This window comes from Colias philodice, chromosome 8, assembly GCF_061535455.1.
Source record: "Colias philodice isolate Cphi_HAF_F1 chromosome 8, ilColPhil1 Martin Lab GWU primary, whole genome shotgun sequence".
In the NCBI taxonomy this organism is placed as follows: Eukaryota; Metazoa; Arthropoda; class Insecta; order Lepidoptera; family Pieridae; genus Colias; species Colias philodice.
The window spans coordinates 9399272-9543450 of record NC_143093.1 but is presented as its reverse complement, the minus strand read 5'-3'; the positions used below and the strand labels follow the sequence as shown (position 1 = coordinate 9543450).

General features: G+C 32.1%; 2 protein-coding genes and 1 long non-coding RNA gene across 3 annotated transcripts; 1 reads left to right on the top strand and 2 right to left on the bottom strand.

Moving 5' to 3' along the window:
- Positions 1–32728: 32728 nt before the first annotated feature.
- On the bottom strand, positions 32729–34737 carry LOC149486753 (uncharacterized). Its single transcript, XR_016315986.1, has 2 exons — positions 34461–34737; positions 32729–34127 (listed from the first exon to the last, which is right to left on the bottom strand). It is a non-coding gene; the product is annotated as an uncharacterized LOC149486753 (long non-coding RNA).
- Positions 34738–53848: 19111 nt separating this feature from the next.
- Positions 53849–126410, bottom strand: LOC149486752 (uncharacterized). The gene is made up of 6 exons (XM_089697858.1): positions 126261–126410; positions 89806–89975; positions 66700–66877; positions 64751–64890; positions 56842–57073; positions 53849–54824 (listed from the first exon to the last, which is right to left on the bottom strand). Exons 1-6 carry the CDS (start codon positions 126292–126294, stop codon positions 54736–54738), a joined length of 843 nt encoding a protein of 280 aa, XP_089553984.1. The 5' UTR covers positions 126295–126410; the 3' UTR covers positions 53849–54735.
- A 525-nt stretch (positions 126411–126935) lies between these two features.
- Positions 126936–127784, top strand: LOC149486751 (uncharacterized). Its single transcript, XM_089697918.1, has one exon. The coding sequence runs from the start codon at positions 126936–126938 to the stop codon at positions 127782–127784; it is 849 nt and encodes a 282-aa protein (XP_089554044.1).
- Positions 127785–144179: the final 16395 nt, after the last annotated feature.

Sequence of the window (144179 nt, the reverse complement as noted above, 5' to 3'; positions counted from 1 at the left end):
AAGGGTTAATTCGTAATTGCATATCTAATGTCATTTGAATTATTTATTATGCTGATAATAAATTTTAATTTTAATTATAATAGGTACTAGCGGTCCGCCCCGGCTTCGCCCGTGGTACATATTTACGTTTTCTCTACATAAAAACCATCCTCTTACTTCAAGGAATATAATAAAAAAAGAATTATCGAAATCGGTTCAGCCGTTCTCGAGTTATGCGCTTACCAACACATTTTGCGATTCATTTTTATATATAAGATTACAGCTGCAAGTTGATACACCTTAATTCGAATTTAGTAAACGAGTACTTATACAAAAAAAATAATAACTGTAAGTATTGTATGTTCTAACGGTAAATAATAAATACGTATACTAAAATCGTATCCACTTTAATGTTATTCAGTAGTTATACGAATGTACACTTCAATAGAGTAAATTAAAATCACACTGCATAAAACGTAATCATAAATTCAAAATGGCGGGCATTAAAAATTCATTGTTCTCAATGCAATCATTGTAAGTCGGTGTATCCGTACAAAACTTAACTCAATTCTCGTAGAAGCCATAAAACGGAATGGACGCTCCAATTTTATTACCACGAAACCGGCGATGAGCTAGGAAATCTAACAAAACAAACTTGTACAAAACCGACTTAACAGAACGAGGTTTAAAGGACCGCTTCTAAAGCTTTATAAATTGCTTTCAAACTGTCATTTCATTCATCGACTAGTTTAAAAACATACAATCAAATTCAGACTAAAATGTTCAACAGAATTTTTAGGTTATGTAATTCTTTTAATTAACGCTCTGCGTACAGAGTTATTCCAACGGAAAATGAAAATTTTCACTGATAGCCGAGTATAAATATTTAGGCAACCTGATTTTTTATTTTTGTGAGCCGGTAAGGATAAAATTAAATTGCCTTTTGGCGCTATTCGCTTAGTGTTCATTTTTATTTGGATATTATTTTAATGGAGTTCTATTTAAATGTTCTGAATGTACTTATAACATTTTAAATTTATGCTTATTAAGATCAGGCATTTAGGTAACACTTAATTAATAAAAAACGTATCTAAATATTGATACAAAATTAAGGTATAATATATTGAACTGTAATAATATATTGAACCGTAAGTTATTCAATGCTACTAAAATCATATTTGAATTGTTCCTATATGTGTGTATCATCGAGCACGATAATTCAAGCATTTTCATTAAATACTTTTAAAGTTAAGTTTTACGTAAATATAATGCACAATACTTTCAATCCGTAACCAATACAAGACGCAAAATATAGCTAGCCTTGTATACTTCACAGTAGAAATGGTCAATCCATTCTCTATTGGGAATGGAGTTCAACAAATGTGGTCATCGAAATAGGCCCTCGAAGCCCCGTACAGAATGCAGTGCCCAGAGTTTCTCAAACTTGATTCAGCATCCACATTACATTTTTCGAGTGACCAACGTGGCCTACACTACACACAAATATAATATAAGTCAGCTATGGTTTTAAATAATGGTATTTAATCGTATGGTATTAGCCATTAGGACGTATGATTTTTTCTAAAATATTTAAAATATAAAATATAAAATGCATACCTTTACCACTTTAAGACCCATATACCATAAACTATACGAGAACCCTTCATCATTTTCAGACATTCTCACTGTATTAGTACTTATATTCAGCTATTATAGCTCCATATACTTTGAGAAGTACTGGAATAGACTAGAAGCATGTGTTCTGAGACGAAGCGGTTTTCGTTCGGAGCAGTCCAAGGCAATTAAAGGTATTAAGTTGTTTATGGTCAATATATGAACTACACAATTTATAGAATGCAAGCTAGAAAGAAAATTCTGCAATGTAATTATATTTTCGAGAAAATATTCAATATTCAGTCAAATAAATACATCATGTTAATATTATTATTTTGCTTTGTACTATGCGGGAATTCAATTCCAAAAAACGGAGCATTAAATTAGTTTTGCCCGACTCGCTTTTACAAAATATTGGAGCAAAAATAGCACCCAATTATCAATTTGTTCACATAAGTTTCGACGTTCCAAACTCGACACACGATAAACCGAGCAACTATTTGCGAGCAAATTTAAAAATATAAACCCGTTGACCAACGCTAACTCATCTTGCAGCGCTCGAAATTAAATTTCAAGAAGCTGTAGGAAACGCGCAATGTACTGTTATTGTATCGAACTTTCGTTACAGAAGTTTCCTGGTTCCCGCAGTAAAGTTGGAAGTTTACGATAAAATGTTTTGAAAACAAGTTGAGTTCATTCAACTTTTATTACAGCTAATGTTGCTTGAGCATTAGTGGCTTGTGACTAAAGGCCTATAAAACCTTATTTTGATACCTAAGACTTCTAACTGGTTTCCATTTTCATCAGAGGACCCTAATAGGTAAAGTTCTTTTTCGTTTTGTAAATTATTTTTTCTTGTAAATGTAACACCGGTTACAGGAGAGGTTCTTAATTAGTGTGAAAGAATTTATAAAAGTCAGGGTACTTTTATACTTAGTTATGAATACATTATCTGATTGACTGTAGCTGTGTAATTCACTGTAGGATTATTATGATAATTATTTATTTAAAAAAAAATCATAAAAGTTAAGTTTTTCATAATTACACTTATATACAGTTTTCTATATTCTTAAAAATTTCATTTTACTGCATTGATCGCCTAACATTACTTCAATAAGGAAGAAGAATAGAACACCCTAACATAATGAATAACTAAAAAACGTGACGTTGTTCCGCCTTAATAAAAAAGCTTCGCAAAGAAAATATTCCCGCCATTCCGAGATAATCAACCCATCTTGTTGTTAACGCGATCTCAAAATAGACCTCCCGCTGGTTTTGATAAAAAATATATTCGATGAAATAGGCCTACTATTGAATTTGTGTTACATTTCGCGAAGTAATGGGTACATTTTGTTTGGGTATTTTCCAAGAAAATGTTATTTTACTGTGCTATAATTTTGATTTAATTGATCAAGATGGAATTTACATTTTATAGGGGTCACCTTGTACCTCGAAATACAAGTATTTCTTAGTACGTTTACGATTAAACTTAAAGAAATTGTGTTTTTTTATCACGATTAAAGTTTGAATTTACAATGAATCATGAAACTAAGTTTCTATGTATTATAAAAGGGATTAATGAAAATAAAAAGTCAGTTTTAAAAGATTGTAGCGTATTTTCAAATATATACCAACTGTTTTTACTTCTGAATATATATTATGTGCTTAGCATGCCGTTGTAATATATTAGAAAATGTAGTTTCCTTTTAACTTACGCTTATATTGGTATTCGCTTATGATATATAAGTACTTGTACGAAAGCAATAATTTCAAAATTTCTATTACCATGCAACATATTATTTATGTTTATAGCGACATTCTTCCGTTCTTGTAACGAGAATGTGAAATATTACCACTGTTCCCACACGACCAACACCAAAATATATTTAAAGAGTACGAGACGGATCCGATACGACAAAATCTTTTTTCATCTATAACTAATATATGGTTTATACGTTTTTATAAGTTTATCGTAAAAACCATTTCAACCGCTATTTTCAAGATGGCGGCCGTGGGACAAGGGTGGCGACCCCACAAACTTAGCTTTTTACCCCGTTTTAGCTTCACACTGACCCCCCCTACATATCAAAAAAATAAAATTGCGTCCTCTAAAAAAAGGCAAGATTAGGCCTAAAAATGTAACATTTCAATGGACTATTAGTCTTAGTACCAATACTAGCAGATAAAATCAAGCATTACTAGAATCGCTTGGAAGGCTCGAAAACAAAAGAAACTAACTTTTCAACAAGGTCAATCCAGACAATTAGTGTTAGATAGGTAAAGCACTCTTGACTTCTAACCTTCGTCGAAGGATACGAAACTTTATCTTAGATAAGGTTGTTAATAATTGAATAGATTACGCTCTTATTTTCACGTCAGACTTAATTTTTAACACTGAAACAAATACGCTATAGTGAAATTTATTAAAGCCTGTTTTATTTATGATATTTCTATTATCTTTATTGCTACCTCATTGATCATAACATATTTGCTGAACTTGCCATTATAAAAAAGTACTTTTAATAAAGAACTAAATCAATAAAATCGTATCGTATCCGTGTCATATAAACACTCCTTCGCAGCTATATTTGCGGTGCGATAAACGACAATAGTATTTGTGCGTGTTCCTGCGGGCGATAGACTATGGCATTACATAACTGGGGGTAACCACTTTGCCCTAGCAGTATTATATCCAGTGTGGGAAGGTGATGGCGCTAGATGACGCATAAAGCGCTGTCCTTTTTCCACACTGGAAGTAATACTGCTTTAAGATCATGGCTAGTCTCAAGAAGAATACAAGTACACATACAATGTTGGTGTTTTCTGGTTCAATTGGTTTTTGGATTTTCACATTTACGAGCGATTTTTATGGTCGTGGATGGTCTGATTTATTGGATAGTTAATGTAAAGTTTAAAGTTTGATGTTGAAATAAGTCTTTGAATGGGTAGTGAAGATGTATAAGACTTGTTTGATGTTAAGTGCAAAGAAACAAGTGTATCCTTACTAGACAAACGCATTTATTTGATAACATAGTCTTCGTTTATAAGATATAGCATTTATGGAATGTCTTTTCAATGTTTCCTGGTAATAGAAATTCTTGATAAGAAATGGGAAGAGCATTATTTCATTTTAATAGTTTTTTTTTTCATTGAATACTTAACTGTAACAAAATTATATCATAAAATTCAAAAGTCTTAGGTAGAAATATCATATATCATTTGAAGTTAGGCCCCGGTTGCCCGTAAAATTTTACCTTTAATATTGAAAAGTGTAATAAATTGGAATAAATACATTACATCATTTGAATGCTATAAAACTGGAATATCACGCTTCAAAAATAAATACATTAACAATTCAGTTACTTACTAGATTGAATCAGGAAAAACTTCTGAATACTGTTTAATTTATGTCGTTTTAACTGATCCATCCACTTTGTCTTGATTTTAGCGATAATGTCATTTTACGTACAAAAAATGTTTTATACTTTTTCTCTCCTTTGTCTTCTTTTTATATAAATAATTTATTACGTCTTTATAGAGTTATATACTCAGTAATCATATTGCTTTATTCCATATTGTTTTTGTCTCAAATTCCTTAGAAAGAGTTAAAAATTGTATATGTGCTATTAAAATAAAAAACCGAGTGAATGTTCAACCCTATCGACCACGAGAGACTAATTTATAAGCACGCAGTAGATACCTGGAAAATTTTAATTAAAATTAATTACGAATAGGTACTATTATTATTCATGTCTGAGTCTAAAACTCTACGAAAGATGTTTGAAATATTTTATTACCTACATTATTTCTATTTCAATTAATCAAATGAATGAAGACTCTAAAATAATAAAAAAGAAACAGTACCTACATAATAAACATTATTCACTAAAATTCAAATAAAAATATTTTCATAAGAAATAACTAGCTAAGTGTACCTAAGTAACATTATAGGGAATTTAAATGTGCGAATATAATTTATAAATAATATAGGGGAAGTCATGTGCGAAAGCTAGCAAAACACAAAACTCAAACAACAAGAAAACACGCTGTCTTTCTGTTTGTCTTTAAGGTACCTAATATAAATAAAACCCGCGCGACAACGTTTAAAATTCATTGAACATTTTGTGGAAGAAGTCTTACAGTTTTAGCTGTAAATAATTTTATTCAAGCCTTTTGCTCTTCATTTTAATGTTAAATTTACTCAATTAACTTAATATGAGATGGGTTCTTTCAGAATATAAATGAAACAATATAATTAGTTGTTACGGGGTAAGTACTGTTATGAAGATAAATTGGACGGTCGTTAAATATTTTTTTTACGTTGGAACGATTTATTTAAATAGAAGTTTCTGGAAATAATCTGTGGCTTGAAAAATATACCTTTTGAGCGGAAATATTCAATTTCATAGTAAATAGCGTAAGAGTAGCAAAATCTATCTCCCATTACCCCATATTTTGGCTTAGTATTAATATGATTAATTAATTTCTTCTTACTTCTGAAGTCAAAAATTCTGGATTAATTAATTCTGAAGTCAAAAATATTTTCTCATATGATTACAAAAAGAAGCACTTACAGAGAAAATACAATTTATAAAATAATGGAATTTGCTTAGCATTGCACTTACAAAAATATTGAATTATTGTTTCTATATGAGCTAGAGAGAGCTTTTTGAAGAATAGTAATTAAATTATTTACTTATTTTATGTCTATAATAAATAGATGTTAGAAGAATTATTGACACGGCTTACGGCCTAATTACTACATAAAAAGTATAAAATAAACAGATTATCAGTAATCCACATCAAAGTATCCACATACTATGCAAAAGAATAAATTTATCAATAAACAATTTCGCTGTATCGTTCGTATTTTATAATTAATAAACAGTATATTATAATTCATAAACAGTTTATATATGGTTGAGTTTGTAGTATTTTTGTTAGAATAATAAACGGTGGAGAAAATATTTGCTTTGCTCTGATAAAAATATTTTATTTTCAATGTTGTGTTTGATTGTTACATTGGATTAATTGAAAACAATGTCATCAAGTTTACTGTCTCAACTTAAATTTGCTTTAATCGATATATTCATTAAAATATATGTACAAATCTCACCATGTGCACGTGTTTCTGTTTGATTTTTTAAATTTTGATTGTCGTAATATCTATTGGTAATGAATTCCAGATAGAATCAGTAGGGGAGACCGAGGGGTTTTGAAACAAAGGTGAGTTGAAACAGTCTCGATTTCTCCGAACTTAAAACTGTTAGCGATCTGGCAACGTCTTTTTTAACCAACTCCCGCCACCAGCTATCGCGTCAGTTCATGCCGATGACGTCAGTTGTGCAATTGTGTAGTTCTGAATGACATGTGCCGAAAATCGTAAAAAGTAAGTATTTCATGATTTTTTACGATGCTCGTACTTTAATATTGGTATTGTTTTTTGGGTTGAGTTATATATGTTTTAAAAACTTATTATCTATTGATTCTTGAAATATACTTGGTAGATTTGATTTCTGTGTATTTACTGCTTGGTCGTGATTTGAATAAAAATTGGGAGGTTTTTTCTCACCGAGGTGATTTGAAACAGACTGTTTCAACTCTCCTTGTTTTCAATTTAATATCTGATTATAGCTAAAAAGTACGAATATTATCGGATTTTATTGTTGATTTAATGTGTTTATTTGTTTAAGCATACCGACTGGATGAACTAAATCAAGAATAAGTTTAAAAGCAGGCTGTAAAACTAAAAAGGTTAAGGTTGTCAAGAAACGAAGATAGCGATGAAGAAGAGGAATCCTGCTGTATTTGCTGTATGGAATCATATTCAAATAACAGATCCAAAGAAAAGTGGGCTCAATGTCTGAAATGCCAATTGTGGGCTCATGAAACTTGTGCTGGTGGAGAACTTTGTCTTTGACATTTTGTAGATTATTGTTCCTTAAATAGTTTATAGTAGGTACTGATTGTAATACATACTTAAAAAACGACTGATTATTAACTATTTTATGTCAAAGATTTAGTTTTATAAAAATGTAAAACATTTTGTTGATTTGACTGATTATAATTGATGTTACGCATGTTAATTTTTGGTTATTTAGGTGTTTATTATTTGTATTAGACCTACTTGACTGAAATGTCATTAAAATATTACTTATAAAAGTCGTTGGTTACTTGAAAATATAAGTTTTAATTAAAACCTTTGAATTAAATCATCATTTTTATTTTGCAGCTCCTATAACTCCCCAAAATCATTATGTTTCAACTCTCCTCGACCTCTGTTTCATCTTACCTCGGTATGAGGGGAATTGAAACAAGTTGACTTGTTACGATTAAGTCAATTTTTAACCACCATCTTTAACGCTTACCGTTTATTTATGCTAACCATTCGGAAGTGTATAGAATAACCTATCGATTGATACCAGTACCATAAGATTTCTGATAATAGTATGAGTTATATCAAACAAAACGTGAAAATTGTTTCAACTCCCCTCGGTCTCCCCTACTTTAGCAATCATATTTATAAGCTTTTCACTGTTTCATTATTTATTTACTTTGTTATGTTATTCTCATGTAATTAGCTTTAAGTCTTTAAATGAGAATAAATGATTCTTTAAACTTAAGCTTTCAAAACGTCCACGTCCACGTAATATCCACTTAGCCCGGATTTCCACTATCTAATTCTTACCAAGAGCCTCGCATATACAATGCGATAAATTACCAAATTTAAGGCCAAGTCACATTTCTCTTTAAACACGCACTTGAATATCTTGCCCTTAACACGCAACATTTAAGGCCAGGTCATACATCTGTGTATCTTGCCCTTAACACGCAAAATTTAAGGCCAAGTCCGTGGATGAGAGCAACTTTCGAACCTCCCCATTGATAGCTATATTAATTACTCGGAAGACCGTGCGAGCGGCTAACAATGAATCAAGCTGCACTGCCGGCTAAGCGATTAGTGCTGTAGCCGCATTCACCGCAGCTAGTTGATGGTTTATTAGCTGGGCTCATTTAAATTAAACGTCGATTTCATCGGGTACATGTGGAGACTGTATAAAATGGATTTTAGCCGCAATGCATTACTCAATATTTTGAATCAAAACTGTGCGGTTTAAGTGTCTCTGTAAAATTTTGTTTAAATACAGCAACAAATACTTTACAAGAAAGTTTTCATAAAAAGATGGTAAATGTATTAAACCGCACACGCCCCGCACACATTATTATAGCTTTTCTTTTTGTCTACGTACATAATAATATGTATATAGTTTTTAAGAAAAACCCAAAAAACATACCCATATTTTTATCTCACTACTTATACACTAAACGAAGCTACGAAAATCGGGCGTAAAATATCCATTTTATATTTATTGTCAACATTATGGAAAGGTCAGAACGCTGCGGTGTGAATGGTAGATCCTGCAACGTGTCCCCCATAGAAAATTAGAGAGCATTGTACGCTTGCTACGTGACCCTACAGAAATACCTCACCTTCTTCACACAAGCGAAAATACAACCAAAACTAACGTTTCAATGAAATATATGAACTCCCCAAATTTTTACGTGACCACAATCTGAGTACATCAAATGCCAATTACATTAGGGAAATCGCCATAGATTTGGACAGTTAAGAATAATGAGCGAAGCGGTTTAACACAAAATAAAACACAGTCCGAACCGCGGCCAAAAACTTTGTATGGACAATTTGAGCGGGCTCCAACAAGACAATGACTATGCCCGAAAGCGTTTTACGTCTGCCAACAACCACAATAAACACGACTGGCAATTTTGTCACAATTCATTGGGCCTTATCTTGACCGCGGGGCCCATATCCGAACACCAAGCAATTATAATTAAAGCTGTGCTATCGAATCTACTCACATCCATTGCTGTTTTTGTACGCATTATACCCAATATTCGCTAACAAAACCTTCAATGTACGAGTCGTTTGTGATTGTTTGTCGCAATTGAGCGTAAGGAAAAGTTACATAGAAATAGCCATCCATAACGAAACACGAAGTGAGGCGATTCGTATCTATCTCTTAATAGAGGAGAATGTCTTCCAAAAGACAATTGGACAGTATTTCCATGAATAATTTGACTTGATGGTTAGTTATCTTGATTAGGCTGACATTTGATATGGGACGGTCAAGGGAATATGTGATGTGTATTCTGTTTGTGATTATATCGATTTCAGCTTTGACGTTCATACGATACTGAGGAGTATCGGGCTCCGGACACTTTCTATGAAAATTTGTTAGATATAAAGAAAAATATACGAAAGAAATTTCTTAGGGAATTCCTGGTATTGTTATAATAGGTGAAAGGGTAGAAAAACTTTTCCTTAACGCTGTTATGACATAGAGCTGTAACTAAAGGTTTTTAATAATACTTCGAAAAGCGTGATCTGTTCCTTTGTCACTTCTAAGAAACTCTCGACCTCTTTAACAATGATTAATGCAGTCTTAAGTCTTCAATTAAGTAGGAGGTAAGTCTTGAATATCATGAATTATGTACACATAATGAATGGACCAGGTCACTCAAATTGAGGCGAATATTAATTAAATTATTGAGAATCTATTATAGATTCTGCTACCAAACTGGCATACATTTTCTTGGAAGTCATAATCCTCCTACTAGTGCAGTGGAGTGGAACAGCAAACGAGACTAACATTAGCAAGTTGGCAAATTCTCATTAGACTCAACTGGGTTGCAGATCATCCGCTTGAGAGGGTCCGAATCAGAAAATCGACTTACCTTATTATCTTCTACATTGATTATAAGAAATTGTCTTGGAAATTTAATGAGCATCTTTGCAAACTTAATCCTATTGCATCCTGTAGTTCGATAATCGGAAATAAAATATTTAGAGATATTATGTTGTATTTATCTATTCACTTCATGTTTTTAATAGATAAAAAAATTGAAATGTTTATAGTAATTTTTACTACTGAAATGGAAAGGTCGAATAATTCTTCTTTATTCTAAGTGTTTATTTGTATACGTCATAATTGCTATTAATTTTTCTGTATATAATGCAAACTTGAAATACCCATGAACTCTAGAGCTTACTATCGTAGTTACACAGCCCTGACAGATTAAATACTACATTGAAATTTCAGATAGAAACCGAACAGAATTTTAATGAATTGCACCTATCAGACGAATCTGCCTTTAATCATGACGAGCTTTGATCGGACGCCCAATGAAAAGGATCGCATTTCGGCCAATAAGAGCCTTGTAATTAGTCGCTGCTGGAAATCCATTGCTCATTACATGCACATATTAAATTATAGGGTATTCACTGATATTTACGGACTTTTCAACGTTTTTCATTGCTGGACTAAATATTTGCATTCATATTCCAAGCTAATTGATGAGTCGATTTTTAAAATCTGCATCGTACTTTTTTCAACTCGAACTACATTTTTTTTAACATTCCTATATCAACCTTTATGACTAACATGAGTGTTATTTCAAAGATTCGAAATTTACTAAACATTACATTATTCAAGTAACTGGTATCAGTAAAATTGGAAATAATAGTCATCTTAGACCTATTTTAATATCTGTGTTAATCTATCTCCAACTATTACCAACGGTTGGTCACTTATAAGTTATGTTCCTTCTTAATAATATATTTTAATAATAGTGCAAGCGGAACATAATGCACACGTCAAAGACAATTAGTGCATTGTAATTGCTGTGATCTGTCTAAGAAGCTTTCATTATCTTGATTGATCGTTGATTAATTATGCTTGCTATTATATAAGTTAGTTAGTCATGGCGGTACTGGCTGGAAATTAGGATGACTAGATGGAGGACCTTGCATTTAGGTGGCATTATATCTTAATTATATTATAAACGTATACATTTGACAGAGTAGATAAGTGTTTGGGTGCATGGGTATTTTTAACTCTTTCAAGCAAAACAACATGATGGATCTTTATTAAACTTGGTAAGTAAAAAAGTTCTAAGCAAATTAACTTCTTTACCCCGTTACCATGCAAGCAAATTACAGGTTCTAACTAGTCTCTATGAATTAATAAATACTGATGAATACTATGTGTTATCTGTAAAAATACATAGATACCATAATACTAACTTATTTTTCAACATATTTTGATCAGTCTAATTTGTTGTCTGTTGTGTCCCTGCGGGTGCCCGCGATACCACCATGTTATTGTTTAGCGCTAACCAGGGTTTAATTCGGTACAAGTCCGACACAAACCACGGCTCTAATTTCTATAGGGACTTTTGAACCCAGAGTTCGAGCACAACCAATGTTTGTCTCAACTTATTCGACTAGCAACAGCCTAACTAATAATAACATCATCAGTTTAATTGAAAATGGTTAATGTTTATCTACACTAATATTATAAAGAGGAAAACTTTGTTTGTTTGTTTGTTTGATTGTAATGAATAGGCTCATAAACTACTGGACCGATTTTAAAAATTCTTTCACCATTCGAAAGCTACATTATCCACGAGTAACATAGGCTAGGTTTTATCCCGGAAATCCCACGGGAACGGGAACTATGCGGGTTTTTCTTTGAAAACGTGGGCGAAGCCGCAGGCGGAAAGCTAGTAAACTATAGAGACGATAGCAGCAGTTACATCACAAGCAAATTTGGCTTATTTTCACGCCATCAAATGCTAAAAATAATAGATAAACCGTAGTCCCATAAAATACACTGGAGTTACAGATTTGCCGCGCGCCCGCGGCTTGGCAGCCTTTCAGGGAATATTCAAACTCTTTTTGCACTTTGAATGCATTTTACATTCTTAATACTTCCCGCAATTGGTTGTGAATTATGACCAAAATGGCGCCCGATCTGCATCTGTAGTCTGAATTCTGAATGGAAATAATAGCTGCTGCGCCTGATGAATCTTTGTGACACTTCACGCGGGAGATTAAAATTTTTTTTTATACATTTTGAATAGTTTTGACCCGGTATTGTTACGTTTTTATATGAAGAGCGAACGATCTGTACGAGTGTGATATGAGCTCAATATGACTATATATTCAACTAGCTTTCCTAAAGCGGCTTCGCTCGTGTTGTGTAAAATTTAAAAAATCGCATCCAATTCCATTGCGTTGTTTTAAAGTAGGGGCAGATAGACATCGGAAAGGAAGCGACTTTGTTTTACTGTTGTGACTATGAAAAATTATAATAAATGTTGATAATATTATTTGCTTTATCTATATCCCATCTGAAATTAGTTTTGAGGCCTCAAGTGGGGTGTATTATCGCGTTAAAAATTAATTAGTACGGAGCTCACTGGGTTATTACAAATTTAAAAAGTAGGATATTTTTTTAAGCTATTGCATAGCTTCTATCGCGGGCCTTGAGCGCGGGGACCGAATCCAGAAATTGCGTAACGATAAACCTCACGCTCCCCACTCCGACGGACACGGAGGTGTGGCTTGAAGGCATGCTATGCAATAGCTTTACCGCGGCAGTCCCCGAGTGCCACACGTCTTTTTTTTGTTTAGTATTAGGTAGCTCATCATTTAGCAACTTGTTTGCCTTTGAGTAAATAAATGTCAAAACGATAACAAATAATGAAGTGAAATTACTTTAAACACCCCTTAAAATTTGTTTCGAGCTATAAAATGACAAGGCAACATCTCTTCACATTCAATTAAATTGAAAAATTCTTGGCAATTCACGTCGTTTTGAGTAGAAAACATTTCGCTTGCTTTGTTACTGTTTACGTGCAAATTGCACGTAATTTAACATGCACTTTAGTTCTTTTGATAATAGCTGTTTGCTGCCGTTTTTTGTAGGAAACTCGTCCAATATTCTGTATGGGTAATATTTTCTGCTTTAATGACAACGCTTTCAATGAATTTATTTTTCATCAGACTTAGTACTGGTACAAAGTCTGACTTTGTACTAGTATAATATTATGAAAGGGGAAATTATGTGCATAAATAAAGTAAATTATGTCCCGATTATGATGTCCTATGGTAGTAAACACATACAAGTTGTAAATCTATAATATAATGTAAAATAAATAATCGTCTTGTCCACTGATCCATTATGCAATATATTATCTACTTTCAAATTGTATCTTTAATGCTTCCATGAATAGCAGGATAAGCGGCTACAAATGGAAACACCTGATAACAAGAAGATTGTTTAAATAATCAATGTTTCAACAAAGAAGTTTTCCACTGCCGTTATGCGTGCTCAAATATTAATAGAGCTATCAAAGGTCAAAGGTTTAGCCCATGAATAAGTTATGGTACTGCCGTGAGATGACGTCAGACTTTTTTACCCTACTGGACGTAGGTGCCATAGTATATATTATTATGTAGGTGCTCTGGGACAAACAGTTTTGCGGCGTTTATTGTAATGGGAAGATAATTTTGTGCTATTTATGTAGACTGTAGAATGATACCAAATCTCTTAGAACCTCGCTTTGAACTACTAGTCATGAAATAAAGTATGTTATTAATGTGACGTATAAAATTTAGTTTTAACAATGGTTTATTTCCGGATTTTAACGCGAAGCACAGGAAGTACGTCTTGTATTGAATTTCTATCACAGAAACAACATGGTAACAAGTAGAAGACAGAAGTATGTACATAATATCTACGTAAAATAAAAAAAAGCAACGAATTTGATATTATATCCCACAATTACATACGAATTCAGAACTTTAAGTAATAAGACGTTTTCAAACTCATTTTCTTCAATCTAAGGTACTTTAAAAAACAAAAATATGTACACGTAAACATTTAGATCAAAAAAAGAGAACAAAGGCCCTATCACTGCCACATTTTGCCTTTGTAGTAACTTAAAAGGCTATTTTTCTATAAATGTATTATCTAAAGTGTGTTTAAATTTAGCTCTACGTTTGACCCAGTAACATATTATGTGTATATAATATAAATCTTGAGGATTTTTCAAGAAGCCTAAATTCAGATAAGACTATTGAAAATATTGTCGAAGGGTGCAGTTTTGGTCTAAATCTAATCTAATGTAAATTTATAATCATTAATAAGTAGGAATCTATACGCCTTCTATACAACGCGACGTTTTGGTTTAATTCTTTAATCAATTTTTATAGGGAGCAAATACATTACTCTATTAATGTTTATACATTCGTGTATTTTCTTTGTTGATATTCCCAATATTTATGTTTTCTATGTATATTGTCTAAAACAAGCAATCTGCTCGCTATTGTATCTTTGCCACTATACCAAAGACCAGTCAGATGGAAAACAAATGATAAAAGATAACATTTGAATAATGTTTGAATACGTCTATTTTAATAATTTTCCCATACGTCTCGCACGAATTGAAGTAATAAAACTAGGGTACTCGTTCAATGTAGGTACGAATAAATATTTTTATTTTATTCTCATAATATTATATTCGGCGAATTCTGATAAAGGTATGTGTACAATTTATCAACGAAATGTAATAAATTTGTTTTCGTATTTTTGTTACATAAAATCATGAAGTTAAATTATATTTGCTGGGAAATATTCATTATTTCTTGTTACACGTGTAACGCGTATAATTTATTTAAAACTAGGACAACATTCAAGCTTAGTCTCTCAAACTAAATGAACCTTATGTTTAAGTGGAATTGCGTCATAGCAGTTCATTATAACAACATATTCTTAAAAAATACATTTTATGAGAACTGGTGTAGTGGTACCTAGACAATTTTAAATAACTTCCCTCAATTAGTTCATTGTAACTTTACCCAGTATTAGTTTATTAAGCCTGATAGTTTTACAATTTAAAGAATGAAGACATTATTGGTCCTTCGAGTCGGATACATTAAAAACCGCGCAAACAAAACTAAAACGCCAAGTTTGGTAAATGTCATGGATTGGTAATTCAATTCTAGTTGAAAATCTACTGGTTGGAACAATTTGTGGTTTTGTGAACGCCATTCCCTTAGTTAACAGTTCCGATTGACCTAATTCAAGGCGATAGCATAGTATAAAGAGAAAAGTAAGTTATCTTCGAACAAACGTACATCGCGCTATTTGTATTTACGCGGAGCAGTTGGTCACGTCCCCCGTTCATGTACGTACTACGTAAGTTTGACACACGCACACAACGCCGCTCGGTTCCTTCTCATGGTCTCGTGAGGGCCGCAATATTGCTGTGAGCGGTCGGTGTTTGTTTATACAATTATTTAAAATATCAATGTGACAAGTGACAACCCTGCGCCTCGCGAGTTTAGGTACCGTGCGCTCCTAAACGCCGGGATTCGGCCTACTTGTCTCTTTATACTATGGCGATAGTTTCACTTATCGGCTTGAGACAGCTTCTGCTGCGGCCTTTATTATGTCTGCATGTATTAGCAGAGCCATTGCACTAACTTGTTATTAAGGTCATTATCTATTCAAGTCATTATATATAGTACTAGCTGTTGCCCGCGACTTCGTCCGCGAATACGGAGGACATCGAAAATCTGAGGAAAACATGAGTGAATTTGATTTAAATTCTACATTACTTAGTAATTCAAATAATAATCTAAATTAAATGTAGATTAACAGTTTGAGCGCATCATTATATAATATGTACCTAAGTATTAAATTACGTTATAGTTTACATAGTAGTTTTACTAAAAACACGATGACTTTCTTTCGCGCTCGGTACAACAAACTAAGCATGTTTGTGGTACGTGGCCCGCGTCACTCGACCCCCCGTGAGTTCCCCTCCGTTACTATGCGAAAATACATTCGTCGCCCTACTGTAGGAAAAATTGTAATATTTTAAATTCGAGAAATATTGATTTCTTGTATTCGACTATTCGTTGTAGTCGAATACAAATATATTTGAAGAAACTTAGGTTGGCCTTCAGGCAAAAGGGATCCTATCAAATGATAAACTTGACCTTGTATCTTAAAAGTAAGCATGAAAGGATCCTCTGATAATTGTTGAGCATCAAAGGATCATTTAAAACGCACTACTATAAGAGCGAATATTGTCTAAGAACTGTTTAGATTGCACATGTTCCTCTAAAAGTAGTGATTTCAAAGGTTCTGGTATATCTTCAAACGAAAGCCGACTCCTTACTCCTCTTTAAAGCATTACAAAAAGAACATACTACGTTAATATCGCCTATACAGAAGATGATCTGTAATCAATTGTGAGGTTATAAGCAAACCCACTTTTATATTTGTCGGACCACACCACCGAACTCGTAGATTGATCTTCTATGTTTACCTCTAAGTCATTAAGACTGTCGAAATCTGTCTACAGTAAGACGGGCCTCTCGCTATTCGTCCGTTTCAAGAGACCAAATAGTTTCAATTCTTAATCTTTCATTAAACAAACTTATTAATCGTACTTGTCTCAAATAATCTTGTCTCAAATAATGGTAATATTCGCGTCCCTACTCTAGTCATTGCTTATGCTCATGTTCATCTTCAAGAGATCAAATAATGTTATGGTGCACCCTATCATTTGTCAAACGGTCTTCATATTGAGTAAAAGTTTCAGATTATCGAGATAAAATATGCCATTTGCGATCAGCTGTGAGACGTTATACCCTCTCAGTGAAGGTTTCGGTCTCACAGGCAATTCTCGTTGTGAAGCGGTTTCAGGTTCTCGGCATAACACATGTTGTTTTCGGTCAATAGTAAGCCTCTTACCTTTAACGATCCTTGAGAACTCTTATTTCTCATTTTCTTAGCTTTGCTCGAATTTCGATATAAAGATTTTTTAGGTAGCACTGATGCGAGTGAATAAAAATTAAGTTAAAACGGACTGAGAGTGTTATAATCATCAATCATCATCATCATCAATACATATAATAAAATTGTGGAAAAACGATGTCTGTACAATGAAAATATGTAGAAAAAAATTAGCAGGTGTTATTATTAAATCGATCTTGAACCCAAAACTGTAGTTAAAAATTTTTTTGTCTGTTTGTCTGTATGTTTGTGCACGCTAATCTCAGAAACGGCTCATCCGATTTAGATGCGGTTTTCACTAATGTATTGTGGTAATCTTCATTTAACATTTAGTGTTTATTTTATATCAATCGGTTCATAAATAAAAAAGTTTATGACAACTTATAAGTAATCACGGCGAACATTTGCTAAGGCATTCTATTTTACACTGTACAGTGTACGATAAAACGTAATTTATCTGTTATATGTACGCTACAGTTATTCCTTTACATGTCCAGGTGATCATATCAAAATTCCCCAAGGGTTTGGGGGTAAGCTGAGGTAGTAGGGGGGGGGGGCGGGGTCAAATTAACATTATGGTTACTTCTAATAGGTAAATTTTCCACATAAAATGTCCTTTAAATTATGTCGTATTATATTTTTAACCCCCGACGCAAAAAGACGGGTGTTATGTGTTTGACTGCTATGTATTTCTGTGTGTGTGTGTGTCTGTCTATGGCACCGTAGCTGGCTAACAGGTAAACCGAATTAGATGCGGCTTTTTTTTGTTAGGCAGCATATTTTCCGACGCTGGTTCTTAGATAAATTATATCAAAATCGGTTCATCCAATTATTATACCTACATAGGGGTAAAAAAGTGAAAAATGAAAAAAATGATATAATAATTTATTTTTAAGGATCGTCGGGAAGTTTATGAAATTATTTATTCCTTTTTCTATACACTTTTCTTCGTCTAAACGGTTTAGTTACGTGCTCCCTCTCTCTCTCTTCAGCCTTTAGTTACGTGCGTGAGACAGGAAACATCTAATTTGGATTTGTTGCTGGATTTGATAAAAATTGAGTATCGATTAAGCTGATCAGTGGCTACACCATACATTATTAAAAACATCCATTTAAGAAAGGAAGGAAATAGAATTTGCTCCTCTCCCCCCCTGGTTCCTAAAAAATAATATGACATAATTTAAAAGAAATTTTACGTAGAATTAGTTAGGTATTTCTTTTTTGATTTTCGATATTATATACTAATCATAATTTTTAATTACAATATTATGTAGTAACTATTTGGTATAGGTTAGGCATTTCATTTCTTGATTTTCTTTAATAAGTTGGTACGTAAGTTTTTTAGCTCAGTTTAGTAAGAAATTTTAATAACAATTCTTTTAATTATTTTTATGGTAGTACGTATTTACTCAATAATTGTATGTTAAGTAGTAATTCAGCATGGGCGTAGCCACGGTGGGGCTGGGTGGGGCGCTTACCCTGGCTTTGATCTGGTAGGTACCAATTGTGAAGGGGAGTGGGCGTGGGCGTTGGCGTGGGCCTGGGAGTGAACGTGGGAGTGGAAGCATGAAAATAAAAACAATTATTGTTGCCCCACCCTGAGCCCATGGTCATAGGTCCCATAGTCACTATTCCACGCGGACGAAGTCGCGGGCACAGCTAGTAGACAAATATAATCAGAAAGCTTTGAACTCCTAAGCTCAACCATAAAAGATAGACATTTATGATGTCGGGAGATATTTTTTATATAATATTATGGAGAACATTTCTTTCATACTTGATTTCTGTGTAGCTTTAACCATTAAGGTTGCACACGCGACGAAAGCTTAAAAATGGAGTTACTGCTCTGCTCACGAATATGAAAAATAATTGAACCAAGTTTCGTTTAAATCGTCGAGTAGTTTTTGTTTTTATAACGGTTATACAGACAGACAGACAGACAAAAATTTTTGGCGTCAGTGTCGATCCCTAATCACCTCGTGATAGTTATTTAGGAAATATATTTCATGTACAGAATTGACTTCTACAGATTTAATATAAGTATATAAGTATACATATATTTAGATTCCAATTTCCATGTAACGTTAAATTCGACTATACAATAACTAACAGACAACGCAGGTTACTCTCGTTTCCGTAAGTTGAGGCGGCTACATATTCGGTCCTCATAACATCACTTTTTGTGAACGAAACGACAGCGCGGTTTAATTCGATGCCAACATCAGAAAAAAGGAAATATTTTTAATTGAGAAAAAATATTATGATTTACACTATTTTAACATTAACAGAAAATATAAGACTGTGAGTGTGTAAAAATAAATCCAGCTAGTTTCACATCAAACTTATGTTTTTAATTAGGTATACGACATGAAAATATATTAATTACCAAGCAATAATCATACAGGTAAATACTGAACAAAAGTATTAACAGTCAAAGTATATTTTTACTTACAACATGTAAATGATGAAGGAATAATAATAATTATCAACGAACTAACCTTTTTGTATTATTGTTTATAAATATAAATTCATAAACAATAAATTTATAAAGAATAGAAAAAATTCGACCACTAAAGAATGCTGGTTCGAGTCCCGCGTCCTCGTTATCCAATTTTTAAAACACGAAGATTTTTAAAAATGTAACCAATGAACACAATCAATATTAGATTAACTGTAATGGTGTCTAGTTTGACTTAAAATAATAAAGATCTACCCTCACTTTTAAAAATGTAGTATATGCACACGAATTATAAGCGCACCTTATAGGGAAGGGAAGATATGGGTTAAAGAGTTAAATAAATAAATAACATAATTATATTTAAATTATTAATTTTTAACATTGTGTTCAGTAGTGTTAACATGTAAATTGATTTGATTTTTACGAAATCTCATAGATGGCGCTGTTTCAAATTTGTATACTAATAAATTCATTAAACTGATTCTCTGCCCAAATTACGTAAATGACATAGTTTTTATTGTGTAAAGCTAGATAATAGCATAGCTTACCCGAAACCAACATTTAAACATGAGTCTTTAGATTGTACGCTGTCGTAATACACGGAATACGTAAGAAAAAAAAAGGTTCACAGCTCCTCCCCCGGAGGTGATAGCATGATAATATGTTTAAAAAAGCCTCACCCGACCTGTTAGTAATATTCATGCAAAATTTGAAGTCAATCTATGCAGTACTTTTCGAGATTAGCCTGGACAAACATACAGACAAACAGACAAACAGACAAACAGACAAACAGACAAAAATTCTAAAAACTATGTTTTTGGCTTCTATATCGATTATAGATCATGGATTATGTATTCTTTTAAAAAAATATTCAATGTACAGTTTTGACTTTCCTACGATTTTATTATATGTATAGATTAAACTGTGAACGCAATCTAATGTTATTGGAAATATTTAGCACAATATATTCTACTGTTAATTTATCACGGGAGTCGAAGATGGAAGGATTCTCCTGTCTCATTTGGATTATTTCTTATAGCTTGCTTTGGTGGTAATAGTCAACTTTCGGAATAAGTCATCATTGCTCCTATTCCTTTATTTACAGTAGATATCCATATTTATACATTATGTACACAGATTCTTAGGTGACCTTCTAGGTGACAGAACTTCTTAGGTGTTGATTTCACGGAATCTGTTTTTTATTTTAAGCTTTTTAGTATTCCATGTATGCCAAATATCCGGCCCTTACCCTTATAAAGAGATATCGGTGTTTCTTTTATCTTACATATTTTCTATATAAATTTCTTACGAACTATTTTATACAATGAAAATAGCGTAACATCTTAACGATATTTCCAATAACTAAAATTCATTTTCCACTGACCCAGGACTACTTCGTTGTAGAATTTTCTATCTTCAATAATATGGGAAGTGTTCTTACAGCAGATAGTGTCGCTGACGTTTTGTACACAAGCGTTCTGGAGTTTAAAAGTTTTTCAATATTTATAAAATATTTTACGAGGAAAGTTTGTATTCGATATAGGACCGGACGGAGTGAATTAACGGTCCCTGTTGTGTTTTATAAAGTTGGTTTGAATATTATTTAGTGGACTTATTTTAAAATTTCGTTTTAGGCGCGAGAGAAAAGCATTTAAGTCTTAAGAAATAAAGTTATGATACATCTATATAATATGTATGTATAAACAATTATAATTTTAATTCTCTCTTATGTGTTTCTAAAGTAAGCTGAAATAAAGTTATTTATTATTTTATTTTCTACGTTTCCATAAGTTTAAAACAATAAGAAAACAACGGGGGAGTTTCCATAAAATCAGTCTCTCAAACGAAAATACAAAATGCAACGAAGAATTTTCAATACAAAAATAAAACTTATATCAAAGTATTGCGTGAAAAAGTATTGAAATTCTAATATCTTTTGATTTCAACTTGTCGAATATTGCAGAAGCGGCAACGCAAACTGGAACAAAAGATTTTATTTCTGTATTTGAATTTATGAAGAAAATATTCAGGGACGTAAAAATTTTCTTAATAAATTTCAATTTCATATAGAGCTCGTAGATTTCTATATGAGTGCGTCGCAGTTTTCATAATTACTTGTAAAAGTGTATGCATTTACAAAATAAGTTTTTACAGAGTTTTCATGAAGGAAAAAGTATTTGAGAAATTCAGATATTAAGTAGCAATTTTAAAGTTTCAAATTTCCAATATATGTTATTATATTGAAGTGGAACTTCATATCCATATAGCTACACTACTACAGACACTACACTAACTTGAGACGGCTGAATCGATTTAGTTGAAATTTGATAGGGCATTGGTACAATATAATATGCGATTACTACCTGGTAATCCGAATCAGTCGTAAATGTTAAAAATACCTTATGACAGACAGCGACGGCTACTTATTTATCCTATGTATTTGTGAATTATTCATACAAATCTGACTCGGTGTCAGATTTTTCAAAAAATGTTTATATATAACGTATCTATATATTGTTAATTCCTGTGGTTGATTCTATTTGAAAATTATATCAATATACAAGAAAAAAACTTTAATAGCGCGACTTAAAAAGGCTCAACGAACGTATAGCGACATCTATTATCACTGTACGAAACCACGTCTCACCGGCACGGAATCTTGGCCACTTACAAATTTGCCGTTAAAAAAAGTTTTTAGTGTTTTTCACGATTTTTTTGTATGCAGATATGTTAACATATTATTCCTTTAATTTTATGTTAAGAAATCATTATGTTTGAGAATAAGCTTTTATCACTTTTTAGGATTTAGTCGAAATTTGTGATTTGTGCGGTTAAGCCGAAGTTACGAATGGTTCGTTTTAAACTTTTTTCGATATCGTTTATGCCGTTTTAAGATATTGTTAGTGTTGTGCTGTAGTCAATGATCATAAAAAAACAATAAAAAATGCCGTTAACATCTGAACAACCTGCTCAGACCATCACAATGTTAGACCAATGACTGCCGCAACATAAAGTACCTAATGTATAGTACGGACCACGTTCAGCGATGCACTATGTATGGAGAATATACCAGGAGACTGGCAGCTATACGTGCAGACCAGGAAATGGACGCGTGAGGTACACATCAGCTCGAGAAGACCGGTTTATTGTTCAAAAGATACTCAAAAATCACTTTCTGACAGTTGTTGAGATACGCCATCGGCTCAAAAAGACCAAGATAATCAATGTCAGTGAGCAATCGGTGAGAAGACTAATGAAGGAAGTTAATTTAAAGGTTTACAGACCAGCACCCCGTCCCGAACTCCTCAGACATCACAGAGCAGCACGTCTTCGTTTTGCGCGAGAACATGAAAACTGGACCCACAGCTAGTGCGCTCGTGTGGTGTTCACAGATGAGTGCCAAGGCACTCTACGAGCTTCTGATAGCCAAGAGTCAGTATAGAAGAAATGAGAAGAGAGGTTTTCACACATCAACACAACTCAAACGGCGATTTTTCATGGAGGCTCAATAATGGTATGGGTAGGTGTAAGTTCCGATGCTCGCACGGAGTTAGTTATCATAGATAATGGCTTTAATTTGATCAGGTACATCGAGGAAATTCTCCAGGAACATGTTCAGCCCTATTACAGGTTTATCATTGAAGAAAATTTGCTACAAATACACTATAACGCACGTCCGCATGTCGTGCGATGCGTTGAAGAGTACCTTCAAGAGGTTATTATTGAAAAATTGTAGTGGCCAGCTCGTATCCCGGATCTTAATCCAATAGAACACATCTGGGACATGCTTTAAAGAAACATAAAGTTTGATTCCAACTCACCACCAATGTTGGATGAGCTTAGAAATACAGCTGGGGCCGTTTGGTACACTATAGCTCAAGTGGACATCAATAATGTCTTCTAGAGTATGCCAGAAAGGATGCAAACAGTGTTTAAGACAAGAGAAGGAAACACCCAATATTAAAAGGTTAAATTTTTTTTATGGAAACGCTTTTTTCTAATTTTTGTGCATTTTTTAAGAAATCATTTAAATTTCACACGAAAAGCGTAAATTCTTGTTTAATTCATATCTACGCGGTAGTACTTCTTATAAACTTCAAATTATTATTAAAAGTTTGTAAAAACATTAAATTAACTAGTTTTGATGAAATTTTTATTGAATTTTGTAGTAGAAAAGAAATAGTGTAATCTTTCGCAGAAATTTGAAGTGGCCAAGATTCCGTGCCGGTGAGTGTATTACAGTATGTTGAGGTATCCGGTATCAGCGTTCTGACCATCATTTTTCATTTTGTCACCCGAAACACTGACACAAAATTTCGGGTCATTTGTAACAGGATGGCGGTTCTACAGGGGTCTTAGTACGCAATGACAAAAAGAGAAATGATGGTCAGAACGCTGATACCGGATAGGTACCTTAAGATACTGTAATATTTTATATTAGAGAATCTTAACATAAAATATTATAGTATCTTCACCGTGTGTGACGCGCTTTAAGCTCATTTTATATGTTTTAAGCTTTGTTTTTAGGAAAAACATTCAACATGTTTTCTTCAGCAAATAATTTCAAAGGTCGCAACTGAATGTGACGTTTCAGTATGCAAATGAAGTAGTCGGTACATTAAAACGGACCAATTTACATACAGCTTATTAATTTTAGGGACGTAGACTATTGTACATCGGGGAATAAGAATATTATACCAATTACGCTCGGACTATGTTCATCGTTTAAATGTTAATATTTTTTTTTTATAAAAAGGTTTGCCAGCACTACCTCAAAAAATCAAATGGCTTTTGGTTGGGTTTTCGTCACGTAAAAAGAATAATGAATATTTTGAAAAATATAATAAAAAAAGCTTTAATAAATTCATAATATTATGAATTGTGATCCTGGATAAGTGTGAATGGCCAATTTTAATGAGGTCAAAATTGAGTCTACCTGTAGGCGTAGTATCGACACATTAGTCGATATCGATCTCGACCGAAATCGGTCGGTAACTAACGATGTTCAGTAACTATAGTATGGACCTAAAAAATTTAGTGTTGTTTTTCCAAGAAATTTACCTTGATATTATGGAATATATAGTAAACTAGCTTTCCGCCCGCGGCTTCGCCCGCGTTTTCAAAGAAAAACCCGTTCCCGTAGTATTTCCGAGATAAAACCTATCCTATGTCCTTTCTCGGGTATCAAAATATCTCCATACCAAATTTCATGCAAATTGGTTCAGTAGTTTAGGCGTGATTGAGTAACAGACAGACAGACAGACAGAGTTACTTTCGCATTTATAATATTAGTATGGATTAAAATTAGTTACATAAAGGAGACCATTTTTTTTGTTTGGAGAATAGGCCCACCTCAATTTCTTAGCGTATATTAATGAAATGTGTGTTAATTTGTTCCTTGAAGTCCTCATTACTACATAAAAACTAACTGATAATGAGCGATTTGTCTTGTGTGACCCATCCGAATCATTGGGTACAATATATTTAAATAAATGAATAAATAAATATAAGAAAACTGTACATTGTCACGATTCCAAGCTCGGAAATCGGACACAACGAAGGTACCACAAACACAGAGACCCGATTTGGTTATAAATAGTATAGAAAATCGATATACGTGGGTGTACCTCAAGTTTCTGGACCTTGATGCGATTTTAGCGATTGGGAAAACTGATTCAATAAGAAATTATCAGTTAAGTAAATACCTACCGTATTTAGGTACGTGATATTTTATGACTAGGAGTAGGTACATAATATTAGGATAGGTATCCATTTGCGCAGCTATGCTATTATTCATGTTCAATTGTAATATTAAACGCTCTTAAGTTGTAGCAATTTCATTTTAAAATAGGTAAAAAAAACATTGTTTACATTCATTGCAAACATTGACGCAGGGGGCTACGACAGGAGGAATCTGACATATTCCGTCAAAGCAGCCAATACTAACGTTATATTATAACGTTTCGTTACACGGATTTTTTTAGCTGAGTAGAAACAAATTATTTTATTTGATAAATGACAGGATTTAAAATCGCTATCAATCATATTCTTCCATATAAATAAGAATAAAAACAGTTTCTAAAGTGGTTTAGGTATTGAAGGCAATTTTTTTTCGCTTTTTGGTTTTATTTTCATTCTATCGATAAAAACGTTTCGTTCCAGTTTTTTTTTAATGTTGGCCATTGTTCTTGGTTTGTAGACAGCACACTACAGCAGGGATGATATCAGAATAAGGCTTTTTAATTCGATTTCATTATTCCGGTTTCGTTTGTGAAACAACGAAGTTACAAAATTCATAATATAATTTTATATTTATACACGTTTTTTTTTATGACTATACGTTACCGAGTCTTGGTGGGCCCACAAAAAATAGTCTCCTTTTTCGCATTATTACAAATACAATTGCATATGAAAAAAGCATATGTTATGCACAAAAAACATGGCAGTTAATTTAATTTTAATCAAACTCGATATTTTTTTAAATCAATCGTTTAATTAATGTTCTATTTATTACATATTCATGGAATCCAAAATTCCATGTATGGCAATCTTATTATTTACTTTTTTGACATTTGACATCAATCAATCAAAATAATATTTATATCAAAATAAATATAAATTTTGTGTTTTCAAGAGGATAATTTTTAATTATATTCGTAAAAATCCTATAAATCTATTGGATAACAAATATCCTAAGAAAATATCAGTCTGCTTTATGTTTTTATATAGTTAAAGCTATTAGTTTTAGTTTAGTAATATTTTGTTATTTGTGAAGTGCAATAAAATTCTAATCAAAAGACTCTAAAAGATCTACAAGATAATTCTGCTCAATTCGAAGCCTTTCGAGAAATCTTTAAGACATCATAGAAACGGACGCAAGTTTTAGGACGGAACGGATAATTTGTATCACTTGTATTTTTAGCTTGTATTATTATGTGCATCATTGTATATTTTACTAGCGGTCCGCCCCGGCTTCGCCCGTGGTACATATTTACGTTTTCTCTACATAAAAACCATCTTCGTACTTCACGGAATATAATAAAAAAAGAATTATCTAAATCGGATCAGCCGTTCTCGAGTTATGCGCTTACCAACACATTTTGCGATTCATTTTTATATATAAGATTTATTTTTCATATATCTACGGAATTGAAATAATGATGTTATTAATTTAGATAAAAATGCATTGCTACAAGGCTATTATCATATAAATATTTTGACGCATAACGGAAAGTTTTGTGAAGAATAAAAATTATAAACAAACTAGCGACCCGCCCCGGCTTCGCACGGGTGCATTGCTGATACTAAATAGTAAATACACTACAGAAAAACTGTAAACGTTGTATATAAAAACATAGCGGCCCGCTTCGGCTTCGCACGGGTATAAAATAGATATAGCCGGGTGGCCGGCCGGAACCGCCGCAAACGCTACGTCCCGCAATTTTTAAATCTATAATATCTTCGAAAATATTCACTTAAATCATACGGTGTAAAGGGCCATATAGATCTATATTAAATGAACAATGTATTCAAGGTATTTAATTGGTTAAGGATTAATGCTGTATTGGTTAAAATCGCATCGAAAATTAGCCATTATTTGTCGTAAAAAGTAAATGACAAAAAAAGTTATTGTGGGTTAGCCATAAGAGATAGACATATACCATCGCGGACTTTTCTGTAGACCTTTTAAATGTGTATAATACTTAGTACATTATTTTGATAAAACTCGTAGGGTTCAGCCTGCGTTTTCAAAAAAATGTAATTTTTTACGACATCACATTAGAAACCTCAAAAATAACAGTACTTCTCCACTATTTAATGGATGTTTTTATACATATAAACCTTCCTCTTGAATCACTCTATCTATTAAAAAAAACCGCATCAAAATCCGTTGCGTAGTTTCAAAGATTTAAGCGTACAAAGGGACATAGGGACATAGGGACATAGGGACAGGGAAAGCGACTTTGTTTTATACTATGTAGTGATATGTATCCATTGTATACTTCCATCAAATTGGGGAGAGGTATTAAGCGACATAATTTTCATTGCTGAAGACGGGACTATAAATTAGCTGTCGGTAATTACCGACCAATTTGTACAGACTAGGGCCCCTGATTTGGTTACAATCAAATAAAAAAAGACGTGTGGCACTCGGAGACTGCCGCGGTAAAGCTATTGCATAGCATGGCTTCAAGCCACACCTCCGAGCCCGTCGGAGTGGGGAGCGTGATGTTTTTCGTTACGGAATTTCTCGATTCAGTCCCCGCGCTAAAGGCCCGCGATAGAAGCTATGCAATAGCTTAATAATATAAGCGTGTTAAAACCAAGAAACAAGGAAATACAAATATCCAAAAAGCTACAATGTACCCCGTAGTTTATGCCTAACATTTAGTATGCAAAACCACGCTGTGTTCAATACCCAAAGATTACACATATAATAATATTGACAATGCGTGTAACAGGATCTATTCAAACTGAACCCTCCCTAAAAATTCCCTTTACAAGACACAATATGTTTGAAAAAGGGCACTTATTGATGTTTATTACCGGCATTTCCTGTTACGCATCCTTCCTGACCTGAGGTGGTAATAATGTTAGTGAAATTTCAACACCACGACAGAATATTTTAATCATATTCAATATATGGCGTATTATAGTGGAAGTATTTGATTGGAAGATTCGACAGCTCTACCAAGGCTCTACCGCATGTAATGTTAGAGATTTTCAGCTGTTGAATAGTTATAGTATAAGAGCTAGCGCGCAAGAGCAACTTTTGTCTCCGCAACTATTTTTTCTCTCCCATCAACTCTATGGGGAGTTGCGTCGCTCGCTGTTGCGCGCGGGAGAGACAAAATAGTTGCGGAGACAAAAGTTGATCTTGCGCGCTAGCTCAGACCATAAGACCATAAGACATTTTTCACATTTTATAACAACAATACATAAAACATCTATACATACCATTACATTGCTATGTTTTTGTTGTCAATATTCAAAATATATTTTAGACTATTTTTATTTATTTATTTATCCGCTTAAAGATTAATTGTTTCTTGTCATAGTTTAAAAAAATGTTGCTCTAATATAATTATTGGTCTATTCGATAACAAAAAAAAAAGAAAAACTATTTAAATATGCAGAGTAACAGGGAAATGTTTCGAATTTTAGGTATCACATAGGTACTTTGTTTTCAGATGGATTTGCGTTAATATTGAGCGGTTTGTGCATAATATTTTCTTGTTTCTATTAATTTATTTTGAAATTAGATTATTACATAATGACAACACATTACTAGACGAGACCGTGAGACTCTACTTTTTAAAAAGCACATCATTTCGGATATTTGATTAATATTGAGCGGTTTGTGCATAATATTTTCTTGTTTCTATTAATTTATTTTGAAATTAGATTATAACATAATGACAACACATTACTAGACGAGACCGTGAGACTCTACTTTTTAAAAAGCACATCATTTCGGATACATTTTATCTGGGCATTGAAAAATAGGCCTCTGATATTGAAGTTATTAATATCGTAGTTGATACCTGCTAAACCAGTTCATACTTAGCCTATTTAGTTATAGTTCAGTTTTGATAAAACCGGCTGACATTCAATTATGTGGCAACAGGGTGAAATAGGGTGGTCGTCATTAAAGAGAAAATTGCGCTCAAACTTTGCGATTAAAACGCATAATTATAATAATTTGCGGTTTACGTGGCGTTACCTCGACCTTTATGTTTGGAGGAAACGTTGGTCACACCTTTTGTGGATAATATGGTTTATTTTAATAGCTTCGTGTTACAATTGTAAGGCGATAATTTAAATTAATTCCTAATGTAGCAAAATTAATATTAATCGTTTTGTTTAATTGGAATGTGCTTATAAGGTTTGTTAGTAAAAAGGAAGCTTAGTGTTGATTAATTGAGAATGAATACTTTATTTTATTTTTGAGATAATCTCACTTGACTGTGTACTAAAAAAAGTATAAAATAACTATTCCAGATTTTTGTGCGTGACTCTACTACAAATTACTCTTTCGTCTTGATGTTGTATTTTTTTGTAAGTATCATTAAATAATAACATATGAAATTCTCTTGCCACAATGTTAACAGAGTAAGGCAGAATATTTTTATACTATGTAATAACAAGAAATAAATAGCATAAACAAATTATATACGTATAATATACTTAAACAACATACATTAGAGGTGCAAAATCACGTCTCATTTTTTACTAACGGCAACAGCATGATAATAAATTTATCCAACACGATACATAATGGGGTCCCATTTATATTCAATGCGTTTTTTCAGTTCTAAACTATTTATTTTCTCCCGTGGGAGTCATAGCTTCTGATATTGTAACGTTTTTTACACTCAACTGTATGTTATAGTTATTTTCTTTTTAAAGAAACACAGCTTCTTTAAAGAAGGGTAAATGATTTGCGGATGTTTTGATTTTTGGTTTATTTTATTTGAAATTTGATGATTTCAAGATAATATAACCTAAAAAAAGTCGAACCCCCGCTATCGAGCTTTCCTAGTGACTGTATGGATGTATAAAAAATTGCACATTAACCTGCCTTATAAACTGTTATAATACATATTAAAAATAATTTTATACCGTAATAATTACGGCGTAGCCGTATTGCCTAATTAACCCCCACAATTTTTATAGTTTCATCTAAAAAATTAACAGCGGTATAAAATTATCTAAACGCTAAGTGCAACTTGGGTACTAAGCCTTGGCTATCTAGGTATTACCTTATCGCCTAAGTGCATACCTGAATGTCTTCACAAGATTATACTAGATATTATACGATTAAAGAGCAAGTACCGAACAGTTTTAACTTAAATATAATATTGCAAACGTAATTAACAAAATGTAATTATAATTAAATGACGTATTAATTGGAACAGATCGTGATACTTATGATTTATAATATTTAAAAATGAATTATAATAACGTTAATGAATCCTGATTATTAATATAATTTTAATTTGTACGTGTCCCTACAAATAAAAGTAATGACGCGAAATCTTTTGTCGTTCACGTAAAAACTATTTACTTATTTGACTAGTCTTAGCGTGATGATATTTTACTACCTTCAGACTTCCTCGTTAAATGGACTGTCTAACAGTGAAATAATTTTTCAAATCGGACCTGTAGTTCCTGAGATTCAAGAAAGCGTGTTCAAACAAAAAAGCAAAGTCTTCAGCTTTATAATAATAGTATAGATGAATTTTTATTTTAAATACTTTTTATACGAAGCACGATAACTTAATAATTGTATTAATTTGAGCTGCTTGCCTAATTGCTTAATAAATTAATTTATGCGCTGTTTGCCGTATTTGGCTCTAAATAATTGTGGCGCGCTCAGGAATTAGCTAGCTCGGTAACTGTTAATATTAAAACAACGTAAATTCTAATTCTATTTTAGTTTTAAATATAAAATAAGAATTTTCTTTTAATAGCGTTTTTTTGGGTGTTATGATATCTTAAAGCAAAGTGATACATTTTTAAAGAGCTTCGCTGCAACATCTGTCGAATTTTGTTCATCTGCATTGATAAAGGACTCCTATGAGTTTAGAACATTATACAATTTAATAGCCACGTGATTGTTTGGAAGATACAATGAATGAATGAATGAATGAAAAATACTTTATTGCATTATAAACTAAGAACCATACAAGTAACAACATGTACAGAGGGCGGTCTTATGACTTATCGCTGTAAGCGATTTCTGCCAGACAGCCCGAAAATTTAGAAGGATTACATTTATGGTGGTGGTGCATTACAAACTTAAAATTTTGATTTGAACTAAAATAAAATGAATAATAAATAAATATAAAATATAATTATAACCTAAATAATAAATATATACATAAATAATAAATCTATAAATAAATACATCATAATATATATATATTATATATAAATATATACATACAAATATATACATACATACATACATGTGAAACTATAAAAATTATGGGCAAGGAATAAATTGAATTAATTAAAATAGGTAGTTATCATCACTACATAGTATAAAACAAAGTCGCTTTCCCTGTCCCTATGTCCCTATGTCCCTTTGTACGCTTAAATCTTTGAAACTACGCAACGGATTTTGATGCGGTTTTTTTTAATAGATAGAGTGATTCAAGAGGAAGGTTTATATGTATAATAAGATCCATTAAGTAGTGGAGAAGTACTGTTATTTTTGAGGTTTCTAATGTGATGTCGTAAAAAATTACATTTATTCCGCTTACATTGCAAACGCAGGCTGAACCCTACGAGTTTTATCAAAATAATGTACTAAGTATTATACACATTGAAAAGGTCTACAGAAAAGTCCGCGATGGTATATGTCTATCTCTTATGGATAACCCACAATAACTTTTTTTTGTCATTTACTTTTTACGACAAATAATGGCTAATTTTCGAAGCGATTTTAACCAATACAGCATTAATCCTTAACCAATTAAATACCATGGATACATTGTTCATTTAATATAGATCTATATGGCCCTTTACACCGTATGATTTAAGTGAATATTTTCGAAGATATTACAGATTTAAAAATTGCAGGACGTAGCGTTTGCGGCCGCCCGGCTATGTATTTTATACCCGTGCGATGCCGGAGGCCGGAGCGGGCCGCTATATTTTTATACCTATACTTACAACGTTCACAATTTTTCTGTAGTGTATTTAGTATCAGCATTGCACCCGTGCGAAGCCGGGCGGGTCGCTAGTAATATATTAAGATTACAATTGAGATAAATATTGCTTTAATGCATTTTTGAATACAGTTATTGATATCAATGTTATTACAGTTATTGAAATCAATACAATATGTTGTCTCAAGATTTAGTAATTCTATTACAGAACAGTTTGTAATAACATACCGCGATTCAAAGAGTATTTAAAAATTGCGACTATTTCAAAAGGAAAACAAATCAAGATAATCAAGCTGAACTTAGCATAGCGTGCGAAACGTTGCGAAAATAATATCGCTCATTTGCTTCTATAACGTGACAAAGTCAAAATCTCAATTGTTGGGAAAACGCATTTGAAAGTTTAAAATTCCTGTAACTTTTTAATTATTATGCTTAGACTATTCAGCTCAATACAACATTTTAAAACGTTCTCGTTTTTTTGAATCAAATTGTATTCAGAACAATAAGTCGGTTATTAAATTTATTATGATTATTTATTTCAGAAAGGGCCCTTCTTGTTGCGTTTTTCTTGTAAAAAGTGTGCAGTATTGCGTTACAAACAGATATGTATCATTTTTCTTGAAAAAAAAATTGAATAAAAATCTAAAACTTTACAAGTTATGTCGTATTGTTACGTTTTATTGATAATCAGTAATCTAAATGTATTGGAAATTTTAATTAAAACGTGTTACTGTAGTAGAAATCTTTTTATTTTTGTACTTTGTTTTACAAAATGAAAGATATTTTTGCGAAATTATTGTGTAACTTTCTCTGAAATACAAGTAATATACACATTTAAAAAAAATATACAATTATAACCAGACATTAATATTTTTTGTTTTACTTTTACTCACAAACGTTGGCAATTATAATATTACGACCCGCCCCGAATTCGCACGGGTGCAATCCTGATACCATCGATTTTTCTGAAGACTTTTTCATGTGTTAAATACTTAGTAGGTAAATTATTTTGATAAATCTCGTAGGGTTCAGAATGCATTTGCAATGCAGGCGGAAAATAATGTAATTATTTACAACATCACATTAGAAACGTCAAAAATAACAGTTCATTCACCTATTTATGGATGCTATTATACAATATACATATAAACCTTCCTCTTGAATCACTTTATCTGTTAACAAAAACTGCATCAAAATTGCAAAACGCATTCGGTCGGGGAAAACGACTTTGTTTTATATTTTGCTTATCTCAGTAATATTAGGAAACTAATCTTTATTGCGGGTCCCGGTCATACATAAATCAAATAAACATATTAGCAAAACAAATCACAGGTTCTTGTCTCGAGACAGCTTCTTGATCTCTCCTAAATTCCAGTAATCTTTCAGTATTTCACGGTGTTGTTCTTCGGAAAAAAAATTGACACTTGAAAATGCAGGTTTCCTTGCAGGATTCTCTTTTAGTTGACGGGGCGGCACAGTTTTTTTTGTGATGCTTTCGATTCGTAGAACTGTCTTGCATTTTTTAACTGATATTTTTTTTTTCATATTTCTTTATTCAGTGGTATTTTTTACTCGTTTATGCTATAAAATAAATTGATTGTTTAATTCATTTGTATTTCGAGAATCGGTATGATCTTTTCGTTTTTCTAACTTAAGTGAATGTAAAATAAAATAATGAATATTTTCTCGTACAAGATTTACAAGCTTCCTAGACCGTGATTCCATCTGAAAAATAAATTAAGTAATCAGACAACATTTTTATCATTTATAATGCATCATTGTAGCGTATTCGTTGTAAAAATGTATTATTTTTTATCAAGAATGTGTTAACTTGAGATAACCAACATAAATACCAAACATTTTGTACTTTTATTATCAACTGTAACGGAACATCTTAAATTAACCAACAAAAAACATTGTTTATTTCAGCAACAACGGGACAATCCTATGTAAACCATAGCATGCGAATACTATTTTTACTACAATAATGACCCACATACAAATGTCCCGTTATAGCTGCAAATATAAATCAGTAAAAAAACAAAAAGCTGTACTTACCTTTCAGCAAAACCGTGATACAATAAGCTGTTACGTTTTTACCGCAATCGGGCAGCAGTTTCCTTCTCAAGGGAGCAGCGACAACTGACTTAAACCGTTCTTGCATTAAATTCAAGAGCAAAAAGAGATTTCGCTAAACCGATAGTCGCCGACCTTTTCCCTCATAACTCGGTCATTTTTGGAGCTAGAAATATCGCGTTTTAACAGCAGGTAGAGCGCGATGCGACGGATTCTACTGTATCTTTATTCCATAACGATACATATGCTCGTTAACACGTTCTTGTCGCAAATGAGCGATATGTAGGTATAATGAATAAATCGCGTTTTCAATCCGTTACAATCTTTAATTCCTAAATGAATTTAGCATTTTAGTCCATATTAACTCATCTTACAAGACATCAAGGTGCTATTTCAAACATAACATAGTATAATGTAATGCAGGTGTAAGATTCATCTTGGCGGTGGCCCAGAAGATGGTATCTCATCTTATTTATAATCTGCATTGGAGTATTGCGTATTTCACTGTAATACTGTATTATGTAGCTGTTAACTGAAGGTTTAAGTTAGGAATAATTTAATTTAATGTAATTAATACAACTAAACTGTGTTATGAATATGTGCAATAATAAACACGATTGCTTAAAGATAGAGTTTGTACAATTTTGAGATCTAATATGCTTCAGAATAATATAAACTCAAACTGAAACATTAATTATTTATTCAATTAGACTTCTTCTAGAAGCACTTTTGAATCGTCATTACATATTTTTAAAATTTACCACCGATTCGGAAAGCAGTATCTATGGAGAAGAACCGGCCATAAACTCTATAGTTTCTCTTTTAAAATCATTGTTCTCATTGTTTCATTGAGTTTAGGCACAATTCTTATCCTGAAATTCTAGAAAGATCCGCGAACACTACGGTGAAGAAAAAAACGTCCTAAATTATCAAGAGATAACCCACTTGCCTACTATTAAGAATCGATCAGTAAAACGGATGTAAAATGAATCCGTCCCTTGCCCCAGAATAGGACACGGGCTTTTACACACAAAAATGTTTTGGGAAATCCCGAGTGGGTCTCGTCTCTTTTAAATACGAACAAATCTTGTTGATGCTGTATTTTAAATTAGAAATAAGTTATTTAATCTTTTTTGGGAACTGTGTGTATCTATAGTTATATTATAGGTTTATTCAGTGAATTCAGAATTGTTTCTATGTATTATTATGTAGTTATAATAGGCATAAAACATTTATACTATACTTAAATAACAATTTCTCACCCAATATTTAACACGTGTAATAAACAACTAAACATAATATTATATAACATATTGTTTATTATAGAAGGAGGAAAGTCAAACTGTCGAAACATACATTTGGATGAGGATTTATAAAGTACTAGCGGTCCGCCCCGGCTTCGCCCGTGGTTACATATTTACGTTTTCTCTACATAAGAACCATCCTCGTACTTCAAGGAATACAATAAAAAAAAATATCGAAATCGGTTCAGTCGTTCACACGTGATGCCGTGACAACACGAAACGGGATTCATTTTTATATATTACTAGCTTTCCGCCTGCGGCTTCACCCGCGTTTTCAAAGAAAAACCTGTTCCCGTAGGATTTCCGGGATAAAACCTATCCTATGTTCTTTCTCGGGTATCAAAATATTTTCATGCAAATTGGTTCAGTAGTTAAGTAACAGTAAGCGTGATTGAGTAACAGACAGACAGACAGAGTTACTTTCGCATTTATAATATTAGTATGGATTACCTTCACTTTATTTTGTACCACGTGTAACTTAATCTTTTTAACTAAGAAAAAAACAATATTTCGTTTTTTTATATAATAATAGAATCTGCTTGCTCCCCGCTTCACCTGGATTTCCTAGAGATATGAAATATCGTACATTACTCGGTAAGGATGTTAGATTCTACTGCTGAAAACATTTATGAAATCGCTCCAGTAATTTTTAAAGTGAAACTTTTAAGTTTTATTACATCGTCTCAAACTTTTTGGTCTGTGTAGCGCATGTCGCGTACGTATCGCGGCTGCCGAGTAGGTATCTACTCGGCAGCCGACCGTCATGCGACATGCGCTACACAAAGCAGTGTTCGGAACCGTTCGAACAGTTTCACTTTTACCGTGGTTTCATAAAACCACACAACATTTTTTTTGTGAAAACATTATAAACATACATATAAAAACACAAATGTTTCCTCTTCATAACATTCGTTTAGAAAACCAAAAAGTATTGATATTTCTACCTACATTTCCTTTATGGTTTTTAATCATACCAATATCATAACTTTCTTGACTCTCATAGAAATTTTACTACCTAATGCACTTAAACTTCAGTTTATAATCAGTCAATTACAAACTTTCAACAATATACCACACTCGCCAGGGAATTCCAGACTTTAAACCTAATAAATATATAGCCGAGTGTTGTAAAATAGTGACTTAAACTTTACTTTCCTCTTTCTAGGTCAATCAAGTTGGTTCAAACTCAATTTAGGAACACGAAGAACGTTTTAGGGGACTGCACGATTGGGTATCGTGATGCTTTCTCTGACGTTCTAGAACATTTTCTCGACTGGGATTTGGTGACTTCGTCTGCAGTCATAGGTACCAGCTATGAGCTATTATAATTATTGTCATAGGCTAGGGAGTATATTTCAAAAACTGTTTAAACTTACCAAGTTTATTCCATTGAAATATCTATCTTTTAAGAAAAAATAAGATGTATTTTGATAGCAAGAAACATGGCTTGTGTGGTTGATAATATCTTCGATATTCGGTAAAACATAAATTATAGAGTCTATTTTAAAAGTGTAACACTAGCTTGTTAATATTATTATCTGACGAATTCTTAGAATGGTTGATAAATAACATTATGGAGAATAATAATTATAGATTATAAATACTACATCTGGGAACATTACGCGTATTAAAACAGAAGATACAATACCTTTGAGATAACACCTTTCTAAGGGAGCTTATTCACTGTAAAGGGTGCTAAAATTACTAATAATGAAAACATACAATTAAGTCATCAATCTCAATTAATAACAATACAGTGGATTTATGCCATTTGTCAGACGCTCAAACACCTATTAGGCTTAGCTTCAAGATGCTACTTGACAACCAATGATGGATTGATATCTCCTCTAGTTGCTATGTGAGCTGATCCATCGAATATTGATTGGCGTATATTGTTGTGGTGTAGTGTAGTGGAAAATGTGTTTTGTCGTGATTTGTTTATCGAAGATTGGGAAAACGTATGTAAAGGTTTGATATGTTTTCTGTCGAGATTCTAAGTGGGTTTGGTTTTGACGGTTAACTAGCTTCAAAATAATATACTTTGATCTTAGCTAAAAGACCGAGATATTATATAATTATATGTATAAGTAGGGTATGGATAATATATTAATTTTTATAAATGCCATTAATTCATCTAAAGCTAAATTTATTATTCACAATGGTAACTATACACAAGATGGATTTCGAAAAATAATATTAAATTCGACTTAGACACTCGAAATTCTAGATCTAAAGAAAACGGCAACTCACTTTCTGTTATTACATCTTAAACCAATTTTATGGCTCGACCCTGAGGGCGTCAAAGTTTAAAGAAAAATACCTAAGTTGTACCAATTAAAACTTTACTTTTGCCGTAAAATTAATTAAACACCATCTGTGACAGGAAGCGTTGAAAAAGTATAGGTACTCTATTTAATTACGATTAAGTTTTGAAGATAAAAGTTAGATTATTGTCTTGGGAATGACTCGATTAGATTTTGATGGGAAGAATAAGTCAACGAACTGGTGGCATGGATAATATGAATCAATGTACCTATTACAAATTTATGTCAAAAAGTATCAAAATATAATGAAATGGATAACAGGGACATTAACATTGTAATGTTGAACAGACATTTATCATGACATTTTAGAGCAGTATTAATTCCAGTGTGAAAAAGTGACAGAGCTATTTAGGTCGTCTAGCTTCATCACTTTCCCACACTAAAAAAAAACGTGTGGCACTCGGGGACTGCCGCGGTAAAGCTATTGCATAGCATGCCTTCAAGCCACACCTCCGTGTCCGTCGGAGTGGGGAGCGTGAGGTTTTTTCGTTACGGAATTTCTGGATTCGGTCCCCGTGCCGCGATAGAAGCTATGCAATAGCTTAATTAATATACTGCTTTTAGACATAATAGTAACCTCCCCGCTTAATCCTATCATATTGTCTACACCTCTATTGCTTTACAAAACCGATAAAGGAGATTTTACTGAAAAAATTACCAAGTTTTTGCAATATTATCGCAGCCATTCATCAGCTGTAATAACAGATGTTTGAAGCACTCATTTATCATACAACACAGAGGCGTGACGTTGTAGTTTTCTTTCACATAATTCTTCACGTAATCGGTCAGTGTAGGCCCATCGGTCAAGGGCTGCAATTACTATTTACTTTTATGTTGCTATCTTTTCATGGTATAACATGTGTGGCCATCTATTATCCTGTTGTAAATATGATACAATTCTTATTTTGTCTCTTAGTCTTTTAGACAAATATGTCTAGTTAAATTTGATAGAAAAATTTCACGTATATTTTGCATGTTTATAACAAAGATTAAGATTAAGATAAAAAATGGTATTTAGGATTCCAAGTATGCACCATCATAGTAGTATTGTGATATCATTGCTTTTACTTCAAAAGCAATATTGTATAGCGGATTTAACCTGGTTAGAACTAACAAAGCATAGGCGGATAGCCATTTTGTTATTTATTTTTGCTCAGGGATTGAGTAACATACATCGAATTTTTATATATTAAAAAAAAAATCTTTTAGTACGATACATAGTTTTAAATATCATAGAGCCGATATAGAAGAACCGGCCTGTCTTGTGGTGGCGCCTAAATGATCGATTTTTAAGCATTTATAAGCATCTTAATGCTAATTTAAAACATTCTTACAATGTAGACGATAAACTTACATTTAAAAGTTCCATTAGTCGTGCTATCTATACAAAAATCGTGATATTCCTTATTAATAGCTATGTAAAAACAAGCCAAAGTTATTTATTCGGCGAGATAGCGGGACGGATGTGTGGCCACATAACTCAGGGTCTAGCGTCCGTCATGATAACAGCTAATGGAGAGCGGGAAAAATTATCTTCATGTTCTGGTATACTTTAGCTATAGTTAGAGGAAATAAAAACATCCATAGTTCTATTATACGTATGCCCACACGGATAAGGTTATATCTATATTATGGTCTCTATATGAATTCTTTAAGAATGTTTGAGCAGTATTAGATGAAACCTGTGTGTATGGGTAATGGGTATACTGCCAGCGTTGAGACTGTTTATGGTTGACTACCTACTTAACATCAGGTGGCATTTCTTTTGCTTTCTCTGCAATTGAATATATCTAAAATATTAAAAAAGACATTTGATATATTTTTATTTCTTTTATAAACTATTCAAATAACTATTCATGAACTTTTGTTCAGAAGCTTTTCGTGAATTTTACGATTTTAGGTAAAGGGAACAATTTGCAAAGTTTCGTGTCATTCACATCTAATCTGAACTAATACATAAATATATTAAGAGGATATTTTGAATATAATACACAATGATAAGACAAACTACAGGTAACATTATCAGTTTATATTCTCCCAATATAAAGCAGAACTTCAACGAGCAGAAATATGAAATTTAAATTTGGTAAATTTCGTAAAAGTCAAAGGGAATAAAGTATGAAATTGTACCGTCACATTGCAATAGAAGTTTCCAAGAAGGAAATATCAATATTTCAATATATGGGGTATTGTCGACGCAAGAGCTTTTGATAGATGTCAGATCTGTCAATTATGTATAACTTGAGAGCAAGTTACATGAAATATTCATGGTCTTTATGGAAATACGGTCAATGTTTTAAAGAATACATACGTTATTTGGAGGAACATAAGTAACCTGAAAGAAGTCGAAAAATTTAAGCGTATGGTTAAATTTAGTGTATTTTTTTTAATAATAGCAGCATCAGCAGATATATCAACAAATCATAATCATATTTTGTTTAATTGAACGACAGTAATTGCTGATAAAACAAGGTGTACAACATGTATCAGTAACTAATCGAGTTTTGAAGCTTGTCCTATCCCATTATCTTGTGTAGATCCATCATCCATTGGCCACACATCTGCTTCCGTAGTTTCCAACCGTAGCCATGTCATTGCCTCACTCGTATAGTAATTATAGATATGAGTAGTTCTTCCGAGTTATATTGGGATAAAATAATCCTATGTTAATTTTATAAAGGGGCTAAGGTTCTAGTTTCTACCTGTGTGTGTTTGAAGTAATCATTGGAAATGTATATCTTTCTCTGCTAGAAAGCTACGCTATTCAAAAGTAATATAGATTATTTTTTATTTCAGGTCTACGTTGGCGAAGCCTGGACAACCAGTATGGGAAAAAATATGTGTATCAAATTTCATTAAAAGCCTTCGTGCAGTTTTCTTCTGAAAATGAGCCACATCGACAAAATAACATAAAGCTAACTGCTATATTAGTAAAACTGGGATATCATTAAAATAGTGTGTTCCGGTAATCGATACAGATAAAAATCGAAGGCCTGTTACGAAACTAAGTGCAGTAATGGATAAATCAAATCTACATCATGTTTCTTTTAAAAAAAGTACAAAGAATATTTTGTTAAATATATTCCGGTGCTACAAATCAATGCTAGTAAAAATGTTGCCTATTTTAAGCGCTTACAAAACGCCTACTAAATAAAAATGTTCAAGCCTTTCAAACTTTACCCATAGAAGTAGAAAATAAAAGTACGTTTCTTTAATAAGTATTATATCGGACTTAAGGGTTAAGCGGGTCGGAACGGTAGGAATCCAATTTCTATTCATATAACATTAGCATTATTGCACACCAGTGGCCTCGATAGATGTCGCTACATTGAGATTTAGGCTCCATTCATACTGGCTACTTTTTAAATCTGTTTGAAATTAAAATGAGGTTGCTTTGATAATCCAATAAATCCAATAGACTGAAAAGAAATAATAAATGTTAAAAAAATATTAACTTTTTCCACAAAGTAAAAACAGTTCTCCACATTTAACGTCCAAGTCGAATTTTCTTCCAGACCATCTAGGTTTGGTATAATAAAACAACTTATATTAAGATATAAGTAGGTACTAATAATATTTATTATTTCTCATTGTCTAGCTCTAGCCTATTCATTGAATACAACTGGAATTTTTGAGCATAAAAAATAAAAATAATTGAAAGTTCCTGATGAAATTGACCATACAATTTCAGATTAATAAGGCATAGTTTTTATTCCAACCCATAACAAAAGAAACCGTCTATTTTAAATACAAAATAGCACTGCAGTCGATAGCTTGGAAATTGTTGAAATACCAGTTCCCATAGGTTTGATAGCGAAGGCTTTTATTATGCAAAACGTCCGAATCCTGACCGGGGGACGGTCAATGCGAATATGGAACATTTCCGTTTATATCGGAATTCGGCCATTTTCTATATGCCCAAGAATTATTCTTTATATCTTCCGTTTTCCGAAAAATTACCGAAAAGGAATACAATTTCCGAACGGAAAAAATTGCGTCTTTTTGAATACTGTTACTGGATAGTAGATTGTCCATGCAAATACCTTTACAGAAAGTTATCATGTGTGTATAACATAAGTTACTTTGTGTCTATGTGTGTGTGGCTTATTATTTGGTACTTCAACTAAGATAACAGTGCGAGTTCCACTTAGTTGGTTCTAAATCTATAGTTCAAAAGATAAACAAAGAGAAGATCAAAATATCAAGCGTGATTTCATAGTAAGTCTTATAACATATTCTTGTTTTATTTACACAAAACCAATTCACAGGTACGTGGTTCGCCTATTTTCTTGTACATATTTGTTTTTATACGATTTGGTCAATCTCATTTTCTATTTCGCTATTTTGTTATTTCGAATCTGTATACTTGAATAGGCAGAAAACATCTGACAGAGTTAATAAAGGAACGCGGGACCTCACGGAGTAAACTTCAATTGAATATTTTAGGTCTTTACCCTTACCATGAGTTAGCAATCAAATAAATCTTGTTACTTACTGCATTCGAAAGCGAGTAAGCGTCGATCGAAATTATAGTGAATGGCTTAACTTACATCAAAGGAAACAATATTTCGGTACGATACGATAGGTTTTTAAGCTATTGCATAGCTTCTATCGTGGGCCTTGAGCGCGGGGACCGAATCCAGAAAGTCAGAGTCAGATCACTGTAAACTCATGATAGACGCACTGTGCAGTTTGTATTGAAAATTATTACAGCGTCTCTAGCGGTCACCAAAAGAACTAATTTGACAGTTACTCTCGAGATATACTTTTTCGATCCACGCTTACTCGCTATCGAATGTAGAAAGCGAACGTAAGATTCGATTGCTCATAGTAAGGGTACTGTAAACTCATGGTAGGTCTACTGAGCCCGTTAGCTTGTATCGAGGCTTGTATTGATCAACGTTACGTAATCATTTTGACAATACGCTTTGATGTTATTTCTAGGAGATAATTTGTTGTCCTTGAGTTCTCAACTTTATGGAGATGTGTAGTGTAGAAGCTGTAGTGGAATATTTGGGTAAGAAATTGATACTGCAAAGGAAACAATTAATACGAACTCAAACATAGTTTGGACGAATAACTATGGGATGTTTTATAAGTACACAAATATGATATTTAGTAGAGCTTTCTGAAATTTTGCATCGAGCTAAAACTCCCTAAACGAATGATAAGGACTACAAAAGATTTGCAGTACTTCTACTTACATAGTAATTCATTTAATTCGTATGCTATAGGTATTCATAACATTAAAATAATATTGTACATACTTTCACTGACATAAATTACATTTATAGGTTATTAGGTGAGTTAATACACAGAAATACAAAGTTTTATACGCAGTTCCATTTATATAACTGACAACAGCAGATAATATAATGAATTATTCAAATGCACATTTATACGCAATGGGAGATCACGTGAAGAGTTATGAAGAAAAACAAAGTTTTCTTGGGAAAAACGGTGCATACGTAATGCCCGTGCATTCTACAAGTTGTTTGCTCTTTTTGTTCTCTGAATTGTTTAATAATTTCATTGAACGTATTTTTGCTATGAAAAAAATTTTAGTAACGTTATGATGGGCATACATAATAAAAAATACATAATAAAGTCAAATATATATTCATCCTTCAAGTAGGTATATTATATTACTTCATAAATTACTAAATAAATAAATAAATAAATAAATCTTTATTTGCTCAAATGTGGTTCACAAGTTATTCTTTTATGGAAAAGTACAGCACATTCGCCAGTTATACTGGCATGCAAACATAGTTTCACAATAGTAAATGTGAAAGTTTGAGAGCCTGAATTGATATGTTTTCACGTAAAAACCACAAATTCGACTTGACAGTCGCTTTTGCACTAGCATTATAAAGGAGATATAGAAATACTTACTTTTGACGAAACCAGCACACGGCACGGCATAAAAAATGTCAAAAAAGCCTTGCTGAATTCTCACTCTATTTAACCATTTTAGAGCATAACAAAAGATTTCTGAGTAATTTTTTGAAACTATTATTATAAAATGAAATGGAAAAATTGAATTGAGATTAATACTAAAACTATTGTAAAAACATTAATTAAACGTTTGTATTATATTTTAAGCAGAAAGCGGCAATTGTTGAAAATAATTTGGGTAAAATGTGTTTTTCTTTGTAGAGCACTTTTATTTTAATTTTTTAATTGATATAAAAATTAAAACATTTTCTATAATATTAATTTGCTATAGGGTTTAAAAAGCGCTCTTAAGTTTTTGTGGTTTTAATAATTCTTACCCGACTTACAAGCCGTTTTTATTAAACCGGCGAGCAAAGTGCTTCTAATGGCATACTTGAAAAAGGTTTATCAATTTAACTTTTTCTTTATTATAATTCAACATGGCGGTTTTCTAATGTTGTAAAAAATAATGGATGCGCACAGCTTAATTAACCATTTATTTTGATTCAAAACAAAATTTTATAAATTACAATAATTCTTGTTAAAATCATTTTACAAGCAAAATGAATAAAAATTGCTCATTGAATAAAAAATCCAAATCCAACTAATCTTCTTTGCCTTTCTCCCCGTGGTTGCCTGGCAGAGATCACTGCATAGTGATAAGGCCGCCTTTTGTGCTTTCTAATCTTATTTTTTGTAACCTTTATGTATATTTTGTTTTTTTTTTTTTGCACAATAAAGTGTTAAATAAATAAATAAATAAATAAATAATCTGTTCTGTGCTAAAATGCAAGTTAAAAAGGTTATTAAATTTAAGTGAAATTATTGAATTATCTGACATTGACCTAAATTTACTCCTTTCGCCTTATTATTAGGCAAAATTGTTCAAAATTCCATCTTTCAAAAACACAATAACGTAATTTTCTTTGTATCCAAACAATTTTGTTACCATTATTATTTTGATTAATTCTTTTTGCCTGTCCTATCTATTATGTTACTAAGGTGCTTCCTGTAAATAACCGCTACTGAAAAAGGTTAACAAATCATTTGATCGAATAAACAATGCAGGTCACATCAGTTATCCCTTATTAATGCAAAATCCCGTTGAGAAATAGACGCTTTCTCTCATTCCTTACTGAATCGAGACCACTTTTCCTTATGACACTCGAACCTCTGTCGTTATGCTGAGCCAGCGGTTCTCAAAGTGGATATCAATCCTCGAGAGGCCAGCCTTGATGTTCCGTGTTATTTTTGACACAATTGCCGCTCAGTGATGCTTACCATTTGAATAAGTGTGTTGAAATTTCGTTTGCATATTTCAGGGGCTTGTAAAAAATGTTGGGAACTGCGAAATGATGTGGTCTTTGATCATTTTCTGTTTTGTATATTTTTTTATGTTTTAGATTGCAAGATGGTTATTTATTTACAAGCAACCCTCTTAAAATTTGTCACGAAACAAAATAATAATATGATATCAAAATGTGTAAAGGCTAGAAAAAGTTACGATATAGGTCATTTATGTATTTACATGAGTGTAAAAGTAATTTATAAACAGTATCTAACCTAAATTCCATGCGTAGAAGACGTGTGTATTAATAGATAAAGCTAGCACGCTAATAAATACGCATTCTTACAAAAGTGTCATGACGATAAACGTGACAGATTTATGTGCTAAAATCTATGTCATGATAAGGAACTTCATACAAATATAGTTGCAGTATAAATACTAAAAATTATACTAGAATATCGAATTTCTTCTACCCGCAGATAATTCAATTGTAAAAAAAGACGTGTGGCACTCGGGGACTGCCGCGGTAAAGCTATTGCATAGCATGCCTTCAAGCCACACCTCCGTGTCCGTCGGAGTGGGGAGCGTGAGATATTTTCGTTACCTACGGAATTTCTGGATTCGGTCCCCGCGCTCAAGGTCCGCGATAGAAGCTATGCAATAGCTTAAAAACTAATCTCAATCTCTAAAATCCTAGAACTACTTCAAACGGAGTCGAAGACCATGAAAACATTTTGCGAAATTGCTCCGTATTTTTGCTGTCCTTTATTAACCCAGTAATGCTGTACTAGAGCACAATTTAGTTGGATAGCCTCTTCACCGTCCTAGACCTGGTTGCTCGGTAATTAGTCGCAAATGTTTTCTGTTAACGTCGCTATAATGTACTTTTTTGCTGGCATTTGTGGGAAGTTTGTATGAAAATCAATACTGGTAACGATGTGACGATGTGAGTACCTTAATTGTATATTGAGTTGAATTAAACCCTGGTTTGCAAGAATGTGATTCGTATTTTTAATACAAGTGCATAAAGAGGACTATTATGTATGTGTCTCTTCTCTATATCACCTTGTCTTATCAATATTTAGATAGTAATGCATTATTTTAACAATTGTCTCATGTTGATCGGCTAAAACTTAATGACACTATGTACCAGTAAAGACCTAAATAAAATATGTATTATTGTATTATCATCTTCAATCTTTAATTCTACGAACATGACTGGATAAAACTTTCAGATATATTTTCTAAAAACATAATATTCAAATCATTCAGTTAAAGTACGATAAAGTTTGAAAAACTTTCAAGAACGTTATCATACTACGATCAAACTTGCAGGTGTACGACAGATTTTTAGTTGACTTTCCGGTCATAAGTTTGAAGTTTGAATACTCCTGGTATGTTGTAGGTGAAGTGAGAATGTGTGCATTATTAATTGCACTTGGAGACATTTTCAGCAACATCTGAAATATAGAAATTCGTTCTACGATCCACGGGGGACACTTCGAGAAACTCCCATTTCATTTCAGTGTAAAGAATAGACAATGTGCAGTGTCGTATTATAAATCGATATTATGTATGATCTGTTATTTGATACAGCAGCTATCTGCAACACTTACACATAGAAGGATATCTATATAAGAATAATAAACAATATAATTTTCTATATCTAGTCCTGTTCTTTTATTGGTCAGTGAAGTTTCTATCAATCAATCAATTGTAATCTATACATCTATACTAATATTATAAAGAGGAAAGGTTTGTATGTATGTATGTATGGTTTTCACGCATAAACTACTGGACCGATTTTGATAAAATTTGGCACAGATAATCTTTAGACCCTGAGCAAGAACATAGGCTACCTTTAATTGCGAAATATAATATATACCACGGTCGAAGCCGGGGCGGACCGCTAGTCGTAGTATATGATTAGCTACTTATGTTTTACCAGATTAAGACAATAATTATTTTATTGGTACCCAATAGGTGTATTTATGATAAAGAGTATTAGAGTGCCAAAAAAATTAGTAAAATAATACATTCTATCCACAGTTCCTGACTGCATTATACCATGGCCTAATTCCAATAAATTTCTTAAAAGTTCGCCATAATGAAGGCTTCTCTTTGTAGCTGCGCGCATGCAGTTATCATAGATCGGAATCTACGATAGTGATGGACATAGATGCTTACCTAATCTTTGTGGATGTCGAGGGTCCCTTTGAGGCTCCCTAAATTGCTATACCTGTGCATACGTTGAAGCTTCCAATCTGCGGGTTGGCTAGTACGCTTTTGTTATGAGTGCCAATGAAACCTATAAGTCTATCTGCATAACGTTCTGTCATAACTAGGAGTGCCAATGAAACCAAGTATGTCTGCTATTACGCAAGTTTACAAAGAGAAGGTGAATTTAGAAAATTGTTCGTGTATCTATGTGTTTTAGGGCTCTTAGTAAAATACACATACATGCACATACACATACACATACCCGATAATGTTCAAGTAGGTACTATGAATAACATAATAAAAAGTAAAAAACTAAAATCCAACTACGACAAAAAACGGCGCTGAAAAAGTATAAAACAAGATTTTTCAGAATACTGAACTGAACAAAGTTGCTAATGTAGTTGCAAGTAAATGGACACAGTAGACTCTACCAAGATGCCTTCGTTGTAAATTGACAATAATGTCATATGTAGAGATAAATTTTCATGTTCACAAACATACATATACATAGACTGTCAAAATCATAACCCTCCTTTTGCTTTGCCGTAGTCGGGCAAAAATAAAGTCTGTATTTTAAAAACGTAAATTTTTTTTATATGTATATCAGAATATTATGTGTTCCCCTAAAAAAGAGAATAAAACGCACTAATTTACTTTGATATCAAAAACCATCGTAAACGTTAAAGAAGGTAATGAATAACGGTTAATGTAAATATAAGTAATATCCTGGCTTTGATTAAGCCCACCTAATATTCCATATTAACTTACTAAATTAAATTATGAAATCTGTTTTTCAGCCCATGAATAATAAACGATGAGACGATAAAAATTGTATAGATAGTATCAAGAATTTTCGTACCTTATAAGTAAAGAAACTTGACGTTCATTTCATCTTAAAGTAAACTGAAAATTAACTTAAAAAGTTATTGTTGACTCAATATCGCAGGTTATTTGAAATTTTCCCAAGATGCGCGCAACTTAAATGAGAATAGTTCATAAATTTCAAAGAAGTCGATGCAAGCAGATTTAGTATGCACCCTGTATAGTGGTAATATTTATTACAAGGAGCTGTACTATTTTGTACACGTAGTACATGCGGCAAAACTAATACCCTGGAAACTATTTTACACAGTTTAAATATTGGGACATGTTTTATAGGCTGTGTTTGACTTAAACTTAACTTAAAAAGTTTTAATAAATAATATTTGTAACTGTTGTATATACTTATACATTTTCGAAGTTTTGTTTAGACAAAAACATGAAATTTTATTTTTAGATTTTCTATAAAATCTCCATAGTGTCGAATCCAAAAGCCATGTTTTTAATTTATATTTTTAGCACTTTTCCGAGCGACATCATTCACAAATCACATTTTTATGCCTCTTATTTTATTCTTTTCTTTTTACCAATAAGAAATATTCCAAAGTCGTGTCCATAAAGTCTTTAATGTTTTTTTGTAGAATATATTTAAAAACAAAATATCGCTCGAAGTTTTAATTGAATTTTGTATTACGATTATTCGTACAAAGGTTTTTAAATTTGCATGGATTTACTGGTATTCATGTATTAACTTTTTTCGATATTTTATATTTTTGATAGCTAGATATCAGTAAAGTTAAATCTTTCTCTCTATTATAAAGAAGTGTATATTTGAAAGAAGAAGTTTTGTTTTATTTGTAAGTAGGGTAACGGCACCAGTGGTCAGCCTCATAACAGCTTTTTGAAGTTTTGACAATTGCCATTTCTACAACAATCGTCGAATAAAAAAACGTACAACATGTATGGATTTATTGTTTATTGTAGTTTCGAATCAGCGTTTATCAAAAAAAATAATTCTCTTAGTAAAATATATAATTAATTTTAAACAAAAAATGGCCCAGTGTCCCAGCCTCAACAGCCTCTAAAAACCAATAAACAGCCTTGTTGAACCCAGTGTTCAGCCTTTAGTAAGTATAACTAATTATGAGATCAAAATAAACAATGTTATATCAAAATCAACTATATTAATCACATTTTTATAGCAACGATTCACTTAGCACAAAAAAATGTATATCGCACATAATACAAATATTATTTTAAACATACTATTACAATCTCTTTGTGTCTTCTTATTTTCTAGGAACTTCTTATTATTTATCATAAAAACAGCAATAATTCTTTTAAAAAAAATCAGCGATATTAGTTTATAATATTATTGATGTATCTATAATCCACAATTTATATAATTATAATCAACCACAGGAGGATCTCTTTCGGAGGATTTCTCTGGAGGATACTGTTGTCTTGGCGGCATTTTTAGCTAGAAAAAAAGGGAACAATAATAACTTTTGGATATGAATACACAGAATACCATTATTTCAGGTAAAACTTAACTAAAATGAAGTATTACTTATAGATTTAAACACAAACATTCGCATTTATACTTAAAATATTATTTCAATAACATCGTGGCTGAATACTGGATCATTGAGACCACAGATTGAGGCCCAGTGGTCAGCCGCTTGAAAAAAATATTTTGAAATGCGGCTGACCACTGGGTTTTCTAACAATTAGGAATAATCCCAGTAATCAGCCCCAGGGGCTGTCCATTGGATCTTTCATAAAAAATCAGTATCCAATGGTCAGCCCCTCAAATTTTTAAGTAAAAAAACAATATTTTTTATCAAATTTCATAAAATTAAATGCTCTAAGTAATCTATAAAGTTATTATCTATAAAACACAATCACATTTCATACTAAAATATGTTATTTCTCACCTTTCAAAAGAGCACCACGTGAAACAAAAAATATTGCAGACATGACACTTCTGCTCTTGTCGGCGGACAGCACCTGTAAGAACGTGTTTACTTCTCTCCCCTGACACCCTGCTGCTCCTATTGCGTGATGCATGAACCAATAATGCTAGGCGTCCATTAGAGACGGATCGGGGCGGGTCGCATCGCAACGGGCCGTCTCTAATGGACGCGCTGTTTGCTCCTGCGTCCACCTGTACGGGGCGCGGCGGACCGCCTAGGCGGATTTTATCTAACAGACGCTCGCCGCTCACATCCGCCTGCCTGCGTCCACTAGACGGGTCGGGGCGGGCCGGGCCGCAGCGCACCGCCGGCAGAAATCCGCCTGCGAAGCGATATCCGCCAATGCGTTGCGGCCCGCCCCGACCCGATCCGTCGCTAATGGACGATGTTTCATACAAAACATAGGCCGGCGTATTTTTGCGTTGCGATGCGGCCCGGCCCGATCCGCCTAGTGGACGCCTAGCATAACGAAACAGAGCTTCTATTTAAGTGCGCGTGATTTGGTTATTTTGATTACAGCGATATCTATGGCCAATAAACAACGCAATAGGCTGATCACTGGTGCCTGGCTGACCACTGGTGCCGTTACCCTATATTCCATTGCACCTCTCGTTTTAGTTTATTTCTGTTAATAAGTTGTGCAAAGCAAAACATTTCTTACCAGATGCTGCTCCCAGTGAGCTTTGATTCAAAGTGTTGCAAAGGACTAATTAGTTATTTCATGCCTTTTAGTTTCGAATAAATTCAAGTATTTAACTATAAGCTTTTGATTTAAATTTTCATTTACGCTGTATATAGCAGATTTATATATTACGAGTAAGATTATAAGATTTAATAAAAAAAATATAAAAATTTGTGTTGATATTTAATTTAAAATACATATATTTTAATCTGTGAATAGATAAACTTGTCAATGAATGGTTCTAGAGACACACAGAGAAGTGAATATTTGTGTTACGAAAATGTATCTACATATTTAAAAGTTTTACATGAATTAAACACCTCACATGTTATAGCACGTATCACTTGAAGATTTTAACGATAATATTATTGTCTACTAGCTGCGCCTCGCAGTTTCACCCGCGTGGCTCCACTCCTGTTGGTCTTAGCGTTATTATAACATATAGCCTTCTTCGATAAATGGCTATACTGAAACAATTTTTCAAATCGGACCAGTAGTTTCTGAGATTAGCGCGTTCAAACAAAGAAAGAAACAAACTCTTCAGCATTATAATATTAAGTATAGATTCTACACGAAGTAGATTTAGGTATGTGTTTGACTATGGTGTGATATTGTTACTACTTTTTTTATCTTATCTTCTCACAGCTTAACTATTTTTGATTATTTCAAAACTATAATATATTTCAGAGTATTTTTATATGAGTAAAAGTGACAAATTGCAAGTGCAAATATAATTTTCATGTAAATTCATTTTTATAGCACAATAATTGTTTGTTGACAAGTTGTTATTAATGCGAGTAATACGGACTGGAATTTATGTGAACAATGTATCAATTATGAATGTATTTAATCCGACTTCAATGTGTATTTAAAATTCCGTTAATTCTTTATACAATAATTTGTATTAATCATTTGATAATTTTAAATTTTTAAATCTTTTGTTGTGAAGTGGTTTTTATATTAAATAGCGTTCTTTCTTTGTGTAGGTATTACAGGAATATTTAATAATTTACATTATGAAAGAAGTAAGAGAGATAGAGACATGTAAAGAGACAAAGAGTATGTATGATTTATTAATATTTGTCGCGTATTGTAAACTAAAATTAAATTTAATTTCAAATGTGATTATTTTAAAGCTTTAAGCTTTCCGACCTGCATATCCAATGTATGCAATAGAAAAATCTAAAAAATCAAACTCAAACATTTATATATTCTATTGGACTTCTTCTAGAAGCACTTTTGAAATGTTATTACATATTTTTAACATTTACCACCGATCTTGCAGACACAAGCAAGTTAATATAAATTGTTATTTATTTGTTAAGAAGCCACCAGACACCTCGTTACGTACCTTATAATATATAACAAGTAAAAATAGATTATTATCTCCATATTATGTTTTCCCAGACTTCCAAAAAATGCTAGTTCAAATAAACCAAAAGAATATAATTTAGAGCATCTGCAAACTTGTAGATATAAATCTAACACAATGTTCTTAGAAAGCTACTTTAAATTAAGTTGGATGATAGCCAGCCTCCCGTTTACTCGAAGAAAATAACTGGAAAAAAATTTAACGCCCGGAGTTGGGAAAATTTGGTGAAATTTTTATGTAAGCTGTTGATAGGTTTACTTTGACCAATTTTGGGAAGAATAAAGAAATTCAGAGTCTTAAAATGTTTGTTATGTTACCTATATTTTGAGGAAAACAAGGCTTTGCAACAAGGCATGTTTAATGTTTATGTTTAACCATTGATAGTATTTATGGAATTTATTGTGTAATCAAACCTTATCCTAAATGGTATTTTTTTAAGTAAAGTTATTTCAGTGTAACAAAACGATGTATACACAACATATATCTCGTTGAGACACATATATTATATAACTTTTTCATTATATTAAGTTTTGCATGTCAAAAAATTCCATAATAAATTCCGCTACGTTGAATGAAATGAGGAAACTGTAAAATCATGATGCTGTTAACTGTTGTTTTAATTTTCTACCTAGATTTTTAAGTTTTTGCATAGCTTCTATCGCGGGCCTTGAGCGTGGGGAAAAAACTGAATCGAGAAATTCCGTAACGAAAAAACCTCACGCTCCCCACTCCGACGGGCGCGGAGGTGTGGCTTGAAGGCATGCTATGCAATACTTTACCGCGGCAGTCCCCGAGTGCCACACACTTTTGTTTAGAATTTCAATCCAGAATCCAGAAATTCAACAAAAGGAAAACTATACAAAACCATAAGGATTTTAGTACCTATAATTTAATTTAGACCGTAAATATGCGTTGATAAGATGAGGTTTCTTTTTCAGGTTGATTATTATTCGTAGGAAAATCTTAATTAATTAATTGCTTTGAGAATCTCTAATTAGGTGTATTCCTTGAAAATATAATTATACTAATTAAATACGTTCTATATGCCTTCGTGTTGCCTGTTTATGAAAATAAGTAATGGTAGAAAAATTGTGTTGTGTTGTGTACTAGATAATAACAACAACCAACATAATAACAATAAATGATTTTTTTTTTATATTACAGCTACGCACAATTACAAAAGTTATAAAATATAATAATAGTATTAGGTACCTTAAAATAGTCTATGAAAATAATAATTTTGGCATCGCAATACGTATTATATTCAGCGTATGAAGGGGTTCGAACCCTAGACTTAACAACACGATACATTGGATTAATTATTAATATTTGTGATAGCTTTAGCAGTTTAGCAGTTATAAGTAATACAGACTATATAATTTTATTAACATAGATATATTATTACAATGAACAGGGTAATAAAACGAACAAATAAAATGTTTGGCACATACATTTATTTACATTAGAAACAGTAATATCACACTGCATCTCATTACAACAAATTATTTTTACAATATATTTAATCGTTGTCATACAATCGATTAACTAATTATATATACAATTAAGTGCGCGATGAAAGTAGAAAAATGTGCATTTATAATGCATAGAAAGGCCTAGTACTTAAAATATAAGGAAATAAAACACTGAAACTAGAACTATGTTATTTATAAAAATAGTAAAATTATGACTTTTGCGAAGGAAAAACAAAAAGCTCTAATACCAAGTAAGAGAACATTGTGACATTTCAACGACAGTGCGCGTTTTTCTATTCATAAAAACATTATATTTAAAACATATTTTATAAACAAGAAAATTCATTTCGCTTTTAGTTATCCACTTCAGAGATACGATGAAAATTAATTAAATGCTTGTTCTTACAGTAACATTTATTTTCAGTTTTACAAAATAACATTTTGTATTTATAATATAAGCCGTTTGCAGCTTTGTAGAGTTTTAAACGAATTTTATATTCTTTTTGCAGATATGAATTAAGCTATTTCGTGTGAAACAAATTATTAAAGGTCTTACAAATTACATTTTGTATTAACTTATGTGTCAAATCCATAAATTATAAAAACAACATAATAAAAATATAACACTGGCGTCTCTATAAAAACTAACGGACCTATATACAATTGCAATACCTACCATAAATATTACATTAGAATACAATAATTATAAAATTAAACGTTATACAAACATCTCTCCCTGGTATTAGCACTTCAACAAAACAAAAACAATGTAACGGCAACACAATAACAATTATTACATACATTTAACACGTAACGTCACAATTATAATTCATTGCAGTCACTTTATTTATTTACTTCACTAGTTAAGGCACTAGTCTTCTCGCCAAGAGAAATATCGTCCATACACACATACCGGTTTTGTATCTCGTCGCACTACTTCTTGATACTGCACCTGGAATATTAAAATATTTTTATTTATTCAGAAAATAAAATAATCAAATTGAACAATGACTGACCGGTTAGCTTAGTTGGTAGTGACCCTGCTTTCCAAGCCAGAGGTTGACGGTTCGATTCCCACCCAGGGCAAATATTTGTGTGATGAAAATAGATATTTGCTCTGTGTCTGGGTATTAATTATTATCTATATGGTTAAGTATTTATTTAGAATTATAGATAATAGATGTATGTTTATCAGCCATCTGGTTGCCATAACATAACCAAAAACTTAGTATGGGATCAGATCGTGCCGAGTATGAAAATTATTCGGAAATAATTACAATTTGTGTAAATCTTTTTGCCTATTGGTATAATTTACGCTATAGTTGGTTAGTATTCTACGCTATGCGTATATGTTCACACAGTTCTACGCATGTGAACTACTACAGTAGTACTATAAGGTGATGAAATACTGAAGAACTGATTTTAACTTAATTAATAACTTCCTTATTCGATTTTAATAACTCTATCAGTACTAATATTATTGCAATTTCTACAGAATCTATTATTAGACGCAATATTAACGCTCTTAAGTAACGAATGATGAAATCGCTTCAGAACTTCCTTGAATCATAGCTGTTCTTTAATCTAATAAACTGGGTTTTTAATTAAAACATTAAAAATGTGTTTTAATAAATTAATAAAAAAACAGCTTCATTTATTTTGTCCATTAATGTTCAGTTTTACTTTAAAGCAATATTGTAAGAAAACAGCTTGAAAAAACAGCACTTAATTTTTCATAAATTAAACGTGGCTCGCTTTTATAGCTCCATATGGGCAACAAAATATTATGTTACTTAATGGATGCGAAGCTTAAGAGTTAATTAATTTTACACAACGTTCAATATTGGAGCATAATTCAAATTTCAACGTGCGAAGCCAAACAAAAATGCAAGTATTTTCGGCATACGCCAAATACCGTGACAAGAAAGCGTCCTAAAACAATATTATGGCAGAGGAACCCCTGTGAAACATTCCCCAAGCACTATCGCGAATATCTCATAATTATAATATTTTTCCCTTGAAATTGTCGTCATATTTAAATGTTATAACAGAGTTGAATTTCCTGAGCTCTCGTAAAGTCTAGTCTCTCGGGTTTAAAGAGCATAGTGCTTTTAATTTTACAACCGGTGTGTTTTTTTATTCCTGCAGGTATAATTGCGTTTGTAATTGAGGCATCATCAAGGGAAATTGGATGCTATTTATACTGCATTAGCGTTACGTTTTCAACGACCACACGATTTGTTGTTGTTGATTTCATTGTTTTAGGAATTGTATAGCGCAGATCGAAACATGAAACAAATTGTAATACATAATTTATTGGCAGCGTATTGTGTATGGTTCAGATCTTTGATTTTATCGTGAATATTTCAAACCAACAAGGGATTTTCTTTTTGAAATAGAATGAGTCATGTAGATGAATTTGTATTATAAATAATTATCTTTAGATTATGAAAAGGATATTGCTCGTTTTAAACATATTTATAAATAAAGCACAGCTAGTTCAACTGAATGGGCTTCATGACTTTTTATGTGCAATTATGAATAAAAATAATGCTAGGAAATATTATAAAGTGGTATAATTCTCTTCTGTAGGAAATAATATAAGTGGTATAATTCCCTTCTGTAGGGAATTACTAGTCCTTTTGTAGTATTGATTTGTAATTTACTTCTGTTTCTCTGATAGGTCACAGGCAAATAGGTGAACAACCTCGTCGAACTGTTTGTATGAGATGTATTCTCCCATGCTTAAGTTATAGAAGAAGGCCTTTTATTTTAACTTCGTCCCTACTTCTTCTGTATCTTTAGGCCTGTCTGACTACAAGAATTTATAAGTCACACACTAACATATACGACGATATGTGCGGCCGACTCGCTACAAAGAGCCATACCGCCAAGCTTACATCTGCCTTGCAACCTTCACAAAGCTTACACAAGGTTACTGTTAAAATTATAATTTATAATATACTTACTATTTTTACTTAACATATACGACGATATGTGCGGCCGACTCGCTACAAAGAGCCGCACGGCCATGCTGCGCACGTTTTCGGGGCGCGTGGGCACGGTCGCGCGGCACTCGAGTGAGAGATACCCGCGGTGCGTGGAGTAGTCGTCCGGGTACACGTGGAGGGTCCGCCAGGACGCTTGGAGACCGTCCCCGTCCGCTCCGGAGACGTGAGTGCGACCGGTTATTACTGGGTCCTGGGTAGAAGGCAAGAAGATTATTAGGTCATAGGGATAACAAAAGTTTTAAGGTTTTATGGGAAGTGACTATACGAGAAATAGATTATACAGTTTATTTTTTATCGATCAGCTACAACGCTAGAAAACTGTCCCCGTCAAATTCAATATTCATCTTTGATTTCAGTAATGAAAAAAAAATCTTTATGACCGTCTAAATGACGAATTATAATATTCATACACCTGTAATATTGTGTAATGATATTACAACTTCCTTATGATCTGTTTCGATTAAAAGTGTTAAATATCTATTAAGTACATTATCATACACAAGTGGAGAAACCGGACTAAGGTCCTATCACAGTACATCATAAAGTTTTTATTAAAATACAAAGAACTTATAATGTAAACAAAAATAAATCCAAGGTAACACCTATACCCATTTCCATTCCATAGAAGTCAAGCCATAGTTACCCTTATATCGTTTCCGACGGATAACATTCAGGAAATCTAAAAGTTAATTCGATGGTCGTACAAAGAGAATATTGTTTATTTTTATCTTTATAGCCAATGCAATATCATCACGGTTATATTGTCACATTGAGAGCGTTACGACTACGAGAACGGCACGTATTTATAGCGATTACACTCTTCCAACGGTTTACTAAAATTGTATACAAACTAATGGGTTTTATTGATACAAATATAAATACGTATACGTAGTATATTTTTGTTTGGTAACAGTTGTAATAGGAGTAAAGTAAGTTGTTAAACATATTAAACTCTATATGTATAGACGTGTGATGCTTTCAGAAGGAAGGAAGGTTTTTCATTTTAGCAAATTTTTGTGGATGATTTGCTCTTATATTAATAAATGGACTAAGTGGCTCAAAAATAATTTTACAATTCGAACCACTATTTTGAGACTAGATTATTTGAATAAACCATTCTCTTTTGTGATAATTAGTGAAGTTTATATCTATATAGGCTAAGTAATAGATAATATTCATAGCTCATACGATATGCGTACCATATTACACAAAACTCACTCAAGCAGCACAGATCAATGTAATCAATTGGAAATATCAATCTACAGAGTGTAATATCATCAATAGATCTGCTACATCAACAGTATTGTATTACAACATTACATAATTATATGACGACATTGCCAAATCAAGAGAATAACTGGAATTCCACGCGCAAATGAAACTAATTGGCCACAAATCACTCAAGTTAGTCTGTCTCTGAGTGATTACACTCGAGCGAGCCATATCCGGTCCATTAGGATCGGAAGTCCGCTTCATTGGTCAGATACAATTGCGTCCGTGCATGCGGCTAATGGTTTAATGGGTTTTGGTGACTGGACAAATCTGGAGACGGTCTACAGACTATTGTAGGTAGAGTTCTGCTGCGTAAACTTTATCTTTGTGGTAACAGTACCAATACAGACTACACAGACTACAGAGTCTAAGTAACGATTGTTAGATTACATATTGTCTATTTACATTTTAGTAATAGGTCATGTTTACTTGGCAAAAGATATGGTGGAGACAACAACCGAGGTTGTTGTATTGGTAAAAGTATCGAATTTGTTTGTAATTATACAAATCAGACACAAAGAGTACAAATCGTACACTTTAAAGATAAAAAAAATGAGTACATCCCCTATTTTTCCTTACCATGCGCTGTGAGGTAATTATTAACAAGTTTCTACAGAAGCAAAATTCTATAAATTAGTGGTTTAACAAACAATCCAGTGTTGTAATAAATGCGAGCTAATGGACGTTACTAACTAACAGTATTACTCACTGAACTGTCATTGTATTAAGCCATGATAGATCGTGTTTTACAAGTCGATTATTGTTGATTAATAACTTCCACCTAAAATCAATATGATTATTGATTATGCGATATTATCTATTTTTTATTCAGATCTTCTTAACCAGCAATATATCTAAAAATATTATTTCGAAGAGATCTCTCTATAAAATAACGAAATATATTTTAAATAGAATTACAATTTGACTCTTCTAAAACAAGAACACCCTGTTAATACCAATTATTTTGTTTATACCCCATTGGAATGTCAAATCCAAATTAAAACGCTAAAGATAGAACCGTTTGAAGCTGAAATTTCAAAATTTCATTACAAATTCCGAATAGATTAATAATTCAGGATCACATTCATTATCACTTGAAAAGATAATCAAATGATGATTTGTGAAAATAATTTATTAAAGGTTACAAAACGTAATCTAACAACCGTGATTGCTTTTTGGCTTTAATTTCCTTTATTGGGTTGCCGGGACCCTTTCCATTATTAAAACATTATTTTCATAATGTTAGAGTCAAGAATTTTGGATGTTAACATTTACGTACAAGTTTGATTAGGTGTTATATGTATATTTGATAAGCATTATAGTTGAGCTCTTTCTTAGACATGTGTAATGTGTATGGTATAATTATTTGTGAGGGTTACTTTTAATTTCTGAAATATGTTTCTGTTTTTATTTTTGTAGATATCATTTAATTGTATCCCTGAGATTGTTTAAACTTATCAGGAAAATGTGGTAGGAACTGGTAAAAAAAATTTGGAAAATCCAAAAGTGCACGCCTCATAATTTTTTTTTAATAAATATTTATTAAAATTATTATTTTTGTTTATTTAATAACAATTAAACCACATCGAATCAGACCCTGAAAAATGAAAGGGTTCTATTCCTGAGCATACTCAAGCGTAAGAGAAAAAACAAGACTCGATTAGTAAAGTATTTCGGTCGCTATCGTGTTAACAAGAAAAAGGATCCGCACATACAGACACACGGACGTCCAAGACAGAACTTTTTTAAACTGTTTTTTAACTAGTTTAAATAACAAAAATGACATCAAAAATATCATGAACGTTAAAATAGTGTTTTTTCTTAATATGTGTGTGTATGTATTATCTTACAAGTGCAATGTATGATACATAAAGACATTTTAAGTTTGAAAAATCAGATGTTTTGCGTGAAGTGACAGTAGTACCCACCTCAACGCTTCGCTTATGAGGCGTGCAAAAGGCTATAGGCGCTAATAATGTTTCGTAAACAATAAACTCATGTTTTGTACATTTTGTAAACCTTTTAAATAATATGTCAATCACACGTTTTTCCTTTCATCTGCTAAAAGTAAAAGGGTTGAGAGTAATTATAAAATTCGTAATTAGAAACTTTATTTCAAAGGATCGAGGACTTCAGTACCTCATACTGTTTTATTTTATTATTACAACCGATCTATACACTCAATCAGGTTATATCTGTTAAGGATTAATTAATATTTTCTAAATACTTTCTTATATAAGATGAATAATATTAAATGCCACGCCTGGAGAAACAAAATAAGTTACCTATGTATGGATAAAAAATCGAATAAGCTTCTAGAAATATTAAATTAAACTTACTTATATTAAAAGAACATTGTATTCTACTTTTTATATCGCGCCTATCAATTCTTTGATATCTCTCAAACTATCAAAGCCAGATCAAAAATATTAAATGTTATGATCGAGTGTCATCCACAATATAGGCAACAGAAGTCGAGTGGTTCTGCATTATTTTCAATAAAATTGGCATAAATAAAAACGTTTTCTAAGAAAGCATTTATGTCAGTATATAAATCCTATTAACTGTCTACATTTTGTACGATATTTTCCTACAAAGTCGGATATTAATAACCGCGACGTGTACAATTTTAATTTCCTTAACACGTCAAAATAAGAAAAATGGTTTGAGTGACGCGGTAAAATTATAAGGTCGGTGGAAACTGATTGTATTGCTATTATACCTGGAATACTTTTAACGATTGATTATTATACACAATGGTTTCGTTGAAGTAACAAAAGCTAGTTTTAGATTTTATTAAAAGCCTTCCATTTATCCATTTCATTCAAAAATGAATAAATGGAACGTTTATCCATTCTACTAGATTTTTTATTATAAGAATGAGTATACTATGAAAAGATTCGCGTTCGGGAAGGAATAGAGATACAGGCAAAGTAAATAGTATGTTCAATTGTATCATAGTGACGTCACCTGAAAAACCTCACTCTGTTAATCTGAAAGCTATTCTATCCTATTAATATTATAAAGGCGAAAGTTTGTATGGATGTTTGTTACTCTTTCACGTTAAAACTACTGAACCGATTACAATGAAATTTAGCACACATATAGAAGGTAACTTTGAATAACACAAAGGGTAGGTTTTATCCCGGAAATCCCACGGGAACGGGAACTATGCGGCTTTTCCTTTGAAAACGCGGGCGAAGCCGCGAGCGGAAATCTAGTTCAAACATAAAATAATACATCCTTTGCGGTCTTGTTGATAAAAATTCACTCCATCCTTGTAATTCAATTCATACATGTTATAATTAGATGCAATCAGCCAAAACAACTTCATACATAACGAAGGCAAGAACGGGGGCTCAGGTTATTTTTATTAGAATTTCGTAACACGCATTGAGGAACGTTCCTTTAGTACCTCCGTCTGGTGAATGGTGAATATTTTACGAGTAGAGCGAGGTAAAATGCCGCTGCATGATGTGTGTCGACGTAAAAAGTGAAATGTATTTACTTCCTTTGAAATATTGTAGGCTGGAGGGAATATATTACATAGTACCTGGTAGCTATTCCTGGATATAAGGTTATAAGGAAATGTAGGCGGTGAACGATCTCTAATTATGCGGAGGTAATTTGTTAGATTTTCAGGTAATTTTACGGGTGAGCTCGCGAATTGTAATTGAATGTTCAGGAGGTAAAATAATAGAAATTATTGTATTATTTGGAAAAAGTTGGTCGTGCTATTCAGGAAGTATTTTGCACAGGCAATTAGAAGGTTGTATAAATCGTCATAGATAGATACCAATCTACAGAAAGATTACATTGACATAAAAAATTCAGCCAGAGTTTCAATATCTTCTTCCTTCTCAGCTTAAAGGGAAACTCTTGGCGAACTATAACCAATTACATATGTCATGTGACAATTTTATCGAACGCAACGTCGCAAGTCAAACTAAAGTTATAAGTTCCTCAGAGGCTCACAAGCTCTACTTCATAAGTTATTACCATTCAATTTACATCTCCTACATCCCAACGCCAAAGAATAAATAAACAGATATGATAAATTGAATAAAAGATGAACGATGTTATATAGCGTAGTACGTGTTTCGGAATATAAAGGAAAAATGAGTATTTTAAGATTCGTGCTAAATAAAAGGGTGTCGTTGTACCTTGAGTTACAATTATGTGGAAATAAATGCTCATTTAGTCATTGATATACATTATTATAAAATAGAATTCACAATTTTTTTATCGATGTAAGATCTGGTATTTATTTGCATCGAAACTAAGCACGCGGTTTTGCTGACGTAAACGTCGTAGGCGTCGTAGGCTTTGCTGTCGTCGTAGGCGACGCATTGTGTAATTATTCAATGTGTAATAATCAAAATACCACTCCTTGTTCGATTCGCATATATTTTTTGAATTTTCACTCAATATAATAACTTTAAGTTAGTGTCCGATAGACGCGTCTCACCCCTAATTCAAACTGAATTGGCGGGAGTTACGTGACATCCCGTGATTTCAACCGAATGCGACCTTCCTCAAAAGGGAAAAGATGTAATCAACATCGTGCTTTCATATTTCAACAGGACTTCCTGCTAACACACTTTGTGAGACGTGATAATAGAGTGTCCTCAGTGAGGCATTGTTCTTGATAGTATAAATGGAAGGACAAATAATACGTTTATTCTTTACTTGGAAAAGCTTTTATAAGATCCGCTTGATGTTATAGTTCGTGCGATGATGAATACCTTACTTCATAGAGAATAGTGAATTAAAAATTCCTTTATACATATAAAGGAAGACTCACTTCATTAGACAACATTCAAATTTTATTATAATAACGGGTTTAAAAGGCATTGTGCTAGAGTTTGTATAATAATAAATAATTAGTCCTTTTATATTTAGTTTTATTTTTGTGTTGTGTTGTGTGAGCTCTGTATTAATATTCTTTGCAGTTTTGTAGCCGCAATTATAATAATACCAACACCAACAAAACTATTGACCTACATACTCAAATGTGAAAAAGTAATGAATAAACGTTATGACTTCTAAAGCATATTATACTGCTACAGGATTGACAAACAAAAACGGTCGCATACAGAACCTCCGACTGTTTAAAATGTAAGTAAATTATATGGAAGAGGAAGGTTTTATTCCTGCTCTCTTCACGGTGAAACTAGGTACTTTAAGGATCATAAACTGACAAACAACTCAATAATATTTTTATGACATATTTCATATCAAAATAGCATCCTCCCCTTGAAACAAAAGAAAACAATTCAACCGAACTTTATACAAATAAACACGTTCACAAAATAAATAAGTTTACAGAATAAATAACATAGTATTACAGTTCGATATTGAAGTACGAAACTCAAACGAAAGGACTCAAGAAAATCGGTTAATATTTTCCAATTCTGCGCTAGTTCATTCTATTTCAAGCTCTATATAAGCAGTATTTATTGTATCAAGAATTGTGAAACTCATTTATAAGACATCTAAATTGAATGGAGATTCTAACAGTTGTGATGTAATCTTTCATATTTCAACGGACTTTTTGAGGCTACACTTTTTGCGGTGTGATAATGGACGTCCTCAGCGTTGTATTGTTCTTAGTGTAATATAACTGAGGTCTGAATTGTACTTATTCTTTTGTCACTAGGCCATTGTCAGGTAAATGGACTATACTTAGGCTTCATGTTAAACACTGCGTGAAATTTGCGTAAATTGCGCACGCCGTGGCTAATAGGATAAAAGTATCCCTTAACATCGTTGATCAGTTTTAATTATCAGATTATCTGTTACATGTTACCTGTTATGTATTACCCGATAATTATACCAATTTTTATTAAAAACCCCAACTTTATCGGAAAATTCACCCTCATCAATAAAGTAAATTTTAGACACCCGGCTCATTAAAACCACGTGTGTCAATTTAATACACCCTATAGTTTCGTAACTCCTCATTTGCAGAGTTGCGATATCAAAGCCGCTTTTATGAACTCCACCTAACAATAAAGTAAACATGGCATCATAACTAGCGGCAAAGTTGACGAGGATCCAGTAATCCATGTAGGACACAGTGACAGTTCGGACACAATAAACCCTTTATGTTGTGGATAGTTTCAGCTCAGAATTGCGCTGATGGCTGACAGATTCTGAAATACTTTGATGTTGCGTTGATAGCGTTTGGTTCTGTGATCTGTATGAGCTGTTATTAGGATAGAAAGACAAAGTAATTAGGTTATAGAGCTGCTAAATACTGTCATAAAATGCGGCGAATGAATTGAGAAGCAGCAGATACTTTGGAAGTCGTATAAAAGTTAAGGGGCAGCAAAGAAAGAAATAATAACATCTTTGCAATATTTGTGTTGTATTTTTTGCCAAAAAATGTTTCCGAAGAGGGCTACATTAACCATAGAATATTCGGTTGGTATATTTTAAGTAAAATAAATACTGAATCAGAAATACTCATGATCACGTAAATTTCCTATGGGACATATTCCCATCCCTCCTGTTTTTCGAATTATACTTTTGAAATTCTCCCTTAAAATTCCCTAAAGGTCAGTTAGACTTTCCAGTCCATACCAATACATACCTCTTGCAACTCTGCGTCCACGTACCAGTCTATCATGGCGGGTGGTAGCGAGTAGTCTGACGTACAGTTGACAAACGCCTGCTCACCAGCTTGCACTATGGTTGGCAGCCCTGTGATTAGCGGCTCGTATTCTGGTAAAACTGTAAATAAGACTTGTTAAATCATATTGTTAACGTTAAAAATAATGTAAGAATGGTGATGTGAGAGTGGATGGTTATAAAGTAATTGATGGCACAGTTGTTAAGTCTTTTGACTTCAAACAAATATTTAGACGAGACTAGTTGTGCATTCATAAATGGTATCGATTTTTTCAATTAATTTGTACTGCAAAGAAGAAAATCATCGTAAGGAAACAGTCATTTACACAATACAATACAATAATTACATTTAGTAAACAATAGGTTAGGAAATTATCACAAACGCTCATCGTTAGTAGTCGATCTCACCTACACCTGCAGTGGAAACAAAATATAGATGAAATTTAGGTCAAATAGATATTCTAGATTAGCACATAATAATATGCTTATTTTTGTCCCAGAACGCAACTTAAGCTACGGGGTGAAGAAAGTCCTCCATTTAGAGGACCCGGAAGATTTAATTATATGGCACATTCTGAGATATACCATTTGAAATGTTTAAGTTGGATTTTGGTTGGTGTAATGGCTTTAGTCACATATTATATCGTAATACTAAAGGATAAAATGTGTATAGTTCTATGAAGATAATATATTTTTATACCTTTTATATTTTATATTTAGGGCTATATCCTTATATGTTTATTTTTATAATTTTTATCGTGACAACACCCGTGATACAAAATGTTGAAGCTAAAATTCACAGAATATAATATAGTAGAGAACATTTGAAACAAAAGTATTTTATTTTTTGCTTTGTATTAAAGCATTTATTTTTATTCATGTTCTATTAACAATGTGTGTATTCGCATCAGACAATTTATTAAAATAGATCATACATAACATGATACGAACATTAAACACTAAGATATCCAAAATTCTATATTCTATTATATTATGTAAGGAGTCTTTTTAAGTTCTATCTTATATTCAATTGTGACATTTTTGTATAAAATACATCACGAGAATAATTGAATGTTCTATATTAAGTATACTTTATCATCAGTTTTTCTTTAATAATAACATTCCTTATATTGTATAAGAGAAATCATTTTATAAAACAAAACGTTTACGAGTTTCAGGTCAGTCGACATTAATTCCTTTTAGTTATTGGAAAAATGTTAAGATAAAAAGATTGTAATTTCTTCCTCGGCGGGTTTAATGGTCTCTATTGTTCGTTTTAATAAAGTTGTTTAATGGTTTGAAAAAGTGTCATAACTTAATACGTTTTTATGATTTTATCTAGTAATTTTAATGGACGCCTGTGTTTATGAGTTCTGCCGTAAAATGAGACTTTTAATTACCTTTATTGTGGTTTTAATTAAGGGAGTATTAAATTAGTTTAATGATTTATCGGTATATTACATTTCAAATTTTTATTTTATATGGTTCTATTCCTTGCCCTATTAGCTATAAACACCAAGAAAATTTACAGCGCTACAAAAATCTAGTGCTATTACTTGAATTTTTGATAGAGGTTTATTTAGACTTGGACTTGTTCCGGATAAAACAGGAGAAATTGAGCAGAGAGTATAGTATATTAAAAAAGTAATTATTATCAAAATTTTAATATAAACATAATACCTATTATGTTCTTAACAATTAACATTATCTTACAGCTATTAGGTAAAGTTTAAGCCGAATCGACGTTTGATAAAATTATTACTTAAACTTAATTTTTCAGTAGAGTTTTCTAGTAAAACATACTAATTCCGCTCATGCCATTCTACCTATAAAAATCTCTGGTTACAAATTCATACAGAATAATAAGGCTATCTATAGCATCAAATTCGTGTAGAAAAGAACAAAGCTTACCAGACAGCGTCATGTTTGCTGATCTTCTATCAACAGCGAACCTTGGGCCTTCACTCGAAACTTCACAGGTATATTTCGCTGTCCCCGGCTCCGGCCGCACGGATATAACGCACTCGAACGAATCACACGAATTATTCGTCACTGACACCCCTGTACTGTTGAAAGCTCTGGTTTCGTACTGTAACAAGAGTGAATATAGGTCAGTGTGGTTTGTAGCAAATAACATATTGACATGCAAGTATGCAGATTGAAGTTCAGACTATTCTTGTTTAGTGCTAGGTTTGAAGTCTATAATATAAAAATGAATCCCAAAATGTGTTGGTAAGCGCATAACTTGAGAACGGCTGAACCGATTTCGTTAATTCTTTTTTTATTATATTCCTTGAAGTACGAGGATGGTTCTTACGTAGAGAAAACGTAAATATGTACCACGGGCGAAGCCGGGGCGGACTGCTAGTAATTTTATAAATTTATATGTTTACATGAAATTATCATATTAATATAGTAGTAAAAAACTTATAAAATCATTATAGTAGACATAATTATTAATTAGCAATAACATTTAAAACAACAGATTTCAAGCAGACACAATAAATTCATTCTTTTGTGTGATATATGCAGGTATGGGGTAATACAAATAAAACCCTTCTTCATGTAAACAAATGAAAATCAAATTACGTAGGAAACAGCAAACATGCAAGATAGCTCACGCCACGATGTGACAGTTGTTAAATAAAATATGAAATTATGCCACAGATTAAATAAAGCGATATTTTTCAATAAACGTCTGTTGGCCAAGCTGCTATTTCGCGGGCTATCGGACAGCAAGGAATTTAATTTCCGTACATTTGACGTGATCATTTGAGTGTTAGAAAATATATACAGAGAATAACTTAGACGTACCTACGTGGTATTTCCACAGTATTTCCGCAAATAACACGCAACGCGCAAGGCGTGTTAATGTCATATATTTTAGGACTTTCGTCCGTTAAATTAGTCATAGAAATATTTATCGAAATTCTTATAGTATAATATAAGTTATCTACTCATAATTATCATAAAACTTTAATGCCTGTTTAGCAATTTTTATCTAACAACTACTAATTCCGGTAATTTCTTACCATCTCAACCCGTTCAGTATTTCGCACGCCATGAATTTCAAATCCAACCGGCAACCGCTATCAAGCTTCTAGAGAATTCGCGAATAGAAAAATGTTTATTTCATTTGAAATTCAAAATAGGACGATGTGGTTATTCAGAATTTCTATTAGCTGAGCCTTTGTAGGATTTCGCTAATGGTATCGAATGTCCGTTTGACTTTATAGGCATCGGTATGCCGTTATTGTGTCTTTTCGGTGTGGATTTCTATGTATTTTTATTGTTTCAGACGCTCTTTTGTTCCGTGTTCGCATACACGATAGTGTATTAAATTCCGGGGCTATGTTACGAATCTCTGTTTCGAATAAGGTGCATAAAATGTATGGAAAAGGAAGATATTATATTATTCTACGCTTGAATTTCAAAGGATTGTAGATGTTATTTTGGTGTTAACATTACGTACCTACCGAAAAAGATAAATTTATTATTAGACCGAACAAAATAAATATATTCTTATTAAAATACTTTTTCTTATTTGTTTGTTTGAAGTTGGAATATTGTAATTGCCAATGTTACATAGAACGAATTATTTTGCTTCTATTTACGTTGTTTGTTTTAATTTATGTGTGCCACACCTACAATTTAGGTAAACAGTCTTTAATTAGACGATGTTTATCTTACAAGTTGTAATGATGTTATTTGTGACGTATGTTTAATCATAAGCAGGTATATTGTAGGATTTAAGATTAATTAATTGCTTTATAAAATTGAAACTTATAAATAACGTCTTTTACATGATATGCCTAATTATTGTTCTTCTTATTAAAGTAGCAACTAGCAAGGCATACAGGTTAAAAAGTGACCGATTACGCGCGTAAAACTGGCAATACGGATAAGAAATTGCGTCAAAGTATTCAGTCAATTATAATAAACTAATAATAGACCACGTTATTATCGTAAGATATTGAAACTGAAATGTTAAATTATTATAAGTTAGTAAAAAGGTAAAGGTAAAGGTTTAAGGTTGCCTGGAAGAAATCGCTTTTAAGCGATAAGGCCGCCAAATTGTACATTTATTTTAAGTTACCCATCGTTTCTGTAAATGTTGTTTTTGTGTGCATTGTACAATAAAGTGTTTTCTATTCTATTATATTCTAAAAATGTATTTAAAAATGATTTTACCGCGTTCTTCTTCTCAGAATAAATAACTGAACTGTCACTGTAAAATGTACGGAAAAAAAGTTGAGATAACTAAACTTTAACAAAAGCAAAATGTTTTAGCTCGAACAAATTACAATAAACTCTGCGAGCCATGTAAAAGGTTGCTCAGCATGCAATAATAAAAGCACGATTTATTACCCCGTGAAAAATTCAAAAAGAATTTTCACTTGGCAACACAATACACTTTAGAGCACGCTATTTGATGCCTAAGGAATAATTCGTTCATTCATTCTTAGAATAAAGTGCCTGCATGAAAAATATTTTATTAAGTACCAACCGTGCGACGTTGCTCCGAAACATAATTTCAATGTTCCATACATTTTATCTCATAATGTATTTAAAAGACGTTCTTTCATGGAAACTCATTGCTATTTTATTTAATAAAGGTACTACGGGCCAGGTTTTGAAATTAGATACACGTGCGCCTCTTTACTAAAGGTCACAAACTATTAAGAGATCATTATTGTCAAAAGCTTATTCCTAATTCTATATTTCATACACACACTTATACGAGATTTAAATTGAATACATTTAAAGAAGACTTCTTGTTTTGTGAATTATTTACATTCAATTGAATTCGGTTATTGAACGAAATTTTATTTAGCAAATATTCAGATGTACATTTATAGAAGCCTATGATACAAATAACAACACCACAATAAGAAATAATTAAGCTAGGTACTAAAAATCTAGTTATTTAACTACTATCCCTATTTTGTAAGATATTACTTCGCGACATTCCATCACCTTCTACTACTAATTGTATTTTCCTAATAAAGCATAACCTTTAATTTCACTTTCATGTTATAACCTATTCCCACACGGTCATTCTATAATCATAAAAGTAATGCTATCAATGAAAATCAGCTGATGAGTATTTAATATGGCTAAAGAAGGCTACCTAGTACATAGGTATACATTGTATCGAATACTTAATAGTAGCTTAGCACATGGGCTATTTCTTATCCAGGTTTTCGCGTCCAATTAATTTCTATATATACTAGTTCTAATACACTTGAATTATAGGTTATTCTCTCAAATTAATGGTACCACTTAGTATTTCATATTACTAGAGCCGACAGTTACTCGTATATCAAATTCTGCCTTTATTTAACTTCTGTTAAGCTCAAGCGAAAAATGACTGTAGCAGAATAATTTAATGAGAACTCACTTTTTAAAGATGCAACCCTTTTGAAATTTTTGCTTATATTTCACTCGAGTTAGGGTTCCGTGTGTGGGTTATGGTTTAAATAATTTATAGTTTTGTTATTATGAATGATTAATAAATTAATTAATTTCTATTCAATCACTTATGAAATATGATAGTCATGATATTTCACAAATAATGTTAAGTTATACAACAACCAACCATACAGAGGCAAAAACCTCATATTTACAAATATAGTGCTCCATTGGCACTCTCTCTCTCACTTACTGTTAAAAAAAACAGAATTAGGCCGTGTACACATCATTTTAATAATGACTTACACACGTACCTTCACTTAAAAGAAATTGAAGTGCGTGCGTGCAAACTCAGCTTATAACTTCAAAGCTTACAAGCACGTATTTAAATTTTTACCCGACTACGGCAAAGCAAAAGGAGGGTTATGATTTTGACAGGCTATGTATGTATGTATGTATGTATGTATGTATATATGTATGTATGTATGTATGTATGTTCATCTGTTCCCTCGTAACTTCTAAACTACTTATCAGAATTCGACAAATGACATATCATTAGAAGCGTCTTAATTGTCCGCTGGTTATAGGCTATATGTGGTTTCACAAAATCTAATGTGGCGCCCTCTAGCGGACAAAACATACAGAGTAAAAAAATAAAGTTAAGATAAATATGCCGTGTTTGGTATCATTTGAAAGCTTTTTACTTGCACATTTTGAATATATGTATATATATTACTAGCATTTGCTTGTGACTTTACCTGTATTCATGGGCTGATTGCATATAATTCACATCTTTTCGTTCATAGCTTCTTTATTAGTTCATCAATTTAACTTTTGTTTTATACTTTTTCAGCGTCGTTTTTTGTCGTAGTTGGGTTTTAGTTGTTTTACTTTTTATCTTGTTGCTGGTTATGCGTTTTGTTTGCGAGTGACCAAAATTAAATAAACAGAGATTGCAAAACCTTTTGGCGTATACAATTATTATTTTTGATATGTTTTTTCCTGTTACACAGAAAGATTTTTGTAATTAAAAGTTCCCTTAAATGTTTAAGGACCAGATTAATTAATTGTTATATTTTTAGACCATTTTTAATTAAGAGACGGTTCATTATTTTTTTTATTTTCAATTTGAATATGTTTCTACAAAATAAAATTATGTTTTCTTCCAGTTGACTAGGAATAAAGCTTTATTGTCTACGAATATAGTACAACCTTGTTATGAGGAAGAATGTGCAGGAAAAGTCATATGAAAAAGCAATTTATAACAGAATCTAGTATTAAATTATACACACTATTTTATGCACTTGTAGTGCATAAAATAAAATATATTTTTTCAAGTTTCTGGGGGCCATTTATTTATACAGGTCCTACTTACTACAGAATTTTAGCTAAACCTCTAGATTCACAATCCCGCAAAGATCTTCATTCTTCAAACAAGCAAAATATACATAAAGTACCTATGCAATTTTTTAAATCTTCTCGGCTCCGAATCACACTCATTCACAATCACACTCATATTTACAATGCACTACTTACTAACTATCAGATTATATCTGCACAAACTCCAAATCTATGAATAATGTAACACCACTAAGACCCAAGTGTAATGGCCTATCAACGTTTTATTTGAGGGCCAGTTGAGAATTTTTAAAGAGATAATAAAATATAACGAGGTTCGTGAGCGGAACCCGCAAGTACCACCTGATGCTTACGTTTTATCTATCTTGGAATCGGTGACGACTTACCGCTAAATGGCAAATCTTTGTGCTGATTCTAAATACATATGTTTGGTTTTGTGACTCTTTTTAGCACAGCTATTTAGTGTAAGTACTTGATCATGTTTCTCTAAACACTCTCTAGTGAAAAGGGGCATTTTTGTCGTGTGTATATGGTTTATAATTTAGTTTTAAGGGTGTATGTAGCACGTAGGTACTGCCCTATTGTCAAGTAATAAGTTGAATTGTAAAAACTAAATGACAAAATATGTAGTCAAAAAAATGTTAAACGACTTCATTTACTACACGGCAAAGGCAAATTCATTTGTCCAATACCTACACGACAATCTTCAGATGCATTGAAATTGGATTGAAATTAACTGTATTTGAATAGTTTCGTGGTTTCAAGGAGAAGCATAAATAGGGAAATGGGTCTTCAGGAATCTTAGTAATAGAGCTGAATGCGAAAGCGCATTATTAGGTACTAGGTATATCTGGTAGACCATAGATTCAGGTATTTATCATATGCCGTCTTTACTATTAATTAATATTTAAAAGAGAAGAAGAGGAAAATTATCGCACTTTTAGAAAGCTGCATCATTGCCAAGTTACATAGGCTAGTTTCCACTGCCAGTCAACATGAACAAACAAACTAACAAAAATTCTTTATTGTGCAGCATGGAACGAAGCCATCACAAATTATTAACACTAGTTTGCTTATAGTCATCAGTCTGAAGACTGAAGTAAAGACCACAAGTAACACGTAAATCTTTTATTTTTATTTTAATGTATGATAGGGAAGCGCTTGACCACGAATCACGATCGCGCCTGATGGTAAGATGAGATGTGGCCTAAGATGGAGCGCGCTTCCTTAGAAGGCACCTGTTCAATCCACAAAGCTAGCTAGATTGTGGATCACCATTATCCAAGACACGTCTAAGACGCAAGTAAAAGTGGTATTTCAAGGGCATCATTAATAGAACTTAGTGGGTATTAATGAGGCCGTAATGCATTTACGATCGCATTACGTGTCCTTGAGTGAGCAGTTTTAAATGGTATATAGGTTAATGAGTTTCTTGAGATGCTTGAAGGTTGTTATAACTAGAGACTAGCATTTTTGACTTTCATCGCGCAGATAGTCGACTTCCAGATATTGTAATAATATGTTATAAGATTTATAGGTTGTATCGTTTGGTTTGAATTTAATGAGAGGAAACTTATGTACCTACCTTTTGATAATAAATGAAATACAAACGAAAGCGTAAAATGTGCGAAATGTTTTATATTTGATTTTGATATTAAAATAACAAGATATATGCATTTAAGAGACATACAGAATTCAAATTATGTAATTTGTTGTCTATGACTAAACAAATGTAATCCTACCTTACCGTAGAGTCTATACTATAAATATATTTTCTTATTTTTCAACTAAATATACTTATTAACTCCGTCTAGTTTCTGATATAATACTATTACATCTATACTATTTTATCAACCTTAATTGAATAAGTAAAACCTTGTTCGATGTTTGCTCATTACATAAAATGAAGCTTATGAAAAGCACCTTATTTATTTAACTCATATAATATATTAGTTATTCTATTGGTTATTCTAGTATTTGTAATGGTAACAAGATTTGTTGTTTTATCTATACTTAATATCATAAAGTTGAAGAGTTTGTTTGTTTGTTTGAACGTGCTAATCTCAGGAACTACAGGTCCGATTTGAACAATTATTTCTGTGTTAGATAGCCCATTCATCGAGAAAGGCTAAAGGCTAAAGGTGAAACCGCGAAGCGCAGCTAGTGTATGATAAATTTCGTCTGTATATCTGTGTCTATTAAAAGACATGATACTATCTTTTTCTTATACGTTAAAACTCGTTAGCATCATTGAATGTAAAAAAAAAATATTAAAATGCTAAAAATTATCTACTGAAGTAAAAAAGAGCCTAAACGTAAGCACATATTAAAATATACTCTCTACTCATAAAATAAATAACGCAAAAATATAAAACTTATTTCACATCATTGAATTTAATGTAGGCTTTAAAATTTTACAGTAAACGTGACCATGAATGCCTGCCTTTAATTAAGTATTTTTATTCATTAAAACCCGTATTGCGGGAAAGACCTGTTGATGTGAATAAAACATTATTTATATAGTGTTCACAAACTAAATTACGAGTAAATTATATTAATGAAATTCTGTTTTATTCGTAAAATTAAAATATTCCGTACGTAGAAAGTAAAATTGCATTATGTTAAAACTTTAAAACTATCTTTAAATCGAGAAATATATTAACTATTATGCAATTTTTTTTAGTACATAATATCATGACAACACTCAGTATGCTCTACATTATTTTAATTCATGGAAAAGAAGTATAAGACACTAATATTTCTATAAAGATAGACCTTTGGTCTATACCTACCTATTCTATTCAAACTCAAACTCAACATATTTTTAACATTTACCACCGATTCGGGAAGCAGTATCTTTGGAGAAGAACCGGCAAGAAACTCCATAGTTGCTCTTTTAAAATCATTCATTAATAAGTCTTGAAGTGAAAAGCTAAATTAATAGGATATAATACCTAAAGTAAAGGAGCAGCATTTCTTCAAGCAATTCCCGATTTAGAATTAGCGTGGTTAAACTAATTCACAGTAAATCGATTTAAGCGTTAAAAAGCAATTTTCTGCGTGTTTGCATTTTTGCAATACTCTTTAGAGATTTATCTACAACATTCCTTAATAGATTTCTTTCTTTGTAAAGGTATAAACAGAATATCTAAATAATAATTTATTCCTGTTATAAAATTAGTAAAATTAATTTCAACAATGGGTTTGGGTAAAGATGGCGTCGTAATCGATATAGTTTAGAGATTTGAGTCGATAATAACTTTTGCTCACAATATATTGCTCTTTAAAAATATCCAAGTTTTATTACTAGCCGCGACAGTTCATCCCGACACCACTAGTCCATACAAAAGTACCCAAAACCAAAGAAAAGGTACATTTTAATATAAAGTAGGTACGAGAGCCACAAAATTTTTAGTCCTTCGACAATTGATAAAGTGCCTGCTAGTTAAATAGAAAAACTCAATACTTAGGTACATATACACAAACGACATCCATACATTAAAAAGTGTACAAAGTCTGGCTATTCAAAGCCCTTTATTTATGAACTTTAATTGAAGATCGCTGAATATACATTCATAGCATTGAAAGCGATATCAGCTGTTTATTCAGAGGCTTTAGTTTGTATCATGAAAGGGCTTGAAAGAAACAGATTACAAGAATTTTGTAGCATTCACGTTTCAATTTCTGTAATGGTCATAATTAAAATTAATTTAGATCTTGGTTCTTTCACCACTTTGAAGATAAACTTTCATAATTTTAATTAAATTTTAATGTTTATTTTAAATATGATTTGGATGAGTCATGGATGTTATCGGTAGTAAATTAGATAATTATTTACTGCAATTTATGTAGAGTCATAAGGTATTTGATGAAATTTTACATATTATTGTTGAAATCCTGCTGATTAATTTACTAGGTAATGCAATTAATCAAATTGTTTTTCACGTAAAATGATTTAACTCTGTTACGTAATTGATTAAAAGTAAAAGCGAATCAGGTAGTAAATTAATCACATAAATTTTAAACATTGCAATCCATTTACAGTAAATGAAAATTAATTCGCTCACTCTAATTACTTGCATTCACCTTTTAATTAATTACATAACTCTTGCATCTTTTCAATAATATTTAAACTAATAAATTCCAATTACTTTTTCTATTTACATTTTTGAAGCTGCATCGAATTGAAAAATGTACGTTTCTCGAAAATTCGACAGGCTTGTTTAGATTCATTGTAAATTCGACATATATCGGGTCGTACGAAACGCAACGTGGGCTCGAAACTACGTCCATTCTATCAAATATTCAGTTCCACAACAGAAGGATGCTGGATTGACAATCCCGTGGAATTAGCACAGATAACGTAATGACGATTGATGATTGACGTCGATTCATCATTGCGCGTCCAGTAATTGGTATATAATCTGTATTTATGGATTTCATTAATAGATATAGTACTCTATTCAGGAGTGATAGAGGCTATTTTCTATGAACCCGAGTCTTAAATGAATAAAATTTTCTAATCTTATATATATATAAAAATGAATCGCAAAATGTGTTGGTAAGCGCATAACTCGAGAACGGCTGAACCGATTTCGATAATTCTTTTTTTATTATATTCCTTGAAGTACGAGGATGGTTCTTATGTAGAGAAAATGTAAACATGTACCACGGGCGAAGCCGGGGCGGACCGCTAGTACATGATATAAAACTATTCTCTATTTATGGAGCTTAAGTCGGAAGCCGAATATGTAGATCCGTATGTCTACAAAAACATTAATTAACAATGGATTTATATACATATTTAATATCTTATTCATCACAATCTCAATACATATAATTAATTAATTATTTTGCTTACTTGACTTTTTATTAATTTAATATCTACTCGATTGAACGGCCAGCGTAACTAGGTACTGAAGATTCTTCTATAATCCAAAATTGACTCATTCCTACTAGACATATAAGACAAATAGCTAAATATGCTTTACCTAGTGTAAGTAAAATAAATCTAACATCTCTATACCATATTTATGAGCAAATAAAGAATTATGAATAACTAGCTGTGCTCCGCGGTTTTACCCGCAGTGCTCCGCTCTTGTTGGTCGTAGCGAGATGATATATAGCCCATAGCCTTCCTCGATTAATGGGCTATCTAATATCGAAAGAATTTTTCAAATCGGACCAGTAGTTCTAGAGATGAGCGCGTTCAAACAATCAAACAAACTCTTCTATAATATTATACTCGCTTTATAATATTATTAGTATATTAATATAGATTTGGGTTTTAATATAAAACGGAGTCCCGTAACTTCGGACACAATTTATCAGATCTGTCCGTAACAGCAGCACTTTTACAATTATCTATACAAAAACTGGAGAAATGCAATATCAACGCGTCGAACAAAGATTTATTGAATCCCATCGCGATCATATTTCAATAGGAAGATTTTATTCAGTACTTGCCAGGTGTTGCGATACCGATATCGGAATCGTTATTAATTCCAACGCGTCTTCCTTTTGTTAAAAATATTGTTTACAGTCGGTTTAAAGGTTCTTTCATTTTTCAGGTATGGAAAAAACTTAGGAGATTGGGTTGTAATATATCTAAGGAGATGGAGGAAAAAAATAAACTTGTGTTTTACGTTTCGTTATAAGAATAAAAACTTTTTTGTAATACGTTTACTTTTGAAATAGTAACTGTATATAAAAGTAATATTTGAAAATACTTTAAAATAGAGATTTTTTTTTATTTATTTTAGTCATACTTTAAATTTTTTGCACTTGTTGGAAAATTACTCATAAATTAAAACAATTTTGAAATTCGCAATTCTTAAATATACGTTTAACGATAAACATTAAACTCTAAAGCCTAATCACAAATATTATAACTAATTACATAATCTAAGGTTACAAATAGCTCCACACTTTTACGATAAAATTATTTATTTTCCGAAAAGTTTGGAAGCAAACAAATGCTCGGCTTTAGATGCTGGAGACAAATTGCCACGAGATTAATTCAGCCTGTCGTCATCAATTTCAAACGATTTCCTCCCTTAATAGTAATTTAATCTGTACACGACTTTGTTTTAGCTTTACCTGTGCTTGTAATTTGGAATTTCATGGTAAATACGGTTTGTATTCACATTTAAATACCTACCCGAAATAGTGAGTATTTTTGATTATAATAATATAATAAAGTAATTTTATATTCTTATTCTTTTTTCGTTATTTCTGGATTGTCTCTTCTGCCTTCTGACCTTTGGATATTGATTTATCGATTGGTCTTCGTTAACAATTAAAATGCGGTGTGTTAATTGCGAATGTCACATTGCTCCATCAAGGTTCGTTTGTGTGAACTTAGTGTTCGTTGTTATAGGTTATGTTCTAAAGTGCTGTTTTGTTGCATATTTGCTGTTTTGTAAGTTCTGTCACAATCGTCAAATAAGTATTAATAACTTTTGATGATACTATTCTTATAGGTGGGTCCGAAAACATGCATTTTCGCCATCCTCCTGTTTATAGAAAAATATTAAGAGTAAAGAAAAATAAACTAGAAGATAAACGATTAAACGATTACTAGAACAACATTAGAACTAGAACTAGAACAAATTTAAGTTCTATTAATGAGGCGTCATGTAAAACTGTTGTCCCAAAAACCGTTGCTAATAGCGATTAAAGCCTAGTAGGTGCTAACTGTTTGTGCCCGAAAAAAGGGTCACTAATGTGAAAAGGTTCCCCGTTATGGTAACGCTTAGATAATGTGAAACCTTTTCCATTATATAATGTTACAAACAGTAGCTGTAGAATAAGGGTTTATTTTCAATTTAAATTTTTTGTGTGTAAAAACACCTTGGATTTTTTCAACAATTGGTAAGGTGGATAAGAAGAATATATTTATAAAAATACTCTGTGTTTATGTTGTTTGAAAATGTGTTAAGTAGGTATTACGATGGTTTATCTCAACACTATCTATAATGATGATACTGTTATTGAAATAAACGTCGATTCCAGAAGTTACATTGTTTAAGAACCATGTAATACAGAAATACGGTCAACTGTTATTAAACTACTGTTTACTGTATACTGTATTAAACTACTGTCTTATAATAAAGCAACAAATGATACGTGACCTTTTAAATCTCTCAAGTGTATAGATAGAGAGAAATCATTCCAGAGAAATAGATTTCAAAGTTATACAAAATTCCAGACAAAATCATGAATATACAACAACAAAGAAAACATACGCTGATCGACACAAAAACAATATTCTATCTAGTAGGTATAACATAAAAACGTATGCTAAATCGAAACCTGTTTCACATTACATCAAAGAAGGCAATTTAGTCACTCCTTTATACGCTCTTTTCTTGTAATAGACATATATCGCTCTCACAAATCCTTGCGGTAAAAAATATTGTGTCATTTACCACAATGAAAGCTTGTTTAAGGGTGGGATCGCATTTGTCAGTGATTCACATTAGGAGTTGATTTTGGCCACACTTAGAATCGTGAGTAAAAAGCTGAGAAATGAGAGCTATATTATGCTTTGTGTATTATATTTTTTTCATGATAAGTGATAACTATACACTTCGATATTATAGACGTTAATAATTAACATTATGATACATGGAATACAAACAATAGGCTAAGCTAATTTATGGTTGATCGATCGAACGATAATTAGTTCATTATGGAATAGAATTCCGCATTTTTGCTAAAATAAAATTTCTACTAAATATAATTTTTTGCTCGTATCACAATATCATGATATTATTAACTAGCTTTAGCTTTTAGCTTAGCTTATATTATCACTAGTAGCACTAATCTATACTTATGCGATAAAGTAGAACCACGGGTCCGATTTGAAAAATTATTTCACTGTTAGATAGCCCCATTATTGAGGAAGACTTTATAGGCCTTTTCACACAAAAACCAATAGAAGAGGAGCAATGCGAGTAAAACTGCGGCCAGAGCTTTTATGTTATCTATATAAGCTAGTTGTAAAACATTTTACTCACATATTATTATAAATTACAGTTGCAAATAACACATGCTTTTAGTTTTGATAGTATGCAAGCGTAAACTATATAGTTTAATAGCGTACTTTGGCTCCATTAAGAGCATATTTTAAATTGTAATGTTACACGTGGCACTTAATGCGAGAATTATGATATTCATCCTAGTTTCTAACAGTGTATTTTGTTCGTAATAACAAATGGATGGACTGTTGTTTGATAAGATACTCTGTATAAAATTAGTATAATCTTTAGAAATTAACGGTCTTTTTTCACACTTTTATTGATTTTGGCTGCAATTAGGGCTTTAGGCAATCTTATCAAGGGGATAAATTATTGTATTTGGAAAATCAATTTACGATAACAGTAACTGCTCACAATATTAATAAGCTTTATTAGTTTTGTGGATTTAGCTGAATAATAGACACCGATAGAGGCAAGAAGAAACAGAGAAAATCTTGTCTCTCAAACTCCTGTTAGTACTTTGAAGTTAATATTTGACGTCCTTTGTCGTAATTTCAAAGTAAATAGAAGACTATTTACCCGAGTTATGGAGCCGCAGTACAATTTACTTGGAAACCTTAATATTCGTCAGTGCACTTTTAATTTTGTCTTTATGTAGTTCTGGAAAATTTTGCTCATCTTTGGGACCTGTTTCTAGGAAGAGAAATGGTAGGGTTGATCACGCTTTGGAATATGTGAAATATGTCTTGCGTTTATATGTTTTATCCGAAAATTTAAGCACATTTTACTGAAAATTATGAGGATTATAATATTGTAATATTGTATTCGATTTTCAATCGAATTACATTCGTATATGATTGGATTTACAGAAATAATTGTAGAACTATCTGTAAAACATAAAATATTCTCTGATACAGAGAAAGTTGTGTCCCTACCTAAGTATTTAATTTATTGAGGTGAAACTTCTTTATCGGGGTTGGAAAAAAATTTAGTGTAACATTTTATCGTTACGCGTGACATTTTTTCCGTTACGCGCCATCTTGATTCGACGTATTTCTAAATAATGCATAATATAGTAAATTATTTTTTGAAAAATAAGGTAATAATTTACTTCTTGCGTGTGTAAACTAGTACACGCACAAATTTTTTTAATATTTGTAATGATAATATTACTTCTTAACTTTAGAGTGTAATAAATATTTCTTCTTCCGTCTTTACCTTCGATTTGAGATTACTAAATCTCGGTATCTTCACAAATTTTACAATTGAAACCTCGATTTTTCTACAAAACCTGCCACAGTGCACTGCAAACCGTCTAAAACGTAGCAAACATGAAAGATGCAAGTACAGTGTTTCCGTTTCGTTGGCAGAGCTGTATTCCCAGTTTTGTATAAAAGATGCAAGCAAGCGTACAGTAATCGTAAATGGGCTTACAGATTGATAACATATGAACGACTTAAATGTTTTAGACTTAGAAGATTCAGTAGATATGCTTTTCAAGCTTGAGGATGAGGCTTCACTCAAGTGGACTTGGTACTTCCCTACATAGTATAAAACAAAGTCGCTTTCTCTGTCCCTATGTCCCTATGTCCATTTGTATGCTTAAATCTAAACTACGCAACGGATTTTGATGCGGTTTTTTTTAATAGATAGATAGAGTGATTCAAGAGGAAGATTTTAGTATATAATTTATTAGGTTTTAGACAAAGCGGGCGAAGCCGCGGGCGGTAAGCTAGTACATGATAAATTAAGTGAGGGAATAAGTGTATAAACGATCTCTTTACCAAATTTAATACATATCCGATAAACGGTTTTGGCGGGAAGGAGTAACAATCAAAACTTTCGCAGTTTAATTAGCAATAAGTTATAATATACCGTATACGCAACTAATCCACTTACTGCCAAGTGATGAAATAATGAAAATTAATATAAATTGAAGTAATTAATTAGCTTATTGAATATCCATTTAGCAAAGTGGCATCATTTATAATAACCGATAAATTGATAATAATAATATGATTAGCATATTATTATTATCCAATGAAAGTGAAACTGAAATTTGAAATCTTTATAAATTAAGAAGAGAAGATTTTTTTGATTTATGTGTGTTATTGATAAAAACTCAAAAACTATTACTGTGTAAAATATGGCAGATATATTTTTATCCAAAATTTTTAAAAGTTTTCATGTTATTTGTTAATATATTGTGTTATTTGTTATAACAATCAGATAAGTTACAAAAGAACATATTAAATATAAAAATAATTATTTTAAAAAATAAAAATGTCGAGTAGGTACCTAAAAAATGTAGAATAAAATAATACTGAAGCAATTTCATAAGCAAGTACAGCTGAAATATTTATTACTTAAATAAAGCACCTAAAGATGTTTTACTTCAACTAGCAATAATATTATCTTTTGACTTGTACAGTGTACACTCCCTTGCTCCCGTATCGTCAATCCTTCAAGTATCAGACAGCTAAGACGTGACGGCAGCGATTTTACAACGATTGAAAAGGTAATGGAGTGGGGCTCGGGGATCGGATATTTAGATAGATTTGGTCCGGGAGCCAGCAGCAGATTTTATGACCAAGTTCCTCTCAAGCGGTAATTAGTAAAATGCATCAAAGTATAGTATTATGAAGCCTCGTGAACGTCAGCTGGAGCTCGGTTGGGGGGAAGAGCGGTTGTAGCCTCCCGTATCAGCTGACGGTTTTTCCACCAAGATACAGCCAGCTGACATATATATTTATCCACAGTTACATATAAGCTATCATCAGGTAAATTTTTGTTTGAGAGGAAATAACGGAAAATAAATTTTTCTTTAAATTTAACTTTCATGTTCGAGACACCAGCTGACGTATAATACACCATGTTGTAACCAGCTGACTATTTTTTTTCGTTGAGATATTGGGTTAGCTACAATTTGACAAATTTTTAGCTGAGAGGAAATGAATGAATGAATGTATTTTTTTTCCTATGTGCGTGGGAGGCTACAACCGCTCACCCCCCCAACCGAGCGCCAGCTGACGTTCACGAGGCTTTATAATACTATACTCTCATGCGTCTGACGAATTATCTCTTGAGAGGAAATAATGAACCAAATTTGCACCTGGCTCCCTAACCAATTGTATCAGAGGTGTGGTAGTTAAAAATTTAGGTGGGAATTCCTTTGAAATTGACTTGTAGACGAAATGAATCGCATCATCAACCATGTCATTTTTTGAAGAGGTTTAAAATATTAGATTGCAATGGGTTACTATATTTTATTTTATGTAGGTATATTAATTTTCATACGATCAACTTCAACGTTATACTAAATAGTGTCCTAATACTTGTTTAAATTTCGGATAGAAGGAATAAAAATCTTTTGTATTATTCTGGTACATCAGCTACAAAACTACCAAGTTACATCAACATTTTATGCTAGATTTGACGTGAAAGAGTAACAAACATGGACATTTCTAATATTACAAAAGTTATATATTAAGAATTGTTATTTGTAAATAGATCGTTATTGATCGAATATAATAGACAATAGGCATGGCGTAAAAGCCTATTATTATCTTGTAATTTTAAAATGAGTCTCTTCTACCCTTTGTTTTGAACCAGTATGATAAATATCTATTTATATAATAAAGCAGAAATGTCTCTTTGCCCTTTGTTTTGTCTTGAAAATAGAAATGAACTTACTTTTTGCAGACATTTATTGAAACTCGATTAAACAAAAAAACGTTTAAATTAAAACAAATTTGTCCCTCTAATTTAAAAGCTAATATTCGTGTAAATGTAATAGGTGGATTATTTATAAAATTAGATGTTGTTGAAAAATGTCAAGTTAGAAGAAAATAGAATATAGGTACGTTTATCCAGCTTGTACAAAAATCATTAACCTTAACATATTAAAAACGTTAAAAGATTATAGTATGAATAAAAACAAAACAGATAAAAAGAAATGGATAAAAACATACAATAATTTAAATACAGTTAAATTTAACTGTATTTAAATTATTAATTTAAATACAGTTAAATTTAACTGTATTTAAATTATTGTATGTTTTTATGTCTAATTAGACACATTATAATGAAAAGCAAAATGTCCGCCTCAATTAGCAGGAAACGTCTAACATAATTCAACGTTAAATAACACCACATCGAATACAAATTTAAACGGTGAATTTTTCAAAAACTCAATCTTTTATTCAACTGTTATTCTGCGGTTTAACTCGCATAAAAGTTTTTTGTTATTTCAATGTTTTAAATGTAAAGCTTCGCTTTGCGGTTGTTAAACTGACAAGTACGTCAACTGTGGCGGTATTTTGTTTAAATGTATGTATTTATTCATATAAAAATTGGTTCAAGCGCGCTCTTGTTATTTAATTACTACAAGATTTCTCTGTTTACAGTAGGTTAGGTAGGTAAATAAATCAGCACTGTTTTGTTTGTTAGCGTCGCACATGCTGAAATATGCCAAAATTTCGTGGAAACTTTGCGTTGAGTGTAAAATGATTCGGGTTAAAATTGTGCAAATAGTGATGTGCTGCAAAATGTAGGATAATGGTTTCACAATTTTGGTTAGAATTCATTTACATATTTTTATATCATTGATATTATTACAATTTGGTTTGAAAATGTTCAAAGCAAATGTTTTAAATGACTATTGTAATTAATTCGATTTCTTTTTTGTAGATATTGTAATGTTGTAGAATATTGTGGAATTCCTATGTATTTCTTTTCAATAATGACTTATATCTTCATTCTCATTATATTCTTACTAGCTTTTCGCCCGCGGTTTCGCCTGCGTTTTCAAAGAACAAACTCGTATAGTTCCCGTTTCTGGTGAGAATTCCGGGATAAAACCTACCCTATGTTTAATCCAACCCTCTTTATTATGTGTGCTAAATTCCATTGTAATCGGTTTAGTAGTATTTGCATGAAAGAGTAACAAATATACACATACACATCCATCTTCACAAACTCTCGCATTTATAATATTAGTAGGATTGACAGATTCTCATACAGAAATAACTGTTCAACAATGTTTATTAAATTAAAGTTTTCAAGCCAAAGCCAGTAACTAAGCATCTAATAAAATCAATATGCAAACAAAATACATAGAAACACTTTCTTTATCCGCATTATGTAAATTCCGAAAATATCTCGAAACAAAAGCATCCAATGGTATAAAACCTACAGCAGTCTAACAAATACAATTTTGGCATACGACTTTAAGTTGCGAAACCCACCCAGCTTTCTGATAAAATAGCTGTGAATTCCTAGATAACGTTACATAACGTCTTGCGAAAACCCGAATAGTTTTCTACAAAACAATGAGCAAACATGACCCGAAATACATGGAAATGAAAGATTTATCCAAACAAATGTTTCACTTCACTAAACAAATAGCAATTTCAACGTTTACTTTTTGAAGTTATTTCAGATGAATATTTGGATTTAAGTTTAAGCTTACCGCGAAAGTTCCTCTTTTATAGATTCTTTTGCGAGTATTGTGTTTAAAAAGATTAAAGGAAATAAATGTGAATTGTTATTGAGCAGAGGTTTTCTTCCATTTTATGTTAAACTAGCGGTCTGCACCGGCTTCGCCCGTGGTACATATTTACGTTTTCTCTACATAAGAACCATCCTCGTACTTCATGAAATATAATAAAAAAAGAATTATCGAAATCGGTTCAGCCGTTCTCGAGTTATGCGCTTACCAACACATTTTGCGATTCATTTTTATATATAAGAGAAGAAGATAAATAAATATAAATAGTTATTTAGTTATATAATATATTAACTATGTTTAGAAGATTATTAGTACTACGCAATACAACACGCTTTTAATGCAACAACTACCTACTCGTGCGTTTATATAGGTAATTTATAATATAGAAAGATATATGAAATGTCAAGGACTCCAATATTTAATACTAGTTTCCGTTGCCAGATAAAAAGTAGCTTATTTGTTATTCCAGCCATAATCTATCCGTATACCAAATTCCAGGCAAATCCATTGAGAACCTTTTTGTGAAAGTACAGCAAATATCTTCATATCCGTACTATTTGCAGATTTATAATACACTAGCCGCTCGTTCCGGTTTCCCCTGCTTATATTAGAGGAAAAATAAAAAGCCCCTGTTGATGAAAAATGACGAAGCTTTCTATAAAACCGCGAACAAAAATTTAAACATTTCGGGATTGATGTTTAAAAGTAGCCTGTGTTTAACACTCTTCATTTAATTTCAAATTAAAATTTATAATAGATTATTTTGAAATATACATACAAATTTACACTTCTAATCTTAGTATGAATAGTGAATAGGTGCTTAATGAAAACATGATACAGCGTGTGGTCTAATCGAAATACATTCTCCAATTTCAGATACTGTTATCACATAGCACAAAGCGAAACACATACATGTATATTATATAGTTCTATATCAAGTGCACAGAAACAAACCTGTTACTGTACATTAACTAAATTGGCCAGACTAGACCCGCTTACAGCCGCAGCGTTTCAAATAATGATGTGCTTCCGTTAGTACAGGTAAAGCTTAGTTGCCATCTCAGAACGTTATTTTGGGACACCATTTTATATGAATTATATGCATATACCTACTTGTTGTTATTATGTGTGTGATATATTCATAGTTTGTACACGATAGAGTATGTTTTAGTGCAGATTGCCGGTGCAAATGTTACATTTATTTATTAATAACGGGTACTTCGAGCTTTCTGCTGATATATACCTATATTAGGGAAATACTCATAGCTATAAATGTATATTTGTGGAAATCAATTTATAAAATGGCAGAAAATTACTCAATAAGTAAATGTATTCTTGTAAAATTAATTTACAACGAATAGTATTTGTAGGTACTGTCGATAGATACAAAAATAAACTTGAGATCTATGTGAACAGAAATAGTTATACTCAAGTCACCAAATTTATTATCATATAAAAATAATAATAGTTAATGAAAATAATAATAGACAATAATAATAATAACTATGACATGTAATGAAAAAAAGAAAAACCTAGATCCATTCTTCTTTACCACACAGATAAGTACCAATCTGTTATTCTACCCCGCATTTTACATTTTCTATCCAATTCGATAATACCCCAGTTCCAACATTCCAACAAATAAAAATCATACTCAGAATAGAAAGGCACGGAACGGAGAAATCCCGTCCTTTACACGACAAGTCTTATTTAAATAAAAATTTAATTAGACGAGTGCCGCGTGCAAGCGAATTGCAAATAAAGCCGAGTCGCGTAACGTCAGCAACAAACATGTAGGCTTTAATTGTATTTATAGCTAGTACGGTGCACATACAAAGTTTTGTATTTTATTTATAATTTTATTATAGCTAAAATTCAATTGAAATAAGTGAGTTACATATAAATTTTATGTAAAAAATTAAATTACGGTCAATCTTCTAATACCTTCCGATATTAATAATTGTTCCTATAATATTAATTCATTTATTTAGTAATTATTATCTATTTGCATCGATTAAATATTTTAAATTAAATCAAAGATAAATAAGTGTTAACACCGAACTTTGTTATAATATTATGGTCTGATGGAAATAATCCTGGTTTTTAGAATCAATTTTAAATATTATGCGTAAATTTTTAAGAAAACACTTTTAGGGGTCGATTTAATTTGAACGTAATAATGAAATGATTTTCCTCAAAAATATCGGGATGGGTCGGATAATTTTCGGCACAAATTTGAGCAGAATTACTAAACAGAAGGGAAAATTGATATAACATTACCAACTCGTATAGAAATGGCTTTTAGAAAGGCTTTTATTACAATGCAGTTTACGAAATACAAAATACATTTTTAACACGCTATTTTAACACGTTATCAACTTTTCAAACATAGTACGCTTAATAGTCCGGGATACATCGCCCATTTTTGCAAGTGATTACTATCAAGCTAATTTTTCGTGAGTAGCTTTATTTTGATGAGATGCCCAATAATTTCATGAACGAAACTCTCGATTGTGGTAGCTTACAGAGGTAACAAGGATACAAATTTTTGATTTGACGGTTCTCAAATATTTATTACGCAATTTGTAGGACAATATGTCTATTGAATTATATAAGTATTAAATAAGTGAAAATAAAAAAATCAGCTGGTTACTAATCATTTATGATGACTTCGTTATGGATACACATTGGAAAGGGGGACTCTTTGATCAAACCATAGATTTTGTAGGACAAATATTTTTTCGAATAATTTAGATAATTATCTTGAGATTGAACAAAAAAAAACATTCAGTTAGTAATTATATTTGAGAACCATCAAATCAAAATATTTTATCCTTGTTTCCTCTGGTAGCTACCACAATCGAGAGTTTCATACATGAAATTATTGGGCATCTCATCAAAATAAAGCTACTCACGAAAAATTAGCTTGATAGTAATCACTTGCAAAAATGGGCGATGTATCCCGGACTATAACCAACGGCTTAAGATTCGATTTTGTTCCACTTTATACGGAAAGATGTAATTCAATCTTTGTACTTTTATCAACTATTGGCGACAATGCAATTATTACATGAGTTTATTCAGTTTTTTGAAACCAAATTAATTATTTTTAGGAACATAATATGGATACCGTAAAAGCGTATAACATAATATAGACAGGCAGACTTCAAACATTAGTATAGAGTCGAGTCATTATTTATTCTTCTGAATACCTACCTCGGTATCAAAATATTAGTCCGTAACGTTATCTCGCTGAAGGAAATTATACGCATTATACAAAATGATCCTTGTTTACATAATTGTAATGCTAATCCCACTGAGAGGTACAAAAGAGGTGTTTTTACATTTACATAAACATCTCGAACACTTCTTGACATGGCTTAAAGATGTTAATTTATTACCTGAGCTTATCTTTTATATTATATTTTGTGTGATGCTTGATTTCTACGTGAGAGAATTATTATGGTAAGGACAAAGGTCAAGGAAAACTAATAAATTATTAATTTATTCTATGGCTGTTCTTAATTCAAACATACGATGATTTTCTATGAAGTCTTTCGTAATTTTTTACTTTTGATCTGAAGTTGATGACCTTATTTCCTGAAGAGATCTCCACGTCATAAAAAGCTTGAATTCCAAAAACCCACAAACGAGCTACTATGAAACAGAACGGCATCACTTAAGAAATTAAAATTTTAAGCGCATTTAACGTACAAATTTTCCTTTCGAAAACCCAAGCGGTATTTTTGTTTAAAACCTCAACAACCAAGTTTATTAGAAACTTATACATCTGACCCTCTACTTTGAGTTTGGTTCAAGTTGGTAATATTATTACCTGAAAGTTGGTACACTATACATTGTTACTGATAGCCAATTTTAACTCTGATTATGCTCTGATTAAATACAGGACTTTAATGGGCAAGTAATAGACTAAGATCGGTAATATCTATTAGAAAAGGATGAATTTATTAAAAAGTTATTTCTGATTGTTGATAATATTATACTTTATATTGATCGATCAATTGTTTATAATAATAAAAAAAAATTAATTATCAAATGTAAAATCTTTCTGTAATTCTGTACCTACCCTTATTTATAGTGAGTCAAGTCGTGAACAACGGATTGAAATCATATCTTATTATAAGATGAGAAACTACTTTATAGCTCAGATTACTAAAGTTCATGATATTATTTTCTCAGTCTTATTATAAAGGCGTGTATACAAGAAAACTTCTACACATAAAGTATAGAAAAGTTTGATATAATACCAGCCCCGTTCTAATACGTTCGTTGTATATTCAGAGCCTTTTAGTGCTTAAAGGATTATCTACGACTTATAATATTCGACGCAGGTTTTATGTCTTTGATAAAATATAAGTCTCGTTTGATAAAATATATATTCTATACACCTGTTTTCATAAAAAATTAATTTCATACATCGGAGACTTTTGTTTTTGTTGGGGCAATTATGGAATACTTTGAAAAAGAAGTGCTTTTCTGAAATAATATATTATAGACAAAGATAGTATAAGTATTTTTTTTTGATATAGCGATCAGTGCAAACTATACGTGCCTCACGATTGATCGTGCTTGCGCCTTGTACCTCTTCACAAAGTGTAGTTACATCTTAAAAATGATTCATCTTAGCAATTCGTATATCAAGTACTTTATAAGTTTTTTCAATAATTATAGAAATTAAAATATTTATCAAAATTATATTCGCATATCTTGAATTATCAGTACAATTCTACCTACCTCTTGCGGTGTATATCTAAAGATCTCGTGTTTCCCCCTGTACCACTTAACCGAGTGCAGCGACGGATCGCCTGGCTGTCGCGCGTACTGGCAGCGAAGATCCGCGTCTATCCTTGGGTCCGCCCAGCGAGGCACGTCGAGTAGAGTTATCGTGTGGCACATGGTACGAGCTGAAAGAAAAAAGTAAATTTGTATTGAGACTACGTTGTCTTTGAAACATACCTAGTAAGAAAGAGCGTGTGTGCTGAGCACACGTGTCAGGAGTGAATATTCTTTTGCAAGATTCAAAGATACCACAATCGTCACTTTCTTCCATGACGTGAACTTGAAATTTTACACTCAACGCATCTAAAGAAGTTTCATTTCAAGAAAACAATAGATACATAGTTAGAAAGTTGAGGTAGGTAAGTAAATTAGATGGTATTACGTCTTGGCCATATTTGAAACTTAAAATATAGGAAATTGGGATAAAAAAATATAATAAGATACTAGAAAAAAAGTTACATAATAATTGTATTAGTGTGATAGAGTCATTATAATAGTATTAAGTAATGTCCTTTCGTTACATAAGATTCAAATAATTTGTTAATTCACAGATTACAGGACCTAATGTTAGTTAAATAATTATATTAATGCTTATTACTTTAAATTAATAAACTTGTATAAAAGCTGTCATTTTCAAAAGTAAATCACATACGACAAAACTGCTCTCTAGTACACAGTCGTGAAAAGTAATACCTACAGAAAAACAATCATGAATATTTTGATTCTCATTTCTGCTTTGTGTGTTGTGGTGCTATGTGCTCCTAGTATCAACCGAGAGCTGATGATCAGGCGTGCTATGCCTGCTTTGGAACAAGAAGAAGTCCATGACGAATATGGACAATACGCATATCGCTACGTCACAGCTGAAGGTACTGTCGTCTCCCAACGCGGTTGGCTCGTGCCAAACGGACGTGGCGGTTATGTGCTTGTGTCTGAAGGACAGTATTCCTATATCGGTGATGATGGTGAGCTATACATTACTAAATACTACGCTGGGATTAATGGGACTCACATGGAAACCGAACATTACTCCCTTGAAGAGTTAAGAGCGCGTGCAGAAGAAGAGTCACGACATGCCCAGTGAAACTAGTTTGTATTATTTGTAAATAAATTATTTATTTTAAATTATACTTTTCATTGATACCAATATCATTTGCATGTATTTAAATATTTTATGGACTCTCCTATATTTTATACGATCTGGCCAAATGTGGATGACCAAATCGAGAAACATTGACGATTTAACGATCTGATCAAACTATGTTCGTCATTTCATGAAATGAGCAAATCTACGATATGGCCACAACATATTATATACCAAAAACAAAATATTAAGCCGTAATACTCCATATTGTAAGACTCTAAACTGTAAAATACGGTGTTGCTTTTTAGCCACATTATAATGAGTCTGAACCTCAATTAGGCCCTTATAAAACAGCGTCATTATTACTCGACTTTTTCTAATGCTCCACATTCTTCAACTTTACTGCACCGTGTAGTATTTAAGAATACGATTAGGTGGCTTGGTTCTTTTAAACAAAAATAGCCTTCGTGCCCAACTTGTATGATAGTTAAAATACTGTTTAAAACGCAAATCTATCCAGAATAAATCCATTGTACTTTACATATAAATATTATAATTACGGCATAATGTTATAGTTTCTTTTATTAGCAAAAACATAAATATAATCAAAGAAATCAAATCAAATACGAGTAAGCTTCCAGAAACTTCCCAAGCCACAATCCTCAACATAGCATACAATTTTCACAGTATCAATAAAAGTACATTCTCATTCAATCTGGTGTTTCTGATACGTAAGATTGAGCTGTGAGCAAACAGTATTAGGGGCTTAAGACAAACAAGACGGAATTTGGATCCCGCTTTATTCCATTTCAAGTAGGTTTCGAGCATATTGCTTTACGGAATACAAAACTTGATTTACCGATTGCCGATGTAAGTTACTGAACCCAAGGTTGGATTATGCTTTTTACTCTTTTTTTGAACAAAGACATATCAACAGCGTATTATATACCTAATCTTTTGGCAGAACCCTAGCTCATTAGAATTAGATAGGCGTTCAACCGTAAATCTTCTTTCCAATTTGATAATAATGCCTTGTTTGTCGGTGTTTCAAGGTGAAAATTGTATTATGAATAATAGCGCTCAAACAAATATTACTGATGTTAAGCTACCTTAAATTTTAATTAGGCGGATAATTTAATAAGATATCAAATTAAACGTGAAGTGTTTTTTATTAATACACAAAAAATATACCTAATGATATGGATAATAAATTGGTTATTCTGTTCATAGAGCTTTATACAACAAGCCATCAAATAAATAAAGTAATTATAATGAAACAATTACCCAATCTATAATATAAAAATGAATCCCAAAATGTGTTGGTAAGCGCATAACTTGAGAACGGCTGAACCGATTTCATTAATTCTTTTTTTATTATATTCCTTGCAGTATATAATATAAAAATGAATCCCAAAATGTGTTGGTAAGCGCATAACTTGAGAACGGCTGAACCGATTTCATTAATTCTTTTTTTATTATATTCCTTGCAGTACGAGGATGGTTCTTACGTAGAGAAAACGTAAATAATGTACCACGGGCGAAGCCGGGGCCGACTGCTAGTAATCAATAATTTTAGCATAAACCCTGTAAGGTTGGGTCGCCTAAGATCGGATGTGACATAAGATCGGATGCATGGAATAACTCGCAAACTAGGCAATATTCTCTACTGCTACCAACACTACTAGATCCGCCATTTTGTTCTGCCCCTCTCTTCACTCTGCGGCCGGCCAGCGACCAGACGGGACGTGTACACAGGTGATTCAGCAGAAAAGGTGTATTTTGTGGCGAAAATCGTCGATCCGATCTTACCTACAAAATTTTGATGGCTCATTGTGGAGAGTACTTTCATTGAAATAATGTAATTAATTATTTTGGGGCAGAATTAGCGAATCCTCTTTCCATCTGTATACTTTGATTACGCCTAGGACGTTCACAACTCAAGATCCGATCTTCCCTCCCAATGCCGAAGATCGGACCGAAGTTTAGCTCTTGACTGCGCCTTATGCAATAATGCGCAATAATTATTAACTTTTAATATATTTAACTATCCAATGACGCTATGACTATCAGACCTTAGGTACATTTTCATTATTTAGTCCTAGAACACGGAGGATAAAAGTTTGAGAAACTTAATTAGGATGAGGAGGGAAGACCGGACTAAAAAAAACGCAATAAAAAAAAAAACTTCTTTGTCAAATTTTTTGAGGAATTTCCTGACTCAATCATTGATGCTCAATGTATGGACGTAAGTCCGGATGTTTTCCTAATGTTAACATTATTATTAAACGCATAGAAGTGAAGATACTACATAGTCCGATCTTCGGCCGAACTGTTATTTTCTTCACTATGGTAAGTCGAAAAAAGTCTGCTTTTTAGGCTCTAAATTTGCTTAGATAGATAGCATCTACGCAAACCAAAAAATTAGGGGTTAAACAATATTTTCTTGTCATCAATTTACAGTTGACCGCAACAGAAAAACGACATCGAATCATGAGAAATAAAATAAAAAATACAGTACGTATAAAATTTTCGGCATATGCGACCGATCTTAGGCGACCCAACCTTATATAGTATAATATTACTGAGCTATATAACCAATATTTTTTAAATCGCTTATACTAACAATAACTAAGCTTTTCTCATACCATTACTTTTCATACAACGTCACCGTCTTCCCCAGCTTCATTACACTATCCAGTGCAAAGTTTATTATCGCAAAGTGAATACTTTTCTTATGAATCTGAGTGGTTTTTACGACCATTCTCGGCAGGCTCAGATGACAATGGCTGACCCACATTTTCATACAAAACACGTATCTGTCCGACACTCTAATCTATTTAAATTGAACGAGTTACTCGCGCCAGTTGTTCGTTTTGTATGAAATAAGATCAAATAAACAATGAGATGTTTTCTTGGTTTATTATATATTGTTTTTGAATACGTGCAGATTATGTTATAGACGTTTATATATTATGTATTTAAGGTAAAGTTTGTTAAATTTTTATAATGTTTCTGTAAAAGCTAGGAATATTATTAGTGGATAGATTTTTTGTTTGTTTTCAGGGACGATAAAATGCTAGTTCGTATTGAACAACATTTTTCAGCTGATTATTTTAGAAACATTTGTAAATTATAAATAGCTAAATAAATTTAAATGTAATGGAAAATAATTAAAGGTTCATTAAAAAATTAAGGTACTGTTCACAATATTCTGTTACAATAATTAATCAAGTTTATTATAGCGTAGACCTGCCCCCCTAGACAAGTGGCTTTCTATTAGCGTAAAGTTCAATAGAATAGATTATGAATGTATGAGATTGACATAATCAATCGTCGTCGTCGTCGTAATCAAACGTCAATCTCATACATTCATAATCTATTCTTTTGAACTTTACGCTAATAGAAAGCCACTTGTCTAGGGGGGCTGCTGTTCTCTAAATATTCTAAAATCTTTCAAAAAATTCCTAAAACAAAGTACTGTATCCACAAAATGAATAACCAGGTAAAAGATAACAATAAATTTGCTGGAACATTAGATTTTAGATACAAACAAGGCCTGAAATATCAATGGAGCTTATTTTTACAGTCAGCACGATTAGCATACAAATACATTTTTATCTTTCATAATTCAGGGACTTTACTCGAGATCTGTACTTGACAAATGATTGTATAAAAATGGGAAAAACTGAATAAGAAATATAATGTGGAATAACGTATGAACATTCTATTCTGTTTATTTAACTCTTCATTTTATTGAGCTATAGCTGACTTAAATTTAAAATGAAATACGTCTAATTATAATGAGTGTCAATTAAAAAGAAATATACCACAAAATTAACGTAATTTAATAACATGGTATGTATGCAAATAACACAAAAATTGTTCATAACACAGGTTCTTTTCAGGAAGCTTATTTCTTGAGATACATAACATAATGTAATGATACTATATAGGAACAGCCTTGAACCTAATCTAAACAGGAAAGTCATTACGTGCTCTACAAATCTTGCACAAACTCTTCATTACCAGCGCACAGTAATGAATGGTATCCATCAAAACAACAAAAACCTGGCACCTTAATAAAGAAGGGAAAAATTAGATGCTTCTGCCTCGCGCGAACATTACGGTATCTTTAATACTTTAATAATGCATTCGTTGGGACCGTGATAAATTTTAATATAGACCCGTTTATGAGAGAACCCGCGTGAAAACATTAGCTAAATGTACGATCAAAGGGACGGTGATTCTTCGGAGAATATGCGTGTATTTTTCAAGATTTTCTCCAGCAAAATTTGTGCATAACAAATGAATGGGCTTACATTTTTCAAGCTCTTTATCGTATAGGAGCTACCGACGTTGACAAGTGAGAATTTTAGTATAGTTGGTTCCTTGATATACTGTTCCTCTTGCTATTTCGGTTAGAGTCCGGGCTGTCTGGCTGGTCGCAGTAGTTGCGTTTAGTAGTGCGCATCTTATCTGTACAGGATAATTTCCTTAATTTTAATTCATTTTTTAACGCGTAATTTTTAATACTTTGCCTTTAGATAGATCCATCAGACATAGTTTTTTTATTGCAAGACGTTTTTTTCGTTGTTAAATAGGTGCCAGACGCAATTTTTTATTTCGTTTTTATAAAAAATTCAAATTATTTTAGAATGTCTGTAAATTTCATATTATGTTCTTCAAACATAATATAATCTAAAATTAATTAGCCAGACGCTAATTCGATTGTTAAGTATTAAATAATGTGTATAAATAAAAAAAAGTAATGAAGCATGCAGCTCATCAGCTAGTGTATTTTAATTATGCGACAGGAAATAATTGCAAGAATACAATATTATTTACACTTGTTCTTATAAATAAAAGCTAAAATGAAAAAAAAAAAACATAAAAGTGAAAAATAAAATATTAAAGTTACCATACATTGAAAATAGAATAAAATCTATAGATATCAATGAAGGTTAAACAATTACATTGTTAAATTTAAAAAGCCATCTTCATAATCATCATCATCTTCCCTCACACTGTCAGAATTATTTATGTTATCGTCTAAGGAATTGTTATTGTTTTCCAATATTCCATCATCTGTAAATAACTAGAAAATTAGTTTCAATAATGATGTACACACATACACACACAACACACATACACCACACCACACCACACAAGACACACACACGTGAACACACACACACAGTACACACTCACATGTTTAAGTTTGTATTGAATTTAACTAAAGTAGTTAGCATGAATTTATATAGCTAGTATACTAGCGGTCCGCCCCGGCTTCGCCCGTGATACCTACATGTTTAAACTATCCTATCTCTCAAGTTGGATCGAACTGCACATGGTGTGCGAATTTTATTATAATCGGTTAAGTGGTTTAGGAGTCCATTGAGGACAAACATTATGACACGAGATTTATGTATATATATATTAAGATTAATGAATTAATATTGTTATCATCATCACTACATGGTATAAAACAAAGTCGCTTTCTCTGTCCCTATGTCCCTTTAAATCTTTGAAACTACGCAACGGATTTTGATGCGGTTTTTTTAATAGATAGAGTGATTCAAGAGGAAGGTTTATATGTATAATAACACCCATTAAATAGTGGAAAAGTACTGTTATTTTTGAGGTTTCTAATGTGATGTCGTAAATAATTACATTTTTTCCACATACAGTGCAAACGCAGGCTGAACCCTACGAGTTTTATCAAAATAATGTACTAACTATAATAGTACACATTGAAAAGGTCTACAGAAAAGTCCGTGATGGTATATGTCTATCTCTTATGGATAACCCACAATAACTTTTTTTTGTCATTTACTTTTTACGACAAATAATAATGGCTAATTTTCGAAGCGATTTTAACCAATAGGTACAGCATTAATCCTTAACCAATTAAAGACCTTGAATACATTGTTCATTAAATATAGATCTATATGGCCCTTTACACCGTATGATTTAAGTGAATATTTTCGAAGATATTACAGATTTAAAAATTGCGGGACGTAGCGTTTGCGGCGGTACCGGCCGGCCGCCCGGCTATATATTTCTTACCCGTGCGAAGCCGGAGCGGGCCGCTATGTTTTTAAATTCAACGTTCACAGTTTTTCTGTAAGTAGTGTATTTAGTATCAGCATTGCACCCGTGCGAAGCCAGGGCCAGGCGGGTCGCTAGTTAGTTATAAAAAAAAATTGTTTTGTATAGAAGATTGTTGATGTACCCTAATAGTTTATTTTTTAGCCTAAGGAATAAAATGTACCAATGGAAGGTACTTGTTCCCACAACACAGGGAATCCTAGAGTAGGAACAATTCAATTTCTATGCATCGTATATTTTCGAAAAAAAAAAGTTATTTTTTATTGTTATTTAATTTTCGCGGCCGACCCTTTCTATCTCTCTTGCACTTTAAACTATCTCTCCATGTACACAATCACCAAATTGTTATACTTACCTACTTTCACTACGTTTTTATTTGTACATATTTAATACTTAACAATCGAATTAGCGTCTGGCTAATTAATTTTAGATTATATTATGTTTGAAGAACATAATATGAAATTTACAGACATTCTAAAATAATTTGAATTTTTTATAAAAACGAAATAAAAAATTGCGTCTGGCACCTATTTAACAACGAAAAAAACGTCTTGCATTAAAAAAATTATGTCTGATAGATCTATCTAAAGGCAAAATATTAAAAATTACGCGTTAAAAAATGACTTAAAATTAAGGAAATTATCCTGTGCAGATAAGATGCGCACTAAAAAACGCAACCACTGCGACCAGCCAGACAGCCCGGACTCTAACCGAAATAGCAAGAGGAACAGTATATCAAAAAACCAACTATACTAAAATGACTTTTTTTTTAACGTTAATAGCTCCCGTACCATTACGACCGACGATGAGATGGTATAATGCTCAGATTACTGCTCGGAATGAAAGAGTATTTATTAAATTGTGTTAGTACAAAATTTAGTTCGTTTATTGTGCATAACCAACGTCATAAGCATATATTATACAGCTATGAGTCTGTCTGCGAGTAATTTCGGTTTTAATATACCGTTTCATCACGATATTCTCCTGTTTTTATGTGTCAATAGAAGGTCGTGATCCTGAGATTGGCCATTTTTTAATCTGTCCAAGAATCATTTGTTTTATAAACGACGCTGACTGTGGACGCTGATAACTTCGATACACCTGACAATTATAAGTCAATGTCTGAATCGTAAATACATTCTAAATTGTTATTAAATTTCACGATTCAATTAGTTACTTGATTAATTTATTGTTAGTAAAAAAAAATAGATTAATAACTATTGAAATAACTATAGACTTTAAAACATTGAAAAAATACACCATATACCGTACCGTACCAACTAAAAAATAAAAATTTCAATCTAAATTTTTAATAAAAACCTTAAAAAATTAGATCCCGCTCCGCCACATATTTAACATTTGCAAACAAAAACTAAATTGCGCCGCGGCTCGCACTCCATGGACTATGCTAATTTATGAAAATCTCGTCGCGACTGCTAAAAATATTTACAGAAACCCTCGTTCTTGGGGGAAATTACATGCAAGTTTATATTGTCTGTAACTGGCACAATACGGTCATAACTAGTATTGTATATCTGTGGCTATAACACACTCGAATTTGGTATTCGTTCGCTTGCTTTTTGATGTTGTTTATTTTCTATGTAGGTACTGTAGTGTAAAGATTGTTATGGGCTACGCGGACGAACCAACGAAACAAAATAGAAAATTCTATTAAAATAGTAAAGTTTCATTCAAATCCGTTCATGTAAATGGTTAGGTAGATACATTTATCTTAGTATAATAAGGTTATCCGCAATGAACTTTTATTGCATGATAACGTCACTTAGAAAATATAAGAAAACTGAAAAAATATCTTACCTTCAAATCTATCAAATATTTTTTACCTCCATTTCAACTTCAAAAAATATTCTGAATTTATTGAAGTGAAAACTTCTTTAGCGGCGTTGGGTATAAAATCTTAAACTCGCGTCAGGACACGTGGCCTGATCGAAAAAGCGAAGACGGATTTTTTTTTAGCCCTTATATTCCATGCGTAAGACGGATACCATTCCAAAATATCAAACATGCGGCACTCCCGGAGTGCAACCTGTCTTTTTTTTATCTTGGTACACTTTTTCCCTCTCACTTCTGTTTGAAACAATATCAAGTAAATATAACAATACAATTAGGTACGATCATGTTAACATTAGGTATAGCGTTTTGTTTGCGAAAAGTACTTTAATTCTTAATAAAATTAATTAATTATCTGAAACAAAACACGCACAACACGCAACATGTCGAGGATAACGCGATATTCTAATTTAAACGTCATAAAATTTAAAATTTTCGAATTTAAAAAAAGAACAAATTGTTAGTGGCCAGCACGACATCGAACAAAAAGGTTTTACGCAGATAAAAAATCTATTGCATGAAAAATAATTGATAGAACACATAGACTATGCAAATGAATGCAAACCAGAGAAATATTCGACATTCAACGGTCTTTAGAATGGAACCGTGTTATTTTTGCTAACAATATTTTACGGCAACATAAATCAAATTTAACTTTGTGAAAATCAGCGTAATGTAATTTCGGAACAAGCTGATTGAGTAAGTTTATATTCGTAATTAGACCACGCGCCCTTATGAACCTTTCTCTACCTATATAATTTGGATTATAATTTAAACTTTCGTATGATATCGTTTGGTTTCAGGGACGGATTGATACATTTTGAGCCCTGTTGGGTATTACCCAGTTGCCTCATTGGGAAATATTTAAAAATATTATGCGTTCGACTTCCATGATTCCTTAACATATTTTAAACGACTTCTTTTATGTGTATTTACTATTTAACATTTGATCGTGCATAAAAAATACAATAAACAATAAGATAACAGTAAATATATACCACAACGGGATGTCTTATCACTGTACAGTGATCTCTACCAGGCAACCACAGGGAGATAATAATTATGTAAGATGTAAAAGCAGAATAATATGATGTGAAAATATTTTTTTTAGTTGAGTTGAAGTTGTAAGTAATTTAATAAAACACGTACACTACATTTTCTTTATTTCATTACAAATACAGCTCCAGAACATAGTTCTACAATTTTGTCGATAAAACTAAAAAATTATCTATAGATAACGTCCCTTCATCCTTACTAACGATCAATTGCGTTTTAAATTTAACACTTTCCAGATTTATTTGTCTATAGTGACTAGCTAGTTTGATAAAATATTATTTGTAACTATCGATTTCACAATGAGCGGGCCAAAAGAGGTTCACAGGACAGAATTACTTACACCCGTGGCGTCATAAAACCGGCACTGCTCAAATCATTTTCACGAAATTTCTTGAACCCCGGAGCTAATTCGTTTCTTAATGAATTTTCAAGCAGATGAGGTACGGAGTATCATATACAGTGTCCTTTGATTTTGGACTTTGATTAAGCGTTTAATCTGGTTAGATTGAGAATGGGTTTAATACTTGAAGGTTAAGATGGTGTTAGCGTTAGGCGTATAATGTATATTGCTTACTGCTTAGGGAAATAAGCCTACTAGTGAATATGAGACTTGTTAAAATAGATAATATATAATAGATTTTTCGATGAGGAATATTACACTAGGTAGGTCTGTCTATGTGTGCTAGATATCTTAATTCTTAATTATATTATCTTCTATACTAATAATATTATAAAGCTGAAGAGTTTGTTTGTTTGTTTGAACACGCTAATCTCAGGAACTAACTGGTCAGATTTCATCAATTCTTTCGGTGTGTAGCCCATTTATCAGGAAGGCTATATGCTATAGTATATCATCACGCTAAGACATACACAGGAGCGGATCACTGCGAGTAAAACCTCGGGGCACAGCTAGTAAACAATAATTTACTACCTACGCAAAAAATAATTTACTAAACTAACATAAGCTATCTGTTATTATGTTGAGATATCTTTGTTATTGTAAAGATAAATAATAATAGATATCTATACACCTGAGCTAGTGGAGAATTTATCATTTCTTTTGTGAAACTAAAATACGGGTCGCTAGTCCATACCTATATAAAGTTGGAAAAAGGTTTAACAGCGCCTACTGGGGAGATTTAAAAATATCCTTTATTTCTGTTTAAGGAAAAAAGAAGATTCTCAATCAATTGTGCCTACTATTAACAAGTGTTTTCTGCGTGAAAACTTGTATAATTGTATTTAAATAAAATATTTTAATTATAATATGCATTGGATAAATGTGTCTTGAATATGAAGTTAATATAAAACCATGTCAATCAATAATCTTCCACTTAATACAAGACGATATTAAATTCTTAAATTACCTCAACCAAAATAACTTCAATCTAGAACAAAACATTAATATCTCCCCGTGTAATTATATATTATGTTCACTTGAATTCTTGGTATCCACATTAACACTTAAATTAATAGTTCTCCATTTCTGTATAATTTCACTATTAACCCTTAAATTGATTTCGTCCGTTTTAAAGGACATAGTATTTATACACATGCTGGCTCTGTTACAGTAGACCTAGGCATTGCCAATTGGTATATTAGGAAGGTACTAGCTATGTCCTTCGCGTACATGCAGGTTTCGTTAGCGAAGCGAAGTACAGTCGCGAATGGTGACGATTTGAAATTTGCAAAAAACGGATCTTTTGATTGTCCTGATAAAATTGGTTATAACTGTAAGTATTTTGGCTATTTTGCTTATAATGTTATATATTTAGTCAGAATACGATTGTAAGTATACTATTTTGACATAATTTTTACGTATTTTACAATATTTGTATTAAAAATCTTAGTTTGTTTATGATGTCCCATAAAACGGACGTTGACAACTTGGAGTATACACTAGGGTATTCTTCACATGTCCTATGTAACGGACGTTGCCAATCAGGCCCTCCATTTTCAACGTCATCATTTTGATATATTTTTCTTTATTTTTATTATATTTAACAGGAGCATGACTTGGCACTCAATAAAAAATTCCCTCACTACCTCTGACGGAAGCTGAAGAGTCTGGCGTTGAGTTGAGATGACGATTTCGAAGGAAATGTAGACCTACGGGAGTGATTTCACTATGATAACAGTGTCAATCATTTACTCCCAGCACCATACCTCCGGAATTATACGACATATTGATTTGAGTCACAATGAAGATCCAAAAAGTCAGAATTTTTACCATCAACAAAATATTATTGCTGCAGAATTACAGCCCTTACATGCGGTGCGAGATGAATCTTCCCTACTTCTCAGTAGTTCTTCAGCCACAGTATCATGTTACTTACCAGAAATACCACCTAATATTTGAAAATTTAAATAATAATACCTTACAAATTAAAAAACTGGCAGCAAATGGATATATATGCCAAAGAATCCAAAAAAAAAGCGATTTAAATTTCCTGTTTGTTTTGGTACTTCAGGCATGGTATACGACTTCTTTGCATACGATAAAGCAAACACATTACAATCTGTACAATTTTTTGAATGGGAAGAGGACTTTCTTGGTGTATAAGAATAAGTTCTCAGGCTATGTAATACTATTTCTATCCCAATTCTTAGCCAATTCTTATGCTGTGACTTTTGATAGTGTCGTTTTTTAAAATCCATTATTTTTAACGATATCGTTAATGTTTTAACCAATATTTTAAGACAGATGTTTGAAAAGCTTATACTTGATCGTCCATAATTATAATTTGATAATAATTTTGAATTACAGAGTTGAAAATGTGCATTTTATATATGTACCACGGTTGCAGGAATAATGTGCAATGTCCGTTATATGTGACGGTTCGAACATGTACATATAATTGGCAATGTCCGTTTTATGTGACATAGTGAAAACAATAGAAAAAATTTAAATTTTTTAATTTTTTTTCATTTTCCTCTTTTCTATCCTAATTCCAACAAATCCTCCAAATTTGGACATTATACACCCAAGTTATCTAGGGGTGACAATTTAAGGGTTAATTTAAAGATGTCGGAATAGCGGAACTTATACGTGGAAATGGTATGGTGTGTGCCAAGATTAAATACCGCTTTCATTTGTCATTTCTTGTATTTGTTGATATAAACACAGATAATATAATAGGTACCATACTAGATATAAGAAACATTATAGTGTATGGGGGAAAATGTATAATAATTATTGTATGGAATATTTCAACCAATACATAACCTAGTTATGTTTAAGCTTTTTTGTTGCGAGAGATCTCGATCGTCCATCTTGATTGAAATAAGGAAATTTTCATAAATAAGTAACAATACCTAGTCAATAATTCATAGAATATAGTTAAGTAATGGACTGTTCATATAACTACTCTCGTATTAATGTCTGAAAGAATAACAATATTAAGAATAGGTTTTAATAAAAATAATTAGTAGGCGTTTTAATGCGATTTTCGGTAGGAAAAAATATTCTAGTGATCGGATATTATTTGAAATATATATTTCATTGCGTGGCATGATATTATAATTATGTAGATAAATCGATAAAAATAAGCTATTGATTAATCTTATATACATGTATAACTTCAAAACAAAAGAGCTATTCACGAATTCACGATCCTATTGAATTGTCTCAAGGCTACATTCCGCGAATGACAGACCTTTTTCTTTTAATATAAGTTACGGAATCGACTCAATGTTCGAAGTTTGCCAGTAACAAAAAGTTTTTGCACAATTCACTAAATTACCTTATAAAGACTAGCTCAAACAAAACGGCTAATTTTGATGTCTTGTTTTCCTTTGATAAATATTCCCAGATTCTTTTAATTCTATGTTAAAAACGTAGCTAAACTATTCTAATGATAGATCTGCAATAATGGTTTGATAAAATTGGCAAAATGTCTAATTAGGGAATTACTAGTCTTCGGTACCTAGAATTATAGGTTATTGACGTGACAACGTCTTAAATTAGGTTGCGACTGGGAGTCACTTATGAAAAAGTGTAACGCTCGGTAACGTTACGATGAGTCACCGAACGAGAGAGAGGCCCGCCGAATGCCTTGCGTCTCTCTCCCACTCAACTATGATCGAGAAAAAGACGTTGTCACGTAAAATCTTCGCCCGTAAAACCGACTTTACAGGCAACCATTTTTTATACTATTTAAATAGAGCATCACGAAAACTATCAGTTATGTTAACAATATTTTGTTATTTGTATAACAAATGTATTATTAAACTTTAAATAGAAAAGCACGAAAATTAGCAGTCCGTAAACAATATTTGAATAACACAAATGTCTTTGTCCTAATTAGCCCTTTAATATTACATTATAGTGACTCAGACCTCCCAAGAGGGATTAGACCATAATCCACTAGGCTACGTGGCATTTACATGTCATAGCAATTTCCTTTTATAACACGCGCTTTTTAATTATGCTTTCACCAAAAGAAGAGTAAACTTACGCACAAACTTGGAAATTTTATATTTACCGGTTATGCCACGAAGTTTCACACATGAACCCGTAAGAGCAAATCTTTCTATAGTCTATGATTTATTCTGATAGCTACATCACTGCAAAGTATAATCAAAATTTGTTCAACAGTTTTTGCGTGAAAGAGTAACAAACATACATCCATCCTTACAAACGTTAACATTATAGTAGGATTCACCAGATTAGAAGTCTATTTAAAATTTCATCACAAAAATACTTTTGTCGTACGACAAACTTTGCAGGCTATTCGCGAAAAGTCACTTTTCTACGGAAAAATTTAATCACGTTTGTTAGGCGCTGTCGCTAAATTAGTTATTTTTGTTTTAAATAAGTTTCAGTAGGAGGTATTATTATAGAAGACCCTGGAAACGGAAATATGAGGATTTCATTTATCCAGCAGAAATAAATGTTGTGCCTTTTTTAATTTCTTCATAGATTGTTAAAATTTGATCAATGCTCAAATACAAGCGTGGAATTAAACGAAAAAGGAACATAGGGAATTATTTTACACGATCTGAAAGATAATGAGCGATGATTTTACTGTGTCGAAAATACAAATACATACAATTAATATAATTATCTGACAAAAATCTATGTTACACTTCACACTACATATTTACTTAACAAAAACCAAGGCTCACATAGACGTTAAGACATGTCCAAAACCGTAAACTTCACCTCGGCTAATTGTCAAGATCCCTATAGAGATATCTCCCTTATTTCACTTATAGTGGGACCATGAGGCGTGTTAGTTTGTTAACTGCTTGTGTAAATCTCAACTCTGAAGTGACACTCAGGACTTGAGAGATCTCGTAGCTTAGAAATGCGGTCGTTTTAGTACTGGAGTTGGAACTGGGTTCGTTTGTTTAATCTGTACAATAAGAAACTCTAAAGAATTATAATTCTACAGATTTAAAATACAAAAACACGCTCAAACTTATGATATTATTACATTGTCGCCGATCCCTGATAAGCGTTCAACGTTTGAATTAATGCTGTACGTTTGAAATGGATCAAAGTAGAGTCTAAAGATTCGTTAAATATATTTTAATAAGCGTTCATATTTTATACAGAACTTTACGCATATAGTTGGATCGCTGGGTGATAATATCGAATAATCAAATATAATATAGCAGGGTAAAGTATTGAAGTAAAATATTATTTTATAATAATAATAGGGTCATCGCTTATTGGAGCGATTTAATAACACATTATTAAATTACTATTCGTCATAGTTTCCAGAGCAATTTTCTATTTTCTATTGGACACAATATCTTCATAACATAGAATACTTATTACGTTTTTAATAAACAAAAAGATCCGATAATATCGCAAGAACTCCACAATTTATTTTACGATATGATCGTCGGAGCTCAGCTATCAATTTTGACGCCATTTTCTCATTGATGTGACGATGTATTATATCGTCACAATGTAACTCGTTATATTTTCGCTTATTTAGGCAAATTACAAAGAAAAGAGAAAAACAAATTATTCATTTATTAGACACGTTCTGAAAAGTCATATTATTTTATTGAAATCTCACAGAAACATAAAAATAATAATAGATTATCCCGTAGCCACTAACAATCTTCTATAATATAAAAATGAATCGCAAAATGTGTTGGTAAGCGCATAACTTGAGAACGGCTGAACCAATTTCGTTAATTCTTTTTTTTATTATATTCCTTGAAGTACGAGGATGGTTCTTATGTAGAGAAAACGTAAATATGTACCACGGGCGAAGCCGGGGCGGACTGCTAGTTATAAATATAAATAAGATAATAAAGATATTACAGTGACAGTTACTAGAAGAACTCTTAAATCAAGAACAGAAGCAATATAAGTCTAATGAAACCGTATGAGACAGTTCCTTGATCAAAACAATATATGTATCTCCGTCAGAGCAGCTCGTGCAGATTGCACAAAATTGCCAATTGACAGTTACGTGATGGACTCATTTGTTATATTTGATAGCAATGATATCTTCTATACTAATCTTATAAGACTGAAAAGTTTGTTTGTTTAAATGCGCTAATCTCAGGAACAACTGATCCGATTTTTAAAAAAATATTTCGGTATTAGATAGCCCATTTATCGAGGAAGGCCTATCACGCTAAGACCAACAGGACCAACTAATTAGCAAGATATTTACTTCAGTTGTCTCTATTTCACTCACGATAGTTTAATCATGTCATCTCACTAGGCGTCTAATCATGCGTGAGTTAGTGTGCTGTTATCGAAGATCGAATGTTGTGTTTGTAATATCATTGTTTGATATTAGGTACATCTGCCGTTTATAAGCTGAAGTAGTTAGATAGAGAATAAAGTGTTAGTTGAGTTTTTGTAGAGTATCATTATTTGCTGTACCAAAAAAAATAGCCGCGTCCAATTGTATGTTTATTTGATACTAGATTTTATATGTGAGGAGTTGGTGTTATAGGATTTTATATTTCACTAGCTGTGCCTCGCGATTTCACCCGCATTGCTCCGCTCCTGTTGGTATTAGCGTGATGATATATGTATAGCCTTCCTCGATAAATGGGCTATCTAACACCGAAAGAATTTTTCAATTCGGACCAGTACTTCCTGAGATTAGCTGTTCAAACAAACAAACTCTTCAGCTTTATGATATTAGTATAGATGCATTGGGTTATATTATTTCAAATTGCACAATGATCCAATTAAATTAGATCCTTATTTTCTAGCATATATTCGAACCACGTTTATGTCCGTTCGAATATCTATTTTTAAGTCCTGGCTTTAGATAAAACAAAATTGAACGTTCGTAACCTCACCGCATACGCGTCAATAAAATGTATCTTTTCAAAGGGTTTCTATTGACATTGGATCGCATTATTGAATGGAAGAAGATCAAAAGAGATTCCTCGGTTTGACGACATTTCAAATGTTTTATTCAATGAGAATCGTGTATTATCCTTCCTTTTAGTTATGTGATTGTAATTGACGTAAAAGTTGATTGCCTGTAAAACTTTTGTTCGATATTAGTTCGGAATTTTAGCGAATGGATCTAAATTTGTGTGTGACTTTGGAACAAAGGCTGAGTTTTATGATTATGTTTTACGAATACGACATAGAGAGTATTTATTCTGTGTATGTATGTGTATTTATTATTAAAAACAATTTATAATTATACTTTATTAGCAGGACAGGACATCGTTATTATTTTATAAAATACTAGCTGTGCTCCGCGGTTTTACCCGCAGTGCTCCGCTCCTGTTGGTCTTAGTGAGATGATATATAGCTTGTAGCCTTCCTAGATAAATGGGCTATCTAACACCGAAATAATTTTTCAAATCGGACCTGTAGTTCCCGTTATTAGCACGTTCAAACAAACAAACTCTTTAGCTTTATTATATAAGTATAGATTACCTAACAGATTCTGAACAAGATAACTTTTTCCGTAGCACGAAATCAACTACTGAAGACAAAATGGTACAAAAATAATACCTTAATCGTTGCTATATCTAAACGATAATAAATTTTATTACAGAGAAATGGCAAATAGTACAAACAGGCTTTTATACGTAATACCTAAGTCCACAATAAACTGGCGCTCAACTATTGAAAACACGCTCATAACTTGCTAATAAATCATTGCCGAAACAATAAGCAGGGTTATTGGCGTCAAAAATTTATTTCAGCTTCATTTTCGCTGGGATTATTAAAGGATCTTGCGATTTGGACATAATGTTTCTGCATTATAGGTCTATAAGTTAAAAGGCTAAAAATGTCCTTGTTCTAAGAAAATGCGCATAATATTATGGTGATACAATTTAATAATAATATGATGCATTAGGTACAGGCTGTCCCGTCTTCGGTATAATATTATGCTCGATGGATCTTATAGTTTTGCATATCTACGCTGATTACGTTAAAAAAACAAAAGAACTCTAAAAAAATAGCGTATGTGCCGAGTACACGTGTCAGTAGTGAAATTTCTTTGGCAAGATTCAAAGATACCAAAATCGTCGCCTATTGCAACCTTTAAATTTTACTCTCAACACACCTAAAGAAGTTTCACTTAAAAAATATGTTCTTGAACAGTATATTATAATAATTCTTGAATCCGATAGCATAGCATACAAATGTAATTAACAAAGTTAAACGTTCCAAAAAACTGATAGGTACACCTTAAAAACTGCGCATTACTCTCGCAAATTGTAAGGTATAAAAAATTCCACAAAAACCTTATTCTTATTCCATCTGAGATAGAAATTTATTTCCCCAAGTCATCTGGGATTCGGACAGTATTTTCGTTTTAGGGTAGGAAAAGTAAACAGGCGTAATAATCTTAAAATGAACCGGGGAGATGCTGAACGATGGGTAGAGTTGATAGCGGTGGAAATCAAGATAAGTGTTCTTGTAGTATGTATACAGAGATTTGGACATTGAGACAGTTTTTCAAACTAAATTATAGGACTGGAAAATTAAAAACAAGATAAATTATGATAAGTCACTATGAGAAACCCGAATAACTGAAACCTATAAAAATATGAATCACATATAATTTCATTTACGCAGATTAATCCTTTTAGCTAAAATAATACTAATTAAGTTACTAAGTTTCATTAAGCCCCTTGATCATTATTATTTTAGTAAAACTAGATGTTTAAAATACAAATCAACTGAACACCTATAATTAAAATTCTGGGAAATTTGAAAGGTCGAAAGGGGATATAAGGCACTATATGAAAATGCTAATTTTGAAAAACTTATTTTCGTTCTTATTACAAGTGCTATAGGAGCGTAAACTGAACAGCAAGGGTGTAGACTGTAGAGCCCATCTAGATTGATCCTTATCAATAGCATAATATCGCAATGAAATAGGATATTTCTGTGATTTTCCGTAAAATAAAGCAATATAGGTCAATGCGTAATTATGAAGCTACTACTATTAAGATATCATTAAAGCTTCTAAGAGTCAAGATCTTCAGATGAAACCAACAGCACAAGATTTATATCTAAGTAGCTAAGCAAAGAGATTATCTTCATGAACACACCACGAGTAATTTGTTTATATAGTCATTAATTCTGATTATTTCATTGTCCTACGTCTATTGTTTTAAGAAGTTTCTCATCTGAAATGACCAGAGCGTTTCCTGCTTCTTCAACCGATTTCTGGACAAATAAAACCGTTCTGTTACTCCATTAATCATAACATACAATTCTTCAATAAAATCTCCCGGGTTTATCTATCTTAGTTTAAACAGAGCTAACAATATGAGATGCTAAACAGAGCGAACTTTATGCATTCACCCGCGGGAGCTATAACTTACGTTTATGTTGTAAATAATACATTTTCGGCTATAGAAATCATGCTTTTTAACCAAAAATTTATGTTGCGAGCGTGAATGAAGGTAGTTTAAAACAGTGATTCATCTCTTGTGATGTATGGTTAATGTAAAATATGACACAAAAAAAAGACTTGTACTTGAAACTATGTTAAGCTTTTTCTATGTATAATAACTACAACATCGGAATAAATACGCTTACACACATTATATCCAGTAAAGTAAATAAATTCCCGTGGTATCCCTCTCTTTCCTCTTTGAGGACAGCAACATCCTCTCCCCAGTGGAGTGGAAGCTTATGGGCGGCGTGTTTCGCTTAACACCAGGCGACGCGTCTGCTCGTATGCTATCCCATAGCATAAAAAAATATCCATTTATAAATAAATATACGTACTCATTTTCTGTTATTTTGTTAAACTTTTCAAAATATTACTAAAATCGCATCCACATCCTACGTATCTATAAACATTTAGAGTAAGCAAACTATCGCACTAGCTTCGTCAAACACATTAAATACTCTACAATTTCCTCCCTTACATTATATTACTCGACTATTACACTCTCTTCCCATTGCAATTTATCAAAGATAAGAACTATTATAGAACCTTAATTTGGGTCTTCCTTGATAGAGGACAGTATCTTATTCTTAGTGGCCAAGTTTTACGTATAGTTATGGGCAAATCGTTTCGGAAATCGTTATTATCTATCGTTACTATTGTTTAGTTATTCCGTTATTTATTGGAAACGTATGAGCGTTGTATAAGGAGCTTTTGAGCTTAATACTCTTGTATTACTTAGAATATTTTATGGTAAATTCTCGACTAAAATTATAGTAACAAACAACTTGTATAATGTTAAACTAATTTCTACATTGTTTGTTTACGACTTGAGTCATATTACTTGAATATAAAATTACTAGCTTACCGCCCGCGGCTTCACCCGCTTTGTCTAAAACCTAATAAATTATATACTAAAACCTTCCTCTTGAATCACTCTATCTATTAAAAAAAAACCGCATCAAAATCCGTTGCGTAGTTTTAAAAATTTAAGCATACAAAGGGACATAGGGACAGAGAAAGCGACTTTGTTTTATACATATCTACTTGTAACATTGCTCTAGGTAATGATTCGAGTAATATTTTGTATGCTAATTTTTTCTTTGTGTATCCATATTTACCTTATAACTACCTCTATAATTAAGCTTGTCTCTCTTCTACGAGCGCTACAGCTAACACCATATTTAGCTGTTTTGGTGAATACAAAAATAAAAACACCAGTTTCGAACACAATTTCAAAAGCTTCAACCAAAGCGGCTCAAAACATTTCAATTCTAAATTATATAACTAAATCAGATTTTCCCGAAATGGGTCAAACGTTGTAAGCCCTAAATAATCACATTTTTCATCTTATTTTCGACGCTTTTGTGCCCTTACTGGTTACATCTTAGCGTCTTATGATCGGATTTTATTGTACCTATATAAAGTTAGGCCGTAATTCGTTTTTAGTATTTATTAAAAAAAATAAGCTTTAAGTATCTATAGCAAAACGAAAGGTGTGGTTGTAAGTAATAACTATGATGTTATAAAATATGATTCAAAAGAGTTTCTTCGAAAGATGTGATAGTTGGAAAAAATAAAGATTCATTTGAGCTTATAATATTTAAATGTTATTCCGAGATGTTCTTAATACATTATAAGGATTTTGCAATTCAATTTTAATAGAGAAAAACAAAAATAAAAAGACGTGTGGTACCTACTCGGGGACTGCCGCGGTAAAGCTATTGCATCATATGCCTTCAAGCCACACCTCCGCGCCCGTCGGAGTGGGGAGCGTGAGGTTTTTCGTTACGCAATTTCTGGATTCGGCTCCCGCGCTCAAGGCCCGCGATAGAAGCTATGCAATAGCTTAATAACATTAACTTATATCAACTGATAAAGAGCAAATAAAATATCATTTTTTTAATTTGAAGAGGATATTTTATCTTCTTAAAATTCTACTATTAATACACAATACACGTTCATAATTAACAATTACCTATCCATGTTAAAATATTGAAATATTTCAATAAACATCATTAAGTTAATACCGCTGCTTCGCTCATTTCATATTCATTTTAAACGTTATGGCTGTACACTGCCAAATTATATTTGTACAAAGTTGCTTGTGTTATTCGGAAAATGGCTTATATTAATATTAATTTTGTTTCAATTAGCAGATGAGAATAGTTTCTGTGTAACTTTAGTATACACTAGTATATAATCATTAACCGAAATGCATAAATCGTTAAACTATTATTATGTGTGTTCAATACATGCATGATAATATGTAATGATAAATTATATGTTGTAGAGACAAAATATAGGGAAATACTTATTATGATCTATGTAGGTATATCAAAATTAAAATATAATATAACTAAATAAAAATATATCCATATAATTTTAAATGAGTTATTTCGCACGATTGTAGGTACATATCAAAAAAATTATATTACCAACCTGCATTAAGCATATTCGTAATTATTTACGGTTCGAGACAGAGTACAGTTTCGAGTTCGAGTTTCAACGTTGATTAATGTAGATAATGTATGTAATAATTCAACAAAATCATTGTTTTTGGTAGTATAGAATGTTATTCTAGAAAATTAAATATACTATTATAATGTCTAGTTTATATTTAGATACTAGTTGTGCCCCGCAGCAGCAGCAGAATCAGTACTTAGTTCTTGAGATTAGCGCGTTCAAATTCTTCATAACATATTTAAATATAATATGTTTATGATTTTCTCGAATTTGTTCGACGTATTTCAGCTACATTTAGCGTGAAAAGGTACAAGCTTTTGTCACTTTCTGAGTGATTTAATGATCTAAGCAAAAATGCGTTAAGATAAAATATATGGACGATATATTTTTGAAGAAATTTTTGTTATTTATAAACGTATAGAACAGATTTGAGTTAATGTATACCTTATAAATAATCTTACAATCATACTGATTGTGGTACACTAAAAGATTCACTATATAATGATATTAAAAGTATTGTTACAGAATTCGTAATTATATTGTAATGTGACTTAATTTCTCAACTAATATTTAATTAGACACACGTGCCAAATTGGTTTCCGGGAACTACTCTCATCTTGAGTTTAAGTACAGTCGAGATAAGTTGCACAAACAATGTTATTTTCCCAACCTTTGTTACGATACAAACGTAAGTTTAATTAGAGATTAAATCTCTGTATGTGTACAAAGCTTGTGTCTTAAGGACGATTTCCAATATATGAATTTATTCGAACAATACACTAGCTGGAGGCTGCGTACCTGATTGAAAATATTTGCTTGGGTTGGGTGAAAGAGTTTACGCTTCTATTTTTACAAAATATCTCCTCCAACGGAATTTTCAATGTTAATTTATTTTGGAAAAAGACTACCTACAAAAAGCTTTCACTTAATGTGAAAACTAGGGAAGCTAGTGCAAAATCACATAAAACATATGACTATTAAAAGTTATGAACCAAAATATATTCGCAGCATCGTAAATGCATTGAAACTGCCGTTGATATTTATCTCCAGTCTACATGCATATTTATTTACCCTATTTGCAATCTGGTGTAAGGTTGTCTGTAGAATCGGAATAAAAAGCAAATACGCTGGTGTCGTTCAAAGCAGGCAAACATACAGATTGCGACCCGTTCACACCCTCTCGACACGACACTTTTAACGATTTAATTATTTTGGACGTTTCCATTTTATGTAAACGAGACTTTGCGTTTGTTAGATGGAAGACATTTTGTTTTAATTCAGCTTTAGAATCATCCGATTATGCCCTTCAATTTTGTGAACCAGAAAATAACGAGTTTTTACATGAATGTATTAATTTGACGTTCATAAAAATATAGCTTTAATTATATACGAAAATTCACAAATTGTAGAATAAAATAGAGGAATTATACAGTCTTCATTCGAGTACGTACTACAATCTATTTTAAAATTTATCTGCATTGCGATGCTCAGCTTAAAAACTACGCACTCAAACGAGCTCAAATCTCAATTTTTATTCGTCTAGACCGAAAGATACAAATTACTGGGGAAACACATTCATTATTCCGCTTATGTTGAATCACTAAACTACCTTCCAAGTATCTGTGGAATTTAAATATTTTAAAATGTGAGTACATCGTCACAATAAAATGTGAACTGAGTCTCGGCATAGCAAATGAAAACATATTACTGTAGTTGACGTATAGCTTCCATTGAGAAGTTCAGTTCATGTTTTATACGACGCGGAGGTAATATGAAAAGTAGTCTTTTGACTGAAAACTACATCGCACTAAGCTTTTCTGGTTGAGTATTTTTAATGGACGCATTTCGTGTTAAGACACAAACGGTAAATGTCAGTCGCTTTGTTGGGGGAAGATGGGAATAGGGTCAACTATAAAAAGCCTGGGACTAAACTTAGTCGTACAGCGTTATCTAGGTCGTAAAGAGGTATTTTTTTCATTTAAATTGGATGGTAAATGAGACATTATTTACAATTTTTGTAAGTTATGGTTAAATAGTTTTGATTTAAAGAATAAAAAATTTCAATGTAAATAATAACTATATTGATACAAAAATAGTAGTAATAATGTCGCTATCAAACCTAATTTGTGAAAAAAAAATCACGACTATTTCATAATCCTAATTAACAATATCTCTTTATCTAGCAGATTTTAAAACTAGCATAAATCCTTCTAGAACTATTTTTGCACAAAACAGGTTATGCAAACGGCACACAGATACGATCGAATTGTTATGATAAAAAATAAAAATTAATCAGTGTCAATAAAAATATTGTATTCGCTATCAAATGCGAAAGAGCTATAATTCAATGAAAATGCTCGCAGCGCAATATTCGCCCAGTATAGTGAAAACTTTGAATAAAGCTCTTGTTTTTATTTACTGAAAATTAAAAACACGATTTATATTTCAATAGTCAATAGAACTTTATTGGATTTTCTGCGTTAGTTAATCAGTTAGAACACAATATAAAAATGAATGATTTAATAAATAAATAATTCAGGACAATTTTCACACACGGCACGATCTGATCCTATACTAAGCTTTCGCTTGTGTTAGGGAAACCAGATGGCTGATAAACATACCTATATAATTTTAAATAAATACTTATATTGATAATTAACATCCAGACACAGAGCAAACATCTATGTTCATCACACAAATATTTGCCCCGGGTGGGAATCGAACCCACTCGGGTATATTACCTATGTGATTATAATTATTACGCCTAACGAATCTTTTTCGTGGGTTGATCACTTGATCAAAACATATTGATTTAATTTTACTCATTTTAATATGCAAAAATTGAACTTTGTACTTCTTTATTTCATCTTTTATGAAATAAATCCATCGATTGGGACTCTACATACCCACTCATTAATGAACAATCACTATTCACTTCATAACATAGTTTAATATTACAGATACTTCATACAAATGACTATATACGCTGCCAAATAAAAGTCATCTATTGCATACATAGCCAAAATCTGGCAGCACCGCTTGCCACTAAAAAATTAAAGCATATTCCAAAGTTATAGCTGGCAACAAAATAAACAGTGTGCGGGCTTTCCGATATATCTGATTATTTATTTACTGATATACCTTGCACGTTGTATTAATGTGGCTATAAATATTAAATAAATAAATTAATATTTTATTGCATTTGTATTGATACAATGAGATGAAATTTAGTTGGTATCTTGAATTAATATGCAACGCAGAGATTTTCTATAAGAACTCCTTTATTAAGGGTATTACCCATATTCCCAACATATAATAAATAATTTCTAATTATTCAATTACTTAAATTTTGCTTACGTTTATTAAATCCTACAAACTTTGCACCTATCTATGAAATTCATAAAAATTACATTCTTAAATACACGTTTATAAAAAACTCCGTTCTTATTATTTTTTTAATGAACATAGTACGTCATATATGTTGCGTGCATCCAAACATACCAAATGTATATTTTGATTTATAAAGCAATAGATAGTTTTGCACCTGCTAGCTACAAAAATACAGTTATCTCTTTTTTCATAATCCTTCTAATTTCAGTACCTAATATACGTTAAACGACGAGATAACGTTTTCAAAAGTTGACTCGATCAGCATTATACTGCACCCAATATTTCACTCAAACATCGACCCAATTTCAGTTATTCCAAACACACGACCTTGTCCATAATTCTACAATGCAATTCAACTGAAATATCATTATAATATGAGGGAAATTTTAAAATATCGTCTATCAATTAGTATCGGCGTATTGGCGGAGCCAGCCAACCGTATTCTAGACTCGATAGGTGGTCTAACGAGACGCTTCGTTTTTTATTTTAATGAGCCTTACCTTTTCTTTTATAAGGCTTCTACGGGAAAGAAGACATTTTGTGTAGTAGGATTAAAGTGCGGTTATGAAATATTGTGCATTTCGTTCTGTGAAATTGTATTATATTTATTTAATGAAAAACAATGATGTAAATAGATTACCAAACATTTTCGACTATTTGCTATTTCACAGAATTATAATCATATCGTATTGGTTATATTTCAAATTATATATGAACATATTCACATTATTTGAAATATTTCAGCGAAAATTTTTCAAGAACTGAAACCAGTTTCTCTTAATTTATTATTTAGCTCTTTTTAAAATCGAATTTCCCATTTATAATGGCTACATTTGCACACTTCCATTCTGACTACAAAAAACTTTATTATTATCTCCTACAAATCGTGCCGCAGTGATAATTACAGCGAACAAGAAGCTATAATAGCGGCCACTTAGACAACAGTACTTGAAAGAGACAAAAACGATTTCCCTCCAAGTTGTAACCCTCTGAGCTATAGCATTATCTGTGCTCTGGGGTTACCAGCGCATTAGGCTCAAACTTCATCGACCTTTATGTCACTCTAAAAACAAATGACGTCTCGTGGAATATTAATAGTAACTAGTGTTTGACTCTTTGTAACTGTTCTCTGACACAATTGAGAACTATAACTATAACGAAAAAACCTAACAAAACCACTCACTCCGCGGCCGCCCTCGAGTGCCACACGTATTTTTTTTATACTAGACATCTATTGAATATATCAGACATGTCATATTATAGTCAGACTTTGAAGCCTAATATAAACGCGTCAATTGCTCGGTTGACACTCCATTAAACGAAGGAAATGTCTTTTAATATTTGGAAGGGAATTACCATATTGATAACTTGAATAATTATAGCCTAGAGTAAAACATTGTTGAATACATATTATAGAAAAATAAATAAAATTGCGACATAAATTAAATCTTTAATAATTATTATTTTTTTAAACCTAAACCAGTGCTTCTTGAGCAAATTAAACTAATGTTTACATTGATATCTCAACTATATAGTAGATTTACTTAATTTAAAATAACACAATAATAAGAATTAACATGCTTTTAATGAAATAAATATCTAATGAAAATTTTAAAGAATAGAAAAAATGCGATCACTAGGCGAAATTTGCATACCTAGGTGTATGTCTCTAAACTATTCTTGTAGTTACACTGAAATAGGACATTCCTTTTGGCTTCTGAATGTATACAGAGTTGAACATGAGAACCATACATTCCTAAATTTTCCGATAAACCGTTTGATTACTAGATAAAATATTCGCATAATAAAGAGGTCGTTTGAACGTGTCAAACGTGACAAAATATTACTTCATCACGGCGCTGTCAGACGCGACGACATAATATTGATAGGCGTATACCCAATGGACGATGATATATTGTTTTGATCAAAGAATACGCAGTTGTAAGAATTCATGAGGTTTACAATATTGGCCATTTCAAAGACTGCCTTATATTTATTTACTAGCTTTTCTTCCGCGGCAAAGAAATTCCCATGAGGATAAGATCTCTTGCTTCCTTACTATCTTCAGACACAAAAATCAGACTATAAGCACGCTATACTGCGAAAGAAATGCACACAAACACAAATTAACAAATTAACAAGTTAACAAGAAAGCGCAAAACTCGAGAACGGCTGAATCAATTTCGTTAATTATTTTTTATATCTAATATTTCTTGAAGTACGAGCATGGTTATGAGAAAAAGAAAATATGTAAACGGGCAAAAACAGGGCGGACCGTTAGTTTTTAATATAAGTAAGTCATTATTATAGAGTATAATGACGGATAACTATAGTTGCTTAATGTTTCGCTTCTCTATTAAATTCATTGTCTGGTTTTGTAGCAAATATTTTACATTGTTCAACAACAGTCTACCAATAGCCAAGATCAACAGTATGAAGTCCTTTTAGACAAGCAGGCACTTAGCTGAAACACTTGTTAACGGTCACCTAGTACCTAATAAACAGACCTCATTGTTTATCGACCATATTGATAAGAAAAATAAACCCAAATATAAATGTAGGTATTTATTTATATCGAAATATATAATGGTACTGAAATTTAGTAGTAGTAAAACTCGGCAATTTTTTTACGTTTTTGTTAAGGCCTTATGAAGTACCTCATGGAGAGTCTGACGGAGATTACAAAGTCAATCAGTTTTGTTAAAATATTTATTTCTCTGCGTAAGAAATTTTCACTGAAAACGAATCGCGTTTCACTGCAAGCGTGATAAGCTCCACAGAAACGCACCAATAAAACGCAAACATTACTGGAAATATTTGATACATAACTCCCTATTTTTCGTATGATCCTTTAGCAATAATTTAGGGCAGTCACCTTGAGTGTTGCGTTGTTCCTCGACATTCAACTGTTTTATTATAGCGCGCTACACGCTATGGAGTCACGGCTTTCAGGGGTATATTTGATTTACAATACAATAGAAAACATACACGCTTTAGCCGTTTTGTAAGCTATTATTTATGATGGATAAGTGTTATTTTATACGACGTATAGATAGGGGATAGTTGATAGCGTATCTTTTATGAGGAAAATGAATGAACTTTCTTACAGTACTGGAATTTTTTGGCAATTTATAATACTTCTTCTTGGTCTGAATTGAAAATATTTTGCTTGTAGTAATTGTATTTGTATAGCTCATTATGGAGGTTTTTCAATCATGCAGATACTATTTAATGAATCACTTAAATGTATACCTACCTATGCCTATAAATTCCGAAACACCTGCGCCATATTTGATGATATTTTGGTTTTATTCGTCATTGTCAGGACAAGTTTTGTAAAAAGGACGAAAAAACAGTTTTTATATAATATGATTCTATCGAATTAATATTTTAAGCGTAATTTAAACATGAGTTTCATACTGATTAAGAAGAGTTTTCGTTACTGTAACATACGAATTTCCGATAAATTTTTAATTTACGTCAATTTATTAATTCATAATGTATGATTGGTACTTAAATACGTATAATATTTAATTAAAATTGGTTCAGATAGTTTCTGTACACTGTGCAGTGGTAACAGAAACTATCTGTACAAATTTTAACGGTTTAATTTATATAATAATGAATTTAATCAAAATTAAATCGTTTAAAGTATTACCTACCATTACCCTAAAAATAATTATTACTACAGTTTTATGTCACGAAAACAAAGCGCGGGTAAACAATATTCACTGAACGTCTATTCTGGCCCCAATATTATAATTCTGGTTCAACCCAATTTTTAGTAAATAGAGGAGGGCGGGTAAAGTTGTTAAAATCAAATTAATTTCGCTTCAGGTTAATCTAGGTCATACTTTAATCTATGTTTATAGCCTTAACCAAAACGTGCCTATCTACAAACAACTAGTAAGTAAGCCGGGTCAATTTTATAGCTTTGAATAATAAAATAAGAGAAAAATTGGATGGGACAATTTCCTTTTCGATAGAGAAAGTGCTTAATCTTAGGGACGAGGTTGTAAAGTTAATACAATGATAAAACGGAAAATGTTGATTCACCTGAATAAGGTTCTGTGTGTGTTTGATGTGCTATTTTTATTAACGTTTTTGTTACCAGACAGTAATTAAATGCCAATATAGTTTTAAGACGTTCGAAGAGAAATGATATGTGATATTTTTGTTTTACACGTTCATTTATATTTTAACTGGTGTGTATTTACATAACAAAGAAGTAGTCCGAATAAGCAAGTACAAAAAATTGAATGGAGTTGGTGTAATAATATTATGTTTGTCCACGTATCTTTATAAACAATGGTTGAGAATACTTTCATTCCCATTATTAAATTACACGTAGGTAATTTAAGGAAAGTCATTTAAAAAAATACTGTAACCAGTTTATATTTATATAACTATATACTATACTAGCTGTGCCGCGCGGTTTCACCCGCATTACTCCGCTCCTGTTGGTCTTAGCATGATGATATTACTCGTGGATAATTATGTAGCTTTCGAATGGTTGAACGTTGATTCGAATTTCGAAAGAATTTTTAAAATCGGTCCAGTAGTTTATGAGCCTATTCATTACAATCCAACAAACAAACAAACAAACAAAGTTTTCCTCTTTATAATATTAGTGTAGATAATAATATGAAGCGCCATAGCAACACTATGATGAAATTATTACTCTACATTAGTTAAACTGTAGAACTCATGATCTAGGAAGATATTGCCTTGCACATGCTTTAACTTGGGACAGTTATGACAGTTTCTAGCTATACTAATTTGCCGCCTAGCATAGTTTGTGATACTACTATTAATAAGATAATAGAGATAACATTTCCTATGAAGCTATTGATACTGAAATTATTAAAAATACACAAGGATGAATGATGAATTTCATACACATATATTTTATTTTTGGTACGAAAGTTAACACATAACATAAGCATAGCAACTGTAGCTGAAAGGAAAAGAATAAAGTTCAGTACATTGTTTCTTTGATAAAAACAAAAAAAAGACGTGTGGCACTCGGGGACTGCCGCGGTAAAGCTATTGCATAGCATGCCTTCAAGCCACACCTCCGTGTCCGTCGGAGTGGGGAGCGTGAGGTTTTTCGTTACGCAATTTCTGGATTCGGTCCCCGCGCTCAAGGCCCGCGATAGAAGCTATGCAATAGCTTAACAACATGAACCGACTATTCCGTACCACTATGCGTACCACCATAACATAGTACCTACCTAGATACTCGCACCGGCTATGCCCGGGAAGCATTCTTACAGACCAAAATATATTTAAAAACGTTCAATCTATTTTACGTAATAAGTGGTGTATTACAGCAGATAACCATATGTACATTGAACAATCTCTGCTCATAAATATTGATAAATTCAATCAATTAAATCATAAATACCCGTGTTATAATATTATTAAAGTCGCATTCAGAATATTAATTTCCAAGTCAGCCTAATTACAGTCATGAAAATAAATCAAAATTAAAATTACCAGCTAGTTTCGTGTAAATATGAAACAAGCATTAAATTATAACTTATATCAAAATTGAGATTAATAGATATTAGTTTATTAGATGAATATCTAAACAAGAATTTTAATCATAAATCTTTTGTAATATGTATTAAACATAAATACAGATATATTTTAATCATAAAGTTTTCATATTAATGAAGATATTTAATTTTATCCTCTTATTTTCATAGATGTCATTTTAAATACGTTGTATAACTCTGCCAAATAACTTTTTAACTAAATTATAAATTAAATTAAATTTATTTATTTTCTCATCACAAATGCACAATCAACACATACATTGTTAATCTATATATCTTAACACTAACATTTGTGAGAGACTGGTGCCCGCGATAAGTATAAAATACTTGAGTTACGGGTCACCAGGCCCCCAAGCATTAACAATCACATCTATCAGATAAACAATGAACGTGAACATTAAAGGAGAAATAATAATTAATTGTGATTAAAGTTAAATGAAAAATTAATATCGAAAAATTACCAATGGATATATTATAAATTATTATAGATGAGGTGAAGAGTTAAAATGAATTGATATACTTAGTGTATAATGTGAGTGTTTGTGTATGTGTGTTTGTGTATGCGTATGTGAGTGCGTGTGTGTGTGTGTGTGTGCGTGCGTGTTGCGTGTGTGAGCGCGTATATGTGTGATTGAGGGTAGGTGTGGATGAGTTATTGCGATAGCGTATGTATGATTCAGTTTCTCTACTTACCGAATTGTATGAATAAAATTTTCTGATGTTTGATAGTCTAATTTTTTCAGCCATTTACATACCGACGTCTTACACCTTGATGTACTAAGGGAGTATATTGAAATAGACTTATTGATTTTATTGTATAAAAATGCCCCAAGATAATAGTAAAATCTATGTGACAGACATGTATTAAAAGAGTTGTTTTTACATATAATATCTTTTCTACGCTTGTCCCTATTGAAATTCGGATCATATTTTATTTGTGCATGTTGCCTTATTATAATAGATAAGATAAAAGTCTGTCTGACAGTTAGGACATCCCAACGTTTGTATAGTTCGCAGGTAGGATAGCGAAATGGTAAACCAGCGCCTACTCTGAGTATGGCTCTTTGTGCTCTTTCAGCTTCTATGAGGTGTACCTTGCAAGCGCCTCCCCAGGAGCTAATACAGTAATTAATGACTGAATGGCATAGAGCTGAGTAAACCATTTTTATTGTCCGAAAATCAGCAATATGTCTCAATATTTTAAATATATATATCAGTTTGCGAATCCGTGTGACTAAAATTTCAATGTGAGGCTTAAATGTGAGAGTTTGATCCAAGTAAACACCAAGATATTTGATAGAGTCAGTTCTTTGTATAGAAGGACAAGAGCAGGTTCGGTAAGTCATAGGTGTGCATATATGTGAGGTAATGTTGTAACTTGCAGGAGGAAGAAGATTTTTTTTTGGCGCAAAGGCAATATATTTAGTCTTATCCACATTTAGCGTTAAAACATTACATTTAAGCCACTCACAAACCTGATCAAAGCCATTCTGTGTACTTTGAAACACTTCTGTCCATGAGTCACCCGAGAATAAAAGTGCTGTGTCGTCTGCAAAAGACAGTATTTTACCATGATTCAGTTGAAGTTGGCATAAATCATTAAGATAGACAAGAAATAGGCTAGGTCCAAGAACACTGCCCTGGGGAACACCGTACTGCACCAGTAGTTCATCGCTAACCCAATTGTCAATTTTTACACGCTGCTTTCTGTGTTTTAAGTAATCTCCCAGTAATTGTAATGGTAGGCCTCTCACACCGATCCTTTCTAACTTAAGTAACAAGAGTGGTATTGATACGGTGTCAAAGGCCTTGGCTAGGTCAAGGAAAACCACAATACATTTCTTCCTCTTATCCAAATTGAAAACAATATTATTAGTTAGTTCGTGAACAGCATCGTCAGTCGACCTACCTGACCGAAAGCCATATTGTCCAGGAGAAAGTAGTTCATTAGACTCTAAAAAGTTCATCAGACGTTTATTGATCAAGCGTTCCAAGATTTTAGACATAGTGGGGAGAATTGAAATTGGCCGGTAATTCGTAATGGAGTCTATATCTCCACCTTTGTGGATTGGTTTAACTAGGGCAGTCTTAAAAGCCTGTGGAAAAATACCGGTAACTATCTATACAATGCAGAAATAATTGAAACAATTTCATAACTTTATTTACAAGCAATGTCTCTAATCTCATTGGCTTCAAACATACCAAACAAAGGCAAATAAATAACACAACATAACCTATAAATTTGATTTCAATTATTTATCTGTAACTGGATACAACCAGATCACTCATAATACGCGCCAAAACATTTGTTAAACGTCAAATTAATGTCACTCCAAGTCCAATTGTACAGATACAATATTAATGGACAAAAATATTTGTTATTTGAAATATAATTAAATTTATCTGTAGCGGAATTCCGCTTTGATTGTTTTTGTTTGCGATGTTATTAATTCGCTGTTATTCGACAATTATCTGTGAATTAAAACTACGGCCAAAACAGAAGTGGAATTGAAATAAGTTAACGAGAAAGGCAAAGTATTCCTATGAATCATATGTTAATATTCTAAGTGTGATTGCAGCTATGTTTGGTTGTTTAATCGGACAGAAACTTTCGGTTGTTTGACTGCACAGATGTGAAGGCACGTAGAGATACCTACAATAATATAACCAAAGTACAAGTACACCAAAACATATCTAATTAATTCATATGGTTTACTGGTAATTATATTATTATGGACTGAAACTCGACCTGGCTTCGTTCGGATGCAATAAACCATCCTCTTGAATCGCTCTACTTCTATATAAAAATGCGGCATGAAAATCCGTTACGGAAGTACTTTTTACGATCTAAGCAATAAGCATACATATTACACAGGGACAGTAAGCGGGAAGCGACTGTGTTTTATACTATGTAGAGATTAAAATATCGTAATTATCTCTCTTATAATGTATATATAGGTTATATCTCCGCGGAAAATCCAAATAAAAACAATTGAACATTTTTAAAGCAAACCTACAATATCTAACCTAATAATATACGTGAAAACGTATCTGCTGTTTGTTAGCTTATTGCAGCGTGAAGATGCAACGGAGAAACCGATTTACGTGACTTCTTCCACGACGATAGTATAAGAATCGATAACACAAATAGAATTTTATCCGAGAAAACAAAGAGACAAAACTAGTGTGAAAATAAACTAAAAAGAATTATCAAATGCTTTCTTTAAAAAGTTATTAACAATGTTGTAATTATAGTTATAAGTACCAAAACACATCCTACACTAAAAAAGTAAAGTTATAGTAGCGTAAGCAACCATTAAGTATTCTGTAGTTATAGTTAAATGCAACCATTTCAAATATTCACAGATATTATTAAGATCTATAATGAGATATCTTATAACGTCATGAGCGTCTCGAAACACATAGAGTGAGGGGTTCCGTAGCAATACACGATATAATTCAAAGTCAATTACTGTCTTAATTTAAGATAAACATAGTTGCCAAACGCGATACACGTTCGTAACTTTATTATGGCATAATATAGGTAATCGTAAACGTATTATAATATAACGTATTTTATTAATTAAAAGTTACTTGTGAAATTAATCAATTCATTAAGTGTGAAACTCTATTATCTGTACGCTTTACAGCTAAGCAAAACAACATGACAAGAATAGAAATATAAGGGAAAGGATTGAAACTTTGTTTTGTCTGCGAGGAAACTGTAGAGCACGGCTAGTACGATATAATATGTCTGCACAAAATACTTTAATTTCATACATCTATATATATAAAAGAAAGTCGTGTTAGTTACTCCACTTATAACTCAAGAACGGCTGAACCGATTTTCTGAAAATTGGCAGGGAGGTAGTTTAGAGCCAGGAGAAGGACATAGGATACTAAATATGTACCACGGGCGAAGCCGGAGCGGACCACTAGTTATATTATAAATTTGTTACTTAGATAGTGGATATGAAACTCCAAATTTTAACACATACGTCGTTACTACGTCTATACTAATATTATAAAGCTGAAGAGTTTGTTTGTTTGTTTGAACGCGCTAATCTCAGGAACTACTGGTTCGATTTGAAAAATTCATTTGGTGTTATATAAACCATTCATCGAGGAAGGCTATATCATCACGCTAAGACCAACAGGAGCTGAGCCACGCGGGTGAAACCGCGAAGCGCAGCTGGTAATAAAATAAAACCAGACACGCTTATTTAAACCTGGTTATTTTTCATACAAATAACTACGTAGTCGAGTAACCAACTGGTGACCTAAAACCTACGTAGTTTTGTACTGAGTCTGACTTTAGTTAAAATAGTATGTGGAGCGAAAATAAAAACTTTCATAATTATATTTGATCCAGGTATGACGCACCGCTAATGAACTATAAATCTTATTATAATAACACTAACATGTCGTATAAGTTCATGAAATATTATGCTCTTCAAATTCATTAGAAGGATATTATAATTAAACGTTATGTACCTTATAATTATACATAATATATACATGATGTTTTTTATATTTATGTTAATAGTAAAAAGTAAAAATAAAAAAACCATGACTATATTATGTTCCTTCAGAATTAATGTAAACCCAGTATGCCAATTCGGGTAAAATATTGTTAATAGAGATAATGTTTTCAGTAATTAGTGGAATTTTAACTAAAGCGAGTGCTTGATCAAATGTGGATTATAACAAAACAACTAATTACTTCAAATCAACATACGGAGCAATCACTGTTTACGGTTACGTTTTGTATTATTCAAGGCGTTCTAGTTAAATAACTAATTTTGACTTACATTTTCACGTAAAGCGTCTAATAAATACCTAATATTCCCGCGTAGCTTGACGATAATATTTGTTACAAAACAATTTAATTTCACCCAAAGAATCTTATATCTAAATACCAAAAGAAACATAAAAATATCACTAAAAAGTAAGACAGGAATATTGAATGTCAAACGCAACAATTGTAGAGAACCAATATCTAGAGTACTTATATTTTATTAACAACAACAAACTTACCAACAAATACAGATATAAAAAATAACACGACCATTGTTACAAGCGTCACTCACACATTCATAATCAAATCACATTATTTACGTAACACAGAAACATTTCGAACATCACATTTCACGAGAGAATCCTGGCGGGTTGGCACACGTGCGCTCCCTACTGGCGCTCAAGCGAAACTGGTGATAACACCCAGTTAGATTAGGGCTGCGCGAAAGAGAACACCCTGTGAAATTTGAAACTTTCGGAGCGTTTGAACTTGGAGCGCCGCCGAGTTCTTGGTAGAAAAACATTAAATTTTATATTGTCTGTAATGATTTGCGTTGCTAAACGGTTTTCTAGCTAGGGTTTTCATTTCATTTTAAATAGGGTGTTCACTTTAAATTAGTTTTACAATATATGATATATAATTTATGACTGCTACCTACTTCATTATTGTATTCTACGATCCTGAAAGGGTTTTATATTTTGGTTTGCTGGTATTGTTCACTTAACTTATCGCCATTAGCGTGTGATTGGTTTCGTAGTTATTTATACGGGCGCCGGCAGCGAATTGCACTCGATGACATTTCATCGTCCTGGCGCAATATCAATGCCGGCGTGCCTCAAGGTTGCGTCTTGTCCCCTTTTCTCTTTGCAATTTTCATTAATACTTTAACTCACTCTTTAACTTCTCTCTACCACATGTATGCCGACGATGTCCAGATCTACACCCAAGCGACTCTGGAAGACTTGCCCAAAGCAATCAGCAAGGTCAACAATGATTTGTCGACCATTGTAAACTGGAGCAAGAGTTTTGGTCTATTACTCAACCCATCTAAAACTCAGACAATCATTATCGGCAGCGCGTCATTTCTCTCAAGGATTGATTGGGCAACTCTTCCGGAAGTTTTGTTGGACGGCATACAGATTGGATATAGTACCCACGTTAAAAACTTGGGTATTTTTATCGATCAGACCCTGTCGTGGGATGTCCATGTGAAGGAAGTTAGTAGGAAGATGTTTGCTTCTGCTGGCTCACTTCGGCGCCTGCGCAACTTTCTGCCTATCCCAACCAAAATAATGCTAGCTCATTCCCTTCTCCTATCCCACCTTGATTACGCCGACACCTCTTTCCTTGATCTTTCGGAAGTCCAGTTGAATAGACTTGAACGCCTTCAAAATTTTTGCATTCGTTTCATCTTTGGTTTGCGCAAGTTCGACCATGTGTCGGACTATCGCAAAAAGCTCAACTGGCTTCCCATCCGCTTCCGCCGCAACTCCCATATCCTACATCTTCTTTTCTCCATCCTCTTTGATCCTAAAACTCCTCACTATCTCAAAGATCAGTTTGATTTTTTCACTTCTCCCTTCCCACGTTCTTCCAAAACTCTTCTTCTGCGTGTCCCTGTCTCGAAGACCAAATTTTATGGTAATTCCTTTGCAGTTCGTGCAGCCAAACTTTGGAATGAACTCCCACTAGAAGTGCGTCAGGCACAAACCTTAAGAAGTTTTAAGCACCTACTTAAGTTACATTATCTCTCTCTTACCTAGCTTATTTCACTCTTCTTTATTGTTATCGTATCTTCTTTCCTATCCTTATTTTGTTATATATTATTATATTTATTCATTGTATATGATATATTAATTTTATTTTGTTCATTTACGCCTTATTTTTTGCTCACCCACCTCAATCAAAATCTCTCCTTACGCATATACATACGGTAGCCTGGAAGAGATCGCTACCTAGCGATAAGGCCGCCGTTTGTACATGTCTTTCTCTATTTTATGTTCTTTCTGTATTTGTACTTTCTGATGTGTGTGCAATAAAGTATAAAATAAATAAATAAATATTGCTTGCAAAAGCTTTATAAATGTAGTTATTTATTGAATAGAAAAACCCGCGTCTTCCGCTTGGCGGATCTAGAGAAAAATTATATCCCGATAGGGTTTTATAATTGATTGGACATAATTCTATTCTAAATGAAGTTTTGCCAAATATTTGATTCCTCTTTTTTCGTAGAGATATTAAAATGACCTTAAAATGTACCTATAGAATCTTCATCCAATGTCATGTTACATGTATCTTTATTAATATCTTCAATGTGAAAGGGTCGGTCACCACTCAACACTATGGTCCACAATAGGTGCCGTCAAGTGGGCGCACACAAAACTTATTTTTGTTTCTTTTTGTGGTTTTATTCTTATTTTAGTTACAGTGTCAATGGTGAAGATAACGGTACCTACTTTTACTTAAGTACGTCGTTATAAGAAATTATTTATATTCTTAAAACATTTTGGCCCTTTTAAAGTTTATGAGAACTTATTACGTTACATTTAAATTGCTTGTTTATTTTCTTTATGATTTATCTTTATTTCACATACAAACATTTTTACAGTTTTATTATCTCCTATTTAATTACACAGATAGATATAGAGCCTTATTCGTATGTAGTTCTTTGAAAAATTTCGGCCGTGATGACCTATATCGCTCAGAACAGACAAGTGCATAAGACTTAAGAGATAATATAATTGATTAATGTATCTACTGATGCACGGTTATATACTTTACAATTTAAAATACACGACTGTAGTAATATAGTATCTCATTATTTTTAAGTACGGAACCCACAAAAACCATACAATTTACATTTCCCACTCTTGAATAATGACACTCATACACTATAAGACGTTTTGAACACACACAATCTGAATAAAAACTTCCTGTGCCGGGTCATGTGTAATCATATTTTCAGGCATTATTTACCCGAGGTCATACCCTTATATGCGATGTCAGCTTAAGGGCCGTATTTATTTGGGGTCGCTCTAAAGTACCATTGACTTGTTTAGTTTCGTACGATGAGTGACAGATTATGCAGGAACGTGTCGGCGATTATCTTTATTACTCTTTGTTTTTATTTCTATTTGGCTGAAGGATTTTTTCTCCTAAGCCGCTAGAGTGTGGAGGCGAACAATGTATACCTACGTATGTATGTATTAAATATTGAAGAATACATATACCTACATGGCAATTTATTTTACTATTTTTGGTAGATTATAGGACATTGCTAAATAAGTCTGCGATCAAAGAAAAACTATATTTATGATTAACACTTAGAATATAATCTTACATAAACAAAATCGTTTTCTGAAAATATCAATTCTCAACAAGGAAAAGAAAATTTTCAGGAATAACATTCAATTATAATTGAATGTGATTATTCAGTAATTTCCTGATTCATTTTCCTGAAACTTATAAGTTATAACAGGATATTCTTGTACTTACACAAAAGAAAATAAAAATATTAAGTAGGTACTATTTTTATATCACTGAATAAAATCACACCTACACATTTTACAATTATTCATTGTGCAGTTTTAATCTAATAAATATTCTAGCCTGCAATATCCAATTACGACCTTGTGAATGACAGACACCAATCTAAATCTAATGCATATTACACTGTCTCGTTTGTAAGATTAGTAGAGCGTAATGTGTTTAATATGCAGCAATGTATGTACGCACCGCAATGACTTCGTAGTGGCGCTACGTCGTAGGCGACGTAGTTTATAGATCTCGTAGCAAATAAGTCATAAGTTACGTGACAGTTGGCTACAAATTATTTTGATAATATTAATTAATTCTATTAACAAATATATTGCATTTGACATTTCGGTATTTAAAAAAATTAATGGCGATATTTTATGAAATAGAAAGTTCCGTTTCACTACTGAATAGAAAAAACTGAATGATTAATAATACTAAATCATTTCATGAAATAAAACTGCATAGAGAAGTGCAATAATAATTTATTATTAAAACAAATCCGCTTCAAAAAATATACCACTCGAAAAGATTAATCTATACGCTAAATAGCATTTTATTCAATATGCAAAGTAATATTAAATACTGAATCTTATTAATATTATTTCACAGCGGCAACATAATAGCAATTAAAATGATTTGTTGCAAACAAATATCTAGAATCGTTTATTGAAATGGGAATATTAATTCAAAACAATGTTTGCAGTCTCTATGATATTTGCATTCGCTCGTTATGATACAAAATCAGCTCAACAATTACAATAGCACGGTGCTAATTAAATATATAATACAAAATAATGAGCTTGCTTTTATAGACAATCCTGATTTCACTTTATTAATCTCACTCTTCCTTGGTGGCTAACACATTAGCATAGGTTATAACACCGAAGTGTTCCTGGTTCGATTCCCGATAGGAATTAACAAACAAACATCAATATTGCAAGATAGAGAAGGTTTATCTTCAAGAAAATCGACCAATGAAAAGTGAATAATGCATCAGCCCTATACCTCAAAAGGAATTCACTCACCGCTCTTTTATTTTTTTAGTGAAAATTCTTTAGGTGCGTTAAAAGTAGAATTTCAAGGTAGCGTCATGGCCATATCGTCACGTCGTGGAGTAAGTAAGTCACAATGTTGGTATCTTTGAATCTTACCAAAGAAGTTTCACTCTGACACGTGTGCTTGGCACTTACCTACCTACGCTTTTTTTCAGTCTATTTAATTTGAATATTACGTTGGTGATTTCCATATAAGAAGTTAAACATAAGTTTACAAAATATATAATCATAAGTTGTATTTGAATGTAAAGATGAACCTATGCCAGCCTATTATTACCTAAAAATATTGAAAATATAGCAAATAATGCCACATCCGGATTTATTTATATACCTAATAATGATAAGAACGAGATCCTTTCATAGTATTTGAACGTTGGCGATAAGTATCTTCAATATCACCTACGTTCAAAACAAACTTATCCAACTTACAAACATCACAAAAAAAGAAAGAAAGAAAAGCATTTAAAACCACAAATTGTATAATACTATATTCTATTAATATTGTAAACTAGCTATCCGCCCGCTTTGTCTAAAACATAAGAAATTATATACTGAAACCTTCCTCTTGAATCACTCCATTTATTAAAAAAAAAATCGCATCAAAATCCGTTGCGCAGTTTTAAAGTATATGCAGTGATGCGAAAGTTTGGGTGGAAGTATAGATGTTTGTTAATCTTTCACGAAAAAACTACTGAACAGATTTGGATGAAACTTTATAGCTGTTATCAGACTAACACGTGAGCTAGAGAAATACTTGATTTTGCCCGCGGGTGAAACCCACACATTTCACACATTTCAGCGCAATATATTTTGAACTAATCTAAAACTGAATTTAGTGATCTAGGACGATCGAGATAAAACCTAAATTGGTTTACGTTGCATTCTATTTATATGCAGATGTGGCTGGCGCATGGATCGTATAATTTTTGGGCCGTCAATCTTAACCCTTTTCTATTTCCTAGTATTATATAATGTTCTAGAGCACAGTATTTATTACAATGCGCTGGAATTTCGTTCACGCTATTTGGATATTTAGTTTATCCATTTTTAGAATGATGAAGATAATATGCTCAAAGTATATTAAGGTTTTTCGTTCTATATGTGACACTTACATATTGTGATAGTATGTAAATTATGTAAATTATTCTAAATCAATTATTAATGATTGTATACCTATTTTATCCATACTAATATTATTAATGCGAAAGTAACTCTGTCTGTCTGTCTGTTACTCAATCACGCCTTAACTACTGAACCAATTTGCATGAACTTTGGTATAGAGATATTTTGATACCCGAGAAAGGACATAGGATAGGTTTTATCCCGGAAATCCTACGGGAACGGGTTTTTCTTTGAAAACGCGGGCGAAGCCGCGGGCGGAAAGCTAGTTTTAAATATAATAGTTACTTTTAATTAACAGACATTGCTGTAGTTAATAATGATAAAATAAGAAATAATACTAGCCTAGCTTATTTATCATTTTGTTCCTTTCAATGTTTTTTAGGATTTTCTGTAGAACCTCATTTAGATTTCAATACTGGAAGTAATTTAAGAAATTACTAATTTGATGGTTTTAACTCGAATGTTTGGTGCGATTTTACTCCCAAAATGATGATTATTTTTTTTATGTACAACTCTGTCTATGTATACATTTTGATAGACAGATGTACGCGATAATTAGTAGAGATTATAGCTTAAAAATTTAATTATCAATTCTACACTTCTATGCTTTTAAATGCAGCTTTTTTTACTTCAATATTACAATGTTTCAAAATAATCGGTGGTAAATGTTAAAAATACGTTATGACGATGCAAAAGTGCTTCTAGAAGAAGTCATAAAATAAATTAATGTTTGAGTATTTAATATTTAGAATCTGCAATCTCAATATTTTAAGAATTACTATTCTTAAAATATTGAGACATTATTATTTATTTCTCCTATACTTAGTTACTAAGAATAGAAATAAATTTTACAGATCCGTTATTATTTATATTGTACTTTACGACTTCAATTAATAACTAATGTTTGAGGAAAATTAATAATTATAAGTAGGTACTTGAACTGTGTAGTCTGCTATTGTAATTAATGCGAAAGTAACTTTGTTGGTTTAAGAACATTAAAGGAAAACAAAAAAAAAATACAAATTAATCAATTCTAACGTAGAATATTTTTAAACATACCTACTTAGAAGTACTTTGTACTATTTTTAAATGCAAATTTTGTAGAGTGCTCTATATATTCACTATACTATATATATCTATAATAGGACTTTGTATCGATAAAATGCACATCCTACATACATAGGATACAGCCACCTAACAGACGGATACAGTTACAAAGTTCTTGATGTGTGAATATTATTCAATATTCTCTCACAACTTGCTAGCACTAAACCTAATATTCAGAGTGCTATTGTATTTACTGTCCAACTTTATTTTGTTTACACTCGTGAATTACTAGAACTTTATTTTTGGTACCTACTGAAATATTATCGTTGTGTTTCAAAATACGAACATTTATATCAAGAATAGTAAAGAATAAATATATTTTGTATATAAATAATATATATATATATATATATATATATATATATATATTAAATGTAAGAGAAAAATCTTAAAATGAATTACCGTTGAATTAATTAATTTAATGAAATTACCATTGCGTTTGGTAATTTTTCGTCAATCCTTATTTTTAAGGCTTACCCTAATCCATGAATAAACCGCGTTTTAAATCATTTTTTTAGCGGAAAAAATAATAGAAGACGATATTAGATGCTTTTCATATTTTTCCACCCTTTTTCCTTTTGTTTGGGATCAGGGAGGCTTTGAATGAGTTTTCCCTCCATTCTATTCAAACCCACCTCATAAGGTTATACTTGTATAAATATGATTATAACTTTTTGTTATTTTTCTACTCGTAATATAAAAAACTGTGGTGTAATGCTGATAAGAATTTTTTTACTGTTACAATATCTTTTATATAATAATTAACACTATTTTCTTTGATAGGTATGTGATAAAGTCCTATTAGTTTCAGCATGTATCTTGAACTGCTGTTAGTAGAGTAGAGTTTAGTTTTTTTTGTCTCCACTTAGATTAATACTATTTTACAAACTAAGAAAAATTGCTGGCGAGCAGCTAGTTTTACATAAAATGTATAAAACCGGTTAAAATTTCAAACAATGGTGGCGATGTCTTCAATCTTCGAAGACAACACTATTATTGCTATACATGCAGTTCATGTTATCTGTGATTCACTTTAGAAACCAGGAACATTTAACAAACCGTCACACACCATTAAAACTCGACATTCATTAGCAAATTCGAAGCAGATCGCCGAACTATGCAGACTCCAAGTATTCGGAACTCGATTCAAGTATTGCGAACTCTGAAATCTTGTACTTTCCACCCTGTTTGTCATACGAACTTCTGAAGTTAAGATATTCGATGCTGTTTGTTATTTATGGTCCTATTGGAGGAATGAAATTTCGCATACTGGATTTTATAGCTGGATTTTATCGATCGGAACCCAATAACGCATATTGTGATGTAAACTTTAGTATCTGTTCCATAATTTTTAGTGCAATTGATTCAATATTCAATGGCACGTGCAGCTTGTTTGAAATGTATGACTTGATTACGTTGTTTTGGAATGTTTGAAGATCAATCGAATCTGCGCATTTTCTCAAGATAGTGACTTCTTCACATAGTGACAGAATTTTTTCTGTTTATTTTTAGTAGCGATTTATGATAATATTATTTGATAACATTTTATTTGTTACTGGGTAGAAGGCTTATCAAATAACATAAATTATTATATAATCATTCACTTCAAAATGAAAGTTTAATATAGCAGATATTATATCGGTGGTAAATGTTAAAAAATTGGTTGTATATAAAGTCTGTTTACTGACGATAGTTGCACGTGACAACGTCCGATTGTGCTTCTTTGTCGCTCTCGCTTGCATTTCAAGCCTTATGCCCCAGCCACACGACTCGACGAGTGGTATGGGAAGTGACGAGGGAAGTAGGCAGGGACGTAGTGTGGCCACGTTACTCGTCATGCCACTCGTCGTGCTCATCGTCCTGCTCACTGCTGTCGGCTTTTGCGCGCGAGTCAAAGGACCGGCAATACGAGTGCGAATTAGGGATGGGCGTCTAGTTAAATTAACCGTCTATATGTACACTCAACGATTCGACTAGTCCATCGCTCACCAATGCACTAGTTGAATTCAACGGCTAAACAGTCTTATTGATAAGAATAAATTCTTTTCTTTGAAGTTTTTTAAAAAAAATATTTTTGGTTTACAAGACCAATGTTTTGAATTTAAACTATAAAAACAAACGATAATAAGTTTTTTAGTAATACTTTTTTTAGGGAGTATAATTTTTGTAAGAAAGCATAAATATTTATTAATTGTTTTATTGAGATTAGAATTTATTGTTTTAAGAATTTATTTAATAATAGTTATTTATTTTACACATGGACTAGTCGAAGATTTTAACTAGTTGAATGACTAGTAGATGAACGACATTTAACTATCTAGTCTCGTTGATGAAAAATACGTCGACGACCCATCCCTAGTGAAGAGCGTCGCGATTAATCGCGCGAGTAGAGCAGTGTGTGGCCAGACGGCAATATCGAGGCGAGCGGCAGCGCGATGAGCAGGACGAGGAGCAGCACGAGTAGCAGGACGAGTAGCATAGTGTGGCTGGGGTATTACATGGAAAGCCTCAGAGCGAGGTAACGCCACATGAGTCATGTTTTTTCGTGCGTGCAGCTGGCTCTATCGAATTATAAGACGTTGTCACGGCAACAATATGTTACGACGATTCAAAAGTGCTTCTAGGAGAAGTCATTAAATAAATAAATGTTTGAGTTTGGATTTGCTAAATATTAAGAAGTATATTTTCTATGAATATTATTATAAAATATTACTGTCGTAAAAACTACAAATGATTTCTCTAGCTGAATTCCAAAGCGATGAAACCATAATAAAAAAAAAACAATTCTTATTCGTAAAACCTTACTACTTAGACATAAAGTTATCGAACAATTTCTAAACAACGATCTCACAGAAAATGTTGTTTCTCTCAAACTCTAAACTCCACTACTTCAATCAAGTATTGGCAAAACATGAAATACTTGGTAAGCAGCTTACGTGGCACCCGATGGTCGATTGAGTGGTAATTGCTAATTATTCCGATCGATATCGCTTCGCAAATTGACGGGGAATATATTGCGATGTTTCTAATGCCCTTTCGAACTGAACTGACATATGGATAACGTGCGTTTAAATCAAGCTCATTTTGTGTGCATAATTTAGCTTGCTTCTCTTTATAAATTTGGGAGAGTAGTTACCTACTATTATAATGATGGTGAGATTGTCAGAAAGAGTGTTATTTTTTCTGAAATATTTCAGCAGACACAATGAACATCATCACTACATAGTATAAAACAAAGTCGCTCTGTCCCTATGTCCCTATGTCCCTATGTATGCTTAAGTCTTTAAAACTACTTTACTTGATGCGGTTTTTTTTAATAGAGTGATTCAAGAGGACAGTTTTAGTATAAATTTATTATGTTTTGGACAAAGCGGGCGAAGCCGCGGGCGCAAAGCTAGTTAAATTATATATAAGTTATTAAAATTGAAACCAATGTAAATATATAATGTAATATTTATATATGTATATTGTAGTCAAAGAATGTTAAATCACTCCGCGTGAAAGTTGTTCAAATGTATTTGCTTTCACATATATGTTAAAGCGTGGTTGTATTACGTATTGAAATACTGATATAATACTTTTTAGTCATCTTGACTCGACCAAAGTCGGTACAAGAATGACTCGCAACTGCAGACGACCGTTATTTATAGGACGACTATTCGAGTGGCGTGACTGTGTGAGTCAGCACAGGTGTTATTTGTGTTGTTTTGATCGTTATTTTGAACATAACATGTAATATTATTATTATTTGATAATTAAATGATTATTAATACTTTTATCCATTTGATTATTATTAAAATAATTAATTAAGTTCATCAATTGATTTACTTTTAAAATATAATTTTATCTTTAAATTAAACGCGCTAACACGGCCATTCTGAAAAAAGCTCGTGCTCTGAGCGGTACTTCAAAACTCAAAATGTTTTAAGTACATAATATTCAAATTATTTGTTTCTTTGTCCAGTTGTCAGACTAAACCACTGTCTGGATTCATATTGACAAGTGACAATCAGGTTATTATTATTTTCCGCCCAGTTGTAAGACTAAGTCACAGAAAACCCGTACAGACAAGTGGCATTCAATTCTATTATTATCTGCCCAGTTGCCAGCCTAAGTCACGGAAGACCCGAACAGACAAGTGGCATCCGATTATATTATTTGCCCAGTTGTAAGACCTAGTCACAGAAGACCCGTACAGACAAGTGGCACTCGATTGTATTATTATCTGCCCAGTTATCAGACTAAGTCACAGAAGACCCGTACAGACAAGTGGCATAAGCTTGTATTATTATCTGCCCAGTTGTCAGACTAAGTCACAGGAGACCCGTACTGACAAGTGGCAGTCGATTATCATAATTAGTTTCCATTACCGCTAACACGGTCATCTAAATTTGGCTTTGGTACTATTCTTACACGTACATAGGACACAATAGTAGTCTAGCAATTGCTTGTACTTTTCGCTTCATAGCAATCACTGTCGAGTATTATTGTGATTTACATAGGATTCGATAGCTCAACGAGTTTTTCCAGCTGCGAACAGCGGCTTCTGTATCTCATCTGTATCTCAACTCTCAAGTGATAACCATAAGTCCTGGAACATAATTAAAAGTTAAAACACAAGTTATATCCGGCTTGGCCATAGTAAAACAATAACACAATAACGTCCTCGTACGTTCATTTGAAATGAGTACGGTAATTTATCTCGTGATGCCAAAACACAATGTATTATAACACAAACATAACCGCTCGGCCAAACTGACCTTATAGAACACCATCACATCCACATGATAAACTCAAACTCAAATATTGATTCATTCAACTGGACTTCGCTTAGAAGCGTTTTTCAATCGTTAAAATATAGAAAAATAATAATTTACCAACACAATAGCTTACACTGGGCGCCATCGAAGGCACCACATTGGTTTCAAATTCCCTGGGATCAAAACCTTATTATTTGTGACATAAGCACGTCGTTCGCTTACCACAATTAAAGGCTCAAATATCCTGGACAACCGCCCGGATTGCACATCAGATTATAATATTGATGAACTACATTACCGTTATTCCACACCACAAACATTTACTTCACACAACGCACAAGAAAACACACATTGTGCGAGTTCCTTCATCCTTGTATAATTGAAGTCAATTCAATCCAATTTTTTTTTCGAAGGTTGAAGTCCACAGTGGTATACTGTCATGATGGTGACAGTGACAGTTGCACACTGTCACGTAGTATGATGGAAGAATTTGTGCCAGCCTGTCAGGATTCCGAGTAAGGGCTGGTTCATCTTCTACTTCTGATGTTAAAGCGTGGTTGTATTACGTATTGAAATACTGATATAATACTTTTTAGTCATCTTGACTCGACCAAAGTCGGTACAAGAATGACTCGCAACTGCAGACGACCGTTATTTATAGGACGACTATTCGAGTGGCGTGACTGTGTGAGTCAGCACAGGTGTTATTTGTGTTGTTTTGATCGTTATTTTGAACATAACATGTAATATTATTATTATTTGATAATTAAATGATTATTAATACTTTTATCCATTTGATTATTATTAAAATAATTAATTAAGTTCATCAATTGATTTACTTTTAAAATATAATTTTATCTTTAAATTAAACGCGCTAACATATATATTTTCTTTTTTCCATTTCTGAATAACATTGACCCTTATAAACGTATCCTATACATACAATACACAATATTTTACTCTAAAATCACATTTCATATCAACTTTTAGCCGCGAACATTCACAATATCACAATCTTCAAACGTCGAAAACAAAACCGTTATTACAATACAGTCGAAACTCAATCTCAGCAACGCTCAAACTACAACATAAGAATCCGATATATTTTCAAACAAACCAAATTCGTAATATTTCCATACAAATGGGCTCATTTGGCCCAATACCCTTGACAGAACGTTCCCTTATTACGTGAGAAATAGCGAAAAGAATAAAAATCTAGCGTCCCAACATAAATACGAAACATATGTCCAATATTTGGCATATGTAATAATATATATAATGTATTGGCGCCGTCGTTTATGGCCCATTTGCGATATGATGAAACTAGCTCTTTACCCCAATTTCATGTAATTTGCCTTTTGCCTTTCGCTATAATGTGCCAATGTTTATGCATTTTCTTTTGCTGTTCTTATATAAAGTAAATGAACAAAGCAGTAATACAGCTGGGACGGTGACTTGCATACTTCTAGAAACTATTTATAACTTTTAAACTTTATTATATTCTAAATATCTTAAAATAGTAAAAGGTTAAAAAGTATAACTACCGTTTGAATAATCCTTTTGTAAGTAGCAATTTAAACTTTTTACTTGACAATTATACATAACAGCTTTAGCAGCAAGTTTTATACTATACCTTTGCCATAGTATGTAAATAAACATGTTCTGGAATTCAAATCACAATATCGATTTGTTATAATAAATAGCTATCTCAGCAATAAATAGGATACTATATTGTTTTATGTAATAAAGACGATCCTAATTTTCATTTTCATGAATTACATCAAGAACCACTCGAGCGTAGTCTTAATTGTTTTAGGGTTCTGTAACTACAATTTTTAAGCCCTTAAAATAAAAAAGAAATTACAACGAATATTGAATTTTCAAATAATTAGTTATCCTACAACAAACAATATAGGTATATTAAATTATGGTTGCATTCAAAATAATTTATCCTATTTCGTGCAAAAGCTAGTGTATTGAGCTAGAAACTCTTTAATTGTTTTTATGTTCAAAAATAATATCTCTTTACCATATGCCTGTATTTTTGCAATTCTTTCAATAAATAAAAGTAGTATAAATAATAAAGTTAACATACGGATCGCTTCAAAATAGTATCTAGGTCACACTTGACCGCTTGTATTTTATTAAGTTTTTATTTGTCTAGAAAATATTATCTTGTGATGTTATATAGTGATACCAGTATTGTTTTGGTTATTAAAAGCTATTTTGAAAGATTTTATTGAAGTGAAACTTCTTTATCGGGGTTGGAAAAAAATTTAGTGTAACATTTTTTCGTTACGCGTGACATTTTTCCGTTACGCGCCATCTTTTTCTTATCCCTACCACGCGTGATTCGACGTATTTCTGTAAAGTTGCATATAGCAAATTATTTTTTGAAAAATATATAAAGAAGTTTCACTTCTTACGTGTGTACACTAGTACACGCACACATTTTTTTTTATTAAGTTTGTTTCTATCAGTAATATAGTTCGGGAGGCAAGCAGGCTTTTTCAATATAATTATAATAATATGTATATATTTACTTTTTTAAAGGATAAAATTGATTTATTAATATATTAGTATAAATAAAGACAGCTATATGAAACGTTGAATTTAACTTTTTCAATAACTTTAAAATCATTTAACCTAACCTAACCTAACAATATGCCTTCTATTCATAGAGAAGCAACACAAATTTAGTGTTCAAAAGATCAGTCCTAAATCTTTTCTAAACAGTCATGTGTAGAATTTAATTGTGTATAATAATGTATAATGTGCCCCATTCGATTGGATGTATTACTCGTAAAGGTCAATTTATGGTACTGTCTCGATGATCCCAGTTGTGTAGTTTGTGAAATGGCGGCCATTTTGATTTTAAATAAAACTATATCGAGCTGGCAGTTTGGGGGATAATTTTTTGTTATTTAAAACTTATATAATATTTTTGTGTACTTTTATGAGGTTGAATAAAATTATTTTATATCTTTTAAAATTATTTTTTGAAGGGTAATTTTAATGGAGAGACCCAGCTCTTCAATGGGCAGTAGCAACAATTTTTTGTGACATTAACTTATTTTAGATAACCATTATAGGAAAAAAGAAGACCTCTTTGCAAATGCACAGTTGTGCAATTATTTTAATACTTAAATAACTCATAAATAATATATTAAACACTGTAAGGCATACCTACGTAGCGGAAGCTCGGGTCAAACCGCTGCCAATCTGAAAATGTCGATAAGTTCGTTATATTATGTATGGGTAATAGGTACTATAAGATTTTAAAATGATAAGAATTTAAAAAGTTCCTGCAACTGTACGTTCACAATCGTCTAAAACCGAATTGCATTGCAGGTGCCTCTGACTCATCTCCTAAGATGCTGTGTCAGCAAATTGAATAAGGAAAAATGAGATATCGAATGGAACTAAATTTAATAGGGTCTCTGCGCACTGTTGGTTTAAACTGATACTTTTATAGACACTGTTTTTAATACTTAAAGAGTAAGTATAAACACTAATGGAATAACGCTATGAAACTCACTCTTTGTTATTTTTTATCTATTACCACAAATAGTACAGTTCAGTGCGACGAGGGCAACATTAAAATAGTTTGTTATATTAATAGAAACAATTAATTCTCTTTAAAAAGTGAAATAAAATAAAGATAGCAAAACTAACTTATACATCACAACTTATTTAATCCACAATTTTTTTATGAAACCTAACACAAGTCTTGTTGCAAACTTACCACATAGCTCATCCTTTATTTTTTAATAATACTTCTAAACATTTTTTGAAATATCCCTTTTATAATAAAGACACAATCACTAAAAACAAACACTAAATCGTTTCTAAACAATTCATCAATTTATTTAATTTAAACGCTCTCACAGTAAAGACAAATCCTAGCCAATAGCTACAATCTATTATGCTGTTAAATTTCTATACAATAAATTAAAATATATAGATACATTTGCTAAAATAATTTCAAATCATCAATGGTATTAGTATAATCCTAAACCTGTATTGTGGATGGATCAGATGCAAATGATTTATTAACAGATAATTTTATGATGAATTATTACCATTATAAATGAGTTTTGATCAGTCAATTTTGAAATGGATTGTAACTAATTAGCCAATTATTTATTATTATAATGTTTGACCGCCTCCTCGGTATAGTGGTGGACGCGTGAGTGTAGAACCGAGGGGTCCTGGGTTCGATTCCCGGTGGAGACGAAAAAAAAAATGTCTCGGTCTGGCAGGACACAGAAGGCTGATCACCTACTTGTCCCTAAAGAAAAATCCGTGAAACAGATGTATGAATAATGCATCTGCCCCCTACCCCACTACGGGGACACGGGACTTCACTTTTTATAATGTTTGACGGGATTAGAATCTAATTGAATTTAAAAACAATATTAATAAAAGAGCGTGTGTCGAGCACACGTGTCAGAAGCGAAACTTCTTTGGAAAGATTCAAAGATACCAAAATCGTCGCCTTACTGCATGACGTTACGGTAATGCCGTGAAGCTACTTTGAAATTTTACTCTCAATTCGCCTAAAGAAGTTTCACTTCAATAAGTATAACAATTTATTTATTTTATTTTTTCGTGAATTTTGTAAATCCAAAAGACCAAGAGATGAAGCAATGTTTATCTATAAACTAGCGATGAAAATGTATGTTATAAAATTTATAAGTATTTTTTAGATATTTCTTATATTATATTAAAAACAACAGTGTGTAAAGATCCTGATAAGAAGGAATGATATAATGAATTTGAAAAATTCGCTCACCTTTGTTCAACTTTACAACTTGAACGCAGCGTGGAATACTCATTTTCCTTCCTAAATAATCTTATTAATTATCGAGGACTTAAGGGCTTGGTCTAGTAGTGCAAACAAATGCTTCCTGTCATCCTATATGTAAATAATACAAATGTAGGTACTAAGGGAAAGTTGCTCCACTTAATTTTTAAAAATTAAATCATTCGTATGCATAATTTAATATTCGTAATAAGTACCAAAAATGACAATTTGAAACAATTTTCGTGAAAATTACACCGGGTGATTTTTTTTATCAGTACACAAAATTTGCGAATACGTTCTATTGATATCTTCAACTTCATGTTTATATAACTGATCAACTTTTACAAAGAAATTTGGACGAAATAATAAAAAAAATAAGCTTTCCATACAAAATGCATAACTCTATACATTTTTTTCGACCTAAGTTTCTTAGTGAAAGTTGTTCAGTTTAACTAATAAAACGGATAAACAAATTTTGTATATAATAATTTGTATATTATAATAAAAAAAAATGTAATGTTTGTGTTAAAAAATTATAAAATAGAAAAATACGCAAATGAAAACAAAAGATATTTATTTCTGACTAGTTTCCGCCCGCGACTCCGTCCGCGCGGATGTCGGTCTTCGCGTGGATGGTTTATTTCTACATTTTGAACTGGGAAGACGTTTCTCACTAAATTAATATTAGACGATCACTCTCGCTCGCCACACTGGACACGTCCGCTCGCATCAAAATTCATAAATTATATGCATCGCGCGGAACGCCGTCCTTATATAGGAGTCGAGGAGGCGTGGTGTCGTGCGGTTTATTTTTTTTTCTTCGTATTTTTCCAGGATAAAAAGTATTCCATTTTATGCCCAGGATAATAAGGTATAATTATACCAAGTTTCATTGAAATCGAACCATTAGTTTTCACGTGATGCCTTCACATACAGACAGACAAAAATTTTTTTATCACATACTAGCGGTCCGCCCCGGCTTCGCCCGTGGTACATATTTACGTTTTCTCTACATAAAAACCATCCTCGTACTTCAAGGAATATAAAAAAAAGAATTATCGAAATCGGTTCAGCCGTTCTCGAGTTATGCGCTTACCAACACATTTTGCGATTCATTTTTTATATATAAGAAGATTTGTGTTTGGTATCGATCCAGTAACACTGCTATTTATTTTTTAAATATTTTCAAAGTACAGAATTGACCCTTCTACAGATTTATTATATTATGCATAATATATAGATTTATATTGATAAACCTAATAAATCTTTTGCTAGCATTCTGATGCTTTATCGGTTGCACTGGATTTTTCTCTTTTTTTTTTCAATCGCTTGAATGATATAGGATGGGTCCTTGATGGGCATCGAATGCTGAAGTCTCGAATCAATCAATTCTGACAGTAGGCAATTTATGTGAAATCTTGATAATGGTCCATCATTTTATTTTGCCTAAACGTTACATACTTTTTTATATATTCTATTTTTAACGAATGATTCACTCCAGTCCAAACAGCAAATACTTCTGCTTCTGCAACGTTTAGTTGTCCCTGAATTTGGAAAAAATAGTCATGATTCTTATCTATGACAAAAGTGTTATTTTTTGTATTGTATTTCAATAAATTTTTTATTTTTAACCGCATCTTCCGCATTCATGTCTTTTGCCGGAATTAGACATTTAACTTCTACTAGTCCCATTTTCTCTTCTTGATATGGGAGTGTAGGTATAAAGTAAATTTTTTAGATATATCTCGTTATACTTTTAAAAGTTATTAT

What these genes read in the sequence shown, in the direction of transcription:
- LOC149486751 (XM_089697918.1), top strand. Translation starts at nt 126,936, where the DNA reads ATGTATGCCGACGATGTCCAGATCTACACCCAAGCGACTCTGGAAGAC.
- LOC149486752 (XM_089697858.1), bottom strand. Translation starts at nt 126,294, where the DNA reads ATGGTCGTGTTATTTTTTATATCTGTATTTGTTG. An exon ending in TTTTATATCTGTATTTGTTG is followed by an intron (nt 89,976 to 126,260) that starts GTAAGTTTGTTG and finishes TTTTTCTTTCAG; the next exon opens with CTCGTACCATGTGCCACACG. An exon ending in GTATATGTTAAGTAAAAATA is followed by an intron (nt 54,825 to 56,841) that starts GTAAGTATATTA and finishes TTAATATTCCAG; the next exon opens with GTGCAGTATCAAGAAGTAGT.